The 144,179-nt window shown below is 36.1% G+C and overlaps 9 protein-coding genes across 12 annotated transcripts; 3 read left to right on the top strand and 6 right to left on the bottom strand.

The window, feature by feature from the left end:
• Positions 1–1,994: 1,994 nt before the first annotated feature.
• On the bottom strand, positions 1,995–6,939 carry LOC129277892 (heat shock 70 kDa protein IV-like). The gene is made up of 2 exons (XM_054914074.2): positions 5,759–6,939; positions 1,995–4,950 (listed from the first exon to the last, which is right to left on the bottom strand). Exons 1-2 carry the CDS (start codon positions 5,944–5,946, stop codon positions 3,213–3,215), a joined length of 1,926 nt encoding a protein of 641 aa, XP_054770049.2. The 5' UTR covers positions 5,947–6,939; the 3' UTR covers positions 1,995–3,212.
• Positions 6,940–7,862: 923 nt separating this feature from the next.
• On the top strand, positions 7,863–11,664 carry LOC129277891 (heat shock 70 kDa protein IV). The gene is made up of 2 exons (XM_054914073.2): positions 7,863–8,258; positions 9,073–11,664. The coding sequence occupies exons 1-2, from the start codon at positions 8,071–8,073 to the stop codon at positions 10,808–10,810; spliced, it is 1,926 nt and encodes a 641-aa protein (XP_054770048.2). The 5' UTR covers positions 7,863–8,070; the 3' UTR covers positions 10,811–11,664.
• A 14,752-nt stretch (positions 11,665–26,416) lies between these two features.
• LOC129277890 (protein GPR107-like) lies at positions 26,417–46,213 on the top strand. Its single transcript, XM_064109903.1, has 12 exons — positions 26,417–26,590; positions 27,352–27,452; positions 28,070–28,694; positions 29,792–29,884; positions 31,464–31,673; positions 33,011–33,084; positions 35,397–35,514; positions 36,212–36,386; positions 39,823–39,872; positions 40,682–40,729; positions 42,020–42,186; positions 42,612–46,213. The coding sequence occupies exons 1-12, from the start codon at positions 26,474–26,476 to the stop codon at positions 42,703–42,705; spliced, it is 1,872 nt and encodes a 623-aa protein (XP_063965973.1). The 5' UTR covers positions 26,417–26,473; the 3' UTR covers positions 42,706–46,213.
• Positions 46,214–47,691: 1,478 nt separating this feature from the next.
• Positions 47,692–77,054, bottom strand: LOC129277889 (folylpolyglutamate synthase, mitochondrial-like). 2 transcript variants are annotated; one of them, XM_064109902.1, is made up of 13 exons: positions 76,785–77,054; positions 68,276–68,839; positions 65,812–65,943; positions 62,822–62,940; positions 58,174–58,366; positions 57,618–57,679; positions 56,404–56,506; positions 55,632–55,709; positions 55,017–55,179; positions 54,248–54,376; positions 53,781–54,007; positions 52,882–52,951; positions 47,692–52,120 (listed from the first exon to the last, which is right to left on the bottom strand). In XM_064109902.1, exons 2-13 carry the CDS (start codon positions 68,669–68,671, stop codon positions 51,600–51,602), a joined length of 2,193 nt encoding a protein of 730 aa, XP_063965972.1. In that variant the 5' UTR covers positions 68,672–68,839; positions 76,785–77,054; the 3' UTR covers positions 47,692–51,599. The 2 variants fall into 2 exon arrangements, with proteins under 2 accessions (XP_063965972.1, XP_063965971.1); XM_064109901.1 differs by having other exon boundaries at positions 65,797–65,943; positions 76,785–76,936.
• Positions 77,055–79,044: 1,990 nt separating this feature from the next.
• LOC129277164 (uncharacterized) lies at positions 79,045–89,498 on the bottom strand. Its single transcript, XM_054913375.2, has 12 exons — positions 89,403–89,498; positions 87,784–87,931; positions 87,168–87,242; positions 86,595–86,646; positions 85,834–86,065; positions 85,248–85,356; positions 83,351–83,423; positions 82,508–82,565; positions 82,052–82,146; positions 81,731–81,813; positions 80,939–81,148; positions 79,045–80,199 (listed from the first exon to the last, which is right to left on the bottom strand). The coding sequence occupies exons 1-12, from the start codon at positions 89,492–89,494 to the stop codon at positions 79,840–79,842; spliced, it is 1,587 nt and encodes a 528-aa protein (XP_054769350.2). The 5' UTR covers positions 89,495–89,498; the 3' UTR covers positions 79,045–79,839.
• A 287-nt stretch (positions 89,499–89,785) lies between these two features.
• On the top strand, positions 89,786–100,037 carry LOC129277163 (4-trimethylaminobutyraldehyde dehydrogenase A-like). The gene is made up of 9 exons (XM_054913374.2): positions 89,786–90,118; positions 91,760–91,905; positions 92,838–92,967; positions 94,427–94,633; positions 95,414–95,538; positions 96,403–96,543; positions 97,261–97,449; positions 98,302–98,531; positions 99,211–100,037. The coding sequence occupies exons 1-9, from the start codon at positions 89,986–89,988 to the stop codon at positions 99,416–99,418; spliced, it is 1,509 nt and encodes a 502-aa protein (XP_054769349.2). The 5' UTR covers positions 89,786–89,985; the 3' UTR covers positions 99,419–100,037.
• A 3,091-nt stretch (positions 100,038–103,128) lies between these two features.
• LOC129277428 (selenoprotein F-like) lies at positions 103,129–115,518 on the bottom strand. Of its 2 annotated transcripts, none has more exons than XM_064110164.1 (6): positions 115,441–115,518; positions 107,978–108,106; positions 107,185–107,361; positions 106,763–106,826; positions 105,886–105,935; positions 103,129–105,262 (listed from the first exon to the last, which is right to left on the bottom strand). In XM_064110164.1, exons 2-6 carry the CDS (start codon positions 108,026–108,028, stop codon positions 105,134–105,136), a joined length of 471 nt encoding a protein of 156 aa, XP_063966234.1. In that variant the 5' UTR covers positions 108,029–108,106; positions 115,441–115,518; the 3' UTR covers positions 103,129–105,133. The 2 variants fall into 2 exon arrangements, with proteins under 2 accessions (XP_063966234.1, XP_063966235.1); XM_064110165.1 differs by having other exon boundaries at positions 115,351–115,465.
• A 962-nt stretch (positions 115,519–116,480) lies between these two features.
• LOC129277161 (uncharacterized) lies at positions 116,481–119,231 on the bottom strand. The gene is made up of 2 exons (XM_054913373.2): positions 118,636–119,231; positions 116,481–118,124 (listed from the first exon to the last, which is right to left on the bottom strand). The coding sequence occupies exons 1-2, from the start codon at positions 118,926–118,928 to the stop codon at positions 117,476–117,478; spliced, it is 942 nt and encodes a 313-aa protein (XP_054769348.2). The 5' UTR covers positions 118,929–119,231; the 3' UTR covers positions 116,481–117,475.
• Positions 119,232–121,658: 2,427 nt separating this feature from the next.
• Positions 121,659–129,050, bottom strand: LOC129277160 (large ribosomal subunit protein eL28-like). 2 transcript variants are annotated; one of them, XM_054913371.2, is made up of 5 exons: positions 129,010–129,050; positions 126,399–126,488; positions 125,467–125,526; positions 124,149–124,215; positions 121,659–121,990 (listed from the first exon to the last, which is right to left on the bottom strand). In XM_054913371.2, exons 2-5 carry the CDS (start codon positions 126,480–126,482, stop codon positions 121,782–121,784), a joined length of 420 nt encoding a protein of 139 aa, XP_054769346.1. In that variant the 5' UTR covers positions 126,483–126,488; positions 129,010–129,050; the 3' UTR covers positions 121,659–121,781. The 2 variants fall into 2 exon arrangements, with proteins under 2 accessions (XP_054769346.1, XP_054769347.1); XM_054913372.2 differs by having other exon boundaries at positions 129,015–129,037.
• Between the last annotated feature and the right edge of the window lie 15,129 nt (positions 129,051–144,179).

Here is a 144,179-nt window from a genome sequence, read left to right as displayed (position 1 = left end):
AGCAGTGTGTATCTGCATTATTAGTGCTCTCCGTGTATCTCTTCTTCAGAACCTGACGAATCACAGACTTGCCTGCAAAATAAATCCTTCTTTCAATATCATGGACCTATGGAATGTTCAACACGCCGAATAGCCGAGTAACCAAATGCATTATAACATTTCACATTAGCTCGATAAATAGAGACAATATTAAAACGCGAAATATGTTTCCAAAAATGTTGTGTATGAATATTTTTACGCCAAGTATCGCCAGTGTAATTTTTCAGGGCTTCGACATTAACGCAGAATATAGTATCCATAGAAGTGAAGGAAAAGCCATAATGATAAACTCAAGCCTTCATGAAGAAATAAGCACATATGAGTCACGTCGACATTAAGTGAGGCAGGCAAATTAGAGATGTTCACTTGAGCAACATCGACGTCTCTAAAAAGAGAGTCCATGCATTTCCAGCATAATGTCGGCCTCTATAGGGAGCAGATGCGTCCATGTATACCATTCGTTCCATCCAACCACCTTCCTGCATAGAAAGGCAGTTTGATCGATGGTCCATTTACTTAAATATTCCCTTGGGGTATAATATAGAACGATAGTTAGTAATTACACCATAAAGCTACTTAAAAATGCAAATGTATTTCGTGACCCATACACAACCCGTCTGCTTTTGAAGATTAGATATAAGATGAAGGCCAAATACAGAAAGATTCATTGATCTTACGAAGTTCGCTCAATTACCCCCCCCCCCTTGGTCCTGGAAAGCGGGGTTGCTGAAGCACTGCCCAAAATTTGTCTGGGCGGTGCTGCGTAACCATATACCATAGGCAGCACCCCTATGAGTCAGGTTGGTATGCTATAAAGTAGGCATTAAACCATGCAAAATCACCTACATTTTGGAGAGAACCCATTTTTTTTTTTTTGGGGGGGGGGGCCTTGTCATTTTTTAACCAACATCACCTTCATTCTGGAGCAATTTTTTTTGCTTGCTTGTCAATATTTTATTCCAAACCAGCAGGGCTCTGCCCCTCCCCCTTTCTCCAAGCAGGCACTCTAATATCCTTTGCATAATGTAATGAATGTTTCATGATGTTCGTTCCCCGTCAGGACAGTAATGAAATTTGAGCCAAGGAAAAAATATTTACATCAGGGTATTATGACCAGCTTTAAAAAGAGCCATGGAAACAAAACAGCAAATTTTCTATGCAGTCTTTTTTTAATTAACGATAATATTTTACTTATCGGTTAAAAAATATGGGGAATTAAAAGAAAGACTAATACGAAACACTTGTTATAACTTATATCAAATCATAATAACGTGCTAATTAATTTCGACCATCAACCGTATAACTTGCTTAATTCTATACCTCATAGATCAATCTTTTACATATTTTAAAAATTGTTTTCTATTGAAAATTACCACTGTCGGCATCTCTATATACTTTTGCTCGAAAGAATAATTCCTGTCATTCCCCTTCTTTCGCTCCCTCTTTCATTCACACAAACACACTCACATGCATACATATATACATACCCTGTCTCCTTCCCCTCCCTCACTCTTGAGCCACATATCCCCTCCCTCTCTCTCTCGCTCTCTCTAATTCTCCATGTACCCCACTCCCTATACAGTATTGTGATAGTCAATGAGCGAATCAAATAAAATTAATAATGAAAAATTTTATTCATAAAGATAATAAATAAAGTCTACGCTCCTCTTGATCTTCAATTCCCCCTTTCTTCCACCTTCCTCTTGTCTATTGTCGATCTCTCGAGCATCTCCCCTCCCAAGATCTCCATCTCCACCCCCTCTCTCTCTCTCCCTTTCTATCTATCTATCTATCTATCTATCTATCTATCTATCTATCTATCTATCTATCTGTATGGATACCCCCATCTCTAATATGTCTCTATTTCCTCTTCCTCTATCACTACCGCCCTATGCTCATTTTCGCTCTCTCCAACCCTAAAACACACGAATACATAATCATGTAAAAATGCAAAGTTGATTTTATATATCAAATCTTAAATTTCATTCAAAATTCTGTATGTACATGTGATATTATACTCGTATAACAATAAATAGAGACAATACAAAAACGAAGGTACACAAAGTATTGACATCCTATAGACTCTCGCTGATATCGAATATTGGAGAGAAATGTTGGATACAAATATTACATAATCATCGCAATTAATAAATAATATATTATCTCCCTTTCCTATTTTCTAATCAGAAATCATACAATTTTTTTGTATAAAATAGAAATCAATCATTCATAATTATGAAAGTTTCACATCTTGGTGACACGACATTCCCTCCTGCGTCATTTGCTCCGGTAATATATCAGAGGGCATAGGGTTGGAATTGGGATTGTAATTGAGTTTTTTGTTCAGAATAATGTGAATATAAGAATAAGGGTTTATTTAGTCATGGATGTTAGATTTTATGTTTTGCTTAACGTAAATATTTTTCATTGGAGCAATTGTCGCAGGAGCAAATGTCATGGAACTCGCATTTTAATCATACAATGCCGTAAAAACATGACATGGGCCCGTAACACAAAGGTTAACAACTAATCGCTAATTCAATTGGCCTATCAAGATCATCGGTGCTTGCGCATTTTGCTCAGTAGACTGACTCGAAACTAATCTGCATTGATCTTTCAAATTAGCGAGTAATCGCTTACCTTCGTGTTACAGGGTCTTATCGAGTAGCGGCAAATCATGACGTATTGTACTTTCTGCTAAGTTTGATCTACTATCATGAATATATATTTATATTACATTAAGTGATAAAAAAACTTGTTCTGCGTTTCTATTTAACAGACGAGGAAATTTTTTGGCTTTTTAAAATCAAAAGCCAAGACCCTAAATGACAGAGTAGGTTGAAAAAAGAATAAGGCACACCTTATAAAAAGAACTATATGACTTTAACTTTAACTTTATATATTACATTAATGAGCCACATCATGGAAATAATTACAAATATATATATATATTATAATAGACATTTTCAACAGTTTATAAATTTCGAACAATAATTGCATTTAACTGGTCATATAAAATGTAATAATAAGATATGGGGTAAGAGTACAGTTCTTCATCAGAATAGAGTCAAATATAGCGGCCACTTATGTCTCAGTGATGCAAATAAATTTATTCCAACTGAGCAGATATTGCAACATTACTAAGTCCTATTTAACATACAGAGGGTATAGATTTAATCCACTTCCTCGACACTAGGTCCTCCATTCCCTGATGATGGTGAGTTGGTCTGTGGTCCTGGTTGACCTGAGCTACCATCGGCATGAAGTTTAGCCATGATGGGGGAACATGTCTTCTGCAACTCTTCCAACTTGAACGAGAATTCTTCCTTGTTAGCCAAAGAATTATTGTCCATCCAGGTGATGACTTCATCGACTGCTTTTATCACAAGTTCCTTGTCACTGGAGCTAACTTTGCTCTCTACCGATGCATCATTGATTGCGGACTTGACGTTGAAGGCATAGCTCTCAAGTTGGTTCCTGGCCGCGATGCGCTCACGTTGAGCATCATCCTCAGCCTTGAATCTTTCAGCGTCATTGACCATCCGATCGATGTCGTCTTTGGAGAGTCTTCCACTGTCGTTGGTGATGGTGACCTTGTTGCTTCGACCAGTGCTTTCATCCTTTGCAGTGACGTTCATGATGCCGTTGGCATCGATGTCAAAAGAGACTTCAATCTTGGGGACTCCTCTGGGTGCAGGAGGGATACCAGACAACTCAAACTGGGCAAGTCTATTGTTGTCTTTGGTCATGACTCTTTCTCCTTCGTATACTTGGATGGCAACAGCTGATTGGTTGTCTGAGTAAGTTGAGAAAGTTTTGGCTTCCTTAGTAGGAATCCTTGTGTTTCTCTGAATGAGCTTCGTCATCACACCTCCTGCTGTCTCGATGCCTAGAGAGAGCGGAGCCACATCGACAAGAAGAACTTCTTTGATTTCTTCACTCTGGTCTCCAGATAGGATGGCAGCTTGGACAGCGGCGCCATAGGCAACTGCTTCATCAGGGTTGACAGACTTGTTGAGATCTTTGCCATTGAGGTATTCCTGGAGAAGTTTCTGGATCTTTGGGATTCGTGTCGATCCACCAACAAGTACGACAGTGTCAATCTTAATCTTGTCGATCTTCGCGTCAACGATTGCCCTCTCTACTGGTTCAAGACACTTCCTGAAGAGATCTGAACAAAGTTCCTCAAATCGTGCTCTGCTGACATTGGTGTAGAAGTCGGCACCTTCATAGAGTGAGTCTACTTCGATGCTTGCTGAAGCACTGCTTGACAGCGTTCTCTTGGCCCTCTCTGCTGCTGTTCGGAGGCGACGAAGTGATCTTGGGTTTGACCTCATGTCTTTTTTGTGCTTTCTCTTGAATTCCTCGGCAAGATGATGGACTAGTCTGTTATCGAAGTCTTCACCTCCAAGGTGAGTGTCACCCGCTGTCGATTTCACTTCGAAGATTCCATCATCGATGGCCAGAATTGAGACATCGAACGTACCTCCACCAAGATCAAAGATGAGAACATGTTGCTCTTCCTTCAGCTTCTTATCAAGTCCATAGGCGAGAGCGGCAGCGGTGGGCTCGTTGATGATTCTGAGAACATTGAGTCCTGCAATAACACCTGCATCCTTCGTGGCCTGCCTCTGCCCATCGTTGAAGTAAGCAGGGACAGTGATGACGGCATCGGTGACCTTCTGACCAAGATAAGCTTCTGCTGTCTCCTTCATCTTTGTCAGGACCATAGAGCTGATTTCTTCTGGTGCCATAGTCTTGTTCTCTCCCATGTACTCAGCCTGTAGCATGGGCTTGCCTCCTTTGTTGGTGACTGTGAAAGGCCAGTGTTTCATGTCAGCTTGTACGTTGTCATCTGTGAATCTCCTTCCAATTAGTCGTTTTGCATCAAAGATTGTGTTCTTGGGATTCCTGCAAAAAGCCGGATGATAAAAAAAAAGAATATTGGTAAAAACAATAGAATACATATTGATAATGGAAAGGTTAGTTTTTGTAATGTATTATTAATGTTTTTTTTTTGTTTCAGTCACTTCTACAATGATTATTTGTTAATATCGGAAGATAGAAAGTAGCCTAAATTACGTAACCTTGTATACGATTTATAAAATAAAGGCCTGCGTGAATTGAAAACAGTTCATGTTTATACTGTATACATGACTTGTATATAATATTACTTTGTTGTGAATACTTATTAGAATACCAAAACATCTCTTGCGATTATACAATAATGAATGAATCACAATCAATCTGTACAGATGTTACATAATTATTTAATTTTATCAAATTTGGTGAATTTATTCAAAGATTACTTCAAAGGTTTTTTTTGTTTCATTATATTTTTTTATTATTGAAATGTAACTTCTTGTATTATTCACGGCCGAAGAAAACAAAACAAATCGATTTCTAATTGATAAGAAAAACAATGCACTTTAATGAGAACTCGGATGCAACGTAATATATTGGAAATTAATACTGCGCATTGCTTTAGTTTGTAATTCACTTTTTTCCTAAGTATTGTTAACTCAAATGATTTTTGGAATGTTTATTCAATACTTTAAATACTTTAATCATAAAAGTAACAAAATAATTCATATATTGGTTTCTATCCTGTCTCCCTTCTCTCTCCTTTAATCCTCTAGTTCTTTTTCCCTCTCTTTCTATCTTTAAGTCTAGGCCTGTATAACATTATTTATTACATACAATGTTTTAATCTACTTACATCGCCACCTGGTTCTTCGCCGCATCTCCAATCAATCTTTCCGTATCTGTGAAGGCGACATAGCTGGGTGTGGTCCGATTTCCTTGATCGTTAGCAATGATCTCAACCTTTCCATTCTGGAAGACTCCAACACAAGAATATGTGGTACCCAAATCAATTCCAATCGCTGGTGCTTTTCCTGGTGCCATTTCTTGTTGCAGATGATTATTTTCGACTATTTAAAATTTGTATTATTAAAGAGAAAAATATAACTATCTAATTGTTCGTATTATCTGGCTGGTGTCTGTTTGTGAAACTCTGTCGATCAGAACTTCAAAAGTAATTATTCGCAAAATTATTTTAATACTCGTAGAATTATTTTGTTAAACACCGGTCAAACACCTTTATTGCAATTGTGGAATCAGTTTTCTTTCCTCTCAGAGAGCCTTCCGAGCTATGAGAAATCGAGTTCGAATTGAAGTTTGAGAGACGATGAGCCCGGTTATATACTCAAACCCCGAGCCGAGAGAAGCTTCCAGTCATCAGAGAAGTTTCTAGTCGGAGAAGGTTCGTGTGTGAACACAATAGAACAATAGAGACTCGCCGATCATTCCCGGCACGGGGGCATTCCCAGATTGTTCTCGAACGTCTGCGAGTACACGACTACCGTGACGTCATTATAGACATGTTATCCATCCATTCTCTGTGCAAAGTACCGGCCTATTGTACTGAATAGACACACGCCGTAAATAATCACCAATAGGTTACGGTCTGGAAAATTCTGGGTTGTGCGAGACTGCTTGGTTGTGAATGACTTCATGTCATTCGAGAAATATCGATCTTTTTTTCCCCTTTCTCTATCAGACCCGGGCTATCAGACCAGCAGAAAGTGAAAATCACATGCAATTCTAGTTCACCATGCAACTATTTTAATCATATTTCATGATATTGCCATAGTGCGATGATATAAGAAATAACTGAAGTATAGAATAATTTACGTGTATCAAATACAGCTAGACCCTCGGTACTATAGTGAATAATTTTGACCTACTTCTGTTTTTGTGTGATGATTTTCTACGACGACAGTGTGTGAACTACAAATGAAATATAGATTTTAGCATGATACTATATATATTCGTCATCATAATATTAAAAAGATTTCCTTTATTATAAAACTAGTGAGTTCAATATCAATAGCATTACGTTACCAGTACAATAAGTGTGATAGGCGTACATTAATTTTTGTTGTTGTTATAATAATAATAATAATAATATTGTTATTATTATTATCACCATTATTTATTATTATTATCATTATCATCATCATCATCACATTATTATTATTATTGTTGTTATCATTATTATTATTATTATTATTAGTAGTAGTAGTAGTAGTAGTAGTGGTAGTAGTAGTAGTAGTAGTAGTAGTAGTAGTAGTAGTAGTAGTAGTAGTAGGAGTAGTAGTAGAAGTAGTAGAAGTGGCGGGAGTAGTGGCAGTATTAATACTAGTATATAGGAAAACTATACAGCCGTAATATATTAGTGGTGGTATGATAAAAAATAGATAGAATTTCTATTCAACTATGTGTTATTTTTTTTTATTATGTGGCAATCTGCAACAAAATAGTTTGGAGTTACTTAATTACTACATATTTTCTTTTAGATGGTGCAATCATTTTTAAATCATTTCATAATTATCGGCGGTGTTAGAATCACATATTTTCACCACTAGCTGGGCTGATCGAAGTACATATGTATCTTTTCTATCATATATTCTTCGTTATCTTATTAATCTCAAGGGATAAAATTACGATCTCATGTTTTATCATGAGTAATTTGAGGTGATAATTGATATTTTGTACAGTTAAAAAAGTATAGGACTGACATAATATATGCAACCGTTATATCATATATCTCGGGATAGTCGGCATATGCCGTGTGCCTCTATGGAACGAGCAGGGAGATTGGACGAGAATGTTCTCGTACGTTCCACACACCCCGAATTGCAACACTGCGCACACTGAATGGGCACACTCACTGTGACGTCATGAGTCAGCTTGGCTATTTGACCAATGGCGATGCTCGATCGAGAACGATCGGGGGATTCCCCTAGGGGTGCTATTCGTGTTCACACCGCTCTAGAATCTTCTCGTACATTCGATGAAGCTCGTGTTTTGGCTATATAACCCGACTCACTGCCAATCGGGCTTCAATTTGAAAACTCGACAACTCGTAGTCAACACGACAAACCGAGAGGAAACCAAAGCAAGAACGAACTTGTATAATTTAAAGCATTTTTGGAAGCAGAATTTTGAACAGCTATAGCAGTAAAAATGGCACCAGGAAAAGCACCAGCTATTGGAATTGATTTGGGTACCACATATTCTTGTGTTGGAGTCTTCCAGAATGGAAAGGTGGAGATCATTGCTAACGATCAAGGAAATAGGACGACACCCAGCTATGTCGCCTTCACAGATACAGAAAGATTGATTGGAGATGCAGCTAAGAATCAAGTGGCAATGTAAGTAGATTTTATTAAAAAAAAACCACTTTAATTTCTGGGTCCAGTTGGAATAGAGTTTTTACTATGGTAACTTTACCATCCAATGATAACTTTCATATAATCCTTGATTTTGATTGACTGTTAAACATCGTCATGGTATAAAGTTACCATTGGAAGTCAAAGTTTCTATAATAGAAACTTTCATGCAACGGGCCATTATTATTATTATTATCATTATTATTATTGTTATCATCATCATCATCAGTAGTAGTAGTAGTAGTAGTAGTAGTAGTAGTAGTAGAAGATAGGATCATCATTATTATCATCATGCCTGATATAAAGGTGTGCTCATTATCGATTATTTTAGGCTTGCATAGCATATATTCTATTAGAATTCACTCAATTCAGTTATACTATTATATCAATAACTAATGCGAGATTTATAGAATACCGACTCATTCACTCATTATGGAAGATTGAGGATATAAAAGAATCAATGATAATCTAAGAGAGGGATGCGTTTAACTTTGTGCTGGCATCAGGGTATAAATTTCTGACACGGGCATGGAAAACAAATTTTCAACACATTATAATATTCATGCCTGCTTTTATCATATTATCATTAAGCCGAAATTGTGCAGATATTTTCAATTTATAATTTCCAAAATACGTTTTCAACATATGAAGCATTATAATAATAAAACATTATTGTAAACATTAACTCATGCCATCTTAAGAGGGACAAATTAAGTACTTATAACTAGGAGAGTTTTTTTGACGTTGTGCAATAATAATCTAAACAGGTGTTTCGTTTTCATCTTTCATTATACAGGAATCCGCAGAACACAATCTTTGATGCCAAACGACTTATAGGAAGAAGATTCGCAGATGACAACGTACAAGCTGACATGAAACATTGGCCTTTTACAGTCACCAACAAAGGAGGCAAGCCGATGCTACAGGCTGAGTACATGGGAGAGAACAAGACTATGGCACCAGAAGAAATCAGCTCTATGGTCCTGACAAAGATGAAGGAGACAGCAGAAGCTTATCTTGGTCAGAAGGTCACCGATGCCGTCATCACTGTCCCTGCTTACTTCAACGATGGACAACGACAAGCCACGAAGGATGCAGGTGTTATTGCAGGACTCAATGTTCTTAGAATCATCAACGAGCCCACCGCTGCCGCTCTCGCCTACGGACTTGATAAGAAGCTGAAAGGAGAGCAGCATGTTCTCATCTTTGATCTTGGTGGTGGTACGTTCGATGTCTCAATTCTGGCCATCGATGATGGAATCTTCGAAGTGAAATCAACAGCGGGTGACACTCACCTTGGAGGTGAAGACTTCGATAACAGACTAGTCCATCATCTTGCCGAGGAATTCAAGAGAAAATACAAGAAAGACATGAGGTCAAACCCAAGATCACTTCGTCGCCTCCGAACAGCAGCAGAGAGGGCCAAGAGAACGCTGTCAAGCAGTGCTTCAGCAAGCATCGAAGTAGACTCACTCTATGAAGGTGCCGACTTCTACACCAATGTCAGCAGAGCACGATTTGAGGAACTTTGTTCAGATCTCTTCAGAAAGTGTCTTGAACCAGTAGAGAGGGCAATCGTTGACGCAAAGATCGACAAGAATAAGATTGACACCGTCGTACTTGTTGGTGGATCCACACGAATCCCAAAGATCCAGAAACTTCTCCAGGAATACCTCAATGGCAAAGATCTCAACAAGTCTATCAACCCTGATGAAGCAGTTGCCTATGGCGCCGCTGTCCAAGCTGCTATCCTATCTGGAGACCAGAGTGAAGAAATCAAAGAAGTTCTTCTTGTAGATGTGGCTCCGCTCTCTCTAGGCATCGAGACAGCAGGAGGTGTGATGACGAACCTCATTAAGAGAAACACAAGGATTCCTACCAAGGAAGCCCAAACCTTCACAACTTACTCAGACAACCAACCAGCTGTTACCATCCAAGTATACGAAGGAGAAAGAGCCATGACCAAAGACAACAATAGACTTGCCCAGTTTGAGTTGTCTGGTATCCCTCCTGCACCCAGAGGAGTCCCCAAGATTGAAGTCTCTTTTGACATCGATGCCAACGGCATCATGAACGTCACTGCAAAGGATGAAAGCACTGGTCGAAGCAACAAGGTCACCATCACCAACGACAGTGGAAGACTCTCCAAAGACGACATCGATCGGATGGTCAATGACGCTGAAAGATTCAAGGCTGAGGATGATGCTCAACGTGAGCGCATCGCGGCCAGGAACCAACTAGAGATCTATGCCTTCAACGTCAAGTCCGCAATCAATGATGCATCGGTAGAGAGCAAAGTTAGCTCCAGTGACAAGGAACTTGTGATAAAGGCAGTTGATGAAGTCATCACCTGGATGGACAATAATTCTTTGGCGGACAAGGAAGAATTCTCGTTCAAGTTGGAAGAGTTGCAGAAGACATGTTCCCCCATCATGGCCAAACTTCATGCCGGTGGTAGCTCAGGTCAACCAGGACCACAGACCAATTCATCATCATCAGGAAATGGAGGACCTACTGTCGATGAAATGGATTGATTTGTGGAACAGCACCAATTACGGACTATCAAATGATTGTTGACGAGAGATTTGAAAATAATAATGCAAGAAAATAATAATTACACAATTTGATATGCAAACTCATATTTATCTATTTTACAAAGTATAGCTTACTAACAAGTAATAGAAGTTTACAAGTATTTTGTTAAAATGAAGAGTGATAATTTCCTACGGATATTACAACTAAATAACATAACTTGATATTTTTGACCATTTTGTGAATTTCTATTAATTAATTTTCATCATGATATATACCTCTCTGAATTTACTTTGTGTTTTATGTTATTTTCGTAAATATTATTGTTTGACTCAATATTTTGATGTCTATATATATTTATTCATGTATTTGTAATTATTTATATTTAATCAATATTCATAATTATATAAAATTCAAAATCAGCTTATTATGTCTGCATGTGTGCTGCCACCGATATATTTATTCAATATGTATATATATTCAGGTCAGTTTGAATACCATCATTTTGCAAAAGTTTAAGACCGCTATCCAATGTACAAAAATAAACAGAAATTATTGATTTTGCAGTCCTATATTTTCATAGGAAAATTTGTTTTACAAAACTTGAATCGTAAGCTCACCGTATGTCTATAATCACTTATTATTGTGGTAAGGAATACTGATACCATGCATGCGGATTTAAAAGTCGTGTTGTAGCGTCTAAAAAAATGATGGTATAAAATAAAAACGATTAGGTAATTGATCATTATTGTAATGGTGTATCATGTATCATGAACTTAGGATAATGACATTAGTGCATATTGTATTCATATTATCATGAATGTAATAAAGTATTTAAAAAATGAAGGAATATTAATCGATCGTCGTTTATTGGTTCTTTTTAATTATTTAGAAAATGAAAGAGAGTATGAATAAGCGAGTCCAGAGAGAGATGAAAACAGAGAGAGAGTGCATGAGAGGAGGGATGAGGTATGCAATTATATTGAGAAGGGGAGCAGATGGCGAGAGGGAACATGGGGAATGAGAGAGATGCTGACATATAGGAGAGAGCGAGACCAGAGAGAGATAAGGGAATTTGAAAGAGAGAGAGGGATGGAGAGAGGAGGGATGAGGGGTATGATGTATTCAATTATATTGAGAAGGGGAGCAGATGGCGAGAGGGTATGAGAGAGATGCTGACAAAACTAGAGAGGGACGGGTGGAGAAAGATCAATATAGAAGGGAGAGAGAGAGAACTGAGAAAGAGAGAGGGTGTTGTTGAGAAAGAGACTCAAAGAGAGATGAAATAAAGAATGAGAGAAGATGGTGTTTACTGACATTGGCAAAGAAAGAGTGGAAGAAAATAAATAAGTATAAGCCACAGTAAACTCCCAAGAAATGTTTATTTAGTTTAAATGATTGACTCTTATTTTTTTATTTATTTATTAAACATATTTAAAAAGGGTAGCCCAATCAGCAGAAACACTGGTTTTCATTGGGGCCCTTTGTAAAAATGCAATGTAAAATATGCTTGAAAATAACCACAAAGATGTGTATCAGCCCAGTACAAACAAACAAAGATGATAAAACAAGCCTTAAACTATATACATATAGTGTACAGCAATAAGTTACAAAGTACAAAATAAATGTGAACATTTAGTAACCTTAGGAAATTGAGCAAAAACAAAAAGGAGAATAAAATGCATGACAAACAGCAATACATACATACATAGAAATACACTGCTCGATTCTTTAAAAGAAAACATTAAACAAAGAATATAGAAAATGTAAAATTGAATTTGGCTAAGCGAATGAAACTAAATGTGTAAACATTAGCACACAGTACTTATACGTATAGATACAAACATAAAAAAATATAAAATATATATGTGTGATATCAAATAGACATCAACATTATCTGACATATATACATGGGTGTCGATCGGTATTCTTGGTTGGGGGGGATGATTGACACAAATGTTCTTGTGGATGGGGATCTTTCAACATTACCCCCACTAAAATCACAAGTTAGGACATTTGGGAGTGGTTGATCTGCATGGTGTTCTTGCAGTGGCGTACCGTGAGTCACGGCATTGGGGGGCACCAGCAAAATTTTTGAGTCACTTAGTGAGCGCGCGCGCGCTCAGTTGCCAGGTAAACTGACCTAATAAGGACAGTGCCAATAAACGGATATGTATCTCACTGCTCAAATAATGCGAGCGCGAAGCGCGAGCTGAAAATTTTTTATATGCAGACCAAAAAGGACATTATAAGCAAATTTTTTTAATCATGATACATACCTGTCTCGCTAAACAAACAATGCGAGCGCGAAGCGCGAGCTGAAATTTCAGTGTAAATATTGACCCCAAACAATGTTAAGGACTATATTTTAGGAATCCATTAAGAGTATACATATCTCACCATAGTCATCTAATGTGAGTGCAAAGCGCTTGCTGATTTTGCTACATCTAAACACATGAAGCACTTTTTGTAGTCATTGTAATCATGATAATACGCATCTCACTCATCAATATTGCGAGCGCGAGCTGAAAATTTAGGATATTCAGACCAGAAGAGAGGCATTCTAAGGCCTATTTGTAAGAATTCACTAAGACCATACGATACGTATTTCACTGAACAAATGATGCGAGCGCGAAGCGCGAGCTGAACATTTTTGATGTTCAGATCAGAAAAAGGGACATTTTAAGGACTGAATTTTAATAATTCATGAAGAGCAGACATTTCTTACCAATCTACTAGTGCGAACGTAAGCACGGACAGGAAATGTTTTATATTAACACCTTAAAATGGGGCAATAACTTTAAGTAGTCATTAAAAAGAACCATATGTCACTACATCAAACAATAATAAGTCGAAGTACGAGGAAATATATGTGGTGTATATTGACTTAAAAACGTTAAACAGACTTATGTTCTTATGTATTATAACATAACATTCTTAATTATTATAATATAACATTATAATGAACAATAATTTCTTCATTTCCACTACGTATCTTTTCCTTTCTCCCTCTTTTTCTCCTCTTCCCAGTTTTTTTTTCTGGCCAGCCGATTGGGGGGGGGGGGCACGTGCCCCCCATGCCCCCCCCCCCCGTAGTTACGCCACTGTGTTCTTGGAAATTCCTTCATTGTTGCAGTGTACTGTACTTATATAATTTTTTTGAAAATGCAATCTGTGTTACAAGTAAGCCTATTCTAAACTCATACGAAAGATAAAATGACAAAAATTGTCTGGACCATGTACAAAGTGATCTGTTTATTGAGCATGATGTATACAACCTCTCTCTTAAATCTAACCCAACTGGCAATATCTTTTTTCTTCTTAATGCATGATGATAAAATGCAGATTCGGACAAATTAAGACTAGCACAAATTACAAACTGTGTGGCTTCTCTTGCGCCATCGGGCTTACCGTCATTCTTTAGACGATTTTAACCCTGGATTTTAACATGTTTTAAATGCTTTATAAGTGCATGAAACAAAAACAAACGTAAAAACAATAAAAACTCAACTGTCATGTTGTGATATTTCTCCAACATTTTCTTGAACCATCAGTGTGTAATATCAGCTAATATATGTGTTAAAATGAAATTTATGTACCGCATGAGTGTGCTCATATAGAATGCAAAACTGTCATCCCTTTCCAAACTCAAAAGAGATTTCCTTTTGCCAAAATAAGAAAAAATCAATCAAGTTTAGTTATTCAAATCCATAACAACAACAAGAATAACATGAAAAAAAAAACATCCGATGTTCATATCCGAAGATACGCTTAAGAGAGAAATGAATGATTATTCTTTCTGAAACCATTAATTGATTTCACTTATTAAAAAATTGTTAAAATATGATCATATTACCGCTGGTGGGATGGAACACCCTATCAACAAAAGTTGTTTTTCGTCGGGCTCCTTTTATATCATGTGTTAAAAAATATCATATACATAAACATTTCATTCTTTTTCATCTTGAACCTCCACCCATCTTTTTAAAAGTCCTGGAAAAGAATGTTTTTATTTAATAACAATGTACACAAATTGCTAGGGAAACAAAATGATTGATGGCATACTATAATCATCACTATAATCATCATGATCAAACTTTTCATTTTTTCATCATCATTATTATAAATTTTCTACCCTGAATTATTGGGGGGGGGGGGGATGATAATACAGGCCATCCCCCCCCACTTGAAATATTGGGGGGATATATCCCCCCACCCCCCCCCCCCCCCCCCCCCGTGATCGACACCCATGCATATATCTCAAATCAAGATAAAGAGACTGAAAATTGTATGATCCATTGATAGTTCAATTTAATAAAGTAGTAATATGGAGTTGATTTATCAATATGATTACAGATTACTTTTGAAAATATTGAGATTAGGGAAGCGTCGAAGTTCAACTGTGAGATTATTCTACGTGCTGGAATATGCGGCTTGCCCGTGTTGTAATATATTCTTTACATCTAGTAGCTTTCAATTTTAATTGATTAAGATTGATCCTATTATAGTTCGAAATACCCACCCCCCCCCAACATACAATACAACATACTCAAATACACACACACATACAATTATTGATAGCAAGCTCTTTAATTGCATGTCAATTTAATTTACACATCTCTTGCAATACATGTAGTTTCGAATTTGCAACTGAACTGATTAGTCTGGCGCTTGCAACAACCTTGAAGTAAGCCCAAATGTACGGATCACTGGCTTTTTAAAAAGCCAGATGGAGGTAGATTAGGGGTTCTGCCCCGCCCCCCCAAAAAATATATATAAAAAATTAAAAATTAAAAAAATCTTACGACCAAGGAAAATGAGGAAGAAAAAGAAAGATGATAACGAAAAGGGTGGACATATTTTGTCAAAATCTAACACAAAATAAGCTTTTCATTCTGAAAGGCCAACATTTTCCAGACATACGCCATGTTAAACACCACATTTTTTTTTTCATTTAACCCCTTATGTTTTCTTCTACACCGTTTAGACTGATGATTAAGATTAAATTTGATCTGATGAAGTGTTGAAAATATATTTCCAAACGTTTCCAGTTCCACGTTTCATTTGGCATTTCGATCAAAACATTCTTGTTTTCAGACCCGATTCTTCTTATCCCATGCTTCATTTAAATCCGGGATTTAAATTCATCTTCATGCACATTATCATCGCCGAAATTTCAACCGGGGATTTCTAACTGATCTTAGAAAATAAGTTTACTTAATCTTTTATTCTTTATGTAGATGTGGCGAAAGGAATATGTTTTTTTTAATAGATATTTAGTTTTTATCTATTCGGTGATGCATGCACGCACATATAATTTTATGGGTTCGGTTTCTTCATATGACGTCATCAACAGTCTGTTAAAGAGAACAAAGTCCGACCTGCTGAGGAAAATGGCAACAAAACTAATCTTTTTAGCTTTATTTCTAAATTTCTTTGGACTGATAGTCTGTAGGAAGCATCATTTGGTTTTGAATGTAAGTTTTAAATCCATACTTGTAATTGTAATTTGATTCATATTTAGATAAAACGTGTGTGATAGTGTTGCTGAATTTTAAGTGCAGTCCCATACGTTGAATATCGTGTGAGCTTGATGCATTTTCCAAGACTGAGCTAGTTAGTTAAATTCATAGAGATGTATACTAATTACGATAGAGTGCGGAGTCGCCATAGGCGCGCGTACTTAACGTCTGTGATTGCGCGGAGCGTGGTCGGACATAGACAGCTGGCAGCCGTCTGTTTCGAATTCGAGGAGTTTTTAATTTAACAATTTTTCATTTTTTAAATTTCTCATACACAGACGGCTCGCTATCGTGCAGCCACCATTAGGGGACTTACAATGCAAAATCCCCCGTCGGGGCTTACAATGCAAAATCCCCCGTCGGGGCTCTTCAATTTTTGTCTTTAATGAATCAAACTTTTGAAAATTAACGCGACCGAAATGCAAATTAATATTCCCTCTTGGCATTAATTGCCAAAAAACAGGGAAAATCAAGTTAAAAGGAACAAAAACAGTGACTTACCTCGGCTGTCGCGCAACTTCACTGCCCAGTTTTATCCGAACTTAATACACATAAACATATGGCCATTGAGTCCCCTGTACAGATTGCGCTAGAACTTCGGTCTCTGTATTTGGTGAGTGAAGCCAACGGAGTTCAGCTGAACAACCAACATAACAGAGACCGAAGCTTTTTTTGGTCTAGGTCGGCCATAGACCAAAAGCTTCAGTCTCTGTATTTTGGTTGTTCCGCTGAACTACGTTGGCTCCACTCACCATACATAGACTGAAGGGGATGGGGCCCCGTACCTACAGCCAACGTATAGTGAACTAGCGTTTTATAGATCGCGATTTAAAACTGTTTTTTAAGCAAAATTGAAAGTTTCATGGTTTCCATTATCAGGGAAATATAAATAACTTAAGTAATTGCATACCTTGGGCCGGAGTTATTGAAAAAAATCCTCTGGATGATTGAGAAATCTGTCATCTAAGACATTTTCACCTGACCTGACGGTTTTTCTTGCAAGTTGCCATCTTGAATGACGTCATTATCGTTATTAACTTAATGTCTCGAATCAATATATCGCGATTATAACTAGTACTAGTACTAGTATAACTAGTATCGTTTATCTTCGGTTTCGTTCGCATATGGAGCAGATCGTATAATATCGAAAGCAATATCGATATCACATTCGTGATTGTTGACGTTCGTTTGTAAATATTTTATAGTTTGGCTGCCATTTTGACCATTTTTATCGTGTTCAACCCAATTAAACATCGGTAAAGTATATTTTTCATGCCTTTTTCATCTATATCGTTTAAAGTATTTAAATATTGAAATATCAAGTTTCAAAAGTTTGTTGTTCTTGAATCTTGAATCTTGAAGAAGTACTCTCCCAAAAGCGTACACGCTGTCCTGGAGAGGGTTGTGCTGTGTCAGGTGCTGCCAGTGCTTCAGGTGATGTGGTGATCCTGTGGTGGTATTCTTGGTGCACTATATACAGTGTGCTAGGTGCAGTGTGCGGGTGGTGCGTGTGTGTCCCTCTTACAGCATCTTAAGGGGAGGGGGAGGCAACATTTGCTGAATGATAGGCAATGTTGCTCCCCGGAAGCCAGCTATAGAGGTCGAAGTTACAGCAGCGTTTGGGAGAGTATTCCAAATACGGATGGTTCTTGGGAACATACTGTACATGTAGCAGTTCACTCTACAAAAAGGCTGGGTGTACTTGAGCTGATGTCCAGTGTGTTGTGAACGTTGTGGACGAGAACTGCTGCTTAACTTAATCTGATGTGGCATGTTGATGTAAACATAATTGTGATGAATTTTGTAGAACATCTCACATTGGCTAAGAAGGCGTCTGTGTTGGAGAGTATCCCAGTGAAGAGTTGACAACATCGATGTTACACTGGATTCTCTGCTATAGTCATGAAGGACAAACCGAGCACCCTGACGTTGAATGTTCTCAATAATGTTTACATCTTTCTGTATGTGAGGATTCCATGCACATGAAGCATACTCAAGTTGAGGTCTGACAAGTTGCTTGTACGCAATGTCTCTCACTTTCAGGTCACATTTACCCAATGCTCGACGTATGATTCCAAGGGTACGAGCAGCTTTGGAGGATATCTTCTGTGCATGGGAGTTCCAACTCAGGTTGTCTGTGATGGTCACACCGAGGTATTTACAGGAGGTTGCCGTTGGAACAGGTTGGTCACTGATGGTAAAGTTGCAAGCCAAGGGTTGTCGTTTCAATGAGATACACATGTGGGCACACTTCTTGACATTGAAGGACATATCCCACAGTTTTGCCCAATCTGATAATGTTGAAAGATCTCGCTGGAGAATTGCGTGGTCAGCTCTTGTCTTGACCTTGCGATACAGCACACAGTCATCAGCAAAGAGTCTGATTGGTGATGAGATGCATTCACAGATGTCATTGATGTACAGCAGGAATAACACAGGCCCGAGTACTGAGCCTTGCGGCACGCCTGAGAGTACACTGGCTCGTGGTGAGGATGTTCCATCAACATGAACTGACTGAGATCTGCCTGATAGAAAAGCTTTGATCCATCCATGCATTTGACCAGTAATGCCATAATACTCCAATTTGTAGAGCAGCTTCCTGTGTGATACCTTATCAAAGGCCTTACTAAAGTCAAGAAAGAAGGCGTCTGTCTGACATTGCTGGTCGATGTTGTATGCCCAGTCATTGATGGCCTCAACAAGTTGCGTTTCGCATGACAGTCCCTTCCTAAATCCATGTTGGTTTGGGTTGATGATGTTATTCTGTTTATACATCCTTAGATTGTAAATTCGATGTGTAAAATTACATCAAACTTTGGACTGTGAATTGACAAAAGGGAGGGAATGAGAACACATGCGAGCCCACACGTACACCCTACCGTCGGTAAATGGGGATTACAGTAAAATGTCAGAAATTGTTGAATAAATCCCCAGAAACGACGGTTATTCCTGTCTAGGTCGGCCATTGCTTGATAGGTCTAGATTTGCAGAAGTACCCGGATGTACACATAGCTCGTGCGTTGTAACGCTGTGAAAAAGGGATGCCGTCTCCGGCCTTTTTTCTTGAAGAAAAGAATCCAACCTCATTACAATCAAATATATGAATGACAAATTGCATCTCAATATACTATTAGTGTGATTACATGGGTATTAAACTATTATGCTATTAATTTGGCATATTTACCTGTGACTTCTTGAGATGAAATTCTCTTAAATAATTTGCATTTACCTGTCGGTTTATAGGCCTATTAATAATAACAATATTGATAATGTCACGTAAATGAATACATAGAAATAAAACATACAACATACATTAATAGAAAGATTGACAATTAATTCAAAAGACAGTGAATTAGCCCATCTTCTCCGCTGGATTTCCCTACAGTACCTTTAACTGCATCGTCCTTTTCCACATTTCCTTCATTCACGTCACTTGATATGTTCTCATGAACAATTTGTTTATGTTGGATATTATACAGATATTGCCTACCTAGAGTTTGAATATAACATTTTCTCTCCCCGTCGAAGTTATATATTTCCCAAGGGATTATATTTTGCCCGCAGCGCTGAGGGAAAATATTCTCCTGAGGGAAAAATATAGCTTTGAAGGGGAGTTGAAATGTTATTTACCGTATTTTCCGGTATATAAACCGCGGCCGTGTATAAACCGCACCCCCAATTTTTTACTCTTGGAAAAAAAAATTGAAAAATTGAGGAAACCAGAAATAGTGAAATCTGTGTAATATTCTATATATTTGAAGGAATATCTTCATGCATTCTCCGTGATACTGAAGCAATAAAATATACGAAAAGATATTATTTGTTCGATGCAAAGTGTTTTCACTTCGACAATTTTGACGCAATTATCTTGCTCATGCAATACACAGCGATAATGCCTGTACCCGGTACGTGGTGCTGAGTCTACGGGCAGCTGCCGGCTGCCCCGAGCTCTGCCTCTGGTACGTCCAAAGTGATTCGTCCTGACGTATGAATTTTGCATAAATACTCATACAACAGACTTATTACCTGTTGACGACGAATTGGGATTGTGTTTACTTAAGCAACTCAACACCATCACATGACCAAATAATTTGAGAACGGACTGTTGGCCGAGCGAGACGAGCAGTCACGTCAGCTTTTAACTTTTTTTTTGTGAGCATACATGGAGGGAGCGCATGCGCATTGCTTGTGAGTCGCCGCAGCCAGGGGGGGGATGGGAAGGGACGATCGGGCATTGCATCTTGCATTGATATTAAGTTTTTTTTTTAAATGAGAAAAATGATGTGATGTGGATGTGGATGAAATACAATTTTTTTTTAAATTGTTTTGTTGTCTTCTTGATATAGTTTTGTTAATGATATCGTATATTATTATTTTGTAATGATATCGTATATCATATTAAGGGAACATTGAATATTTATTTCATATGGTTAGTTGCACATTAGAAAGGCCTCGAGCAAGATTTCTGTTTCTTTCTGGGATTTTTCTTATTTTTGGTTTGGAAAAGCGATAGTAGGCAGCTTCAAAATTTAGTGCCCTACTGTTCAGTATTAGAGTTATGACATTAGCTGTCAATTACACTAGCAGATCGGTCAAACAGAAGAGGGTAAAATCTTAACTACGTCTACGGTACTGCGCGACGCTCCGCCTTCAGTTTCCCTGTCGCTAGGCTGCGGCGTGCCCAGCGCCGGCCAGCCATGCCAGCAGGCGCTACCGAGGAGTGCTCACCGAAAACATGGATTAGCCGTCCCGCGAACGCCACGACAAAAATCATTAAATTATGAAAAGAGAAAGATAGAGATGATGTAAAGTGAGTTTTATTTCATTCTTTTTACAAGTCCACGTTTCAAACATGTCACACATTCATTATATATATGCTAAATTTTCGTCAAGTCAATCAAGTTTCTGAGGTCGGATTTCTCTGTGTTCGTGTATAAACCGCACCCCCCATTTTTGAGGTTTTCTCCGACGGAAAAAGGTGCGGTTAATATACCGGAAAATACGGTATTAAAACGATAGACCAGGCAATATATGTTATATTATATAGTATTTGTGGATTTGGCATCAGAGATTGCATTCATCATCTGGCTCCAACCTGAAATTCTTGCTACAGCTCTGATCCATCAAGCGCGTTCTTAATGCAATGGACGCGTTAACAGTAGCGCGTACATCAAATAAACTACCTGATTACGCAACTTGTAAACAGCGAGTGACGTCACCTTAGTGAATATAACGCCGCAATTGACAATACAATGCAGTTATATTCACTGAAGTGACGTCAAAACCCAGAATATAAAAAATGTGTTCCTCGCAGCTATGGTCACGTGAAGGCGTATTGACCTATCACTGATTCGAATCTACATAACCTATGTAATATAATATTTTAATTTCTATATAGGCCTACTAATTAATATGTAACTTGCTTCAATTTGTATGAAATATGTCATTTTTCTAATGTACAATCATTTGTATTTATAAGTTAGTGTTTTGATCTTTGATTATGCGCTATTATAATAGCAAGTAGTAAGGGTATCTCATTACTGTTCTTGGCGTTACACCAGTGTACATTCTGAATTCCGAGGTTTTACAATAAATCCGGATCGGCTGTGAATAGTGACCAGCCGAATATTAGATTAAGATTTAAACCATATAGGATTTAAACATATAGGCCTAAAGCTAAAAGATTTGAATTTAAATCATTTGAGATTTAAAATTTAATCCTACAGATTAAAAACATATCAAAAATTTGGCTGGTTACCATTTACAGCCGATCTGGATTAATTTTAAATCCATGGAATTCAGAGTGTACGTGTTGATTTTTTTTTCTCAAAGGAACATGATAAATTCCAAAATCTGCAGGCCTATATGGCACCGAAAATGAAATATTGATTAAAAAATGTAAAGAATGACTTTTTCCAACTATTTGCTTTTTAATTCCCTTCACTTTAAATTAGAATCAATTTTTATTCGCTTTTTAGGGGGTTGGAGTGTAATTAAAGTGTCATATACGCACCCAATCAAAATTACTTTGACACACTGATCAAAATAAAATGCAAGGGGCGCAACTGGATCCCTCCCTAAAGTGAAAATGAACATGACATAATAAATGATTGTGATTTTATGCACCCCCTGTTTCAAAATCATTCTGCGGCCTCGTATGTAAATTATATTATAATTTTGTTCATCCGTGAAAACCTTATTATAAAACAAACCTGAATAATCAAACTCAGGTCCATAGGCTAGCCAATGAAATTAAAAGAAGAAAATTAGAAGATCAAATTCGGTTATACTTTTAAAATGACAAACAAATCTGAATATGCAAAACGCGTGTTTACCGGTTTATGACATATAGGCCGGTGCCAGTGTTTGGAAATCTTTACCATAAAGTTAACACAGACACAGTAACACAATTTCAAGACAGGTAATTCGGATGATCACTCAACAGCTGACAATCTTATTCCAAGTATTTTCAGTTTTGCAATATTCAAATAATATTATGTTTGGTTTTAGTACTCACAATTTTGCAACCGTTTTTACATGATAAGTTTATTAAGTTTGCATTTATGAATCTCTTTCGTGATATTGTTATCAATTGGTTTTATACACTCAGTTTTAGTAATAATAATCTTTGTAGTATAATACAAGTATCCTGAGTCTTCCCGCCCTTTTTCTTCTCTTCTCCTCCTCCTCCTTATTCCTTTCCTTATTACTAGTATTCTATCCTTGATTTTTTCACAAAATATTGGTCCAATCATTTTAGGATCACAAACGGAGGCCATAATTATATCAACAGAATATTTCAGCCGGATTGTCGATCTGCATAGTATTTCAGCCGGAGTGAATCAAGTTTAGACTTTCCAGAAAATCAAAGTGAAATTGTTCTATGTTGCGTTAAACACGCATTGTAATTTGTTTACTCTCCGAAATATTGAAATGTTTGCAAGTCAATAATACACTGTAAACAAGACACTTTACCCCATTGCTATAGGCCTCCTGTACATTGCAAAATTGTACGACTGCATGCGCGCAATTGATATGCAAATTTTGCTGTCAACAAACTTATTTACATTGCTCGCACGTAAGAAAGTAATCAATATGATCGGATGGTTGACAGCATTGGAAATTTAAATCATAAACTTATCAATTGACTGGACCAATGCATAAATCATTTTCAAATATTATCAATAAAATTCATTTTATGACTCACGAGTTATTGTGATGTTGGTTACATCGACGTTTAAAACCATGGGGAAAGGAGTTAGGCCCTATATATGATTTCTATGTGTAGATCTATATGGAAAATAAATTATCAAAAGTAAAGAAATAAATTATCAGTATCATAGTAATTAGGAAACCATACTTGAAAAAAAAATGCAGTGTGTTTTTTTCCGATACCTCAGTACCTATTGTGTCTCGGATGCATCAGACACTGAATTAAGGGCCTATGAAATTCCTGAGGTCAACTTGAACACCAGATCATGTTAAAGATACAGGACCTAGAACGATATGCCTAGGCCTGCATGTTATTTTTAATATTCATCCCTTCCAAATCATTAGAAAATAGAAGTCATATATATAATACATCGAAATGTTATGACCAAAGAAAAAACGATTGGGGATGTATATCGTTGGACTGTATTATTTGTAGGATATATTATGCCCTAAAGATAGGTCTATATAGGCAGTTTTGTCGTCAGTTTTGATAGATTCTTTGTTAATTTTAATTTTAATCCAGTGCGATTTACAATTTTGCTTTTCCATTTGCTTTCGCGCTCATATGTCATCTTTTTTGTCCTGTTCTGTGCTCATCCGTATACATGCCCCATAGGTACTGTACACGCATGGAAGGCTGCAAAGACCTATCGAGTAATGGCGGCCGGTCTCCGCGTAATCACAGCGATTTGACGAAGTACGCCCTCTAGCATTATTAGTATATATCTCTATGGTTAAATTAGACGTCTAGTCAAATTTACATTTATTTTTATTTTAATTATGTTTTATAAACTGAACTGATTCGCTGCTCGCCTGAAATGCTCATTAATATTAGCTCGATCTTTGGGGATATTGCTGTAGTCTGTAGACATGATCTAGCTGTGACAGTTAACTCTAGACTAGAGTTAAGTTTAAATTTTTTACCGGAATTAAAAAATCATAGTGAATCAATTTTAAGTTTGAAGCCAAGGATGAAATTTGTGGAAATATCATTTTGAAATTCCTTCTTCGCGTAGGCTTAAGGCTTACTAGGATTAATGATTTGTGTTCTTTATTAAATTGTATTCTCAAGTTCCAGTAGAGTAAGTGTATCAAAACTCATCAAAGTTTGTCCATATTAATATCGTGCAATTTTTCACCTCTTCTACTACTGAAAGTTCTACTACTAGCTTATTTTGTGTGTTGATACAGGCCAGGGATATGGGTGTGTGTGCTTACTGTGCAAAAACAATGTATGATGGGGGGGGGGGACCTAAAGCTACATATACACATTTTGTTTACAAATGATAAAAACTATCAAATTAATATTTTGAACAAATTATCTTTCACTAATTTGTGGTAAATATTCTAAAGATCTTTATCGGTAACCAAGAAGAAAAATCACAAAACCCACTAATAATATGAAAATCCCATTGTTTCCGGAACACCTCTTGATTACGCCACTCTATGTAGAAGGGGTCCTAAAGCTACGCACTCAATTTATCATGCAAAGAAATAGTGTTTCCTGTGCCTTAATTTGTAAAATATGTTCATACTATTACATGTATTGGGAAACATGAAATTAAAGTGAATATAACTCTAAAATTTCCAAATAGTTTTGGGTTTTCTATGAATTTAGTGCAGCCTCTGTAGAAAAATTGAATAGGAATCGTTTGTCACTCTGCACAGTTCCACAAGTACGCATTTTGCCATTGAAATTGCATGTGCGATGAGTGGTGTGTAGCTTTAGGACCCCCTACCATTTAAAGTTTTTTTTTAATCGTGAAAATGGGTGTGGAAAGATGTCACCAGCAGCACTGACATTGATAAACAGCAGTGAATGAATGGACTGGTGACTTATTTCACAATAATAATGCCCAAAGTTTGAGCAAAAATAAAATCTTTGAATCGAAAGAGAAAACACACCTTGGCCTGTCATTTTAATATTTTAGAGAGAAAAAAAAAGAAACTGCGCACCCTCTGTGCAAGTACTACCCAATCCTAGCACCGATGAGGTCAATACATCAGAGTATCGACCTCATAGGCAACAATAGCGCATATAAGGGGTGCTGCATTTGTAGAAAGTCAGCACCCATGGAAACACACAAATGCACACAATGATCGCGACAATGCTTGTGGGATGAATTGTCTGGTGATTTTTTTTTCCTTTTAGTTATGAACTTTCTTGAATGAATTAGTTTATTGCAGTTTAGATAGCACAAATTAAATCTAAGGTAAGAATTTTGATTAAATATAGATCTGTGGATCTTACACAATGGTGCTTGAAAGTCTGACTACCATGGCAGCTTTTTGTTGTTGACCTTATTAAGGTCCCAGTAGGACCGTCTGCACCATCCCGCTATTTCTGATCCAACAAATTATCCCGATCTGAACAATCTCGAGATTATTTGCAATGGAGACGCAATTATCGCGCTAGTTCGTAGGATTAATCTCGAGATTGCAATTGCAAGTCAACTTGCGATTATTTGCAAAATAGCAAGCTATTTTACGAATTATCGCGCTAATACGTAGGTGCAGACGCACTCGGGATTATTTATTCACGGCGTTAGACCATAATGCATCGATGCCTCGCTCGAGCAGGAATCGCTCTTCTTGCGATGGTGGAGACGGGGTTTCTTGAATCTCGAGATTAATCGCGAAGAGGGCCGATCGGGCTAAAATCTCGAGATTGAGCAAACTCGGGATGGTGCAGCACCGCCTAGTGTCCCCTTGAGTGGTACTACATGTAGGCCTATTGAGAGCCCTTTCAATGGTTCTTATTCTTTTTTTTTGGGGGGGGGGGTTCACTCTATTCTTCTGAACCCAATAACCCTCCATTACATGACTTATCCATTTCAGGACTAATTGTTGAACCATTGATTATTTTTCATATTCCAGGATGAACTGAGAAGAGACATCGAGATTACAAACTTTGGTCTTCTCCAAGGCGGGATGATCTCAATCAACGTTACAAACATGAGTTTTGCTGTACCAGAGACACAGAGTCCAAAGACATTGATTGGTTTCACATTAGACATGTCGGGAAGCTATGAGAGTGCATCTTATGCTGTGAGTAAAAGACCGGGGGATGTTTTCACAAAGAGTTCAATGTGACTCAGGGGATATTGCAAAAAAATATTATGCTTCAGTTTTACAATTGATTGATCACTTTTAATTAAGTAGCAAAGCAGATTACAATATGTAATTTAATGCGTAATCTGATCTTGATGGATATGCGGTAGTGGTGTCCCGTTTGCATGATCTGACCAATGCGGTGATGCGTTATATAACGGACACAACTTAAATTTAAGTGTGACTTAAAGTCAAACTTAAATCTTTATGAAACACCCCCGACAGAACGAGGGGGGTGGGTGTTTCAGAAAGATTTCAGTCTGACTTAAAAAACACACTTACATTCCTAGTTGTTTATGGTACATGTACATAACACACCACCTTATGTAATGATCAGGGGATGTGCACTACCCAGTATTTATCAATGAGATCACTGTGAACATATCATGACTTTCAGTTAGATTAAGAAATATGACAAAATATGAATAGATATGATTTCATATAATAAAATCCAAAAGAATAAGAGGGGGTATAATATCAACTTGCTCATTGCATATTTATAAAGGCACGCATAGAACTGTTTCACCAATGTAATGCACATCTTCAAAATGACATAATTTTGTTTTTCCTTATCTGAATTTGAAGACATTTTTATTGTTTCGTTTGTCCGATTTTGCTTTACTTGTCAAATTATATATTATTTTCAGCTTGGAGTACCCCTTTAATATTATATATTGCATCATTTTTTTCAATTTTAGGAAGACCACACCAATGGGAACTGTGTCCTGAAACCAGGAAGTGTTGGTAAAAATGATTCTGTAGCAACAATTTATTTAACTTTTAACTTTACAACCAAAAGGTAAGTTGGAAGTCATTGTCAGGAGCTGAAAATAATTCTCATCTTGTTATTCTTATCAACAAGAAATTATAAATCTTGATGAATGGTTCTAGAATTAGAAATTAAGTGCAGATGTAGTTTTAGCATTCTTGTAATACGAAGTATGCATTAGTTGATAAATACTATTAAAAATTAAATTCATTTAATTACAATAAAACATTCTGTATATGATACGATTGCATGAACACTTTAATTAAACTTGAGCAATTAAAGATTAAAATATAATATATATACAATATAAGATTAAAAAGGGCACACCAGTATAGGAATAGGATGATTTTCTAAAACCTAAAAAGCATTTGGGCTTTCCAATCAGGGTTCACTTTTTTAATAGTCAAAAGGCAACTTGTGGATATTGTATCTCTTTGCCCCACACCCTTCCTGAATCATTTCTGCAGAAAAGAGACTTGAAAAATACAATAAAAGTGTACATGTATAAAATGTATGTGAGACAAGTGGTAAAAATAAAAGGCAATACATACTTTCAATCACTAATATACCGGTGGTGATATCATGTGCTGAATGTTAAAAGTTCATTGTCCTTTTTATGTGTATACCTGTCTATTCTTTTTTCGAAGCCTGGAAGTGAACAGGTGGGGTAGAAATCTGAGGAATCTTCATGTAGTTCCGATGGTTGAGGGTAGAGACGTTTGCAGTGATGAAGAACCCCCTCCAGCCCCGAAGCAGCCTCCGGTCCCCCAACAGCCCCCAGGAGATGGGCAGAGTATGGCCAGAAGGAGGAGAGAGGTTTCCGATGGATCAAACCCTGCTGATGTCCAACCGGGGGATATAGTCCAGGAGCAGTCAGAAACTGGACCAAGTCCAGGGGATATAGACCAGGAGCAGTCAGAAACTGGACCAGGACCAAATCCGAGTGATAAAGACCAGGCGCCATTGGAAGAGGAAGCTGTGGCAAGTGCCCCTGAGGCAGGAGGGGAAAAGGCAGGTCCAGACCAGCCACAGGCTGGATCTGTAGATGGCCCACCTGAGTCTAAACCAGGACAAGGTAGTACTGCTCCACAGGCAGATGGAGTTCCACAGAGTGCAGGAGACACAGAATCAAATGGAGTGGCAGAGAATGCAGGAGACACAAATTCTGAAAATCAAGGTTCTTTAGTTCCACCTACCAGTGCACCAACCCATCTGATCAGACTGCCCACAGACATGGAGATGAAAAACAATATCTTATATATGAACACAAGTGTAAGTAGGATAAGGATTTTCTCATAAAGTATTTGCCTTTTCTGATTTTGAGAGATATCCTACAGAGAAGAAAAATAACATTATATGTGAATACAAGTGAAGATTTAATTGGAATCCGTATTTGCTCTCGTGCTTTGTTTGTTTTTTGTTGTTTCTAATAATTTTTATCAGACTAAATGTACCCAATGAAAAGGTGAGGAAAATGTTTATATGTAAGTAAAATTAAGTATTTTCCTTTGTAGTACTTTGCCTTTGATAATGAAATTGACAAGTTGACAAAAGGTCAAATGTTTGTTCAATCACTTGTTGTAATTTCTTTATTTCTGCATCAATTTTTATAACACTTGGTTCAAATGATCATCGGGCAATGCCACATGTGTGGTCTTGATGATGATAAGGTCAAAGGTCATCTAAGGGCCAAAGATCATATTGCATATTCTATGGAATGCGAAATCGGGCGAGACTCATGGTTAATCAGTGTGCATAATCATTCTTTGAAGTCACAATTGGAATGAGCATTGTGGCCCAGTGGATTAGTCTTTTTACTTTGAAACAGAGGGTTGTGGGTTCGAATCCCTGCCGTGGCGTAATCTCCTTCAGCAAGAAATTTATCCATATTGTGCTGCACTCAAGCCAGGCGAGGTCAATGGGTACCTGGAAGGAAGAAATTCCTTGAATGCTTGAGCACATAGGCAGCCCAGCTAAAGCCAGGGTAATAATAGCAGGGCACGCTGGGAGAACAGTTGTCAGAATTGAAATGGCTTCCCTGAGTAAATATACCTATATTATTATGATTAATGAGTTCATTTGTTGATTTTAGTGACTGCAATTCTCATTTGGCTAAGTGTTTTTCTTTATATTATTATTACAGGGCTATAATATGCTTTTATTTCTCAAAACAGATGAATCTTTATCCCTTTAGGGCTTTTATCCTGCCAGTGATTGTCAGCAAGCACATAATTGATCTCATAAAATGATAATTGAATATGATGATATTGATCATGAACTCTTATACATGAATATGAATAGTGGTGGCATTGCTATAATACACTTCTCGGCCTTTTCTGTTCTGATTATGTAATTCCCTTCCTTTGCAGTTTGTAGTTTGCATTCGAAACAAAAGTGAGCAGGGTCTATACAGCTTCTTCTATCACCATTGCTCAGCTAAGAGAACACCTGTAAATTTTTCTGTGAGTATTCTCTATTAAGGGTGTATTTATGCCTCCATTGTGGAGACAGAATCAGCATTTTCAAACGACGTTTCAGATTGCCGATCGTAAATGTGGTTCTGTTTTGGACTTATCACGCATGAAAACGCTGATTCTGGCCTGAAAAGTGGAAGCATAAACACGCCCTAAGTTACTTGCACTTGTATAGCCAATGAAACTTCCAAATTTCCAAACAAGGAAATCTATGCCAATAAGTGTGATGAGGCAAACTATCACTTTCCAGGGTAATTTTGATGTAGGTGTCTTTTGCTTCAGAAAGATTGCATCTGCATTCATATCAATGCGGTAATGGTAGTTTGTCTCATCCACTGATCCCAAAAGTTGATTATTTGCTTTATATTCCACATGGGAAATGATCTAATTATACAAAGAGAGGGGAATATTTCTTCACAGAAATGACACCTGTGGCCCGTAACACAAAGCTTAGCAATGATCGTAGAACGTTTTTCTACAATTGATTCCATTGGCTAGAATGTACAATCAATCGTAGAAATCAAACGTACGATTAATCGCTAACCTTTGTGTAACGGGACCCAGGACTGAAATACACATATGGCTAAATTATGCAAAGCTAAAAAAAAGTTCAATTTGTCTTGTCTTGGGTCATGCCCCTGTTTGCTTTGAGTGTGTAGATGTTTTTGCCTCAATTGTGTGCTTATAGGAAAGATAGTTCACAGGTCAAAAAACTTTTCCAAGATAGTGCATAGTGAAACACACCCTAATGAAGATAGTACTCAGTGCAATACACTTGCATTTTGTACATACTCCAGATAATAACATTTGTTGAGTCTCTAGTGATAAGATCTTTTTATTTGATTGATCAGCAAAAAGCAGAACACCACCTTGAGTTTGATTGGCAAATGTACAAGTGATCACATGATTCAGTTTTAACCAATCATATAGCATCATTCTATGTGTGTAGAATCTTAAAGAGTTTAATCTTACACTTATTTTCAAGGTGGGCAGTTTGAGACTATATTTAGTCAGTTTTCAATGTCCCTTATGCTACCAATACTAGAGAAGAATTCTAAAGCACAATACTGCAAAAGTACATCAATTTTTCTCATTTATTCGCTATAGATATTCTGTTTCTGTTTGTGGCAACTCCCGTAAGAACTCGACAGGACAGCATTTTGCTGGTGAACGCCAAGCTGGTATATAACCAATTACCTATGAAACATTTTACGTCTAGGTTAATCAGTCATAGTGGCTGACGTTATAGACGACAGATATCACTCTCGGGTCTTTTTATCAAAGTGGAGACAATGGCAGAGCTGGGATTCGAACTCACAACCTTGCGATTATGAGTCCAATGCTCTAACCACTGGACCACACGAATCATATTATAATGATTCATTGATATGGTTATTTCCAAAAGAGATGTGTCAAGTAATAAAAAAAAAATTTGGGTATGCTAGGAATTGCAGTTGCACAAATTACCTTTATAACTTGTACTTTCGATCTACATATATTTGCCATATACCCTAGATAATGATATTGATCGATTCTTCCCTGCTTCTTTGAAATTGGAATATCCTAGGTGTCAATCGTGGAGAAGAATGTTGGGCCTAACTACCTATCGGCAGGGGATATACCTCTCCCGACCCTCTATGCTACCATGTCGCTTCTCTTCCTATGCTCGGCTATCTACTGGATCTATTATCTGTGCCATCAAGAGATTGTCTTCAAGATCCATTACTTCATGTTCTTCTTGGCGCTGCTCAAATCACTTTCACTCATGTTTCATGCAGTGAGTATTGTACATGTCTATCCCTAAACTTCAAACTAAAGTATCTCCTTAGAAAACCAGTCAATTTGACTGAAGAGGGTTATCCAGCTATATGTGGAAAACTGACAAAAAAAAAATAAAAATAAATGATACTTTTGCAACTTGATTATATATTTCTTCCAAGATTCTTGCAGTGATTCATTAAATTCTAGCAGAAATTGAAGAATACTGAAAATGTTGGCTTGTATAAATTTCTGATGTACATGAAGCATAATTTACTTTATCTGATTTGAAGCAGTTTTAGAGTATAATTACTAAACTCTTTAAATTGGCAACATTGGAAATTTATAATCGCTATGAATTATTCAGTTCGATTCACATTGTATCCATTTTCTAAAACTGGACAAGATGGAAAAATATGATTTTGCCTATTTGAGGGCCAAAAGGTTTTACACAAATCCAGTGACCATGTTAATAATTCACACAGCATTTCGGCCGTCAGATGGTAAAACGGTCTATCTTGAAAACGTTGTTCTGAGAAAAATGACTTTAAAGTTTAGAGGTTTGAGCTTTTTTATGAGACAGAAATAATGCATTTTACGCAATGGGAAAAGAAGAAGCACAATAAACACTAAAAACTGATTGGGGTTTTAATTATGAAATAAATGAGATTTTTGTGTAGATAAACTGTTTAACCACAGCACATGTAAACACTCATACTACACATCATAAGAGTGTAAAATGGTCTATCTTCTTTATAGACCATTTTACCATCTTACCCCAATGCACAACATTCTTCAGCGATTTTCGAGATAGACCGTTTTACCATCTGACGGCCGTGTGACGTGGCGGTAAATTGGTCTAACTCGAAGATAGACCGTTTTACCATCTGACAGCGATGATTAAAAAATTTCAAGTAAGAAGGTTAAAAGGTTTATGTAAAAGATCGTTTTACCTCCAAACGATATTTATACCGACAATGGTCTAACTCAAAGATAGACCATTTTACCATCAAATCTGTAGGAAAAATACAAAAAAGTTTCAAGATAACGGAAATTATCTCTAAATCAAGATATGGGATTTTCTCGATAGCACCATTGAAGAGCGCCCTCACATTACAAGGAAGGTGAATTTACCTCAAAAAGTCAAATTTTCGAGTTAGACCGTTTTACCATCTGACGGCCGATTTATGAAATAAGATCTTTACAAACTGGAACAGGACGAATGCATTCATGATGACATTAAGGAATTTTCATTTGCTGATCGTCAGCTTGATGCCATCCTGACGCATTGCATTTCAACTTTAGTTGAATGAGATGAGTTACGTTGTCTACTTTCCTCTTGTTTTCTTTTTCAAGGTGGATTACCACTATATTGCCCACGATGGTAGACCTATGCAAGCCTTTGAAATCCTCTTCTACATCACATATTTGTAAGTTATTGTTGTTAGTGTAATCTGTTCTTTTTAAAAAGTGACCAGTTGAAGAAAAAAAAACATTTTGTATCCACTGGGTCTACTACTTGTAGCAGATGGTCTCATTCTGAGATCCTACAACAACATCATGTTTATATCTTCACAGTCCACTCTTACTTTGGTCAAATGACCCATTTGGTCCAACTGTCACTTGATCTAACTGTCATTTAGTCTAATGCTCAGATGGTTTTATTTCTGCTTTGTGTGTTCAGTTCAACTAGTGGTATATATCAAGTGGTGTTCGACCATATGGATATTAGACAAATTTGGTATATTGTCGTGTTTGGGAACGGTAATATGTACAGTGTATACATAGGGAAGCTGAAATGATGAAGTCTGATGAAAGTTATTTGCCGTTCAAAATCACAGGGTATTTAATAATCAATTATCAGCTACAGTTTACAATTCAAAGTACATGAAGATTCAGATAAAGCAGGATTAGAAATAATTTTGAAGTATAAGATTAAGATTCTGAAGTTATAATAATATTGGATGGATGTCTAAGATGAGTGTGGGTCTGGTATTCTCTCTCTAATAACTCAAGAAGTCTTGTTTATATCATTAGTTTTGGGGGTGTAACAATTTAAGGTGGGAGGAATCTGAACTTGCTCTGATTGGTCTACGGGTAACTGTCTATCAAACTTTCTTTGTTATAAGGGGTGTGGTGATGCTCTGTGCAAGTGACTAGGGCTGGAAGTGCGAGTCAAAACTTTTGTTCCTTGAAGTTAAGTGACGTCACTCAGGGTTGGTCTTTTATGGTCAGGGTTTAAGAGTTAAATGGTGTTGGGGGTTTTGGAATTCTTAGATGACATATGGGGGAGTTTGTAAACAAGTGAAGGTGAATCCTTATCTAGCTCGGTTATCTTTTGAATTATCAGTGAATTGATAATGCCCTGTGATTTTGAACGGCAAATAACTTTCATCAAACTTCATCATTTATGATCATTTAATCTTCCCTATATATACCGTAAGTAACGGTGTATTAACCGCACCTTTTTCTCGGCGGGATATAAGCAAAAGTCGGGGGTGCGGTTTATCCACGGTGACGGGTCTGAGCCCACCCGCGTAAACCCTCCCGAACATGTAAGAAGTCTGCCACTTCACAACACATCGAGTGGCCGGGCGTAGCCGCCCAGGGCAATGTCGTTTAGAGGGGTATGAGCCGCGGGTAATGGGAAGCGATTATTATGATCTTAATCAAATAGTGTCCATAACAAATGCACCCACCTTCATGACACTAATTTCGACTTTATTCTCGATTCAAAGCAGCGAAGTTCCCTGGCTAAGTTCAAAGAGACGCCAAGCATTCTCGGTAATAATTTGTCACAGCTGAGCAAGAGCCGAGAGCTAGCTTGCGTTGTATTGTGGTTTTAGTGCGACTTAAGCTGGCGCTATTCATTTTAACCCCTCAAAGTCCCGTTTCGCGCCAGCTTATTTTTTTCTTTCCTGTTTGCTTTTCATAAGATACCACGTATGAGAGAGACGGCACGAAGCCGTAAAACAACTGGAAAAAATGCCAATTTCTTTATTTTGTAGATGAATTGATCAAGAACAGTAGATTTCCGCATACCGGTAATCTCTTTGAATACTTTGAAATCTTTAACTTAGTTTTTGTTTCTTCGTACCTCAAATATGCATGTAAATGTGAGAAGGATTTTTTTTTTTTTTTTTTTTTTAGTCCAAAGTTGGGGGTGCGGTTAATACACCGTTACTTACGGTACACTGTATATACATGTATTACCGATCCCAAACACAACAATATGGTATAATGCTAATAACACCACTGTTCTGTTCTGTGGATGAACTGATTGTAGATGAAATAGGATGAGACCAAATTAAAAGAAGACAAAGTGGGAGTAGAACAAGAGGCAATACATCAATATCAAATAAATAAAAATATCCCAACACATGCTGTGACAAGGTTTAATGTAACAGTATCATTCATTTAAACAATATTAAGTGAAATCATTTCTTTAATCCTAAAAAACCTCAAAATCACAGTTTTTACAGGGACATTTGCTAATTTCTAACTTCGTTCATCCATCTTGTTTATTTCTGATACAGTGAGATTACATGTTGAATAACAGGCCTGCATTTGATGCGACTTGTCTTGTATTGAAAATTCAAATTTATACACCTACCTCTCTGTGTTAACCACCTTCATGGAATTTGAGATTTCCTTGATTAAATATTAAAATGATGAAATGTTGGGTGGGAGTTATATAAAGGTATTACTGTATTTTGTTTGTTTGTCTGTTTGTCATTTACAGAACGAAGGGTGCTCTGTTATTTGGAACCATTGTACTCATTGGATCCGGCTGGGCCTTCATAAAACCGATTCTCTCGGATCAAGATAAAAAACTTTTCTGGATTGTTATCCCCCTACAAGTGAGTACTGCAATCTTAATGCTAGAATTATATCAAAAAGAAACTTGAAAGAGGTTTATATACTGAATATTATATACTTGAATCCTTCCAGGGGTTCATTTCATGAAGAGTTTTATCCAATGAAAATCACTGATCATTTGCTCTCAGCCAATCAGATGCAGGGATTTCCGGTAGCTTATTACATCTGTCCATAAACATCACTGATGAAACTCTTCATGAAAAACATCCCTGTTTATTTTCTGTAGAACCGTGGCAATGTACATCTAGCATTGGAATCTGTTGGTTCATAATCAGAAGACAGGGGTGTTTCACAAAAGGTTTCGTCAATTATTTTCAATGACATATGTTATAAGCTACTGTAAATCCTGGCATCTGTTTAGCTGAGAGCAATCTTGTTTGTAAAATTAAAGGACAAACCTTTACCACTCTACCAATGAGCATAATCTAATATTACTTACATTCAATGATATTTTGGTGACTCTTCGCTTCAAACATATGTTATTTCTTAGTTCTTACTATATGTTGTTATCTACAAATGTAACTCTCTATTTTGTCATGTAAATATTAGTCTTGCATGGTAAAAAATAAAACAAATAAACAAATAAATGCCACCGAGCCATCAAAACCCAGTTATTTATTTATTTGCACAGGTTCACATGATATTAATATTCTATGCTTTCATGTCTACTTGCCATAGATTCTTGCCAATGTTGCGTACATCATTACCGACACGTCCGAGGAAGGAGAAGCACAGTATTCCACCTGGAAGGTGATGTTTGTTACTGTAGATATTATCTGCTGCGGTGCTATCTTATACCCTGTCATATGGTCCATACGTCATCTGCAGGATGCTGCTCAGACAGACGGCAAAGGTAAGAAAACTTTATATGACACCTAGATAGATCCATATCATTTGATTCGTTGGTTGATATCGATCATTCAGTCTATTTTATAATGACATCATCATCCGTGCAATTTTGGATCCGTTCGATTCATCCATTGTACACTAGTCAAGACCACCGGCACTACATGTAAAAACAATCCTGTTTGCAGTGTGTAATACAGTTACATGTATGTATACGATAATCAACTTTTGCATCCAAATTTGTAAATTTCAAATGATGTATTAATCCTTTTTTGTTATATAACACAAATAATGAATCTTCTCTTCATTTGTGCAATGGACAGAATACTCATTTGGTAAAAGACATTATGATCAATTCATCTTTCTCCTCATGAAATACTCTGTCCATTTCACTCATAAACAATCATTATTTGTATACTATCATCCTCTTCAATGATACGTCTTGGTCTATTGGGTCTGACTCCCTATACTCTCAAACAGAGGATCTTGGGTTTGAATCCTAGCCATGACGTGTTTTCCTTCAGCAAGAAAATTGTCCATACTGTGCTCCAAAGTTCAAAGTTTGTCTTTATTCATCCAAATCGGAATTTTGTTTCGTTCACTACTTCAAGTTGAAAAAACACCATCTAAATACCATATTAAACATACAGTATTATTATTATTACATAAAATACACAGTTCATGTGAATGGGTACCTGGCAAAATTAATTCCTTGAATGCACTGAACACTGCCAAAAAAAGTGGTAGCTAGAGCTAACGTCAGGTTCTTTGTATTGTCATGCAAAAATCGTTCTAAATCCAGCTATTAGTATTATTATTATAATTTTACTATTACAAGGCAGTCTGTCTTTCACTTTCATAAGGAGATTTGCTGGCAATTGAAAAGTACTAAAATCTATAAAATACAGTTTGATATTGAGGCTCAGTCAAATCAAACTGTCAAATTGAAACAAACCAAACAAAAGGCACTCTCTTTTGAGTTTTCTATTTTCAGGGAGTAGATTATAATTCACTAACATCAGACTTTGTGAGATACACTGATAATGTATGTAATACAGCTAGATATATAGGTTCAGCACAATGACATTGTTCAATCAAAACAAATCACACAAATTTTACGCTGTCTTGAGTATTTATATGGAGTAGATTGTAATATGTAGGCACCAGACTTTATGAAAAGCTCTTGGACTTCATAGTATAGACACATCATAAGGGTTCAGCCAAGTATTATTACTATGTCTGCATAACAGTGAACATAGAGGGCACGATGTTCAACTCCTCTCATTCTAGTATGCAAATTTTTGTATTAAGCCCTCATATTTGCCGCACCATCATAGCATTGCACTTGCAGACTCTCCAGATCCAATCCAAGTTTTGTCATCACATCTTTCAACAAGTGAAAAAGGACTTCCCTGTATGTTGAGGGTGTAGTCCATATACCAATGTATTGCTCCTTTGTGACTCTTGTCTGTTCACACACATATCGGACACACATGGAAACTTGTTCCTCACGGGACAGGTCTAGTGTCTCATCTATGATTATCGCCTATGGTCCTGAAGCTTTGATCTCCCTTTTGATTATACTTTGCATCTGTGCTCCAATTATATATCAATGATCTCATTCTGTATGTTCGGCTAGTGTATGTTACTGATCTTTTCAAGAAAGATTGGAGTTGTTCATTGTCATGAAAATGAAGAATAGCTCCAGGAAGTACCTTTTATTTTCTGAAGATCCTCCTTCAAAGTGGAAGAGTTTGCTTTCCTAGGAAAGCAATGAATATCTTTAGATGTTCCAAGCTTCAAGTGTGCCTGAGGTGCGTTTGTCATCTGATAATTGGGCAATCGACTTAGGGTTTTTTTGCAATGAGACAAATCTGCACATTGCATCCTTGTGCGTTGTACCAGTTGCATCACTTGTATGATCTTCGAATTTCTGTATTGCCCTTTCCTGCTATACCCGCCGAAAATTCATGCCTTATTCATGTTAATACTCTATTCCAAATTCATCTGACTAGCACAGTACACTCATATTTGCCACATCATCATAGCATTGCGCTCGCAGACTCCCCAGATCCAATCCAAGTTTTGTCGTCACAAAACAAGTGAAAAAGGACTTCCCTGTATGTTGAGGGTGTAATCCGTAGACGAATGTATCGCTCCTTTGTGACTCCTGTCTGTTCACACACATATCGGACACACATGGAAACTTGTTCCTCACGGGAGAGTTCTTGTGTCTCATCTATGATTATCGCGTATGGTCCTGAAACTTTGATCTCACTTTTGATAATATACTTTGCATCTGTGCTCCAACTATATATCAATGATCTCATTCTGTATGTTCGGCTGGTGTATGTTACTGATCTTTTCAAGAAAGATTGGAGTTGTTCGTTGTCATGAAAATGGAGAATCGCTCCAGGAAATAACCTATATTGGCTGAGGTTTCTCCCTCATGTTGTCCTCAAAGTGGAAGGGTTTGCTTTCATAGGAAAGCAATGAATCTGCTTATTGTCTTTCCAAGCTTCAAATGTGCCTGAGGTGCATTTTTCATTTGATAGTTGGCCAACTGAATTTGGTTTTGTTTTGCAATGGGATGAGTCTGCACATGGCATCCTTGTGAGTTGTACCGTTTGCATGATCTTTGAACTTCTTCATGACCTTTTTCCAGTTGTCCGATTTGCTACGGACAAACTCCTTCTTACCCTTTCCTGGTATACTTGCTGGAAAATCATGCCTTATTCTTGTAGATGATTTATTCCAAACACATCTGACTGGTATGCTGCTCTTAGCAGAAGCTACTTTCTTTCCTGCACTAAATGTAGTGACAGGAAGTTTCTGCAGTTTAGGTTGATAGGGACCTTCCTCCAATAAAGATTGCTGTTGACCATGGAAAGGGTCTCAAGGACTGCATTCTTTTTGTTGACATACCTCCTTCTCTTTTGATGACAGAACTTTCTTCCTCTTCATCCCTAGTGCTAATTTGAGAAGTAGATGGAGTGTCTTTTGGGGTTGGACTAGTTGGTGTGTTATTGTGGGGTTAAAGAAAAAAAAATGTCAAAGCTAGTTGTTTTGTTTTCTTTGAATTCTTGCACAGAGTAACTACATATAGCTCACTTCCCTCTGATCACACCATTTCACAAATTTAGTGTTTGATTTAATATGCAGTGACAAATGTTAAAGACTTCTCCAAAACAATTAAAAGATAACACAACGTAAAGTATATTACACACTGTAAAATATACAAAAGTATGCAGCCACATAAATAAGATGTGAGCAAGTTTAACTTCATTTAGGAATGATGGCAGGATTATCTAATTTTTTCCTTGCAAAACAATAAAATTGGGGAGGAAGGGGGACACAAGCCCCCCCCCCCCTCCTAGTTTGATGTGCCACTGTACCTCGCCTTACGAAATTTCTCCTTTTTATTATTTTCTTCTCTTTTACAGCAGCCATAAGTCTGGTGAAATTGAAGCTCTTTAGATCATATTATGTTTTGGTAAGTGTCAAGATCAATTTTATTCCCCAAACACTGTACATGCTATAGCTGGGTCCTGCTTCATAAAGCTTATTGTCACATATAGGCAAGAATTCTATGACAAACTTTCTCACAGCCAAGCAAAGGACATAATTGTGAGAGTTTATAACTGGAACCATTTGTTTGTCATTAATTACATGTTTTATGAAACAGGACCCAGAGCCATGATTTGTTATTAATAGGTTAACAACAGATCTCTAGTTCCAACAGATATCTTAGACACATCAGTGCTCATGATGTTATTCATAAAGCGTTATAATTATGTTAACTTTTTTGTATTAAAGGGTCACGGCACAACAGGCTAATAATACAGGTTTCTGTGATAGTTACCATAATGGTTAAGTTATTATAATCATAATTTTTTATGACCTTTCCCATTTGGATAATACATTGTGGATCGTAATGATATGACTGATTTGGTGTTTAGCAAGATAACTAATATTGTGTAAAAAAACTGGTGGTATTTGAAAAAAATGTATTACTAGTTTTTGATGAAAAATGTCAGATATCAATCTTTTTTTTTTTTGCATGTGTGCTAGGAAACCTAAGATTTTGTAGTATTTTATGGTAAATGTGTGATGATATTGTTACAAGTATGATGTGTGGTACAATGAATCTGTTCTCAATAAAAGATTTAATCAGCTATATCAATCTCTATTACTTTGCTACAAGCAAATTTTGAATTTATTGATTAGATTCATTACCTACAATTTTAAATGGATAATCTTTATGTACATGTACATGTATGATACATTTTCTTTTCATTGCAGGTGGTGTGCTACATCTATTTTTCCAGAATAGTTGTTTATATCTTAAAGGTAAGATTGATATTTCCTTATATGTGGACTTAACTTAACACCTTAAAGTCACGCATAATAATATTTATGACTTACAGTTTTTAAAGGTCAAGTCCACCCCAGAAAATTGTGATTTGAATTGATAGAGAAAAATCAAACAAACATAACACTGCACATTTCATCGAAATCGGATGTAAAATAAGAAAGTTAGGACATTTTTAAGTTTCGCTTATATTTCACAAAACAGTTAAATGCACAACTCAGCAATATGCAAATGAGAGAGTCGATGATGTCCATCACTCACTATTTCTTTTGTTTTTTATTGTTTGAATTATACAATATTTCAATTTTTACAGATTTGACAATAAAGACCAACTTAACTTAACCATAAACTGTTAAAATAATGGTAATTCTACATGTTCAGGAGAAATAAAACTTTGTTTCACATGACAAGGAGGAGAAAATAAGAATATTTCATATGATAAAATACAAAAGAAATATTGAGTGGGTGACGTCATCAGTCTGCCAATTTGCATACCGACCAGGATGTGCATATAACTGTTTTGTGAAATTAAGCGAAACTTTGAAATGTCATAACTTTCTTATTTTACATCCGATTTTGATAAAATTTTCAGTGTTTTGCTTGTTGGAATTTTCTCCTTTTTTCAAATCAACTTTTTGTTGGGATGGACTTGTCCTTTAAAGCAAAGTTTGAGTTCTGGAATAGAAATCTAATTTTGATAGGAAATAGTTAGAAGCAATCCTTGAATAGGAATATATCATACTCCAGAATGCTTATTAGAACAACAAAAGTTTAAATAAAATAATACATGCTTTCTTGAAGTTATGTTAATTTCATTACCGCATGCTTTTCCCAGGGGAACTAACATGGATAACAACATATGGGACCCTACTATAAACATTTTCGTAAGTCAAAAAGGGGCCTAAGCTTTCGATCCTAGCAGAATCTTTGTCGGAGGCAAAATGACCATAAACATTTTCAGCAATTTATCACATCTACATTTGCTCAATACTGTAATTATACATGTTCCTGAAAAATTGTTTGGCAGATATCATTTTTTTGAAAATTCTGTGTTGGGTTTGTTCAATTCTGTGAACACTTTAGTTTTAGTTGTAACTAGTACCAGAGTTTATCTTTAAAGCTAAATTTTCTGGCCATGATATGAAATACATGTGCCACCCTGCTATAAACGATAAATCACATTAATGTTAGACTGTTTTATTTTTTAATCCTGTTACAGTACTTCTACATTTAATTTATGTTGCCAATTTGACTTTGATCCCAACTAGGTAACAATGCCTTTCCAATTCATGTGGTTGGATGAGTTCTTCTTTGAATTGGCAACCTATGTCTTCTACGTGGTGACTGCATACAAGTTCAGGCCCGGTACCGATAATCCCTACCTTCAACTCCCCTCTGATGATGAAGATGAAGATGAGATAGAGATGGAGGAGGTGTAAGTATATTATATTACTTTTTAAATTCATAACTTCATATGGGTTTGTTGAAAGTGGGCTGCTTGAACCTACACCCTATGGGCCCTGTAACATAATATAAATTTGATATTTGAAATTCACATTTTTACCTGTCTTGCAATGATTTTGAAATTATGCTTAATTGTATCATTAATTATCTATAAATTCCATAAAGTAATCATACTTATGTATCTCTAATTCCCATTTTCCCATATTTTGCTTAACTTTTTGAACTGCTCAAATATTGATAATTCAAGCTCATTTCAACATTTACATAAAATGGAAGTGATTTGTGTGTGTGATGAATACATAAAGTACATAATGATTCAATTTGTATTTGTGTCATGATAAAATACATGTATGAGTATTTATGTATTTGTGTATTATAATATATATTTTTTGATAGATTGACAGAAACTGGCCTTTCAGAGGGTCTAATAAGGCATTCTGGCAATGCTACATCCAGGGTCAAACAACGTGAGACTAACCATAGTGCATAGACAAGGAAGCAACTTGATAAGATAAGCTACTGTAGGTCAGAAGAGTAAACACACTGCATAGACAAAGGAGCAACTTGACAAGATAGACAACTATAGGTCAGAAAAAAATAACCACACCATAAAGACAGAGGAGCAGCTTTACAAGCCAGGCAACTGTACATGTAGGTCAGGAAAGAATAACCACACCACATAGATAAAGGAGCAACTTGACAAGATAGGTCAGTTTAGATTGAGAAAAAGTTTTGTAATCTTTTTCCAGTAAATAGGAAGTCCCAGGTTTTATTTGAACATACAAGCTTATTGTGTTGTCACAAGCAAAATGAACATTATGAAGGAGCGACTTAACAAGATAGGCTACTATAGGTCAACAAAGATTTATGAAATCCTTTTTGATACAAGGCACAAAAAGTCCCTGATTGTGACACAACATTTGCTCCTGCGACATTTGCTCCGGTCTTGATATCTCAGATGGCATAGGTTTAGACATAGGATTGTAAGAGAGTTTTTTAGTTCAGAATAATGTAAAGGTAAGGATTAGGGTTTATTTATTTTTGGAGGTTAGGTTTAACGTTTCGCTTGACTTGTAGATTTTTCACCGGAGCAAATGTCATGGAACTGGTTGCACATCCTGAATGTGTCTCAAGAAAAGGAGAAATTATACTGTTTAACAAAGTCACAATAAAAATTATCTGCTGCATGAAGTACCTACCAAAGTTTCAGCTCTGTTGCATTATAAGTTGTTTTTATAACTTTGCCATCCATCGGTATTACATGTATTCCTTGATTTTGATTGGCTCTTCAGCATGTAGTTGAAAATGTTAACTTTTATGCAACTGGGTCCTGAATCACTTTTAGCTGCATTGTATAGTGAAAATCCTGCTGAGTTTTATTTTCCTACACAGTACATCTTTTCAAGCTGTTTAAAACCTTATGACTTGTTTCATAAAATTTATTATTAATGGCAAGTTATAAGCTGCTGTTATAAACTTATGAAATAGTGCAATATGATTGGTTGAGAACAAATTGTTCATGAGATTTCTCACCTCTGTTATAAATAAAGTTTTTATGATACACGGCCTGGAGAGTGTTTCACAAAGATTTAAGTATGACTTCAGTCGCACTCAAATGCCGACACGTACATGATATGCGACATGCAATCTTATTGATAGATACACAGTAGTGTGCATTCATGACACAATTTGACCAATGCGGTCAAGCCTTTCATACCGTACGCAACTCGGTATTTAAGTGCAACTCTAAGTCATACTTAAAAATCTTTGTGAAACACCCCCTAGATGTGTTTTCATCTTTTCTCATTCTCTTGTATCTGAAAAATGAATATCAATTTCTCAACAACGACAAAAAAAAGTTAGATATTGCAAGTTCTTGTAGATTTGGTGACACTTGTGCTTCATGGTCTTTATGTCCATTCTATTGCACATGATCTATTTCAGGTCCACCTATAATAACTTTCAGACAAGTTTTTTTTATATAGCTTATTTTGTCTCACAATACTTTTTAGTATCTTGTTTCCTTTCACTCAAAATCTTTTCAAAAAGTCAAAGTGCTTTGGTGTGCCAGATACCACAGTGTTCATTATTCAAATCCATATAAAGAAGTCAATGTCCTTGGGTTTACCATTTAATGTGTGTTACAAAGGGGCGGGGGGGGGGGGGTAATCTGAGGATGGTTTCATGAAAGTTTTTAGCACTGTCCAGTTTTCATTATCCAATAGTTACCATAGTAACAATCAGACAAATGTGTTCCTTGGCCAATCAAAACCAATGAAAGTTGTCAGATGACAAATTATGAAACGCATCTTTGATAACCCAATGGACCGGATGTGAAATGGGCATCAAAAGACAGTGCAAGATATCAGAGTTTAAAGAAAACCCAGATATATGTGTGTAGTCAGGACATCTTACTTTCATTGTATCAAGAGAAGAATTCAGAACATAAATTCCATGGTAAATTTTGGTATTTATCGAAAGTAGATCGGATTTGTGCCAAATGAAAAGCTATGGTATTTGAAAATTAAGATAAATATTCTTTGTTTTTATGCCATGAAGTTATTGCTGTATGTTATATTTATTGAGAGTAGAAGCTATTAGAAGTTATTGTAAATTTATAGGGTTATAGGATTTTGGGTTTTTTTATGGGTCATAGGATGAAATATGAATATTGCATGATCCCGCAATACTCCCATTTGCTCAAACAAAAAATTCTGAGTTCAATCTCTGCCTGTTGTAGACCTTTAAAATGCATGTTCGAAGAGTTTCCTTTCTCGCCAAAGTATTTTTTTAATGATTGTTTTGTGGGTTTTTGTTCTTCTGCTTTGATTGAAATTCTGCTTATTATTTCATATCACAAAATAATCTATTCCAAATGGATAATCATCCTTAAATTATTATTTTAATTTAATGCATTGTAAGTATTGTATATTGAGGAATAATTTATGAGTTTTTGTGTATTTATGATTCTTGCCATTCAGTGGTCTTTTATGATTTCTATTAAGGTGAAAAGTTTGAATGTTGTTTTGTCGCACCATGTCTGAGCAAGCATATGATAAATGAGCATGCCGTATAATATAATCAGCAGTGTAATATATGACACTCATAAAAGTATCAAATTTATTTAAGTGCCATTAAAAAGAACAATCTGGCCAACTTTGTGAAACAAAGTCTTTTCTCTTATAAGTATACATGTTGGGCGGAACAGATTCAATGTTATATTGGGTACGTAACAATGGTTGGCAAAACTTGTAAATATATGACCCTGGATTTTTTTCTCCAAAGACACCCTCTGTTGTTGATTTTCGACTGGAAATTATGCAGATGATTTGAGATTGATAAGGTTTTATTTATTTATTTTTTTGTGCTAAAAGCAATGATTCTGTTGGAGCTATCTTCGTTAGATCTCGTCATAGAAGCATTGCTCAACTTATGTGGGCATCAGCTTTCATTGAGAATGGTTTATTGCTGACCCCAGACTTTGTGAAATGCATTGGAAATACATGTAGCAGAGACATCTTGGGGGGAAAGCAAACTCAGTGTCCCAATAAGAAATTCTTTGGCCAAGCCTATTTTGCTTAGGCTTTGGGTGGCTGTGGGGTCAGGGAAAGTGAGCTTATGACTTTTTCATATTAAAGGCAATAGGTGGATTTGCATTGACATCTGTACTGATTAAAGGCCACCGCACACCTTCCGATTGGTGTGCAACCCAATTTTTTAATAAAATGCAGTAGAATTTGATGCGAATATAGACATTGAACATCTACTCTATAAAGTTCTAAATCATCATACAAATACTTGTTCAAATTTGTGATTATGCTACCAGCCTTATTAGAATAAAAGCAAGTTGAACATGGAGTCAGAATGATGTCATAACAGTCGTACCACTGGCTACAATTTGAAACTCATTTGGCCTAAACTCCAAAATAAAGACTTTCAATCGTCCAAAATTGTTATATTAGTATTCTTACAATTAATTTCATTTCATTCTCACTTTTGAGAAAATAAGCAAAATGTGATTTGTTCCAAAATCAGAACGTTGACCAGTCGTAAGGTGTGCATTGCCTTTAATCATCTGAATGGTATCGATTCCCCATGAAAACTGACAATATGCCTTTAACTTAAATATTGTTTTACATTGATTAATCTCCTTTGAAAATTCAATTTGCAATGCATGATCATTTCTGAAAATGAGTATTAGATGTTTCACACAATTCCCTGTTCAAGAGTGCGAGTGAAATATGTGTGTGTTTTGTTTGTACATCTATCCCTCGAATGGTCCTGCTTTGTTTCGATTTGAAAATTTGTTGATAAGCGAGCTTACATCGGTATTTATCTAATGAGTATGCACAAAATTGATATATATTTTTACACAGCATAACTGAATTCATATGATGAATTTGTAAAGGTTGTTATCTATTGAATGGTAATATATGGTATTTGCAAGGCACATAAATATCACTGGAATTTATAGAGAAAGAAAATGGAAGTTTCACAGACAGAAAGATGATATTGAAAGGAAACGTTATGATCAAACCCTTTCAGAGCATTGAACAATCAAGTATGTATGTGCTACATATTCAGACCTGCCAACCAGTACGTTTTAGCCGTATTTAGTACGTTTTTGCAACCAAAATTCTTTGAAAAATACGTTTTTTGTAAAAAAAAAAAAAAAAAAAACGTGCACAAATATGGTTATTAGATCAAAGTAATTTCAGGTAACTTGTTTTTTTTTTCAATCATTTTGTTCAAACCAGGGTGAAGATATACACATGTTCTAATTTTTTTTTTTCATCTGCAAGAGCATTGCGCATTTTAGCTTGCATGCAGCTTGAGCGCCGCGATGAGCGAGTGCGCCAAGCATTTTATTATGAAATACACTTTTTTTTTTTTTTCACAGAATACAGTTTTTCATTCCCAGAGGTTGGCAGGTCTGCATATTGTCAATTTGTGTATTTGTGACAATATTTTATGATAATTCTTTGCTCTTATTTTTGCTTCCCTCCCACTTTGGACTTATTCTTTCTCTATGATAGTGGCCATCATTACAGATTCAATGAATACCTTCTTCACCGATTTAATTTAAACTATTGATTTATCTGTATTATGGTTGGAATTTAAGTAATTGGATATTTTTTATGATTATTCAGAAGTATGTACATATATATATTTGTGGGTAAATAATTTAATAAAGTTCACTTCAAAATTTAATAGCCCTGTGACACTTTGTTTTAATGCTTTTGTCTCAAATACTGTGTTTGAAGCATACATACTATTAAACTGATGCACATCAGGGCCCTGTCTTACAAAGAGTTACGATTGATCACAAATTATTACCTCATTTAGCACATGTCAGCTGTATTGTGTATTAAAATCATGTGAAACTTATGAACAGCTTTACGAGTTATGACACATACATTCGCTGGATCTATTATATAGTGTACACCACAGCAAGAATACACAGCACATATAAACATACATTGTGGCCCAAAAATTGGGCTACATTTTTTTAATGGAAGTATTTGCATGTACATTGTAATTGCATGCTACGAAAATTTAAATATGTTATTACTCAAATCATAATATCAGATTTTCAGAACGTGGAATAATGTGTAATTAATTCAAATAAATCGTTCAACCAATTCATTCCCTGCCAGAGTTGAATTATATTATGACATCACCACACACAATTTAAAGAGACAAAGTTAAAAGAGAATATCTCGATTATGAGTGTTAACCTGTTGCCTATGGAAACTGGGTAGTCCCTGAACAGAGCATTTGGGAAATACAGATTTCAGTATTCAAGAGGTTAAAAAATCATAGATTTCACTGAACTGCTCATTCCACACCTGTATATAATCAGAAAAGTATTAAATAGAGATCAAATATGATAATAGTATCATCAAAAAGAGGCCAAAGTAGAATACAGTTGAATGGAGATATACTCATGTGCTAGATTTACACTCATATGAATGCATTTCTAGACTGAACAAAAAGTAGAAATCAAACAATACCAGTATTCCAATTAGTGTAAGCTTCAGTATACCTACAACACATGCTACTTCAGACTTTGTTGTACAAAACAGCTTTACAAATATGATTACAGATACTGTAATAATTTTCATATATGTTTCAAACAACACAAATTAAGGCACAATGAGAGCACAAACAAATCAAATCTGGAAGCATATATATATATATAAAATAGAACCCCATTTTCTTCTGCAAATAAGTTCCCCAATTCCTTCTTACCTAGACGCTTGCCACAGAAACTGCTCTTTACATCTGCATGATATTGCATATTATGGTATTCGATTAGGGACAGCTATGACAGGTGTAAAACCACAATATGGGGATTGATCGTCGTCCAATGAAGTCATTCAGGGGCCCGAAACATACAGCTTAGAAATCATCATAGAAGAATATCATTACGATTGATTGCATTGACTACAACGTACAATCAATCGTGAAAATCAAGCGTATGATCGTTTGCTAACCTTTGTGTTATGTGCCCCAGATCTTCAAAATCATGAGAGGGATCAACAACGTGGATGCTGATATGTTCTTTGAAGAAACCCATGATTCACATACAAGCGGACAAAGCATGAAACTAATGAAGCAGAGATGCAGATCTGCCATACGCCAAAGTTATTTTTCGTCGAGGAGTTGCAATAATTGAAATTCCCCGTCGGATGAAGTCATACACGTTGAGCAAAGACTGACACATGAAATACATGTAGACATGGAGATGAGAGTGGCGGGTGATATTGATATGGGATTATTTTATGACCCTTTCCCCTTGGACCTTATGGCTTGTGTTCTGAAGTCGGGTTTAGTTCAAACGCTGGTTTGAAGTTGTGGCTTAACTATGGATAGCCAAATGTGTCATAAATGTATCAGCTCATTTTTCTATCAAATCATTCTTAAATATTTCGGAAGGTTAAATAAGATAGCTTTCTTCACCATTCTTGAGTTAGAAAAGAGCACATTAATCATTAGAAATATACAATGTAAGGAAAATGTTGACATTTGTGGCTTCCCATAATTTAAGCACAGACTTAGACATGGCCTGAGTTAAACCTACCTTCGGAATACGGGCCTCTAATGTTATATTGAGGCAATAGGAATAATGTCTGTTTTTTTTAGCAGATAGGCAGGTATCTTTTAACATATCAAAAGCTAAATTCTACATTATCATTAGAGGTGATATTTCGTATTATGGACACAGACTCACACAGTGTTGTCTATTCAATTGGTATTTCATTGACACAAGATTATATCATATTGTGCAGCGTACTGCTGAATGCTGATTAGACATACTGTATACAAAAGAATAATGTTCTATTTTCACATAAACCTCTAAAAATTTGCCACAGACAACTGCACTTGAAAATCAAGTATTGAACTGGATTCTTGGAGTATTCATTATAAAGTCAAGAGTAGTTTTTTACAACATTCCCCTAAAATCAATAAAATAAAGTTAAAAAACATAGGAATACATAATAAATTCACAAACAATAAAATACATAGAAAATTATTATTATCCTGGAATTTGTTAGAAATATCAAAATCAATATCCTTAAATTAAATTATCATTCTACTAACTAGTTAAAGTGAGTTTAAGGCAAAGCAAAGTCAACAATTAAATAAAAAGTAATCTTTTGAAAATTTTACTAATCAGTCTTGTAGTTTACATCTGGCTCTACGGGCTTGCAAATTTTCAGGGCGATCGCAAGATCAGCATTTTGAGTGCTGAATTGGGGTCAAATTCTAAAACCCTGGTCTGGAATTGCCCAGTTAACATAGGGTTAAAAAATTACATTCAACTGTCACATGAGTGACACTTGGGTGAAGAGAGGCAAATGGAGAAAAAAAAGAAGTGCAGCAGTTGGATTCCATCCTGGTGGTGCCCCACCCACAAGCTTGTTTTTTAAACTTCTTTGGGCTCTCAATCCCATGTCTTTATCAAAATTTGTATTTTTATGACTGATTGACTGAAATAAGCTTTGAATTGAACCTACACCCAACTGCAAGGGCCTGTTTGAGAAAGAATTGCATTCAATCACAACTCAACAAAAATCAATCACAAGTCTGGAATACATGCCTTTGATTAGTTGAAAATCAAGTTGCGTTTGATCGTAACTGTCCCTGCAACTGGCCCCACAACAACACGAGTTATCTAATCCCTTCCTGGTTCAAAAACAGCTTCATCATCAACAAGCAACTATGCTTTCTTTAATTGAAGGTGAGAATAATTGCAATAAACAAATTAAAACCACCATACAATGATACTGATATTCTACAAAACAGAAGTAAAGTCACACACATACACACGTCATTCTCTCTCATTTCTCTAAAAAATATACAGTAGTTTGTTCTAAAAGTTTGAGGTGAATGACTACCTGTAGTTAAAACCTTTTGTATAAAAATGGAACTTACATGACAAGCTACAATATGAGACTAATATTCAGCCATGCAATGGCACATATTTTATGGAAGAATAACTTGAACTTTAGGACTTGCCAAGTCAAATTATCTTTACAAATGTAATATTTGGAGAAAAACCTGTTTCAATTAGAGGTAACAGATTTTCCAAGTAAAGGAATATTTAAATGCGCACTTTAAAGACTCTCCACAAAAATCACAAATTGTATGCCAGTTTTATGTGCATGATGACTGATGAAGAAGTTCTCTTCCCAAGACTTGCAAGTGGCCTCAAAACCGTTTCGGTAATTGGTATACTTTATTTAAATACTGTTTAGTGGCAGTAGAGTCTTTGGACAATCCTGAATATTACTGGGCATCTGGTTCGTCTATTATACTGGCTCCCTGTAAACAACATATCATTTTTAATATTTTGTTTGTAACTTTCAACTGTTTGCATGGTTATTCTCCGCAGTACTTTATTTCAACAAATAAAGGCTACACCCCTTCAAGATCCTTATGTTCCTCCACTACCAGTTCTTTCATTACCCCAAAGTTTCCAAAACTTGGGAAGATAATTTGTCCACTAATCCCTTAATGGAACAGCCTTTCTGAAGAAATCAAAAAAATGTTTCACTTCTGAAACTTACAAAAAAAAATTTAAAAAAATCTTGATAAGTGCCTTGAGCACTCTACAGAGTGGATTTGGCACAATACAAGTCTAACTTAGTAATATTATTATTAAATCTTCAATTTACTTCCATTTGGCTTTAGATAGATAAATGATTCATTCACCTGGGTTAATGGAAGAATGTTAATAAGATAGTACAAGAAAGCACCAGATATACAAACTATGTATACATGATATTATCCATGGCATCTTTAAAAACAAGATGAACCTCTTTTTTCAATATTAAATGTTCATGAAGAATATAAAATGATGTTCTAAAGTAGTGATGATTATTCAGAGTTCGGCATGCATGCTAGTTTGGGATCTAGTATACTGATCACCCCTCCAACCAAATGGAGGCTTCCTGTTATCAATACTTGAATGTGATTGGCCGATATTGCATGGTTTGATGGGGTGGGGTCGTGTATACTTGGAGAGCTCAGATGGGAGTCTTTACAACATGCGGCCCACTGTAGAGCATCGGTCATGGATGGTAATTTCACTATCTTGGTATTCACGAACTGGTTTGAACCAGTTCTATCCAGATTGCTAGTCAGTGTTCTATCACCTGTTTGGTCACAAGTGCTCGAGGGCTGATCCATTGGATCAACAGGGGAGTGTTGTACCACTTGATTGAGGGACCCTGAGGCCTGTACGTGTTCAATGTGACTTGGATCTCCATGAGCAGCAGTTGGAGTTTCAGGGGAGGCAGCATCTGTCTGAAGTTGTTTTAGAAGATTCTGGAAAGCTATGTAATTCTTTTCGCATCTATTCATTTGTCTCTCCGTGGTCGTAGTATGATTGGTCGTGTCTGAAACCACAACAAAAAATATCATATCAATTATCAGATTTCAAATTCACTCTCTCAGAAAACATGAATACAAGTTTAAATACAACAGCATATACAGCCAGGAATTATTGAATATCTTTTCATAAATATTGGCTAGCCATAAGACCTACAGAGAGGGTTGCAATATCATGTCAAAGGACAATTCCAGAAAGTAATAAATCTACATCTGACTCCCACTTCCATTTTTACAGCACTTCATGAAGTGGGAGCAGTATCATGATTTGAGGACATCTATTCAGATGATCTAGAACACAGACAAATCATTTCAGAAAGGTCCCATATAGAGTGGATTTAGTGTACAAATTTAAAGAAATTGCCCATAAGAACTCTTCAGTACTTGGGCTGGGATATTTTGACTATAGCAGCAAGCTTCAGTAAAAATTTAAATTGAATTATGATAACCCATAGCATACCTGTCACCTGAGAGCCAAGAAATAGAAACGAATTGCCAGGAAATTTCTAGAAATATGAAATCTTAAATTACCTTTTTGAATACTACATAAAATTGTTCTAATGAATAAGATTACTCGGGTTAAAAATGGCAATTTTTTTTCCTTTCCCAAAAGCCGGAATACTGTTATTTAATATCAGCCATATTAAACACTACTATTTAATATGATAGGTGTCATACTGATACTCATCAACAAATCCTATAGATATCAAATTTTCTGGCACTTTAAAATGGTTGAGTGGATTCTTTATATGAAGAGTGATATTATTACCTGCTGTTGTCTCATGACTGTAGAGACTAATGACGTTTGGGCAGAAGACAGTACCGTGGAATCCAGACTCCTAAACAGCGACAAAAAAATACAATACGAGGTCTTAATCATATTCATATGACTTCACACTTGGGTGACGTCATTGGACTATAATAAACCTTTCGCCAAAGTCCATTAAATCATTATTCATAAGACATATTTTCTACTAAAAAAAAAAATCTTGAAAATGAATTTTTCAAGAAAAATTTCAAGGAATGTACTAAAAAAATGCTTTTAATCAGGGAATGTGTTCAAATAATGTATTCCATCACCACGGAAACAATAAGAAATCAATATAATGAATGCATAAAAAATTGTAATTTATACAAGATGCCCACTTGTATCTCCTGGGGGTAATGCAAAAAATAGATTAACTTGCCAAAGGCTGTTGCTATAATGTTGAAACTCAAGAGGTCAATCTTGTGATAAACACTCTAATCTACAAGGCTTTATTTAGAAATACATATATAATACTCAAACATTCTTCTTTGGTGTCTATCATCTACATGTATACAAGTGAATATCAGAAACTTGACCAGGACCTGGCACAGTGTATATAAGCCTTCATATTTGCAGCCATCGGGTCTTTTTAGCTACATTACTCCTCAAGGCTTAGGCATTCAAGAACTGATAATGAAAGAATAGAAAACAAAAGAAAATTTAAGGAAAGAATTGGATGCCAAAGTTGTCAGAAACCTGAAATATTGCCACATCCACTCATCCCACCAATCAGGGGAGTCTTTGATAATCCAAAACTCTGTGACTTTCACTGATTAATTTGCTCTGAGCCAATCAGATGCAATGATTTCAGTAGCTTATATCGTTCCATGCAATGCTCTCCAGAACACCAGTGGACTCACCACTAGTTTTGGCAGCAGACTGTACTCGTCCCTGTCCCCTGTGGTATTGAAGATGAGAACCTTGGCAACAGGCCCTTCCAGATCTCTTGCTTCCGCTTCAGCCCTCCTGTTAAACCACTTACAGCATGCCTTGATGCTACGAGGCGTGTGAGCACCGTCCAGGTAGTAGGTGACCTTCTCGCGCCGGATTATCTGGTTACGACCGGGCCAGTAGCATGACGTCAGACCTGGGGTTACATGAGTTGAAGTTTTTTTTTTACTCGTAAATATTCTTCATAATGAGTGAAAGTTTTTTAACACTGCATACTATTACCCCGGCTTAAGCACGGCTACCCTGATTGATGCATCAAGCACTCAAGGAATACTTCCCATTGGGGACCCATTTACTACACCTGGGTGGAGAGTGGCAAATGTAGATAAATGCCTTGTCAAATTATATGAATGCTGAAAAGGCATGAAATTCTCACCTCTTATAAATTGTTTGGGTAAAGTGAACGGCTCAGCCTGTGGTACGTCTCCTCCATTCAGTACTTCGTCCGTGACAGGTGACGTGTCAGCGATCCTAGGGTACTTACAAGACAGTTCACCGTCATCATCTAGTTCAAGAGAGAAAGATAAAAAAAGCTGAATTAGAAACAATATGAAGAAAAAGGAATGAAACGTTGCATACATGTTACTTTTACTTGTTACTGGGCAAAAATTTTGCTCTCTTCTTTAATTGTTTTAAATTTTTCTTAAATTTTTTCTTCAACAGACATATTGTCGGTAGTTCATTAAAACCTTGCACCTCAAAATTAACAAAAATCTAAAACAGCTTAGATAAAGCTGCATTTTTTAATTTAGGCAATGGAGGCAACCTCATTTTGTTTGAAAAGTCTCATAAATCCTAAAAAGAACTTTTTTCTGGGCAAAAAAAATGTTGCTATGTCATAAACTCTATAAAAAAAATTATTCTGAGCTGTCGTCAAATTTCTTAAATGTTGAAATACAAGGTTTCACAGCCCATTGGCAAGAATGTAGACACAACATTAGGGAAAACATGGTTTCACAAATCTGAATACCTATTACATTTTGGCAAAAGAAATACATAACAGCAAAAAATATAATCACTGAAATACATTGGAATACAAACAACTCTACATAATATCACAGCTGAATACATCAAAATATATACATGGAAACAAAGATATTGAGTGATTACACATTATACGGAAAGAATAAGGAGCAGTCCCTCACCATCAAAATCTATCTCTCCCGGTCGTTCCTCTGTCACCCATGTTTTAGCCAGCTGTAGGGCCAGGGTTGCATTCAAGTGCTGATGTGTCCCAGCAAGTCCTAGATTGATGTCATCACCATGGAAACCATAGGACATCAGGCTCGGGACTACGTGAACAGATGCCTGCAAGGAACAAATGTACGGGCAAGGTCAGAAAAAAATGAATTTAGGTTCTTGTAAAATGTTAGTATTATTTTGTGAAATTAACTTTTCACTACTAAATCATGTCTTGATACTGCAGTATATAAAAATATTGAGAGAACTTACAAGCTTTAGTGCTTCCATTATTTTGTGATAAAAATACAAAGTTTGTAAACCAAATATCTCTTTAGAGATAAAGCTAAAGATCACCTCAATATTGTATAACTAGAAGCTACATAAAATTTTGACACCTCAGACCGGGTAAAACTTTGCACCAATGGGTACCATTATTTTTTTTTTAAACATCACAATTACAGACATGGGTTAAGTAAAATATAATTCTAAAATGGAGCTGGAAGAACCATTCTACTTGAAATAGAAAAATAATATTCTCTTGAAATTGAAAAGAGCAAACTTAGAGATAAGCGTTATACCTGTTTTTCCCTCGCCCGATCTTTGATGACTTGGATAGACTTCTCGGGTTGGGGAACAGTGAACGCAGGTCGGCCGGACTGTAAAAATGCAAAAATAAGAGGTTACATTAAAAAGGGAAAACAACGGGCTGAAGAAAAATCAGGGGCATGAGTGGTCACAAATAAAAAGATCAGAAAAAAGCTGAAGTGCATTTAAAAAGTCTAAAATAGAATGAGCTCCCATACTTTTTGTACAGAGGAAAGCCAAAAATAAGCTGAAATTAAGCTGAAAATCAAAACAAAAAAATCTGAACTCTCCCACCCCTGAAGAATATAAAGAATAATCTATAAATAGTATCAAACTGAAAATGTCTGCAATAAATAATTGTGCTGCAAATATTCTCACATTTCTAAAATCATACAATTTTCACTATGATTTGGATTTTGTATTCATGTACATATCTCTCTGAAAGGCAATCAATGTTTATTGCATGTCGTGTTTGATTAAAATCACATTGTGTATAGGTGGACGAGAGCACTATGCAGAATTGGGCAGGGATGATACCAGAGTACTTTGAAAGGGGGAAAAATTCACCTAAATGTGGTATTATTTACTTACTTACTTTCTTATTTATAAATTTACTTTTCACGACCCAGACCCCTCATTTTAAACTCTTCTTTATTCTCTTCCTTCCTTGTTTTCTTCTTTTCACTCTTGAGAAAACAAGGATGTGCCCCCCCCCCCTTGTAACACCACCCTTAAATTGGGGTACAATATCATACTTTTTCCTACCTTGATAATGCCAGCTTTGTGCCATGCAATCTTGTCTATGGTATTGCCAAGGACTCCAATATGATCCATACCAAGCGATGTGATCCCAACTACGACTGGTTTCCTAAAGAAAAATAAATGACAATTTGGAAGCACATAGGGAGAATATATCATAATGTGATGTGTGCAGTACAGGAACTGTGTATCATTGTTACCATTTTCTCCAGTTTTGCTATGTTAATCTTATTGTTTTAAACTGTTTAGTTCACTCTGCTTTCATACAAATGTCCTCAATTTACAATGAATGATTCACCACAATCAAAAGTTTAGAGACATACATTTACACAAACAATGACTGGGCCTTAGGAACAATTTTTTTTTTTAAATGGAGGTCATTTTGGTTACATTTCTCCATTTTTTTCACACGTTCCAGAATTCCAGGGTTGCTGCCTATTGAGAATAATCCATGCAGCACCCCCAGGGAAATCTTTGGGGTACTTCAGCATTGATTTCAATAGGTTCCTCACATTTCAAATAACTTAAAGCTAAATTACAGTAGTTGCAGTAAAACACTAATTTCGTGAGAAAGTCTGTAAAACCAAGGTTAAGTATGACTATATCATCGTGGATCTAGATCTGGTACTGTTACATAAACTGAACTTTGTGAAATCATAAAATCTAAGCTGAAATACGATCTCACTGAAGATCGCCAACACAGATAGGCACACGTGGGACAGTGTATTATTGCTGGAATAAAGACCCAACGGAAGTGACCGAATCCGCGCTTATTTTGCTTATTTCTCAGCAATTACACAATTTCTTCCAGAATCCTTTGGCACATACTTTTTATTCATACAAACAGACACTTGGGTGGTCATTATATTAGATTCTGTAAAAAGTCATTTTGAGATCGTTACCAGAACTGGAATTTACCTTTAACTGCATAAAATGTTTTCTTTGTCATTATGCTTAATCTTGCTTCCTACACATTCTATAGTAAATTATGAATTGCCCTTTTGTAACATGTCAAACAATCAATTCAATCAAATCTCTGAGACTTCTCAAATTCGGCTTTAATCCTGATCGATATGTCCCTCTGAGGGGATGTAAAGCCATAACTCCCGTGGCATCTGACTTTCAAGAATTCATGCTAGCAGTCAGGTAAAATAAACCAACTCTATCAAAATCACTCATCTTCATACAGGTTTTGAAAATAATATCTTCTTTTTTTTTACCTGATGATGTTAGTGCAGTCATACTCCCCACCAATGCCTACTTCCATGATAGCAACGTCAACCTGAAAATAGAGTTGTTTTTATAATTAAAACCATCTCCAATATCAATTGCATGAAAAACAAAAAAAATCAAGAAATTCTATTGCATAGTCTTTCTCACTTATGAATTATCATTTATTTGTTTGTGTATTTATTTATTTATTTATTCATTTGTTTATTTATTTATTCATTCAATTACTGATTGATTTATTTATTTATTCATTCATCCATCCATCCATTCATTCACTCACTTACTCACTCAGCCCTTCATTCTTTCTTTCTTTCTGTCTTCCTTTTTTTTATTCATTTATTCAATCAATCATTTTATTCATTTTTAATTGGTGGCTACAACCACAAGATCTATTCCATATTTGGCATCATGAACACCTTTTTTTCATTCCATCATATGGAATTGAAGACTGTCTATTTCTTTATATTTTTAAATCTCAATATCTATATTTAATGTCATCCTCAATTCTAAAGATTTATACTTCTTTGGGTCTTTTATTTTACATACCTTCTCCTCAAGAAAAGTATGGAATGCCATCAGTGTCAGAAACCTGAAATAAGGAGGCATTTTGCCATTATAATCGTCCTTGGATGCCTCTAGTCGACTGTAAACTGTGAAGAAATGCTTGGCAAAGTCTTCTTTAGGAAGGGGCTGACCGTTTATCCTGATTCTCTCTCTAACTTCAACCAAGTGCGGAGAACTGATGAAAAAAAAAAAAAAAAAAAACCATAAAGAATAGATGGCACTAAATGTTATGATACTGTGTGTTCAATCTTTACCAGAGAAGTATACCAACATTAATTGACCCCTAAATAGTGTGGCAACTGAAAATACAAAAAGTAACATTCCAAAACTACCTTTATCAAGTTTTCAAGAACCTGTATTAATTAAAAACATTATTCTATCACCCGAGAAAAAAAACAAGGAATCAAACATGTCCTATAAATAGGTAGCACCAAGGTCAACCTCTATAATACTGTACTCATGGACAATGGAAATAAAATAGCAATAGAGAAAGAAATTCTCTTGATCATAATACTACATGTACTTCTGATAAACATGGTTTTACGAGTTGATATTTTGTTATGTTTAATTTTAGAATTCATTGTGTAAAATGGAAAGTGTACATGTACAGTGTAGCCTATATCAGTGCATTAAAATAAATTCTGTCAATGATTTTCAAAGTCATAACAGATTAATGATTATTTTACTTGCAAAGAATACATAGTGGGTTTATCATACTCTTTTCTGGCATGCCTAGTACAAATGATATTTCAATGGCAGCTAAATGGTATTGTATTGACTTTCCTTCCTATTTTTGGATTTGTATAATCAAATGCCGTGAACAGATGTTCTACAATTAGGCAGTATGCTCTGTGAATTTTTTTTTCTAGCAGTACTGTACTGATAGTGCACATAACAAAAAGGCTGAAGAAAAGTGGCTTATATTCCATAGAGATATACATGTAATACAGTCTCCTTATCACTGAATAAAAAAGTTGATTATCTCAAACTAAACTGAAATGCAACAGTGCATTACTAAATCAGGGAATGATTTTGCTTACCAATTTTGATTAACATTTTTGGTCACATGAGAAACATACCCAATTACGTTTTGTACAGTACTATGTAAGAATCTACTCGAGGACTTTGTGTGTAGTCGTCATTGTATTAAAAAAAATGAGGAGCAAATTGCAATGTGATACCAGCACAATTATTACCTGTATATCTATAAACGCAATCAACAATAACCACAATCTTACCACTTCAAACCTCTGGAGGCACCTATCATAGCTCATACATGAATAAACACTCAGTCATACAGGCAGAAAAAAATAATGTAAATGGTAAATTATATGCATGTCTAAAGCTGCTCAGAACTAAATTGTTTTTTATTTTGTTTTTGTAGCTATACCAAGAATGCAAACAGTATCCCCATGGGTGTGGAGTGCACTGGATGTTGAGACAAAGAATTTTTTCAGGCAAAACAAAGTTACAACTTTCCCCGTTCTACTTTCAACCATTTTAATCAACAACAAATCTGCCACCCTTTTTCTGCTTTCTATAACTTTGAAAAAAAAGAATGAACCCCTCTTTTTTATTATTTCATCAGCTTTAAAAACAAGATATATCAAGAAAAAGCTTGTTCGTAATAATGTACATATTACCAGGGGCGTCGATCCATTTTTCAGATTGGGGGGGCAAAATCATGAATCAACTTTCCAAAGGCGCTCGATCACACAAAACAAACAAACTCACCCACACACACACACACACCCTTATATGCCTATATATATCTATACACACACACACACACACACACACACACACACACACACATATATATATATATATAAATATGTATATGACTCATGAGATAGAGACACATATCTCACCAACAAATTAATGCGAGCGCGAAGCGCGAGCTGAAATTTTTTTGTATACTGATCTGATAACAGGAAAAAGGTGCCTGTTTAGGACTGTTTGTCATGAGGATACATATCTCACTACACAGATAATGCGAGTGCCGAGAGCCGGAGGTGAAATTTCTTTATATTCTGACCTGTAAGCTTGATATTCTATGCATTTTTGGTACCAATGATTAAGATGGGTATCTAAAAAACAATAGATGCGAGCGGGAAGCGCGAGCTGAAAATTTTGATATTTTGATCAGAAAAAAAATTGAGTTTAATGGACGTTTTTAATTAAGAACAAGATATATATCCAACAAAAGATTATTGCAAATCGAACCGCAAGTTATTTTGAGGCTTAGAACTGAAAACGGGACATTCTATTCACCTATTAATCATGAAAAGTATGGGTTTTTGCTACAGAAATGATGCGAGCTGAAAATTTTTATATTCCAATCTGAAAAGCGGACATTTTGAGCATGATTTTAAATAAAGAACGAGTTGTGTATTTCAATCTCGCTTGCTGATTTCTGTGTAACATTACAATCTTATTTTATTTTTTACACATGCGGAATTATTGGGGGGGGCAAAACGATATGTTTGCCCCCCAATATTTTCATTGGTGGGGCGATCGCCCCCCCTGCCCCCCCAGGATCGACGCCTCTGCATATTACATGTACAATATCACAGACAAGCTTTTTCTTATTTACTCCACTCTGACTTCCTATCAAATCAGCATCATATTTTGTTTGACTTCCTAAAGATAGGCACTTTCACAGACCAAAACCGACTTAAGCATTTAAGGACGTTCCACAGTTAAAATGATATCCATGTCATTTTCAACAAACTTTGCACATAGATATTTTAGAACCTGAATATTCGAAATATGCAAAAATTAACATAGGTCCATGTGCTTGATTTTTTGCTATGGAGCTTCAAAGTTCACCCGAATGAATGTTCTTACGGATTGCGCATTCAAAGGAATTTGACATTTTTAGACCTCGCAAGATCACTACAATGAGTTTAAACCTCTATTACTCAGTCAAAATACATGAAAAAGTCATCAAATTTCGCAAGAGAGTTAATAAGTGTATCGTTAGAATGGAGAATCTATTTATAGTGCTATTTGTTTGCAATTTTAAGTCTAACAGCACTGTCAGTTCTTAAAAATGGCGTAAAATATAACAAAAACCCAATCTAAAAAAGTGAAATTTCAATTACAAACTACAAAAGTACAATAAATGCTGCACTTTATTCAAAATCCATGTCATTTACACCAAAATTTGCAAAGTTGTAGAGGAAGGTATACCTAAGAGGTGCAAACATTAAAAAATAGGGCTTCATGTGCTTGTTTTCAAACTATCAGCATTTTCATTAGAGCAAATGTGCTTTTTAAAACACCAAAAATGCGCCAAATGCTTTGTATCTATGAGAAGAAAAAATCAAAACCACTCTACCATTTATTCAAACTCGGGGTCATATTCGTGATTTTTGGCAGCACTGCAGAGTAAAATATTTTAAAATTGTAGATGTTTTTTTAAATGGTCCATGGAATAATTAAAGTTTTTTAGCTTCATAAAATAATGCATCGGATCTGCAGTTACAGTGCAGATGATGAGAAAAATCCATTCATACCCACAGCTAATTAATCACCTATTCATCCATTGTGACGTCAGCGCGCAGAGTGTAAAATATGCGCAGATAATAATGCGCACAAACATAACTGTGGAACGTCCTTAAGTGTTTCAAGAAACTGCCATGGCTTGCAAATATCAGTAACTACAGTGTGCATTGGTCAATTTTAACAACAGCACATTAAGTTGAACTTCTGCTATAAGATGCATACGTGCATATTTACAACCAATCAATCATAAATTTGCAATTAATTCCAAGACTTATGATTGATAATGGAATAAATAATAACTTGCCATTGGTCAAACGCTGCTTGCAATGCCTGGTAGTCTTAATCTTGCTATAACGGCGACATTATCTGACCTATATTCTACGGTATTCTTTTGTGTAGAGTTCAACAGACGTTCAGTTTACACAATTGAGCCAGGCCATATTGTATAAACTCAAATATTTACCATCACAACAGCACACTTATTAAAATGAACAAAAACATAATCTAGTATTTACTAGGCATGATTCAAACAGGTGTAAAACTGGGTCTTCTCTAAAGTAAAATTCTTACAATTGATGGTGTCCTTAAATAGTCACAGATTTCACTTCCATTTAAAACTGTCATGTTGGCTGTTAAGCAAGATCACCATGGCAACTACCATTAATGGCACGATTCAACCATGCATGATTATTTTATATGCAGCAGTTCAGCAAATCAGTTGGCCTTTGTATTTTTTTTTCTTTCATTTTCAAAGGTAATCCAAAGCTCTGATCAAGTGCTTCTCATTTTAGAAAACATATGCTCACTCATCCACACACAGTTAGTGGTGGCAGAGTTCAGATTTAATACTGAATATTGAAATTTCCACACTTCCCCAAACATTGGTTGCAATGCATTTTATGGGACCATACAAAAAATATGGTCCAATATTTTCTGTCCATATATCAGAAAAATTCTCCTTTCTCAACATCCCACGTGGGTGCATTTGAATAACAATTAAAGTTACATTTAGAACTTTTAACCATATTCTTTCTACATTATATGAAAAAAGGGAAATTCAAAATATTTTTTCAGCTTATCCCAAAAATTTATATATTCCTTTAAAAACAAACAATCTTACCTGTAGAATCCTGTCTTGAAACCGCTTGCACGTAATATGCTCTCAGTGAAGGCACAGACCGAGCCCTTTCCCTTAGTCCCAGCAACATGGATACATGAAAGCTCATCAAGTCTCTCCAACTGTCCAAAATATCAATGATAAACAAATATTAAACGTGTGCTTTATTCTTTATAATAAACAAAATAAATTAATAAAGGGTATTTATATTGCGCACATATCCACCTTGTTAGGTGCTCAAGGCGCTCCTATATTACCCGGCTAAGCTAGGCGTTCATAGCGCACACAGCTTTTTAAGGAATTACTTCCTACCGGTACCCATTTACCTCACCTGGATTGAGTGCAGCACACTGTGGATCAGTTTCTTGCTGAAGGAAATTACGCCATGGCTGGGATTCGAACCCACGACCCTCTGTTTCAAAGTCCGAAGACTAATCCACTGGGCCACAACGCTCCAGAAAAATGAATTACATGTAAATGAAAAAATATACTCTCATTGGCTGAAAAGTATTTTGATGATAACAGCTTCCAAGACTTGGTCAATGCTATCTATTTTCAATAAGAGAGGCTTTTAGTATTACTCAATCTACTTATTGCATTTTCTCTATTTTTTCTATAGACAGCTGATTGGTCATGTATTCCAACTAGGGATTTTTTTGCACAACATTGTAGTATATCCACAGGAATAAAAAAATAAAAGAAAAATTGGTGTAGTCACAAAAATGAATTTAAGACATGGTAATAATTGAACATTCGTCAGACTATATTTGGGTAAGCAAAGTTTTCATAAAGCCCTTTTTTAGTGAAAATTTATGAGAATTGCATGTTCTTTGTCCCAATTCTGTAATATTTTTTTCCAGTTATTGTTTCTGTAGGACAGGGATAGAACTGAAAACCTTTCTCTTGACTAATGAAGCAATAACCTTGCATGTGACCTTCAGATAAATTGCTTTATCATTAAATCATGAACTTTATGCCTAACATACTTCTCTCAAGTACATGTATGGATACACATTTCAAGGGGACTTATTGAAGCTTGTTGATAATTCATAATGTCAACAGAAGATAAAAACCATTCCTTATACATTGACCTCAAATGACCTATTATTGTTGTATGTCATTGAATGTCATTCACACACCAATCACCTCATTTTAAATGGTATGACCTAAAATGGCCTGATGGTATGCAGGGTCCAGGGAACTATTTTTTAACAGGTGGTGCTGGTTTAAATTTGACAAGCACCCCACCCCCCAAAAAAAAAATTTGAGAAATTTGAAAAGAAAAAAAAGTTTTCACTTAAAAATGTAGGTGTTTTGGGTTACATTTCTGCTATTTATCATCATATTAAACAGATTTCCAGGGGGTGCTGCCTATGGAGAGTACCGGTAACACACACAGCACCCCCAGGTAAATCTTAGGGAGTTCTCCAGCATCCCCGCTTCCCAGGGCCAAGACGGTATGTCATGTATGGTATGTATGTTGAAAAACTCGGACACCAACATTCTGTAATGCACTTTGAATATCACAAGAAGCAAGGTACATGTAGATACTTCCCAATATTGGAAGATGGAAAATTATCACTTTTTATGCATTACAGTAATAGCATACATAAAGTATGGTGACATTGCTTTTTAAATATTTAGTTCTCCTTCAATTTGTGTTGTTATTATTCTGATAGATATACTTTTCTTCAATTTACAAGCTTGTATACATGACAATTATACAGTTATTATGGAAGAATGGGTTTAAATACAGGAATGCATACACACACACCAAGAAAGGGTAGTTACATGTATTAGGAGTAGTAGATAGTAGTTATTGTCTCCAATAATCAATTTCAAGATACATTTTATTTTAATAATGCTCATGGATTGTTATAAAAAGCATGTTGAAATTGAATCAAAAGTTTATGACAATACCCAAATGAAATACACATGTTTCATAAAGGAAATAAATTACATCCATAGTTTAATAAATAAAAAGAAAAAATAAATCTCTGTTACACTAGAGGGATTTGTTTGAAATGAACCACCGTTAATGTGCATTGATTCATATTAGAAATATTCCAATGTGAAAAACATCCTTAAGGTAGATTTTCAGTACCCTGTGGTTAGTATTTAAATAGTACATGTAGTACGTACAAGTACCTATGAATATGAGATCTCCAGGGGAGTATGTTAGTTCAGGGAATAATTTTCCTGGTATTGCATTGCAATTTGCTCCACATTTTTGAAAGACTGCTATGCATTAACGTCTTTTGTATTGCAAATTTTTACATAGGACTGTACATTACTTAGTTGAGAGCTTTTCTCTTATGACCAATAATGCTATTCTGTAGTTTGTGCAATAACAAAAGCCTTCTGTTCAAATAAGATTAGGGGGTGTCACAAGAAACCCTTCCCAATCAACTGCAAAAGTCAATTTAAAATTTGCAAATGATAGATCAATATACAGTTATGCTGAAAAAAGGACCAGTAATCAGCCACCAATTAAAAAGAATTGATATCAGCTGTCAGAATCATGACTTTGGGTGGTAAAATTGACTTGCATTTCATTGTAAGTTTCTTTCTTGAGAATTACAAGAATCGATTGCAAGTCAATTTAGGACTTATAAAAATAAATCAAAACCAATTGCAAATTATTTGCATATGATTGCTCAACAACAGACAGAATAAATCGAGTTGCAGTATGAAACTTCTTATTCATTTAAAAATTGCAACCGATATCTGAAGTTTGCATCACCTGCTTTGATTACTTTCATGTGCCCTTTGTATACTATCCTTCCCACCTGTTAGGAATGGTTGCACTGTCTAATCTCAAGTTTTAGTTTATACCATATTAATACAAATCTTCTCTTTCCATGACCTTACTTGATATTTACCGTACCTTTATGGTGCCTGTTAGTATCTTTATGAATTCTCCAGTTATATCAGTAATGGTGAAAATACATGCAAATTTCTACAAAAACGGCACATACAATGTTTGAGCTCACCGAAATGCCGACCCTCGCTGCAAAGTCGATGACGTCCGGGATGTTCTTGTATGCGCCCATGTCGCGATTCTTGCGTATCGCATCCAGGGTCTTGGCGTTGGACTGCAGCGTGTTCAGCTTCCGAACGGCCTCCTGAAATAGAAGGCACATTGTGTTTTGTTACAGATGATCCAGAAAAAAATAGGACAAACAAGATGTCAAGCACCACCTGTACATATCAGAAAACAATATGGTGGAATTCTCTGGAGGTGCAGCAAGGGAACACAATAAATCATAAAATGCCAAAGGAAGGAAATTTTGAGTTCCTGTTGTTACCCATTTTGACTTGTTAAGATTATCAAAGTTCTTTAATAATTGAGGAAATGATATTGACTCTCTTTCATTGATGGATAAGACTGAAGGTTGATCAAGGTCAATAGTCCATTTGTATGTGGGGGGGGGGGGGGTCTACATGTGCATCAATGACAGGGGAAAACATTTCTTCAAAGAGCACTGAGAAATCCCCAGGGGGCCGTTTCATAAAGCTGTTTGTAAGTTAAGAGCGACTTTAAGAACGACTGGTGATACTTTCGTGTGGTAAATGATACTCCTTAATTTGCATAATCGTTTCTGAGTTCCAATGTGGGAAAGAAGCCACTTTAAAAAAGTAGAAGCAGTAGAGCACTGGATCATAATCTCTGAGCAATCTCCTCCCTGCATCTGTTCTGTAAACTTTAATAGTCAAAGTGTATGTAAGTGTAATTTTGCCCCTACATGTAAGTCAACTTCTTACATCAACATTTGTCTTTAACCTTGCACTCTCAAAGCTTTTCAGATATATTTCTCATAAAGAACATAATGAAGAACATGAATTTACATACATGCATGTACATGTAGATGTAACTAATACCCCTTTCATAAACCCAATAAAACATATCCTCCAATTAGCCGCCTAAGAGTAATGCGGATAATTCAATAAAAATTGCGTTCACAAACTCCATAAATTATTTTTACGAGCGCCCGTCCTGAAAAAGGCGGATAATCGTCATGACAACTGGACACGCCCCCTCCAATGCGGTTGTGTTGGAAAAGGGTGACCTTGTGACCGCACCATGGCAATTATCCGCATTATTTGGAAATACGTTCATAAACTCAAAATCTTGTCCCGATGCCGCTATTATGCGGATAATAGCAGCATCAGAATAATGCGGATAACTCTTGTCCTCCTCTGATTTTACGACCAAATTATGCTGCTATTAGCCGCATAATTGTGTTTTATTGGGTTTATGAAAGGGGTATAAAATCCAATGGGGAATATCATTACAGGAATGGGGTAAAACTTCGCTTTACAAATCTTGCAAGGTCATGTTTTGCTAAATTTAGTCATCCAATTACATTTGTGTTTACTTATCCTTGAACACCTTTGTAAGATAAATAATGTACACAGTATATCCCATAAAATTGGTTTTGATTTTACAGAAAATATTTGTTTCCGCAAAGCACAATAAACCCTCTTTTCTTTTTTCTATACTTTTCTCAATCAACAAAAGACCTACCCTTTTCCATTTTTCAAGCCCAAATGAAGTTTCGATCAACTATTTTCAATTGAACCAGCTATCACAAGACATGCTAACACTGCTTATGTAGACAAACAATTTTCTGAACTATTGGAAGTCTACATGTACATAAAATATGTAGAGTACACATGAATTCGCACATAATTGTAATTCATGTCTAAATCATTTATAAAATCATGCTGAATTTTCAGCTGTTGGAATGTCTCCTAGAACTCTTTACAGTAGAAGGGTTAAGCTCTAACTTTGTATGCAGGTAGCATTACTTGTATGTTTCCATTTCAACAAAATTTCAAACACCCTAAAGCCATAATTTACAGAATAATTGAAAAAAAACTCTCATACATCTTTTCGTTTTTCAACTCTATTTCAGAAGTTCTAACTATCATTACTTTTCATTCATTGTCATTCTGTCCCCCTCCATCACTTAACTTTTAATACAATCTGAACTATCATTGAAGGGATCTATTGAAACTAAACAAAATTCATAAAATAATCCACATTTTGGTATACATTTATCAGACCATCACTTCTGTTAATTTTATTTCACTTCACAAACAACTGTTCAAGCTATGCTTAATAAGAGCATTAAAATTTGTCATATGAACTACAAAATAGAGGCAAATCATCAGCAAGGCTCTATAAAGGTACATACATGTTAGGAGGTCGGATGTTTTAAAGGATTATCCTTTTTTCCCTAGATACATAATCAAGAAAATCATCACAACTTTTAATGTGATTTCCATGACTGTGTTTAACTGTTAATCAGTGTCAGTTCAGGTACATGTACCTTCATGCATTTTACAATTTCTGCGACATCGGTGTGATGCTGATGTGCCATTTTCCACAGTAAGTATAAAAAATAATTTACAAAAAATATAAATAAGGGGGAAAACCCTACACCATCATACCTGATACACTTCATCTGTGGAGCCTACAACAGGTTGCTCAGCCGCCAAATCATCAAGTTTTGCAGCTTTCTGGGGTTTCTTAGGAGAAGCATTGGCTGCAAGGGCCGAGCTGGTCCCCAAAGAAGCGATGTTTACAAGATCTCTCATTTTTCTGTCTTGTCTGGAGTACTTGCTAGGCAGTGAATGAGCAAACAGGGGGGTTGACCTTTGAGTTAGCAGACGATTACTTCTCTGTACTTTGGAACTTGACTTGCAAGTGATCAGAGCTTGGGTTTGTTGTATGCTTTCAAGGGTACCTGTGACTGGCTGCCGTCTGCAGCCAGGTGGCGCTATTGATGAATGGGGTGAATGGAATGGATGATGAAGTTGTCGGAAGAAAGAGCTCAGTCGTTGCATGGCTGACAGGGCAAAAGAGCCCCTTTACAGATTTCACTGTCTTGTTAAATCAATAATCCAGGAGAACTAATTTTAAAATATACACATGTATTTACGAAGTACATGTAATAATTAGTTTCATTTGTTTCAGAATGGACAGGTCAACCATCTTCAGCAATGAACATGAACCTGTAAAAAAAGAAAAAGAAAAAAAAGATTCATGTATGATGTATGTGAGAAACACCCGTATAATCATGGAGGTACATGTAGAAAGAAATTTATAGTATTGGATCAGTTGCCATTATTAAAACATCAAGCCAACATATGTGAATAAATTACATTTAACTCTCATGGTAGTCAGGTTTAATACACCATTTGCAAACTTGGGCTTGTGTTCATGGGTTACAAATGGTCTTTGGGGTCATACCATGGACTTGTGAATAATGAGATTTACAAAACAGCACCAAAGTTTAATAGATAAATACTGTGCATCAAGACAAGGACTCCAAGCACAACAAACAGTAAACACAGGTACAGTCCTTCCTTGTGCAAATTAGCTCAAGACCCAAGTAACCCTGAATAGCAACCTGAGTCACCCCTTCATATTTACAATATTCTTTAACAACACTGCCTGCATGTATACATTAGCTCCTACATGTACATGTAGTACCACACCTGGGGGTTGTTTCACAAAGATTTAAGTGTGACTTAAATCGCACTTAAATGCCGACGCGTATCTGAAATGCAACGCCCAATCTAATTGATCAATATACAATAGTGCGCGTCCTGTTTGCATGATCTGACCAACGCGGTCATGGCTTTTATACCGCGCACAACTAGGCATTTAAGTGGGACTCTTAAGTCGTAATTAAATCTTTGTGAAACACCCCCCTGGGCTCTGTCTTACAAAGTGTTACGATTGATCCAATCAATCGTAACTCTATGGAAATCCAACAGTGTCATAATTTTTTTCTACAGGGACTTCGCACCATAGTAAACAGAGAGAATCACACTGAATCTTCAAGAGAACGATAAATGTATAGAAAATATTTTGAACAAACATGCATGCATCTATGTCAACGTTGCTGGCCGTCCATAGTTGTGATTGATCGGATCAATCACAACTCTTTGTAAGACATGGCCCTGGTATGCATGTGAAGTAGGGGATTGCATTTCAGTATAAGAACAAGTAAACCAGGGTCCCATGTTACATAGAAATGTGATTGATCTAATCAACAATGGAAATCCATTGCTTCTTGCACCCTCAAGTTGATAGCTTCTACCGGCATTAATTATCAGCTCCATTCCTCAGGTATAGGCCACCTTAGATTAATCTGTGCTGATCTACATGTAGACATGTAAGTGCGTGTAGATAATATATTTATTGATGAAAATTAGAAAATCATACCTGATTTTATTAATTACAAGATAATATGATGTATCTGTCTGTCACATTATCACATAATAAATATATATGTCATACATTATATTGCCACAATCATTAATTAGCTGAAGGACAACTTAATACAGATTTTATAATACAGGCTATATGTATACTTAAACTTACTTTCTACATTTGAATTCAAAAGATCAAAACATTTAGTAAACAGTGTCATAATATTTTATACATGCAAATCTGCATAATTTGAAAACAGAGAGAAGCACATTAAATTGTAAAGACAATGAGACATGTATACACAATAGAACACTTTTTGAACAGACAGATATGCATTCTAGATGTTGGAGTGCTGGCTTTCGATAGATGGTTGATCAAATTAACAAAAACTCTTAGACAGGGCCCTGACTGTGAAGTACACATAAACAATCTTTCTTTTATGAAGTGATCTGTGCCGACTACATCATTTTCCAGTTTTAAAGTCACTACATGTAATAATACAGCCTGGTCTTTTTACCTGTTGTCCAAAGCTACAGTCAAGCAACTGTTAAAAACCGCTGAAATCATTACCATTATGATTTGATTGACCCCGTCCTTAGTTGGGTCAAATGGTTAAATTATGTCGTGCAACGACAAGGCTGGGGTTTTTATTATTGCGCTGTAAGTACATAATTATGCAGACCTTTGAAAAATACATACTTATTTGTAATGGTCTCTTCAAACACAGTTTCATCAAAGATCAAATCAATAAAAATATATTTCTATAAAAAAACAAGGTTAGGTTTAAAAATGCAGCCATCATGTTCTAGATCTGTGAATGAACATAACAGGGTCTTGTGGCCAAAGTTAAAATCAAATTGGTTTATTCTGGTAAAATCATTCATTGGCCTTGCCCAGTTTATGCAGATTTATTGAAACTTCAAATGTGCATACAATGTTATAAACTGACTGCTGATCATGAACAGTCCACTTTGCATTTGAAAATTTCCTGCCCTTTATCTTCACTCTTCCTTTCTGCTAATGATGCCAAGGTTTAAAAGGTAATTACATTCCTCTAATTGTACGTATCATTTTCCATTAAACTGAATAAAATCTAGTACTGTTATCAACATACAGTATTAAAATACAAGTCAGTGCAGTACCAGACTTTACAACTGCTCATGTTCACATTTTTTTTTTATTCTTGTAAATTGGGAGAAAACATAAGTTTCCTCAAAACAATATTTCCAAAAGGTAGCTGGGCTTCTTTATAATAAGAAAGAAGTGGTAGTATTCTCCTTTTTCTTTTTTTTTGGGGGGTGTCACAAAACTAACAAGTAATTGAAATTAATGTAGCAATAATTAATGTTAAGGATCATAAATTCATACATGTAGAGTCTGTATACATCCAATTCTATCAAAGAATTTATAATGTATCATTCAGTGTACTGGTGTGTTGGCTCAGTTGGGAGAGCGTCCATCCCACAACCGGGCGGTCGGGAGTTCAAGCCCCAGCTGCGTCAGACCAAAATACGTTAAAAGATGGGAGTTGCTGCTACCCTGTTTGATGTTGACATACATTTAAATTTGAGAAATTGGAACCCTGACTCTGAGTATTAATTATGAAATTACTTTAGATCTGCAAATTACATCTTTAGCTAGTACCACCATGAATAATCAGTATTTGAAATGAATTGCAGCATGGATAATTGGTCGAGCAAAGTTGTTTAACAGTTTGATATGAAATAGTTTAAACAAGATAGGTCTGAGTGACAACAAGTATTTGCTCCAAAGATTTCAAAGATACCAATGTTTACAAAACAAGGGTGCCATAAATTTTTAGAAAGGTGGAGGTGTGTCTTTAGCTAATCTAAAAAAATTAGTTGGGGCGGTCTAAAAGGAAGTAACTAAATGCAAGAAAACATGCAACCACTTGAATAGACTTTGATCAATATCAACATATGGGGGAAGTTGCTTTTTTTTATTGGATATTACTTTAAGTGATGTCTTGCTTAAATCCTACCCATCTAACTTCTAAAAAAGAAAGCCATTACTGGTACAGTACACTACTTCTTTTTGGTTTGCTGCTACATGTACATGTAAGTATCAAGCTGTTTTGGAAATGGTAAATTAAACTTGTTAAAATATGATTACACATGTAACCCATGTTTTGACAAAATTATTTTCGAAATCTGACTCTTTTAACGAGGTGCTAGACAAGTAGCGTATGCAGGGGGTGGTTACAGGGGTTCAAGACTCTTTTTTTTGGTTGTCAATTTTTTTGGGGGTAGGAAAATACCTTAAATTGGTGGTGAAGACCTCTTTATTTTTGGTCAACATTTCATTCAGTTTGAACCCCCCCCCCCCCCCCCCTCTTACTGTGCTAGACCAATCTTTTTTTTTTTAGGAACCGCAAGAAAAACCTGCTGATATTTACAACACCATCTTACCTTTTGTCACCTATTCGGAGAGCAGTAGTGAAATATACAAACCATCGCCCGAGTTTGCAAGTAAAAAGAGTGACTAAACAGGGGCCGCGGAACGGTTTTCAAAGTGGGAGGGCTGACCATGCAAAACATCACAATCCTATGGTAATTTTTACTTTTTTGTACACGGTTTTGGAAAAAAGTGGGGGGCTGAAGCCCCCCCCCCCCCTGCTTCCGCGGCCCCTGCTAAATGCATCCTGGCTAATTTGACTTTGCCTCTCTGCATCTGCTGAGTCTGCTCTAGCTGCCTTTGCTTTGCCTTTGAAGGTTAGCGTGAATGATTAGGGCCTAGATCTAACGTTAGACTCTGGGCCGGGCCTAGACCAAAAGCTTTGGTCTCTGTTAAATTGGTTGATCTGCTGAACTCCGTTGATTCCACTTACCAAATATACAGAGACCCAAGTTCTAACTCGATCTGTACAGGGACTCAATGGCCATATGTTTATGTACTAAGTTCAGATAAACCAGGGAAGTGGGAGTTGCGTGACAGCCAAGTCACTGTTTTCGTCCTTCTAAGTTTATTTTTTTCCCGCTTAGGTGCATTTCAGGCCAAAACGGAATATTAACCTTAAGTTATTTTGGCAAGACTTCCATACCATATTATAAAAGGGCACTAGTATTCAACCCATTTGGAGAGTTTCCTCAAATATATAGAAATATGGAATTTACCCTAATTTCAGACCTGTCTTATTTCCAAGAGCAAATGCTGGTTATTCTTTTCGCGTCATTTGTTTCTTCAACCCGTCGACTGTGTGCGCAGGGGATCGAATTAAACGGCGCTGGTTTTTGGCACTAGTATTCAACCTAGCGATGAAAGATGACCGTCTCTCAATCTGCCCTTGTCCCATCCGACTATGGACTAGACCATTTAATTGAGATGAGACCAAACAGGGAATAAGTCGAGGCCAGAGACTTCATAGATCTAGATCTAGTTTAGCAATCTAAACCATTTTGAGATTCGCTATCAATCATCACGAGGTTGAATACTTGTGCAATTCAGTGCAAAAGGTCATCGCCGCATAATTCGATCCTCCGCGCATAGTCGTCAGATTAATATAGAAGAAACCGACAACAGATTACCCTGGAAATAACAAAAGGTATGAAATTAAGATAAATTCCCTATTTCTAAATATTTGAGGGATTTAGGGGGAATTAGTCCAAATCTTTAAATTATGCCGGGTTGAATACTAGTGCCCATACGTTACCGGTATGTCCCCTCTACTAAAATTGAGAAGAAAAAAAATATGGAAAAGGTTTATCAAGAATTATCTAACATACAAGAGATTTAAGAAGGAAAAGTTGAATACATACCAAAATATGGCTATATTCCGTCAAAATTTTGAGTGTGTGTAATTCCCAATGACTTTGGTATATTTAGTCAGAAAAATAAATACCAAAATACTCTTGGAGAGTAGACTAGTCGTAATATCGGTTGAGAGCCATGCTACTTACAGAAACAAATCTATCAACCCCCCAAAAAATAATGGATCTCTTAAAGAGTACTAAGGTAGAAACCCAATCTGCATTGGTCCGTTTCGTTCTCAGAACGAAACGATTATAAAGTCTGAATTTTTCTCCGCCCCCTAATTTTGTATTTTTTATTTATTTATTTATTCAATATTATTATTAATTCTTTTTTTCTACAAGCGTTAAATCTATGAAAGGGAGACACAAAGCAGAAGAAGATGCAGACACATGGTCGATTTTTACTCACTTTCCTATGGTCCTATACATTTTGATTATATGTCATTTTACTACAACGACAACAGATAGCCCGTAACGCGGAGCTCAGTGATCGTCGTGGATCCTGTTTTTCTCTCTCTTTTTTTTCCTTATTCTTTTTTCCCTTCCTTACCCTTTGCTAATTATCTGAGTTCTTTAATTTGGTGATTTGTAAGGGGGGACAATAAGGAGTTAAGAATGAAGAGAGAAGTTTTGTTGTTTATTTGTTGGTTTGTTTGGTTTTGTTTTCAAGTTTGTTTGTTGTTGTTTTTTTTTTTTTTTTTTTTTTTGCACTTTCATCCCATACTTTAGCTTTCGGTGTCCCGAAACCTGAAGTTTTATCAGGCCACAAATCCAGTTTACTTTTGTTTTCTCTTTTGCAGCTTACTGTAGCAGAAGAAAATACAACGTGCTGCAAGAAACAGAATGCATACAAAAAAAAGAAAAAAAAGGAAAATTATTATTTTAAAAGGACAAAAATACAATATGTCTATATAAGAAGAAAAGAAAAGAAGAAAAGAAAAGAGAAAAAATGCAGGAAAAAATGAAACAAGAAAAGAAAAAAGAGAACAAAAGACAAGAAAAGAAAAAAAAAGAAATGAAAAGAAAAAAGAGAAAAGAAAAGAAAAAGAATAGGAAAAAAAGAGAAAAAAGAAAAAATAAGAGGAAAGAAGAAAAAAATTAATAAAAAAAATAACAGGAAAAGAAAAGAAAACAGAAGAAAAGAAAAGAAAAATAACAAGAATAACAAGCTGTTGAAAATGAGGAAAAGCTGTGGCAAAAATAGTCAATCCTGACTGGTTGCCAACCAAGGAAAGAAGAAGAAGGAGAAACGCTACGAAACCCATGGCTTTCAACAATTCCTGCTAGCTCAGTGACGTAAGGCGACAGACTGGAGATGCCTCGTTCTGCAGCGAGATCGAGGTTCAAATCCAAGTTCCAACCGGAAGAAGAAAAAAAAGGAGAAAAGAGAACAAAAGAAGGGGGTTTGGAGAAGTATTTTTTTAATTAGTGGAGCCTGGAGGGGACATACAATGTAAGTCTTTCCGTTATTTTGGTCCAGTTCTTTTTTAGATCTAGGACTATAGATTTATTTTTATGAAATAAAGACAAAAATCGATGAGCCCCGTCACTCGTCAGGGGGATTTTGCATTGTTAATCCCCTAATGGCGGCTGCACGATCGCGAGCCGTCTGTGTATGACTATGAGGAGAAATTTAAAATGCTTTTAAAAACTACTCAAAACAGACGGCTGCCAGCGCCAGCTGTCTAGGCCGGGCCTAGACCAAAAGCTTCGGTCTCTGTTATGTTGGTTGTTCAGCAGAACTCCGTTGGCTTCACTCACCAAATACAGAGACCGAAGTTCTAGCGCGATCTGTACAGGGGACTCAATGGCCATATGTTTATGTATGTAAGTTCGGATAAAACAGAGAGGTGAAGTTGCGCGACACACATCACTGTTTTTGTTCCTTTTAACTTGATTTTTCCCCGTTTTTTGGCAATTAATGCCAAGAGGGAATATTAATTTGCATTTCGGACGCATTAATTTTAAAAAGTTTCATTCATTAAAGACAAAAATTGAAGAGCCCCGACGGGGGGATTTTGCATTGTAAGTCCCCTAATCTAATGGTGGCTGCACGATAGCGAGCCGTCTGTGTACGAGGAGAAATTTAAAAAAATAAAAAAACTCCTCGAAACAGACGGCTGCCAGCTGTCTAGGCCGGGCCAACCTCGAATAAAAGTGGGCTGCTCTGCCTCGCGCCTCTCTCTGGCCTTGTTCACTGCAACCATCCTGCCTGTGGGGAATCTACAGGTAGGACTATGGCATGCCAATGCTGTACAGAGCACACACTTTAAAAAATCATTAAAATATCACTTTTGTGACCAAAATTACTAATTTCCATACAGTTGCAATTTATTTTTCATTAGTAACTTGGGAATAATTTTTGTATTCACTAGAGCGCTCAAAAACTTGAATTTTGGGCATATTTTTGTGTACGCCCTCTATTGGTGGTAGTAATATATGGCAAGAAAATTCTCGTTTTTATCTCTACTTTTAATTAAGAAAAAAATAATTTAAAGAATCAAATTTACTTAAGGGCCAAGTTTTATGAAGAATAGGTGTAATGGAAACTGTCAGTGTAAAAAAAATCAAGCATTTGTCCCAAACAAAAAGAGAAAATAAGCCAAACATTGCCACCCTTATTTTGCCACACATTGAGAATGAGATATAACTGAGAGTGAGAACAAGGTTATATCATAACCTTGTTCATTGAATGAGTGGCCTGGACCTGGTGCTGCTGGTGCACTGAAACTCTGCTCATGAATCACAAACCAGAATTTTATTATCCTTGATTATTGATAGAAATAGAATACCGGTACCGGTACTCATCATACTCAGTCTCAGTCATACTACTACATAAAGTTTAGACCTCTCTTAATCTTTTCTCTTTCATTTTTTGCCAACCAGAACTGTCGATTGCAAAAATGTCACCCTCAAAATTCAAACATTCAACACTATTAAAAGATAAATGAAAACATTACATACGGACCTGGATCATGAACATCGTTCATTACTTCAGCACGGCGGGCTAAACCAAAAAGACATCAAATGTGTGTTTTGAAATGGTTCACATGTAGATTTCAATGGTATACAGATTACAGCCTACAGGTATACGGCCCGCGCCCGTACGGTAAGTACTGCGTAGTAGCCTAGGCTATGTACGGTAAGTTCAATGGGTGGCCCCCATTCATTGTTTTGATGCACGTTCGCGCGAAAAACGGCTGTTCAACCAATCAGGAACAGATATGGATTTAAGTGTAACGTAGGCCTAATGAAAATAACACAATGCACCAAAACATCACATCTTGAAATAAGATATGTCCTGAAGACGTCCCCGCATTCCAACTGAATAGCTGACCTTGGGATTCAGCTAAATTTGATAATGCATTTTAGAACATTAATCATTTCTTTACTGTGAGTTTAGGGAAGTGGCGGATCCAGGGGGTCCATGACCCCCCCCCCAAAAAAAAAAAATGTCAGAAAACTTGAGAAATCATGCCCCACAATATATAATTTGCCACTCCCTTTTACTGGTCAACCCTTTAGATCTACTGCTGCGCTTTAGTGGAAGGCTATATTGGATTGCATAAAATTTTGGTTCCATGCATGACATTTGCTATGGCAAATGCTCCAATGGAAAATTTATTACACATTACATGAGCAAAATTAACCTGAAACCTAACCTCTAAAACTATATAAATAAACCCTAATTTTATTTACATTATTCTGAACGAAAAATATTATTCTAACCCAGCTATATGCCCTCTGAGGTTTTAAGACCAGAGCATATGAACACTTATACTCTATCCACCTATAACCCTAAAATAAAACTCCATTGCTACTCTAACCCTGTATCTCAGACAACGTAAAGCCATAAGCAAATGTCCGGCCAGCCGTGTCATCCTCTGACCATGACCTGGCATATGATATTCAACATATACCCTCCCCCCCCTCCCACACACCGATTTGTCCAAGTCTACCTCTTAGTCTCTCCATTTCTTTCTCTCATGAATAATTTTTCTCTTCAAGCTCCCTCTATAATGCTCAAATTTTTTAGTTGAACATTTTAGCTCCTTTTCTCATTGTATCTCATCCTCGTTTTTTGTGGGACTTTATAAAATTCCTAAAACATTCAGGCCCGTATTCTGAAGTCAGGTTTAACTTAAACTCAGGTTTAAAGTTGTGGTTTAAGTATGGGAAGCCAAAAGTATCAAATTTTTTATTAAGTTGAACGTTTCTTATGTTTACTGTGCTCTTTCCTGATTCATCGATGGTGATCGACAATAATCTATTTATACTTCTTAGACAATTATGAATAATTTGAGAGCCAAATGAGCTGAAATATGATATCTCTACCATTAGTGTTTTATGTAACAATTGGCTATCCATACTTAAACCACAACTTTAAACCTGAGTTTAAGTTAAACCTGCTATCAGAATACAGGCCTCAGAGATGAACAAGCCAACAAACCACTTAATCATTTGTTTGGGGGGGGGGACGCGTGTCGATACCCTGCTAATATTAATGTTTAAAAAATGTTATGAAAACATTAAACATCTATTAAAACACACTTTCGTGTGATGATTATCAAATTAAAAAATTAAAATTAACAATAATTATGAAGAAAAGTTAATGTTGCCAATAAAATATTTTTCGATTAAAAGTATAAAAAATTGTAAGTATGAGGGATATGATGCCATATCAACATTATCAAAATAATGCTTAGTAATACATTTGGATAACTTTTGCAAGACCTATAGGATTTGGTATGGAAACATAATGTGCTAGCTTATAGTAGGGTGTTCAATGGTACATTCTCCCTCTTTTTTTCTCACGCACATACAAGAACACTCACTATCAATCACCACGCAAAACAATTTGTATATCAATTAATTTTATTGAAGATATAAACATATATATCTACAAATTTACAGTATTATTTACAACAAACATATAAATAATGTTCTAGGCTAGCTAAATGGCAACCGATCGTATTTCCACAGTTTTCATGTTTTTTAACTATATCTCCAATCTACTAACATATACCTTCTGAAGGTAACAAATTTGTCTCTTGAATTTTAAACCTATTATAGATGTGAGTTAACAACATGCTGTTAAAAAATTTGTGACATTTGACCCATCCCCCCCCCCCAAAAAAAAAAAAAAATAATAATAATAATAATAATAATTTAAATGAAGAGATTCTCAAAAAGACAATATAAGAATATTCTAACAATAATTTCCAGGATGAGCTTAGACCCAAAGTGTCAGAATTCATGCAAGAACCCAGATGTATACTCATTTCAAAATAAATTCAAAGCAATGTAGAATTAGAAACCTCAATTTCTTCCCCCTTCACTGTGCCTCAAGATATAATAGATCATCATTTATTTAACTTTGATAGACTGGCTCGATCATTATCCCCACCCATGATATAATCCACACAGCTATATAGGGCACAAGGGGCAGGGGCCCTGCTCTTTTTACTCATATTATACACATATATTGTGCCTGGACTATTTTGAAAAGTTCATAACCAATATTTACTAGAATTTTTGCAGAAACAAATTGTATTGACATGGCAAGAAAATTTAATGTTATATGGTAACACATGGTATGGCTGGCTTAACCACTGAGAGACAATTTAAAGTCTTATGTCTGTGTTTCATTTAATATGTGTCCTAACTATCTAAAACATCTCTGTCTTTGGAACATCTTGGGCAGACTTGGCAAGCTTGGCAGTATACACAGAACCATGCAGTTTAGGTAGCAAGGAAATGTAATATCTGTGAAAACTCACATATGGCTTGTAATTCCCCTCTGGATGAGCTGCTATTTGAAAACGTCCTGACTATTTATCTAGTATGTACTCTGTCTGGGTAACATTATGGGCGGATCCGGACTTGGTGAGCTTAAAGATACAGAGCCAGTTGATCAAGGTGGCAAAGAAATGAAACATATCAGTAACCCCTGATACAAGGCTAAAAAATTTCCCACCTCACCCCCTGGAGGATATTATTCCAGTGTCTGCATTTCCTTAATCTTAGTACATTCTCTGTCTGCGGAACATCTTGGGTGGGCTTGGTGAACTCGGAGGCAGAACTGGTGGAGGTGGCAATGGAAAGGAGTACTCGGGAGAATCTTCCTCATAAGGCTCATACTTTCCCTTCTTGAGAACAACCATCCCATGTTGACTGTGGTGTTTCCTTGCTGTCATGGCGTACCTTTCAGCCTCCTGGAATGGTAATGTAGGATCTAGATGGGGTGGGTAGATGAGGGATGATGTAGGGATCACAGTGCCTTCCATGTGATGAGGATCTGAGAAGGAGAAGCTGTCACTGTTACTACTACAGCTGAGTTGAATGGAGTCCAGAATATCCACAGTGTGCGCACCATGTAGCATCTGAATAATGGACAAGAATATCAATTAGTATCTGCTTCTGAGCTTCATGTACATACCAAAAATCATTTTTTATATTTCCTCACTTTGTGTTTCACGAAACCCATGTGGAACACGCCCTCTTACCCCATCCCTTTGATATACCACTAAAAGGAGCATATCAAATCCTAACAAAAGCAATCCATTCATGTCAAAATACATAATTCACCACCAACGTTTATCATCGGGAGATGCACATGGGTTGACAACTTTTTCAAAGAAAAGCAAAATAGCATGAGTCGTAGTTGAGAATTGGAAAATGAAAAAAAAATGTATTCCTGAACAATGAATCCCAAGCGCAGGCAAGATAAGGATTCAAATCCCAAATTCAAATTTGCTTTATTTAATTTTTACAGAGCAAAATAAAATGGTTGTAAATAATTACAATGACATTTGCAAGTGAAACTTAATATACAAACAATATAAATTGAGGTAGGTACAATGTATGATATTTTTCATAAGTAAAACAAATTATAATATAAAAGCAAATTATCATTCACATTGTAAAGATCTGAGAAAATGGAGGGATCCACTAAAAAGCACATGCTTTTAGTGTCTATAGAAACAATGTGATTATGCATTATATTGAGTACAGTCTATTTGATCAATCTCTCACGATTAAGGCTAAAGAACCTTCAATTAGGGCGAATTTTGCAAGCTTCTATTACGAAACGCATGAACTAAGGTTGTTAAGGTTGAGCACCTGTGTTTCAACCCTAGGGAAGAACTCATCGACTGATATATCCACCGTTGGCTGATGTTGAAGTGTCCTTGCACATTCTTCAAATGCATTGACTTGTATCATGTCTGATGGAGGAGCTGCGATGGTATGGGGGGCAGTGGACACCGTCAGTGAGGACAATCCCCTGGTGATGTGAGGCCTCGTTGGTTCAAGCCCAGATGGACTTTTGGACTGGATCAAGATTATGAGAGAAAGTCAATGATTAATACATATATATTCTTAATTTTCAGATTATATGACCAAACTATTTTCACCCACAGATAAGTTCATCTCTTATTTTACATACAGATCACATAGATACATATTATCACAGAAGCATTTAATTAAAGTTCTTTTGTTGTACTGTATTTGAACTAAGAATTTGTCAGGTTTCTTTTTCATGTAGGAGAAATGACAGAAAATCTGCCCAAAATGCCTGTTCCTGTTACTCTTTGTTACAGAGACAAGTGTTCCATTTGACAAATTTCTACATAATTGCAGTCCTGTGATATAATTTGCCCTTTGAAATGATAGGAGTTATACTGAATATATGAAATCCATTTGATTAGCCAAAATGTGTCAGATATAAAATGACAATTTTCAAGTACTCACTTTCCTATACATTAAATCATTGATTTTTATGGTGATTGATACATCATGCAGGAGTTACCTCTTAGCACTTTACTGATATATCAACCCATCTTAGGTGACACACTGGGTTTGAAAATTATATGAAGGAAAAAAATATGAAGATGGATAGATGAATGAATGTACCTTTGGAATCAGGTCAGATCTTCTTACGATATCACTTTGCTGTACACTGCTCTCACTAGCTAAGCGACATGATTTTACACTCCCTGGAAAAAAAAACAACAATAATAAGGAAGCTGATAAATACAGATCCCCCCAGGTTAATTTGTTTGACAAACATACATAAACACCAGGTAGTTCTGCTGAAGTTGATTCTCTTAAAATCATATAAATATCTTTGAGTTGGGAGAAATTGGACTTGTCACATAGGTTACTCCATCACTAATTGGGGCTTATTACAAACATCTCATGCATTCTCCACTCCCTGGGGAGTTATACACTGACCTGATTTTCTGTCAAACTCCTTGGTGAGATTCTTCCTGACTGAGGAGTGATGCCTGCTTGGTATGTGAGATTTTCTGGGAGTTTTCAGGGCAGAACTAGAGAAAAGGGAAAATGAATATAAAATGTTTTCATGCACTATATCAATCAAACTTTAAAGCTCAAATTATTTGACTGTATTCAGATATTGCAACGTTACAGTGAAAGAGGGGTGTTTCACAATCCCATTTATAGCGAAGGTATTATTTACAAAGGAAATCGATACCCTGGAAACAATACAGTTGTTGAATGGCAATTTCACTCATACCACCAACATTACATAAACATGATAAAGAGATGACTCTACCAAGAAAGATGCTTATGACATCAAAACATTTAGATGATAGATCTAGTCTATCTGTGAAACCCTCTTATAAGTTTTGTGAAAAAAAATATATGTATTGTTATTATTATTATTACCTTTGCCTCTGTCTATGGAGCTGCTTCAGAAGACTATCTTTGATCTCTGCAAAGTAGTCTAGAATAAAAGCAAGCATACATTTATCAACACTTCTGAAAAAAAAACCTTCAAAATTTGTGATGGATAACAGATGATGAGTGCACAAAGCAACATGAAACAAACTCTAAAAAGTGTAAATTTTGATTCTTCACTTTGTTTCTTCCCTAAAAAAAACCCACAAACTATTTATCTTGGTCATGAATCAAAATAAAAATCGTTCAAAATTAAAACATAGACACACTGACAAAGATCAGGATCTAATCTATCTAACAATCTTAAAAGTGCATTCCCAGATTGTCGGTTACATAAGGAATGGAAAGTGATAGTAATATAAATGCGTTTTCAAAAACTAAATCAAATGGCTGCATCAAGTTTGGTCATAGCCACAAGTTTCGGTTAAATTGTTTTCCTTAACTTGTCAGTAATAAAAGAAAGATAATGAAGATGAAATAAAGTGTTTTCCCCCTCAAGTTGAGTAATAAACAAATGAGAAGTGAAATATAATTCACATTCCTAGGACAGGTGATGTAAACTGAACCTCAACAGACACATCAATGAGAGTTTAAGAAATTTGATTTGTGTGTGTGAAAGCACACAGGGACAGTGCTGGCATTGCACCCACTTCAAATTGTCTGGGTATTTGTAAGTCTTTAAAATTTGGGTGTTCAGGTTTTACTTTTGCCTTACTGTATTTTAATTCTCTGGACCAGGTGCATATACCTACTTGCCCCCCTCCCCCATTAACACCATCGATTGACTGTTTCTGAATATTTTGCTGTTGTTATATTTCAGTCTTAACTTACCTCTGCCATGGAAGACGCTATTAAGATTAAATGATGATTGTATCATTTCTGCAGCTTCTGATATTGGTGACAGCTAAAAAAATGGGGGGAAATGAAAATCATTCATCTATCTTTGCAGACAAATACAAAAAAAATTCAAATATGTTTAATATGCACTTATTATCAGAGCTGCCAACCTGAACAAGAACATTTCAGTATTCTAAAAGCTGAAAATCAGTATTTTGGTGAGGAAATCAGTATTTTCAAAGAAATACCATTGGACTTGGTGAAACTTAAGAAATCAGTATTTTGCAAGTGACCATCAGTCTTCTCATTTTTCAGTACTTAATACGGAAAGTCAGTACTACCTGGCAACTCTGTATCATGTAGGCCTTATCTACCACACTTTCAATGTGTGTAGAATGATGAGATGTTTTGTTTTATCATAAAGAACAAAAAAATAATAAAATTGACAATTTTTATTCCTTGTCTACAAAGAAAAATTTTGAGATGAAATACAACACAGAAAATCAAGCAGATAAACACATATTTATTTCTAACAGATTTTTTGTTTTGATTTTCCCATACCGATCTGTAAATTTCATGTTTGTTTAATAATGTAATTTATTATATTACTATCTTGTTTGTAATGTTCATCTCTCCTAAACCCCCTTCTCTATCTCTCTTGTCCTCTCTCTTTTGACAATTGCACATATTTCTGTAAACACATTATTCTTTAAATGTACATGAAGTACATGTTATTGCATATGAGTTAAAACTGAACTGCTAACCGAAGTGAAAATACATGAAGTTACATTACACTACTTCTACATCTACATTATATTGCAGATATAATTATGTCAACAATGGTAACTAAAATTAATCTGTACACTGATTTTACCTATTTTCATGCATATTTAAAAAATTACTTATGATATCCTGTACATTAAAAGGTTAACATTTTGTATTACATAGAAAAAAGGTATAATATATAAATGCAGAAAAAAATTAAGACAATCACCAAAAAAAATCATGATAAATATGAAATAAAATATCATAAGGTAAATATCCACTCTCTAGAAAATAATTCTTCTACATCTACATTAGATTACATTTGTATCATCAACATCCTCTTTTTTGTATGAAAAGTTATCGAAAACTTGAGCATGATTAGTATGAAGTCTTAAAGGTATAGACCGATTTTCTAAAAATTAATTCTTCTATATCTACATTTAGACCACACTCATATGATGAGCACCTTGTTCTATAAATGAAAAATTAGTGCAAATTTAATTATTATTCAGGTAAACAAGGCTACCAACCACATAGGTTAAATATTAATTCTAATAAATGTACTGTTTCAATATCTACCTAAGATCACATTTTCACAATCATCATTTTTTTATTTGAGGTAAATCTTCAAATATGAATATGGTAGGTTGTTATTTTAAACATACAACACATACAAAACATACACAACATTGTGGTTTTAATAATAATTTGAAACATAAATATGATTAGTATGAAGTTACAGATCAATCTATTTTATTCTTAGTCTACATTAGACCCAACCATATAAATTTCACTTTTCTCTCAATAGGATGTCCTATTTTTACTTGGACATGGCATGAACTAAGAATGGAATAACTACTGGTATCAAATTCTAATTAAAAATCTACACCATTATAAATGATATATTTCTATCAGTGCATGGATCACATTCATATTACGAGGAGGAAATTATTATTTCTGGACAAAAAAGTTTATATCTATAGACATAAAAAAAACAAATACCAATAATCGGTATTTTTCTCAACACTGTAAATGCCAAAGGTGCAATTGGACCCAGTGCTTAACTAAGCTGCAATTGCCCTGATCTCTTTCTAATGAGAAATCGAATAGTATGAGAGAAGCTTACCTCTGTGCTTGTATTAACATGAGGTACAAAACTCCGAGTATGAGTTATATGTTCATCTGTTGACCTTCCTCTATGACATGATAATCCTTCATTGTTATCTGCATGAGAACTGTAAAAGGAAACAAATTTTACACAGTATGTGATGGTTTGAACAGGAACCCTTGACAAAGAACTATACTTACTTTTCTAATTGAGGTATAAATTGAAATCATTTTCTTTAGTATCCATTGTATTATATTGATTAACTGCATGTATATGTAGCTAAGAGTCAAATCAGACATTACATTATTTTCTTAATGGTCCCTTATTGAAACTAATTTAGCGGAGAGCAGGGTCGGACAAATTTTCTGCAAGTTTAATTCTGTCATTGGACCAATAGGAAAAAAAAAAATTAGCCCTTGAAATCTCAAATGATTGACTTCATTCAAAATTGTATAACAACCACAACTTTAAATATTTGCAAGGGCTCCAGTTGACCTTATATTAATTTTCTACAAATGGTATTCCACATATGGTAATATTTCACGAATAATTTTTTTGTTTAAATACTGCTGGTTGGCATTGACTAAAATATCAGATTACTCACTTAATAGCAGCAATTGGTTTGGGTGCTGAAGCAACAGTGACAGGTTTTGATGCTTGAATACATGGTACAGGAGAGGCAGACTGCACTACTTGTACCAGACCAATAGCCATATCATCCAATATCAGGGGTGAATCAAGGTTAGGAGCTGGTGGAAGATTAGCTTCCGACATATCAAGTATCTTTTGTAAGCTTTCCTGAGTTTTTACCCTAACAGCATCTGGTATTATCAAATCTTGAAAGGAAAAATTCAACAAAGAGGATAAAACATGAATTTTTTTCATCAGGTAATCTAGGTATACAATATAGCTTTCTTCAAGGAATTCAATCATAACCCTATTCAGTATTTTGAAATCTGGAGGAAAAAAAATAATGAAAAAGGGCAAACAGATGCAGATTTACAAAATAGCTCCATCTGCAATAAATCAATTTGAAAAACTGGAAAACTTTGATAAAGAAACTAGTCAGATAAAATGATAGGGGAAATGGTATAACTAAAAAAAAAAACTGAAAGTAAAAGTAAACTTGACATTCATACTTCAAATACCAGTTTTAATTTTTTTTAAATGCTATCATAAAAAACATACAAGCATGCATGTTATCTTTCATACACCATGACACTAAAACAGTGGAATTTTCACTTTCCAGATTTGTTCCCAATGCATCATATTGTCCTGCTTGCATAGCGGCCTTTTTTTCCTTTTACAACTTGTGAACACCTTAAGAAAAAAAGTAGAAGTAAAATTCAAAATTATGATGCTTACCTCGCAAAACTTTGTCAGATTTCTTTGCTTTGTTGTATATTCCAACTGAGGTCTAAATCACAATAGAAAAAATAATCTTTAATTGAAACTTGATGATCTAGAATAGAATGAAATATATGATTATAAAAGTGGCATTTTATTTTGCAGCTAAAATCAGGTCCTGAATATAATTTATATTCAGGACCTGATTTTAGCTGCAAAATAAAATGCCACTTTTATATTTTACATGCTCCTCAAAAATTTAAAATCATAACAGGAAAATATTTGGCAATTTGCCCTGTATACGCTTGTCCATTTTGTTTCCCATAGACAGTTAGAGTTAAGTACCAGTATGATCAAAAGTTAGAAATATATTTTTTACCATATCAACTGAATTTGTCTCGAGTATGTACATTATGTTTTTTCTTGGTTGTTTCTGATAACCCTCAGACAGATCTACACTCACTAAGATGTCGGGGGTATCCAAGGTTTCAATCTTACATTGTGTATTCTATGATCTACAAGTATTAAGGAGATGATGCAAGCAAAAATAAACGTTTAGTAACAGAGTGAAATTTCTAAATTCATACTTACAGTGATCCTATTTTGTGTAATAAGTGGTACAGGTCTGTGTGGATCTGACAACATGGGGAATTCCATCTTGTTACTCTTCAAACATGGATAAAAATATTGATTTAACATACATCATGTATTACATACATTAAAAAACATAAGTTTTTACATTGAATATAAGAAAATCCTACCAATTACAGATTGTGAATGACAGATAGATTCATCATAAATTGGAAAATAGAATTCAAATTCCTAGTATAACTCTACAGACTAATAATAGACATCCATTAACTGTACATGAGAAAATAAGCAGAGGAATGGGGGAAGCTAGAGAAGATAAAATATCAAGAATGGAAAATAAAAGCTAAAGAAAGAAACTAGGGAAATTAGAAAGGATAATACTGTACCGTAGGGGAAAAGAAATAAATTGTGAATAATACATGTATTGTCAAATAATACAAGTACATGGAGGTAACCATATGTGCATTAATTTAATGGACAATATTAAGTTATAAATAAAAAAAAATACAGATTACCATCTATTCATTCTCTTATATTCATTAACATTTATTTCCCACAGGCTTTGTGGAAAACTAATTATTAATTGATATAAATTTTTACATTGTTAATATTCTACCTTTTCATGTCTGCTTTTCTTCTTATTTCTTTCAGCATTTGATTTCCTCCTCTTTTTCTTGGAGTGTGAGCTCTTTGAAGCAGCAGTATGATGATGGAACCTCTCGGTTTCTTTCAATTTGTCTTCAACACATTTCTTTGTAGATTTGCTATGAAAAACAATGTTGATTTACCAATTTGACATAACATCATCAATATACCATTAAAAAATATCAGGGATACACATAGCTCAATATTTAATTGAAAATTATAATGATGATCATATTTGTCTTGACTCATTCTTATTGTTGGAGTTTATGGAACATTGTCACTGTGAAGATTTTTCCTTCAAATTCTGTCAATCCATTACGATAGCTAAAAAAGTGCATTTTAAAAAGGCCAAGTTCATCCCAAACAAGTTGGATTGAATGATCATAGGAAAATTAAGCACGCATGAGACTGAAAATTTCATAAAAATTGGATTGAGGAACACCCACGTGAATTATTATAAGCAAACCTAGCTCATCTCAAAGCCAAGATTCTTCTGACTGTTGTTGCATAACCCTATCACTTACATAAAAGGATTATCAAAGTCTTGGTAATAAAGCTCACTTCACGCAAGATTAAAAATGGGGGAAAAAGGTGGGGATTTTTGAATTTTGTGATCCTAAATGCTAGAATACTTTATTTTTTAGTGATTGTATACTCCTGCCTTGTAATTGTATTACTGAACATGCACATTTATTATGAATTAGAAAATAATTTCAATATGCTAAAACTTTGCAGCATCCTTCAAGCAGTCCAAAGGGAATTCGAAGAGGCCAAAACAAATTTTCAAAGTCTTCATTTTTTTCAAAAAAACCAAAAATATGGTCAATTGCTGATCAGTGATTTTGCGTATTTACCAACTTTCCCCACAGAATGCACACGTTTGTTAATACAATACCACTTTCAAATGACCAAAATACTTTGCATGCAAAGGCGAGAGAATTGGAAGCTGATAAAAATGTTACATCTTTATATCATTGGCATTTAACTGATACATGAAGATTCCTCAGTTAAACTTTTAGATATAGAGATAAAAAATACGAAGGAGTTTATTTTAAAAAAAAATAATGGATATGTATGAGATAGGTAACCAACATTGTTAATAATAATATTTCTAATTGCACGTTTCTGGAGTAATAAAATCCTATCAAGCAGGAATTTTGCCCCGTTGCCCCAGCCCAGCCCCAGGCTAAAAATAAATACCATACTAGTTGCGATAGGATGATAATATTATGAGAGTGAAATATAGCCTTATAGGGATAGTTATAATATATATGTGAGTGCATAATTTCTGTTTCCACATTTTATTAAGATTACTATTGAGACCCTAATCTACCCCAGGGCCAGTGTCTCCCTCGTTTTACACGGTCGACTCTGCGTCCTGGGTTCCGTCCCGCTTTGCCGGCCGGAGCTCCCTGGGCCTGGGTTAAGTAGGCTACAGGCACAGCTACTGCACTCTGTCTCTGCAGCAACCGCACCCCGGAATGCAGGGAGGCAGGATGGCTGGAGACGTTGACCGTCGTCAGGGATGCAGAAAATTGAACCCCTAAATTACTGAAGCCTCATTGCCTAACTAGATGGTGATCTACCTACCTAGACTGTGAATTATTTTCCAACGTCTGTTTAGCTTCTGTATTTCCCTTGTTGAGTGGAATACCCAGAATTTCCATGTCAGAATCATCCATTCTGTCCTTGGTCGGAAGGGGGTCGGAAGACACAACGATGATGATTGGATAAAAGTAAACTTCGGGAAAAGTTTTCTGTATATCGATTTCAGCAGCTTTGCTATCGGTTATTAAATAGTCTTTTGAAACGAATTTAAATGAATAATGAACAAATATTTTGCCTTTGTTGGCAATCTACCCCTCTAAAGAGTCTTTAAAAAATTTAATACAAATTTTTTTTATTTTAAATGATCTCAAAGTATGATATTGAAATTAAAAAGATAAATAAACACAAAATCATAGTATCATTTTAATCTCTAGAGACTGTATTTACAGTCTACATACAGTGATCCAGTATAGTGCATGCAGTTCCATTTCATTTTGCCTCGGTTAAGAAGCCGTGTAGTAAAAAAGGCCGAAATTCTTCTTCTTTCAATCTTTTCGTTTGACTAACATTTCTTGTACTATTCTCGTTATTTTGGACATTTTAGTGCCTGAAATTCATTTGTATTATGTCATCATATCTTGCAAAAAATGGCACAAATGCCTTTTGGACCAGACCTCTGAACTTCATCGCCGGTGAAAGGGTACGGCCCACCAACGTCAACCGCAGCCAAACGTTTCCCGTAGTGGAGCCTGCGACAGGTACTAATACGCCTGCTGTACTTGTCGGCTACTATGCCTACCTCCGGACGATCAATTTTAGAAAGTCATTTGGAAAAATTAACAAGAGAAGTTTCATCAGTTTTTACTTAACCTTTTAGTACAAAATGTTAGGAAATATTATAAATCTATAGAGAACAAAATAGAAGATGATTACAACTATTTTATATTATAATTTTGTTGTTGTTTGTTGTGCCTTGTGGGTCATTTCCACACCCAAATGATCTCCTCAGACTCAGTCATGTTGGTAATGGTATATTATTACTAAGTATTAGTGTGATCCAAAGACAAAAAAGAAGGCTTCAAAAAATTAGTGTCCGGACACCCGACCCCCCCCCCCCCCCATCCTACTGCCTTCCGCCGGTTTGGTGGTTGACACGGCATAGCCGTAGCGACTCGATCTGCCTCCAGCCAAAGTCTTTGCAGGTATTGTTTCGCTGAATGCATGTGATTATGTGTAGTCTGTAGATCACACATAGAGTTTGAACTATCTATTTCTCAGTCAAAATCCACGTAGGCCTAGTATAGCTAGACTATATTTCGTCAAATTTTGCAGTAATTCTTGGACTTCAAGAATATTTTCATATTATAGACCCTATCCTTATTCATTTGTCCGAGTAACTAGGACTAACGTCATTAGGCTGGCTCAATTTTGGTAGAAAATTGGTGTGATAGATGATTACAACTTAGTAGATCTACTTTGACATTTCGACAACAAATTTATGTCATTTCCACCAAAATGTGCAAAGCTGTAGAGGAAGGTAGATTCAACTTGAAGTGTTGCAAACATTTAAAAACTGGGGTTCAAGTAGGCCTAGCCCTAGAGGCTAGAGGTCTACTTGTTTTCAAACTATTGAGTAGATCCATTAGCACTTTTGTTGGAGCAAATGTTCTAAAACACCAAAAATGAACCAAAGTTTTGGTTCCCTTGTGAGTAAAAATACTTACCACTCTCCCATTTATTCAAACTCAAGGTCATAATTTTCATACTTTGCAGCGCTAGATCTGTAGCCCTGTGAGAAGCTTAACAATAGGGTCCATGGATTTTTTTTCAGCTAATAAGATTCATTAAGTCATCAGGGCCCCATTTCACAAAGGTTAGAGATAAATTGCTAATATAAAAGAAAAATTCTGATTGGATCCTAGTTAGTCTACTGAGCAAAATGCGCATGCAACGATGGTCTTACTTTTGATATGCCATTTCGTTTAGCAATTTACGCTAACCTTTGTGTTAAGAGGCCCAGATCTGCAATTATAGGGCAGATCACAGGAAAACTACAGGTTGTTAAACATCTGTTCATTCATTGTGATGTTATTGCACATAGAGTAAATTATGCACAGATCATGATGCACACAACATAATTGTGGAATGTCCTTTATAAAATGGGTCAATTTTAGGAATACTGTTTTTATGAATTTTAGAGGATACCGTATGTATTGTAGAAATTAATTCATCTCAAAGATTTGGCAAGGATAAATTTTTAGCGGAATTGAATTTACAAGTTGAAGGCAGCTGGTTGACATAGTGGCTATCAACATTTGATCTAATGTGAGATATGTGGGGCTACTGGCAATGTGGGAAACATTTTCAATTTGAAAATTATTCATTTATTGGTCATACAGGCAAAATACTATGTGAAAGCCCTAGCTCAGGAAAGGAAGATGTTGACAGAGCAGTTAAAGTTGCACATGAAGCCTTCAAGACTTGGTCACAGGTTCCAGCCATTGAGAGATCCAGGATCTTGCAAAGAGCAGCACGGAAACTCTCGGTAAGTGAGATAGCTTACCCAACTTTAATAACTGTAGGAGCCTAGGAGGTCCTGTAAATTCAAACCAGATATCACTGCTTAACAACAACAACAAAAAGATGTTGACAAGGGTATAGAAACCTTGGTGATGTCATTAGTAAGAACTCTCCATATACATGCTTTTGGAATAGTTTTTTTTCAGCGCAACAGGTGATGGCTTAAAGTGTTTGGACTGTTCTGAAGTGTTGAAGTCATTAAATACAAATGCTGAAATTTTATTTTCATCTCTAAATCATCATTGGTCTCACTTTACTTTGACTGGCTGTCGCAAGTAGAATTGCATGTTTATCACAATAAATACATGGTCACATGGTCTTCATTCAATCATTTAAATAGTACCCACTGTATAATGCAGCAGTAAAAGTCATCAATTTTTACAATATGTAACAAGTATTGTCAACTCAAGTGCATTGCCTACATTATTATTGTACCTCAACCAATGGGTGGACCATGAGGGTAAATTCATTGATTCTCATTTCATGGATGTGACTTAAGGTCTTTAGACTGTTGGTAAACTGTTGCTCAATCTGTTTGGAATTCTAACATGATAATTAAATAATTGAAATGGGGTTAATCAACTCAACTCAGTTGAGAATTTACCTATATGTACCTACACTAATTTTCAATGCTCTTTATATTTAGAGACAAAAAAAAAGAAATGACTTGTGCAAACATTTAAAGTCATTTCCAACAACTTATACTATTTTTTTTTCTTTTTCATATGTTTGGGGATAGGGTGGATATGATATGACTATTAACTGCAACTCAACTAAAACATATACTTATTTTGTTTGAGTCTGCCCCATTCAATAAGTCAGAAAACTTTCAAATATTGTTTATCAGATAATGGATATGAAAAAATATTTATCAATTTCTTGGTGTTTTCTATCTAGGACAATCTAGAAGAGTTTGCCAGACTTGAGACAACCAACAATGGAAAACCTATCTGGGAAGCCAGATGTGACATTGAGTCTGCCATTAACGCAATTGATTTCTATGCAGGACTTGCACCATCTCTAACGGGTAAGCTTCCACTCACTCTGAAGATGGTTGCCATGGAAGTTATGTACATTTATTGGGGTATCAAGGTCACAGTTCTTCATTAAAATATCTTTAAATATGTTGTTCTCGCAGTAACTGAGGAACCATCATTTTGTAGGAATAAAACTGTCACAGAGGCTGTGTACAATAGTCGCTCTTTTTGCTTATTAACTAAACCATGTGAAGGATCAACTTAAAAATTAAACAATTGAACATGTAGGCAAGCTGGAACAAAATTAACTACTGAATATCTGAGATACTTCAGCTAGTTATACAATACAATCACCTTGTTACACTGGCGTAAATCCCGGGGGGGGATGGGGGGGGATATATTCTTCCTGAAATACCGCTTAACAAATAAAACAAATTTATTGAATCATAAAATGCAAATAAAGAGCCAGTTCACCATTTCCAAAAGAAATACTTATGTCCTTATTATAACATTGAAGAGAAACCCCCGTTTCTTCCAATTCATCAATGTTGGGGTCTTTGGGAAGGGATCAAGATCGAATGTCAAAATATATGAAACATTTCCTGTCCGTGATTACGTTCGCATTAGTGGATTGGTGAGATATGTCTGCTCTTAATGAATTCCTAAAATCAGTCCTTAAAATGTCCCTTCTGATCTGAATATAAACAATTTTCAGCTCGCACTTCGCGCACGCATCATTTGGAAATACGTATGGTCCTTGTTAATTCCTACAAAGAAACCTTAGAATGTCCACTTCAGGTCTGAACTATCTAAATTTTCAGCTCACGCTTCGCGCTCGCAATATTTGATTAGTGAGATGCGTATGATAATCATGATTGCAATGACTACAAAAAGTGTTTCATGTGTTCAGATGTAATTCTGATAAAATCAGCAAGCGCTTGGCACTCGCATTAGATGACTATGGTGAGTTATGCATGCTCTTAATGGATTCCTAAAATATATTCCTTGAAGTCTCGCTGTTTGGGGTCAAAATATACGAAAACTTCAGCTCTGGCTGCGCGCTCGCATTGTTTTGCGAGACAGGTACCTATCATGATTACACAAATTTGATTACAATGTCCCTTTTTAGGTGTGAATATAAAAAAATGTCAGCTCGCGCTTCGCGCTCGCATTATTTGATCAGTGAGATACATATCCCTTTAATGCCATTGTCCATGTCTCTATTAGGTCAGAATAACTGGCAACTGAGCGCGCTCACTCAGTGATTCAAAAATGTTGCTGGTGCCCCCCCCCCCCCATTCCGTGACCCACGGTACGCCACTGTGGACATATCAATGACAATTCTTTGCATATCTAAAAACATGATTGCAAAAAAAATGCCAAAATATTTCAGTCATCCCCCCCATCCATCAACACAGATTTACGCCAGTGCCTTGTTAACAGGATTGGATATTTCTCAAATTATATTTGTAAATCAGAATTATTAAGAACAACTTTTTTTTGTCACAGGACAGCACATTCCATGCCCAGATGGGTCCTTTGCATACACCCGTCGTGAACCCCTCGGAGTGTGCGTTGGTATCGGTGCATGGAACTACCCTATACAGATGGCAGGCTGGAAGTCGGCCCCCGCCCTGGCCTGTGGAAATACCATGGTCTTCAAGCCATCCCAGTTCACCCCGGCCACTGCATTACTGCTAGCAGAACTCTATGCAGGTAATTACTGTATAATTATCACGCATATGTTTGCAGAATTTTAATTTTTCACAAATTTGCAGTATAGAATTGGCACTTCTGTGTATGGTCATTGATGTACATGATAGAAAGCAAATTCTTGTGTCTAAAATACCTAACGAAAATCCGTTCGTAACCCTTAAGCAGGAATCCTACTCGGCTTCTTGGACTTTAGTTAAGGTACCTATTAAATAAATGTATTTTATAAATAAATAAATATTTTTGATGACTAAATGTTTTGATTCCTAAAATGAAGTCCAAGAAAGGTCAGCAATGCACAAGTTTAACCCATCCGAGCACTGGTGGATTTAGGGAGGGGGGAGGCAAAGCCGGCCCATGCCCCCCCCCCCCCCCCTTTGATAGGCACAATTAAAATTTGTAATATAAAAATGCTGTTAACACATAAGTGTGCCCCCCCCCCCTTTGAAAGTGAGGACTTTTATTTTTGCTTTGTCAAATTTTTTCCTCGGGAAAATGTGCCCCCCCCCCTTTGGAAAATCCTGGATTCGCCCCTGCATCCCAGTATCTGGAATAGTCTCTCTATCGACATCCATTCATGTTCTTCATTATGAGTGTTCAAAAACAAGCTGAAAACCTATTTGTTTTCTTGTTTTATTGTAAGCACTTAAAGAGTAGAGTTACTTACATGTTATTTTTTAATGTGCTTTGAGCATGTACATATATGGTTAACTTATGTAAATTGTACAGTATGTAAATGAATTGTAAAAATATCTGATCTAAAAATTATTTTCTCTACCTCAGAATGTGGATTACCGAAAGGTGTATTCAATGTCGTTCAAGGCCAGGGGGAGACGGGTCATCTGCTCACCAGCCATCCTGATGTCAAGAAGATATCTTTCACTGGTAGTGTGGCTACTGGAAAACTGGTGGGTAACATTAGTCCTCCTCGAAACCCCTTTCATACTAGGCAAACTTCACCCGAATGTGTAGTTAAAGATAATATATTTTTATTTTTTATTGTTGTTTGACCATGATAACAAGGATGGCTGTGGAAAGTTACAGTAACCATTCTCTTATAAAGAGGATGATGATATAATACATTGATATGTATTCCTTTATTGTTTGCACTCTGAACAAGGACATCAGTTATTAACATTTTGTTATTACACAATATGATTTAGGGCCTGTTGCTGAAAGAGTTGAGTTTAAACGCAATTCAACGAAAATCAAACGCAAGTCCATAATACACACATTTCATTGGTTGAAAATTAAGTTGCGTTTGATCGTAATTCTCCCTGTAACTAGCCCCTGTTAAAGTATCAATTGTATCTCAGGAGGCACCATGCTTACTTTTGCATCCATTAAAATACATGGATAAATTCCTCAATGAAATGCCTTGAAAGTCTGGGAATCTGGTTTCTTCAAGCTGTCTCTGATAATTTCCCTTATATTCTGGGAGCTCCATTTTGAAACTGGACTGAGAAATGCTGGTGACACAACATTTGCTCCTGCGACAATTGCTTCATGCTGTATTTTGTCGTTAAGATGTCTACAGTGTTAGGGTTAGGGATGCAATGGGGTTTTATGTTAGGTTTGAGGGTAGGGTATTTTGTTAAATCCGTTCCAGGGTTGAAGTTGGTCATTTGATTAGCATGTAGAATTTATAGCGGAGCAATTGTCGCCTGAGAAAATGTCATAGAACTGAAATATCTTGGCCACAAAGATCATGCTACTTGTTAATTTCTATACTGAAGGTCCTGTTTTCACATCTCCCCTCCTTTTTGTTGTAGATCATGAAAAGCTGTGCTGATGACATCAAATCTCTGACCCTTGAACTTGGAGGGAAATCCCCCCTGCTGATATTCGGTGATGCAGATCTCGACAATGCAGCCAAGGGAGCAATCATGGCAAACTTTCTTACACAAGGAGAGGTAAATGGAACAGATATTAGAGAAATTAAATTAACCCCCATGTTTAATCTGCATGTGAAAAGCGTGCTTTCTGTTGGCTGAAGTATTGTAGTATAGTGGCTCTGACTCTTGCTTCGTCATCAGAGGTTCCTGTGTTTTGGCAAGGCATCAGTCCACCCTTTGCCACTTGTCACCCCGGTTTTAATTATATATCCGGTAGGATGCAAAAGCCTGTGAAGTGTGCCCAGCAATTGAATTGAGAAATCTCTTGTTGGAATGCTCTTCAGAGAGTTGAGAAAGTGCATACATTGTGTGCAGACAAGCCAGGATCAATTGAGTGGGGTAATATGTATCTCTAAAACATTTCATTCTAATTTTTAAGTGTTATATAAGCGCAAAATATCATCTTGTAATACTCTGATGACAAAGTCAGGGGAGATAAAATGATGTTTTTTTTCTCTCCTTTTGTATATAATAATTATTGTGAACATTCATTTTCATTAGGTCACTCAAGTAATTTTTGAATAGTTAAGATATTTGATATCAAGGTGCATTAATAAAAGTCTTAAATCATTAAGTATGCAAAGTGTCTGTTTGATAGTACTTTAATATTTGAAAGAATTTTGATCAAGATTAGTATAAAGGATCTTCTAGAGCTTTGTATAAAGATATGGAATTTAATCGTACATTCAAATCTAACAATCTCTCCTTTCCTCTCATCCACTTCTGTGCATGTAGGTTTGCAGTAATGCAAGTAGAGTGTTTGTAGAGCGAAGCATAACGGATGAATTCGTCAAGAGGTTTGTAGAGAGGACAAAGAAGATGAAGATTGGTGATCCTCACCTGGAAGACACTACCTTTGGAGCCTTGATCTCCAAGGAGCACCAGGACAAAGTCATGAGATACATAGAAGGAGCAAAGAAAGAGGTGGGTTGAAGGGTAAATTGCCAACTGGTCTACACCATCAATATAAAGAAAATGATAGAGCTCGTAGGCTGCCGCACACACGACCCGGAAATCCCAGGGGGGATGTGTCCCCCCTACCAAAAATAGTAGGGGGGACATTTGATATTACCTTGACAATATCAAATGTCCCCCCTACTATTTTTGGTCTTTTATGATGGATAAAAATACATCACTTCACAATCAAAATAATACATGTATTTTGTACTATTAAATGACCTTACATTTTTTGGGGAAAACCCTTTTTTTTTCTTTTTTTTTGTTTGGGTTAAAATGACCTCACATTTTGGGAGAAAAGCTTTTTGTTGTTGTTTTGGGCTTGTAAAATTTTCCAAGCTCTGGTCCCCCCTACCTTTGGGGACATGAGGGAAAGTACTCCATGACACAATTAACATTATATGGGGCCATACCAACACAAAAGAAATATGCACTTCCAATAAAAAAAATTGCAGAACTTTTTGCCAGTTTAGCCTTTTGGAGTACTTTTAAGCATTTCGGTGGCCTCATCAACAGAGTGCAACGTTACTCTAGCCATTTTTTTTTATCAACACCGTCATATTCTACTTTTCATAAGATCTCATCCTTGATGGTCTAATCCCATGTTTGTCTATAATCAGTTTGTCTACAAACCATTTTGTCTCATTTACATAGTGCGAAGATGATGTAACTTCAGTCTTTGAAAACTATAAAAGTTTAATTTGTAATAACAGTGAAGCTATGGAAGAAGAATAAATTTTAACTGTGCATAGCGTAGAATGCATTTAATTTTATCAATTATTTTTTGTTTTAAAGAATGCACATATTTTTGCTTTGCAGGGAGCTAGAATTCTCCTTGGGGGCGAGTGTGTGACACCCGAGGACCCCGCCCTGGCTGGTGGTTTCTACGTCTCACCAACCATCATGGATAATGTCACAGATGACATGGTCATTGTAAGGGAAGAGGTCTTTGGTCCTGTGGCGTTAATCATGCCATTTGACTCGGAAGAAGAAGCTATAGAGAGAGCTAATAATACTCAGCTTGGACTTGCTTGTGGCATGTTTACAAAGTGAGTGAATAGTGATTTTATATTGACTGGGTTTGAGGGGTATATTGAATATATTGCCTGCCATAGGGAATTATTGCCCCAAGTCAAAGATGAGGGTAATATTGTATTCATTTCATGAAGGGCAACATTTTCAATGTTCCACAAAAGCATGCCAAGCCATTGGTATGATTACTGTTAAGCTGTGGCCATAAAATTGTGAAATATGAACCAGTTATTTGTAGAACTGACGAACATGTCCATTAGACTGTTGATCACGCTGATTACAGATCATCCATGTGGATGTGTAATCTTGGCTCTTGTGATGTAAATTGTGAATGTGCATACTCTTTAACACCTACTCAAACATTCATATTGTCATGCCTCCACCAACATCGGTGGTGACTAAAATTTCATGTTTTGCGGTAGTGTGTTTGTTCCGTTTTTGTTCTTTCGTTACCTAAAGCATTGTTTGATGGATGTATTTCAATCTTGGTCCACTATGTAAGTATGCATTATGAGAGTGATAATGATCTGATTATATTGGGGGTTCACAAGGTCAAAAGTCACAGATATCTTTATGTGCCCAAAAGTGTCTCATTCTTGCAATAGCCAAAGAATCTATTATTAAAGGTGTCAATTTTAGGGATCATGTACCGACTCTCGCTTCCCCTTTTCTCACTCACTCCCTTTACTTATACAGAGACGTTCAAAGAGCACACAGAGTGGCAGCTAAACTGGAAGCAGGAAATTGCTGGATCAACAACTACAACAACCTTCCCCCAGGGGTGCCGTTCGGTGGATACAAGCAGTCTGGCCTGGGCAGGGAGAATGGGTCGGCTACCATAGAGCATTACACTCAACTCAAGACGGTGTACATGGAGGCTGGTGATGTGGACTGCCCTGTGTGAACGGACCAGTCATGGTTAAACAAATGCGTCATATCTGACCTGCTCCAGCAAATCAGGCCCTTGTCAACGAAATGCAATCCAAAGATTCCATTCTATTAGGAAAGCACTGGAGAATATATTCTTACTTATATATTCATATTTTTATATCCTTTGGCAAATTTTTCTTCAGTGATTTTTTTTTTTGTGAAATTGAAACCCTGCAATGATTAGAACATGTTCCTAATTTGAGTAGTGTAGGTCATGAACAGCTCAATTTTTTTGTGTAATGGTGCTTAGGTTATAGACTGAAACAATCTTGTGTGCTTTAAGGAGACCTTATGGGAATCCAAAATGATTATAAATACTGTAGAAAGATCAAATAAAGTAAATTATTTTTGTAAGTTGCTTACCAGCCAAGTATTTTTTTCTAAGAACATTCTGCCACCCACCTGTATGTATGTCTTGCAAATGTGAGTGTTTCTAAAGCATATGAGCTGGTTCAGGGGTGGATTCAGGATTTTCCAAAGGGGGGAGGGGGGCACATTTTCCCAAGGAAAATTTGACTAGCAAAAAAAAAAGTATTCACCCCAAAATGAAGTTTATCATGTACACGAAAAATTTGAAAAGCAAACCCCCCCCCCCCCCCCCCCAATAAAAAAAAAAAAAAAAAAAAAAATCCTGTGACTTTCAAAAGAGGAGGGCACACTTGTGTAAAAAACGGCATCTTTAAATTAAAAATTATGATTATGGCACTCAAAGGGGGGGCACAGGCCAAATGTGCCCCCCCCCCCCCGATCCGCCACTGAGCTGGTAAGCAGTAAATATGTATGAAACTTGCAAATTTGTATTTCCATATTTTTTAGCTTATTATTATTCCATCTAATTCCAATGTGTTTATCACATCAGTGTGAAAGTATTTCAATATTGATAATTGTATAAGAGGTATTCTGTACTGAAGGCAGTCCAGTTATTATGGGTACATCATTCAACTCACTGCCTACACTATGTTTCACTAAAGCAAGCATGAAGCATTTTTTAAATGATGTGTAATTTGATTTGATATCTTCTCATTGATGAACTGTGAATTAGAGTCATGACCAAGCTTTATGTTTAACATATCAGTTCATGACGATGAAACTGCTCTTTTATATGACAATGAACTTATAATAAGTAATAGTCATATTAAATTGGTTTATTGTATTTCATATTGAAATTGGTGAGGATCAAATGATTGATTTGTATATATCTATACATTCCGTTCTTACAATGATATCCCTTAATTCTGTTGAACCAAAGATGTAAAAACAAAAATGAATACTTTTCTACGATTTAATTTTAATTTATTTACCATGGTAAATATGTATGCAATGTAACCTCATCATCCTTTCTATTTTTGTTCTTATGATCCACTACATTTTATTTCACGAGATGTATCATTTTGATGTCACCAATTTTGGTTGTTTTTATTTTCAACTCATGGTTTCATTTTCTGAAAGGATAATCTGTGCTAACATTTTTTTTTCCTGCAAACATGTATGTCTAATTTTGTTTTTTTAAATGGTCATATATTTTTTTTTTGCAAGTGATGATAAATATCATTCATTAATTTTTAAGAATAGATGATCAGTATAAAGAAAATCAATGCACATGAAAAAATTCATATATATTGAAGTTGGTCACCATATTCCGGGGGGGGGGGGGGGTGGTGCCAGTCAAATATATTGCTGTACACACGCTTGACCCAAAAAACGCGTTTAAAGGGGTGTTTTTTTCAGTTTTGGACGCGGGCTGCGCGTGCACTCGTTAAGGGTATCAAAAACACCGATTTTCAAAAATAAGGGTGGTTTTGAAAGACTGATCAATGGTCCATCGCGGGGTCAAACATATTTAGGGTGTTTTTTTTCTCCAAAGCTTTTTTTTTAAGACTAGCCAAACATATTTAGGGTAAGTTTTTTTTCCCCAGGGCTTTTTCTTCCTCGTTTCTGAAAATGGTTTAGGTTCTTCCTGACTGTGGTATTTTAACCCTAACTGCACTGAGGGGTATGCAATACCCATGATATAGTTTTGTTTATATTTAAATATATTGTTAGCAAGAAGACAAAACTTGTTTAGGGGTCATATTCTGGCAATAACTTGTTTAGAGGCCAAATGTGTTCATGAAGCTAGCGAAAAACTTGTTTAGGGAGTTATTTTGCACACAGAGAAAAACTTGTTTAGGGGGTGTTTGGAAATAATTTGGCCATGCGTGTGTACAGTAATACATTTGACTGCCCCCCCCCCCCCCTCCCCGGGCCATCTACAGATAAATCTACAGGTACATAAAAGAAGGTAGTTGATAGTAGAAAACATTTTCATAGAACATGTATTACTTGAGTTAGAACAATGATTTGGAAATTACAAGAGTAAAAATGTTGTAAGTGCTTATTCGAAAGTAATTATTCCTTTGATAAAACTGGCAGTTTATCACTGCAGATTGCATCATATCTGTTTAATGCCAAAGAGTTGTGTCTATGTATTTTATGCCTTTATCCTCTCAGTGTTTGAATATGAAATTGCTTGCCAGGGCTCATGAGAAAGGTGATAAAGAAATTTGATTATCTCAATAATATGTTTGATTGGTTGTATAATAATTATTTGTTCATTTATATCAATTCTATGAGGGTGCCTATGGAGGCAGAGTGCATTTGGGGTTGTATTTTTCTTTCATTTCATTGTTAAAATGTATATTTAAAAGTATGATTTTTATACAAATATTGAAAATGTTTTTGATTTTGAAATAATTACAATTATGTTTTAAGAGATTATATTTCTATTAAAAAACATTTTTCATTATATACAGTACATAGTATGTTACTCTTTTTTATTGGACTATATTCAAATCAGTAATACGTACTTTTACTCTTTTGGTTACATACTCGGGTTTTATCAGGTGTTTAAGGGTATATCAGATGGGTGTTTCATAAAGCCGTTCATAAGTTACAAGCGACTTTAAGAATGACTGGTGATCCTTTCTTGTGGAAAATGATATACACCAAATTTTAATTGGTGTTGATTTAGCACGTAAGAAAGGATCGCCAGTCGCTCGTAATGTACTAAAAGCTTTATGAAACATCTACATGGTTTTATTAACAGTAATGCAAATCACACTGATGAAACTAGACTTTTATGTCATTGGAAATAACACAATAGTTTCGGCCAGTCTGGAGTCATTTTTTTTGTACGACTGGAGCCTAAGATTGTACCCAGACTCAACTACGGAATGGCAATAACTGTATTTTGTCACCAAGTCCGAGCACAGTGCTCTTAGGTAATGTATGCTTGTCTGAGTGTGTATAATTTCCTAAATTTGACGATTCAGTATCATCCTCAGTTTACAAAGGATGAAGCGTACACCTAGATGATTATGATGCTGCTGGCTTTCCATAATTGAGATAGATTTTAATCACAATGCTATATTCAAACAAAGATTAATGATCAAATGCTAGGAGACAACCAAGCAATTAAAGCCTGCAACACTTATCCACAATGGGGCACATATATCTTTAATCAAGGCTCCATGTGGCATAGTTAACAAGAATATGGCCAAAGTCTGACCAATGGATGGTACCACAAATTTTTAGCAATGAACTTTTTCAAGTGCAAAATACTCTACTAACTTCTGTTTATTGGATATGTGACATAAGCATATAATACTACTTTGTACTGATCAAGTGAAAACATTCCAAACAATATTCAACTGATAATGAGCAACAATTTTTAACATGAATTTCATACATTTATTGATACATCCACAAAACATAAAAATACAGGCTTCAGACATTTTACATCATTGAATTAAAATGCACACATTCAAACAGATCATTGTTACACCGGTATTTCATCCATTATCCTATTATTTAGAGCTAAGAGGGTGAGTTAAATCTGTCAAAGTTAAATGCATATCTTGCTCCACATATTAACATGTATTTCATCAAAACAATGATTTGCAATAGATTGTAATTGAAAAATGATTTTGAGAAACAGTGGGTATTGTATGCTACCTTTAAATATGATTGACAGATTTGAAAAAATAATAATTTCACAAGGTTCTAAACCATACTATAAGTTGAAAAAAAAAACTATTTTAATACATTTTTAATTAGAATTAAAATGAGTTAACATCAAAATTGAGTTGATAAGAATATGTGAATTATGTGTGTTTGACCAACTAGTTCATTTCAATTGAAATCTTGGGGGAATTTTCACAAAGACAAGAGAAACAAAAATCTGGCAAGCCATTCAGGTAAACACTTGATGTTCAAATCTGTGCACATGGTTGCTATTAACTTGTGCTTTTTTGTTTTTCTTTTTCACTTTTTTCTTAATATTATTATGATGTTTTAAAAGTGAATTCTGTAGATTTTGTTTTTAATATGGAAACATCACTTGCAATATTAAAACTGAAAGAAAATCTAGCATGGTGACCTGCAATAAAGGGTGAATTCTGGGGTCAGTTTCATATAATTTGAAAATAACAACTGATGGATTTGTAGGACAATCGCCTCTCAGCCAATCCAATATCATGATTTCAGAAGCGTAAAAGAAAGTAGCTTATAACCTGCTACTGAAGATGAATTTCATGATTCGCAGCCCTATTCTACTTAGAAATAGCCTAGCAACTATATTCAAACTGGAAATGTTGAAAACTGGAGTGAGTTCAATACATATAACTGGCAACAACATGTACAATAATACAAATTTGGTAAATTGTCAAAAATAATCTCAAATTGTAAGAATGTGCAGTATTATAATTTAATTCATAATGGATTTATCATCAAAATTTTCCTTTGTAATGATAAGAGAGAGTGAAGACAAGACTAACCATACATTGGCATCCAACAGTCCACACCATTTGGTTTATTGAACCGTCTTCATAGACTATGGTTGATCTCACAGCACTCTGCTATAGCTATCCTTCATTCAAGGATCTTGGTTACATATAAGTACATATATAATAATAAATAATAGGGTCAAAGGTCAAATAAGATCTGAGTATTAAATGGTAAGAGGTAAATATATCACTAGTTCGTGAACAAGAATGCATCTTATGATCATTTATCCAGGAAAACTGAATTTCCACGAAAGACTGTCTTTTTGCAAGAATTGAATACATGTATTTCTGTTTTGGCCAGTCAATAGCTAAAAAGATTCTTTTATTTTGAATAGGGACTATTATAATAATAATAATAATAATAAGCATTAATTTATATAGCGCAGCTTTTATATGGATATATTCAGCTGCGCTTGTTCAGAGCTCTTTTTACTTATGTCTACACAGCATATTTTCTTAACTAAAGAGATATGTTTTTTTATAGCAAGGGAAAGGAAGTTCCCTTCATATTGAATGAAGCATAGCTATATCTCTGGCTAATAATCTTCACAGAAATCAGAAAAACAGTAAGACATTGCTATTTATACATGACACAAGACGACATTGGAAAGTCCAAACCTACAATGCACCATTACGCTATTTGGTTGACATTTTTCCTCAAATTGTTCAATGAAATGTGAAAAAAAACAGTAATACTGGTAATGAGTGGAGAGCTTAACACTCAAATATCCATAGCAATACCTAAGTGTGATCTTCAAGAATTATTCTTATTAAGCAATGTCTTAATGAAATTCTCTCTCTCTCTCTTACTCTTGCCTCAAACCCATCAAGGATTTTAAGGACCTTTATATAACTATTTGGAAGGTTTAAGGTTTAAGCCTCTCCATGAGGAATTCATCAATTGAGTCGGTGTTCCACTTCTCAATGCTTAGAGTTTCGATGACCTTGTTTTTCTCATCCAAGAACTTCAAGACAGGATCCGCACCGCGCAGATACTAAAAAAATGAAAAATAAAAGAGGATCTCCCATTGAGATAGGCTCTTTCACAACCGACTAGTATAGTTGTGTTTGAACATTCATCATAAACATAAAACAAATCAATATGTAGGAATATTGACACTAATCAGAAAAGTATTTTGAGAGATTTTGTTTTCTGTATTTAATGCACTGTATTATCAGATTTGCAGTGAAAATCTTAAGAAAATAACTTTCCTTATTACATTTCAGTCATGAAGAGTCATCATCCAGAGTCGATAATAAATCAATACGTACAATTTTAATGATTTGGAAGGTTAAATCAATTCATGATTATCATGTTCTTTGTGAGGGGTATTTGGGAGGTGTGGGTATAATCAAGTTATAAGAGTACAACAACATCAATTATGTGATAATATGGATGAAAGTGACTTCTAGTTTTTTTATACTATAAAACCGGGGTCGCAGAGTAAACCCATATGGATACGTAGAAGACATAAGGCAATGAAAATTAATTGATATCAATAGAAACATTTCAAACTATGTGTTTTTGTCATTTCATTTTTTTATGAGCAAAGGAGGTAGTACAAGTTGAAGAGGCAGATATATTGTTGTACTTATATAGCAAAGGAAATTAACTTACCTTGACTTTCAAGTTGTTATACTTTTTAGGTCTCTCACTCTTTACAAAAGCTTAGAAGACAAAATAGAAACAAAACATACGAACGTGAGTTACAATTAAGTTAAACAATTATATACATGTAACTAGGGGTTTCCAATCCGTCTGTATGAAATGTCTCAAGTTTCAAGATGAAAGTAATGATATTGAATTAATCATATTATCACCCTCATCAGTCCTTCCACTTCCACGGTCAACCTACCTCTATGATGTTAAAATTAAACCTGTTTATTAAAAGCTATAGACAATGGCACGCTCCCTTCCCATCGAGCCCCCATCATCAGCTAGTCAAATGGTGCCGTGTGATTGTTCAAGAGCAAATATATGACAAAGAATTCTAGCTTTTGTTACTAAAACAATTTTGTGTAACAGGGCCCTAGAGTTAGAGTGATCATGTAACAGTTTGACTGATGGATTGATATTAGCTGGCCCAAATTCACAAAGGTGATTTTGAAAGCCATCAGTTGAACCCATGGGTTATGCAGATTTCCATATGAAATTATGACTCATTTACCTCGTTTATTTAAAAAGTCCAATTCTGATGCACGTGTTTGTCACAGTGCGCCCAAATGACGCCTATAATATTGTCATGGTACAGTACACCGTTTTATTCATGAGTCCACTGTCAAAAACAGTGGACTCATTAATAAAATAACGTACAGGTGTCAATTTGTCGCACTGTGACAAAAGCATGCATCAGCACTAGACATATTTCATTATACGCGCTATTTATGTGTAATTTATACAGGAAATCTGCATAAACCATGGGTTCAACAGATGGTTTTCAAAACCACCTTTGTGAATTCAGGCCATTGTGTCTAAATTTTGGAATTTAACTCACCTTGGATCTGTGGAAACCGACCCAATTTTCATCCACATACTTCTAAATGAGCATGGTGGAATGGCTGTTAGGAGAGACAATATACAAAACAAAATATGTATAAAGAATGGGAAAGTCAAAACTAAAAAAATAATACTAAAAGGTCCACTTCTTCACAAATTTGAGTCTAAAAGCGAACAAAAAAAAAAATCAACATTCATATGTGAAGGTGAGAAGAATCATCAAATTTGTTTTGTGATGCTGCTGTAAGTTTGTCATATAGGCAATCAGAATAAATATTCTCAAAATACATTATTTTTAATTTTGCAAGATTTTTTTATTTAATGATAATCTCCACATGATAGTAAGCACTAATTATCACATTTAATGCATTTTACACAAGTAAAATTAAATGAAACAAACATTGCACAACTTGAACTTACTGCAAAGGAATCATCTTCAGCGTCATCTTGGCAACATTGCCGACAGGGTCCCTCGAGCTCATTCAGGTTAAATTCACCTAAATTACCACAGGCACTACATAAAAGATTGGAAGAGAATCCTTTGGTGAGGCATAGCTCTGACGATAGCTTCTCTAGGCTCCCCATACTCCTGGTTACCTGCAAGGAGAGGAGAAAAGTTTTAACAGTATTTATTTTTTCAATAACAAGGCCAAATCATAGTCTTGTGCCATACAGGTACTACCATTCTGGGTCAGTTGCAACGGCATCGTTTTGATTGGCCCAGAAATTTGGGTTCAAAACTAAAATCAAATAAAAGTCCCAAGTGCATGATCAATTAAAAATCGTGTTGGGCTTGATTTTTTTAATTAAATTTATTTGTAACCATTTCTGCAACAGGTAAGAAATATGGTACTACACTTCTCATTCCACAACAAAATTGAATAGGTTGAGTAACACAAAAGCTGAGAGCTCCAGGGAAAAAAATACACGGGGGCTCGGGCGATTTCAGCCCAAAATGCTCAAAAGAGCCCTGGAAACTAAAAATAAGGAGTCCTTAAAACTCCTAATTCATTGCCGTTGTAAAGCTTATCCAATGATGCAGAAGTAGGCAGTAAGCTGTGAAAAGTAGCCACTGAAAATAAGATATTAATTGTTTGATTAGATACACTGCAGCTCAAACGTATCTACAGTAATATTACCATCCCAACTGGTGTCATACTAGACAAAGGCCTACTTGCCCCCACCTTGGTGTAATGGGTTCGAGATGACTTACCTGTACAATGAGAACCAGGAATAGTGCAAGGAGATACCATAGGTCCACCATGATGGTGGTGAGAGGTCCCTCCTCTGGGTCTAGGACACTCTCTCAGGACCAACACCAAAATGACTGTTCCAAGAAAATCTGTCAGTGTAAAAGGATTGGGTGAAAGATTCCTTAATTTATTGGTATTATTACTATTATGGCCTAACAATAACACTATTTTAGTATGACGGTTGTCCACAAGCCTGCGCACCTAACGATTTGAGTTAAGATTTAACATGAATTTCTTTTTATTTCACAAAATCTTTCATGTGATAATGTTCCTTATATTATGAGAAAGTGTACCAAATGTCCAAATATCTCGTAAAAATTTGAAATATGATTTTCTATGAACAAACCTCGGGTGGTCACTTTCAGATAGAACCCTATATGGTACCCCATGTCTGCCCACCCATTCACTTTGCACACGGTTCTGGGATTTTGATGAAAAAGGCTGCATTTTGAGGCCTTCACATGAAAAGCCCAAAATTCATTATTTTTTCACCATTTTGTCTTTGAGTCAGATTTTTTAATGAATAACTTTCTATGTATTGCATGTGGTCGTCACGTATCTTCTTTTACTAGATAGAATCGCGCAGATGCGCGTGTGCGCAGACAAGGCCAGGGAGACTGCGCAGACTTGCCATACACAGATGGCAGACTCAGTCTCAGATGCTACTAACTTAACGTTAGTCAAGTCTTTAGAATAATGTAGTCTAGAGCTTAGCCTTAATGTCATTGTTATATCGACGTTCACAGACACAGGTGCGTGCATTATGAATCATGATTATGCTTAGCTACAAACAATTTTGAACTTTTACCCCTAACTTCAGTCAAGTCAGAATAAATCTGTGTGTTTGAGACTGAGCAACAAGATCTGAGCAAAAAATCAAAATAGAGCTGTTCCCGATGTCCATGGCTGAAGATAGACCAAAAACTTCGGTCTCTGCTATGTTGGTTGTTCCGATGAACTCTGTTGGCTCCACTCACCAAAATACAGAGACCGAAGTTCTAGTTCGATCTGTACCGTAAGGGCACTAGTATTCAACCCGTTTGGAGAGTTTCCTCAAATATATAGAAATATAGAATTTACCTGAATTTCAGACCCGTCTTATTTCCAAGAGCAAATGCTGGTTATTCTTTTTCCGTTATTTTTTTCTTCAACCAGTTGACTGTTTGCGCGGGCGATCGAATTTTACGGCGACGGATTTTGGTACTAGTATTCAACCCGTCGGCACTAGTATTCAACCTAGTGTAAGAGTTGAATTTTGCCTTATTTAATATAATTGTTTATTTCACACTTTGCTTTCCATAATTCTCTTCACTACCATTTCTATGCCTCTGTCACACACCTGTTTCTCTCATTCCTTAGTTTCTACATCACATCATTCCATTGCCATTCCAACTCCATGCATCTCCACATGTTTCTATTGTCCTTTTCTCATTTACATTCAGAACATTGTTCCTCATTCATATCATCCTATCTCATTCTCATTGGTTCACCTTTCACCCTTGGTTCTTCCACTTTTCTGGGTTCTTCCATTCTTTCTTTCTCTATTGGTTGAATTTATCATGTGACACTATGTTTTGAATACATTTGAATATATAATTTGTGAAGGCAATGCCTTGTGAGGTCTAGATTGCAGACCAATAAATTAGAGCATCACTGGACTTCATTTTGTCAACATCTTTATTTTGAGTTTAGTTCAGCTTCAATTATATTTTAGGTTCTTCTTATTTGGTGCTTCTGGCTGTTTGATATGATTTGAGTTTGCTTGTTTTACGACTGATTTTGTGAGGTGTATCATTGAACATTCGGCCACTCTACAACTGGTAGCAGCGGTGGTCCTGTTGTCTTACCCAGGAAACTCCGAGCCTGCCACGCCCTTTCTTCAAGATTTTTACACCCTAGCATCCTTCGTCAAGTTCAATACTCAATCTATTCAGCTAGTTCCAGCTCTTATTTCTGTGGTAAGCCTTTTGCCTGTATAATCTTGTTATTCTCATCATAGATAGCCTTTACTAGTCACCCTTCTTCATGTTGGTTTTGTAAACTGCTGCTTGATGAAACAGTTATTTTCAGCCTTGCTTCCATATGAGCTGTGCTACCACAATTTTGAAGTCCTTTCTGAAATGTTTGTAGCTGTTTAGAACTACGTCACATCCTCCTTCATGTGTATATGCTCAACCCTCTCCAGCACTCTGAAATTATTCCGGGATTTTCTAGTCTTAATTGCCTACCCTTTTCAGCAGTGTCAAGTTATTTGATGACATAGGTTTAACCATGTTTGACATTGAATTACCAGAGGTGTTCACAGGAGATGATGGGCAAGATTTTCGACAATGGGTCAGACGGTTTGAAGTCGCCGTAGAGATGGTACCTGATGCGCTTAGCCGTATACATGTCCTCCTTCCCTCATGTCTAGCAGGTTCCGCCTTGCAAGTTTGGGAGAGCTTTTCAGAATCTAGACAGAAAGACTTCCATGAAGCTAAGACTATCCTATCTGCGATTTTTGGAAGAGGCAACCTGAACAACTTCCAGATATCCAGCAACTCTACCAGCCAGAAACATTTTGATGCGCATTCCAAGAGTGAAGCAACCTTCATCGAACCAGACCACTCTCTTTCATCGCAATCACCACCAGATGAAGAGTCTCGGGTTGCTGCCTTAAGGAATGTAGGTGAAGTGCTCCAGCAAGTCCTCCTTCGTCTAGAGAAACTAGAAGAAAAGCTAGAGAGACTCCAGCACTCACATCAACAACCTCAGCTCAGTTTATCGAGCCCTCTAAGACACCAAGCCAAGAGGAATGCCCCCTCTAACAGACAAGAGCACCAACTCGGGCAACATATACCTACCAATTTTCAGCCTCCTCCAGCAATTGTTTCAGTCATCACACCCATGCTTCCTTCATCAGTCTCTGCAGGTACCCAAACCAATCTGGAGAAAACCACTGACAGCAGACCTATCTCAATCAACCAACGAAGTCCTCATCCAGCTAAGTCCTTCACCAGACTCGAACTGAAAATTCTCGAACATCAGAAGAAAGACGGAGAAATAAGGAAACTGAGAGAGACTGTTACTGATGGACAAAGATTTTCGCCGAAAGAGATTCGTCAATACCACCCGCGAATTAGACGTTACTTATGGCAACTACCTCGTTTCTGCATTAAAGATGACATCCTCTATCGATCCAAGATGGACAGGAAGAAAGTGAAACGGATCTTCCAAGCGGTCATCCCAAGGAATCTCATTCCAGAGATGTTGCCACTTCTCCATGATCATCAGTCAGCAGAGTACCTTGACATTGATCAGACCCTGGAGAAAGCCAAGTCTGAGCTATTCTGGCCATTCATGCACCAAGACATCTTGAACTTTTGCAAGACTTGCAATCTTTGTCATCCCAACCAATACGCAAGCAATGGTAACCAGCCTTCTTCCCGGATCAGCCATTCATCATACCAACCACAGGAAGACTTCAAAGACTGCCGAACCAAGTTATTACACCCAACATCTTGCCAACCAAGGAAAAAATTCAAAGATGGACCAAGTAAGAAAAAGTCCAAGACTGGGAAGAAACAATCCAACTACCAGAAGAAACCCAGGTCTTCCTCGAAAGATATCCACTCAAACGTCTGCATGATTTCCACAGAAGCTGACTCTCGCAATTTCAAGTCTACCTCGGGAGATGACTTCAGCATCGTTGAGTCTCCTACAGAAGATGATGCCTCCAACTTCATCCTTCACCAGTCTCCTTTCACCTACAGTAATCACCCTAACTTCAAGACTCCACATTTTTCTCCCCATTCTAGCATTCACCCTCCTTCGTGGATGAATGATCAGAGTACCTTTAACTCAGATTCTTTCATTCTCTCTGAGATCTCCACAGCAGAGTATCATCCTTCTTCTTGGAAGGGAGGTCAGGGTACCATCAACCCTGGCGCTCACCTCCAAACCTGTACGTCTTCATAGACACTCGGTACCAACCCAAGCTGACAGTCATTATGAACTACATGGACTTGCTTCAAGATCTGAAGTATGGCCACAGATGTCAACTGCCAATCACTATATTCTCAAATGATGGGCAGAAGACTAGACAAGAAGAAAAGAAGATGGCAATGTTTTGTAAGAAAATATTGAAACTTTCCAGTCTCACATTTTAAGACCAAAAGTCAGAATGATTTTTTTTTCTGAAAAGAAAGAAAATAGTCCAAATTATTTTCTTATGTGATAAAATAGTATTTTAATAACTTTTGGCAGACTAAACAAATCCAAAGTGAAAACAGGAACAGCAACAATATTACATAATACTGATTTAAAACAAAAATAAAATTCAAAAGATTTAAAACAAGAAAAAGTTTTGACTGAAATGTTTCACATTTTCAAATATTTGATAACTATGTATTTTTCAACATGTTAACCTTCCAGATTCTTTTCCAAAAGTTATACTGAAACTGGAATTTTATATCTAAAAGAAATATGGAAAATAGATGTATAAGTATTCCAAATTCAAAAGGAATTATGTTTTATAGTAAAAATTGTTAGTTTAATAGTTGCTTCAACCAAATACCTTTTCCTATGATCAGATTATTTTTTGAACAACCACCCCCCCCCAAAAAAAAAAAAGATAAAATTTGTTATGCAAGATGTAAACTATTTTGATTGATTCCATCTTGTAATTCAAACCAAAATGGACTGTTACAAAAAAAAAAAAACAGTTTAGTTATCTTTATTCATATTTTATTATTATTATTATCAGCCCCCCCCCCAAAAAAAAAAAAAAAAAAAAAAAAACCCAAAGGAAATCAATATTTCTTCCAAATCTAAAGAAAAGACTTTCATGTTGAAATGTTACCATCATCGTTTAATGTATATATGTGATGTTTTGTCCAATACGAAAAAAAAGTATGGACATATCAGAAAAAAAAAATTGTAAAGGTTGTTTTTGCAAAATAATTGTGTTTTCTCCCCGTTCCGTACTCTAATTTCGATTAGGGACAATTTGTTCAAAAAAATTTATTTTTTCTGAATTTTCCTACTTGCTTTTTAAGAGCAATGCTGTTTTCATTACAGAAATTCAAAAGGCAAAATCTTTTCTGGAAATACGAACTAACTTTTGTTATACCTTGGAAATAAAAGAGAAAAGACTAATTTCTGCAAGACAATCTATTATCATCAAACAATATTCTGTTTGCACGGATATATATATATATATATATTTTCCCTTATTTAAATGGAATACAATTTTTTTTTCATGTTTACCGAAATGCACTTAGTTCCAAATTTGTTACAAAATTTATTTTAACAACTGAAAGAAGAAAAAAAAAAAGATTTTCATGTGTCAGCTCAAATGGACACAAACTTAAATTTGTATCAAAATCCATTTTTAAAAGTTGTTATATTTCTCGCTGTCAGCAACATGTATATTGAAAAGTGACTAAACAAATTTGATGCCATGTATATATTTATCGACATGAAAGACAAACGGATTATTTGAATGTTCATGTACTTATATTGCAACTGGCAGAAGAACGGCATTTATTATTGTAAGTTTTTTATTCTTCGCTTCGAATTGATAAGAATATTGTTTTTATTTGTAAGAGGCCAAAAAAGTTGCAGAGTTGAATGTTTAATTCTAGATATTCTGATTTTGGTTAATCATCATTGATAAAAAGTTTTAATTGTTCTACTGACAGATGCAACAACTAAAAATGCAGATATTTATATTTACAAAAATAATGTATAGGTTTCCTTCCTCAAAGAAAGTACTCATCCTCATTTGTGAATCCAAAAGTTTTCAGAAAATTACTTTTGACAATTTTTTTAATGTATCAATTTGAAACTTATAAAAATTAGGACATTTTTAGTGAAGAAGGAAGCTTATGTAAGAGTTGAATTTTGCCTTATTTAATATAATTGTTTATTTCACACTTTGCTTTCCATACTTCTCTTCACTACCATTTCTATGCCTCTGTCACACACCTGTTTCTCTCATTCCTTAGTTTCTACATCACATCATTCCATTGCCATTCCAACTCCATGCATCTCCACATGTTTCTATTGTCCTTTTCTCATTTACATTCAGAACATTGTTCCTCATTCATATCATCCTATCTCATTCTCATTGGTTCACCTTTCACCCTTGGTTCTTCCACTTTTCTGGGTTCTTCCATTCTTTCTTTCTCTATTGGTTGAATTTATCATGTGACACTATGTTTTGAATACATTTGAATATATAATTTGTGAAGGCAATGCCTTGTGAGGTCTAGATTGCAGACCAATAAATTAGAGCATCACTGGACTTCATTTTGTCAACATCTTTATTTTGAGTTTAGTTCAGCTTCAATTATATTTTAGGTTCTTCTTATTTGGTGCTTCTGGCTGTTTGATATGATTTGAGTTTGCTTGTTTTACGACTGATTTTGTGAGGTGTATCATTGAACATTCGGCCACTCTACACTAGCGATGAAAGATGGCCCTGTCTCTCAATCTGCCCTTGTCCCATCCGACTATGGACTAGACCATTTGAGATGAGACCAAACAGGGAATTAATCAAAGCCAGAGACTTACATAGATCTAGATCTAATTTAGCATTCTAAACCCTTTTGAGATTTGCTATCAATCCTCACTAGGTTGAATACTAGTACCATTCAGTGCAAAAGGCCATCGCCGCATAATTCGATCCTCCGCGCATACAGTCGACAGATTGACAAAGAAAATATCGACAACAGATTACCCTGGAAATAACAAAGGTATGAAATTAAGATAAATTCCCTATTTCTAAATATTTTGGGGAATATGTCAAAATCTTTGAATTATGCCGGGTTGAATACTACTACTAGTACCCATACGGTACAGGGACTCAATGGCGCCCATGTTTATTATGTATTAAGTTCGGATAAAACAGGGAAGTGAAGTTACGCGACAGCCGAAGTAAGTCACTGTTTTTTTCCCGTTTTGGTGCATTTCAGGCCAAAACGGAATATCAATAATCTTTATTTTGGTAGGCCTACAGTTCTTTTTAAATATTTTTATGAAATAAAGACAAAAATCGATGAGCCCCGTCGCTGTCGGGGGGATTTTGCCAATGCCTGGTGGCTACATGAAAGAGAGCCGTCTGTGTACGAGGATAAATGAAAAAAAAAAAATGTTAAAAAACTCGAAACAGATGGCTGCCAGCTGTCTAGGCTGAAGAGTGAAGGAGTGGAGAAGGGGGAACAAACTTAATTTAGGCCTACACAGAACTCAATACATGGGACACTACAAAAATGGAAGTTGATTTCCGATGAGTAACGACTAACGTTAATCTAAAATCTAGTATAAACATTCATGATGAAACAAAACGAACCCTAGAATCATTTAGGAATCCTTCCCTTTGAGCACTTATCACGATGACTTATATAGATCTACCTTACATGATAAAGCAAAGCAATCTTACCGAGAAATATTCACACGTCAGCAGTGCGCGAGCGAATCCAAATCGAACGCTGTATCTATATATATCTGGATAATAAGTGGGCCGGATATCCGCCGTACGTCGTCTGCATGTGCCGGTTAGGAGGCTGTTGACGAAAGGTGACCGACCTGCCCCGCCCCCTTATTCATTCATTCATTCATTCATTCATTCATCCAATCATTCATTCATCCATCCATCCATCCATTCATTCATTCATTATATTTATTCACATAGTTAAATGATTTATTAATTTTATATTTATATATGTATAGGCCTATATATCTATATTTCAATTATTTGTTCTCTCTCGTTCTCTCGCTTTTATATAACATGCATTCAGACATTTCCAACTAAATCTTTGTCATGCATCTCAGTTGCTTTGGGGTGATATCTAGTGGCTGTTTTTGTATAGTCAGACATATTTTCCCCTTTTCAGTGCTTCCAGATAATTATGGTGGACCGTGGTTTAATAAAATCACATTTATTCTACATGTAGTCCGGTCCCTTAATTCTCATGCGTACTGGGGCCCGTTGCAGAAAGAGTTGCAATCAATCATAACTCGATTGATTTTCAACCAATCAACGTACAGCACACATTTGGGACTTGCGATTGATTTTTTGACTTGCGTTTAAACGCAACCCTTTCTGCAACGGACCCCAGATCAATGGGCCCATTGGGGGTGCTCTGCTCTAAAATGGGCCTTTGTATTATGTTTGGATATTTTTTTTTCTTGTTTGGTAAGGTTTTGTGCATGGGGTTGGGGCCTGGGGCATGTGGGGCGTTTGTTTTGATATACTATAAGGAAACTCCCTACCCCTCTTCTTTCCATCTCGATCTCTCCATCCCTTTATCTTATCTCTCTCGTGAAAAGTATCTTTCATTTATTTTATGGAGAGCGATCCTAAACGGTACGCACTCCTGGCTGAAAAAAAAACTCGATGAAGATATCAGATAATAAACAACGAAATCACTGAATTATAAACTTAACACTTTGTAAAAAAAAAGATATATGCAAGCCGTATCATGAATATGCAGTAGGTGGGTCGATGATGTCATTTGTCCCCACTTTCCCTTTTCTTATGTTTATTTCGTTTTTCATACACTCCATATATAAACAAATCAGTCAACTGGTTAATAAGGTCAGCTGGATGCAGCTGTTATTCTAGTCGTATTTTACTAAAACAGAGTTTTTCTGACTAGAATATATGTCAGAAATGTGATAATCAGTGATTGCCATATCAGTTGCATCCAGCTGACTATACTGGTCTAGTCAATTTGACTAATTCGTTTTAAGAGGGCATGCGCGTCTCCCTTGTGACAAAATAAGTTTTAGCAATGATTATCTCACGCATCAAATAAGTTGTTGGGTCCCTTTTTTACATTTTTCGTTGACATGAATTTTAATAAATATAATTTCATATTAATATCAAAGAACAAGCTGGTATAGATATGACATCATCATCGTGCTAATCGCATATTTATGAAGAAATGCATATAAAAATGTCATATTATGACATTTTTTTTTTTAGGAAATAAGGAAATAAGGTTATTAACCTTATTTCCTTCGGGATTTTCTTGTCTGATTTTGATGCTGATATTACTTTATCCCTTCAAAATAATATGTATTCAACCTGGAATACCCCTTTAAGCGCAGTGACCCTTACTGATTTATAGATTGTTGCCACTATGAAAAAATGCGGATTTAATTTACATCTTTATTTTGGAGCTGAAGGCGGCGTTTACTGCAATGCAATGGTTTCATTGGCAGAATTTATTGTTTGATCACCATGCTCTCTCTTATGAAAGTAACACATCTATCTGGACAGGATTTCGTACGTCGATCCCATAACCTGTGCAAAAAGCAGGTGGCCAACAGGCATATATATGATATATATTCAACACTATCCTTTTACTATCATTGTCCATTATTTTGAATATTGGTTTTTGTTCATTGCTTTCTGTAGTATAATCAATAACCACTGTAATAATGTATGGAGATAATGTTAACCATTTTCGTTAGACTTTCATTCGATGTTCATACATCTCTTCATAAAATGGCAAGACTTGGTCAGTACATCTTATGACGTCTCGAGTAACTTCGTCACGAGAAGGCATCCTATTGGCTGGTTTGAATCCGCTACTCCTCGTCGCAGTTCCATACCACGCTACGATGTTCTCCAAGAGATCATCGGCAGGCAGTTTCCACGTCTTCACAACATTCAGCGAAGCATCCCACGTCAATCGGGATTCTTCGCAAGGCAGTCCGACGGCTCGGCAATACTTCGGGAGCATTTCGGAAGGGTTCGCAAGCAGATCGTCACCGTCCATCACGACGGGGTCCCTATCAAAATTCTCCCGAATATACTTCCAGAGGTCATAGACGTCCTTGATGAAAAGACCCGGGGTCATGTAGTGGTTATGCCGCTCGAGGTCGTATGTCGACTCATCGGCGGCTTCGCCGGTCAAGAGCCCAAGTTTGGAGCAGTGTTCGAACATCATTTTCCTTTGGGAGTAGAAGGAGCGCAGAGGATGTCGGATGAGGAAAGTATGCTTAAATCCCGTCGGCAGGAATGGACGCTCATTCTCACCTATGCTGAATGCAATGTCTTTCACAAAAACATGCTTGTTTGACCAACTTTCAAGGGATTTCTTCACTTCGTTATACCTGTAACCGAAATTCGAATAGAGGAAAGAGCTCATTATGACCGATATAATGGACAGAAATATCGTTATTTTCATCAATCTAAGACGGTCTAAAATATCACATTGATTTAATTAAGCTGAAACTTCAGTGACAATTAAGCCTGCTTTGAAACTTTGCAATGAGTGGATAGAATGTTAAAGATAAAGACATGGACCGCGAAAACAGGTGGGGGGGCTGGGTGGATGGGCTTCAGCCCCCCCCCCCCCACACACACACACACCTGTTTTTTTTTCAAAACCATGTACAAAAACGTAAAAATGACCATCTGATTGTGATATTTTGCATGGTCAGCCCATCCCCCCCCCCCTATTTTGGCTCAGCTCCGCACTTTCGACACCGTTCCGCGCCCCGCGGTCCCTGGAAGATCGATAGTTACTTAGATCTTAAAAATGTTTATTTTATTTCCAAGTTACAACATGACTCTTTTTGTATCCCGTTTTTTATAGGATGGTAAAATGCAGCTTATACCTACGAAAGACTTTCAGATTTGAATGATTTACAGCTTGTTGATTCGTTCATGAAGCTGGCTGCCTGGTGAAAAGTATGTTCATTGCCATGGTAAAAGGTCGGCAAGTCGACTTGCAGACGATTTTGTATTTCCCGCCTTGCGAGGGAGCAGTAACAGTAAGGTTCGAACCACACATGTGTGTCAGGTGTGAAGCTAAGACATTTTGTTAAAGCGGTGGAAACTGACCGAGGCATGCACCAGAGAATTGTACGGGTTTTGTGTTCACATTCTCCATCACTGACAGCAGACGATGACATCTTTATTCCAATGTTAAACTCCAGGGACTTATAATTCGTATTCCAAAATCAATTCAACTTGCAGTGCAATCATTCGAGACAAACTCTTTACAGTCTCATGAATTGAGTTTATATCAACAAGAATCATCAGTCAGCCTGGTCCAATGATCAACACAAATAAAGCTGCAAATTTGAACTCGATATTTAAAATACAGACACATTCGGTAAACAGCCAGTAGTATCTGAAGTACATGTGTATATACAATCTGATAGCATGTGATATACTCTACACACCGCAGTCGACCTACATTCGTTGCCTTCGTTGGCATTGAACACAATGTGCAATTTTAATTTGAATGGAGTATGCATGGATCATATACGACCTTTGATCAGGTCAGAGGAAATGACAATTTTGGGTACAAAACACATGTTTATGAACTGTCAGTCAAGTTCAAGGCTGTGCTATATGAGCGACAAAATTTTTACATTGGGAAGTTGCATTCCTTGACTGGTGATGGACCCCCCCCCCCCCCGCAAACCTCCATTTCCTTTTAGAGCATTGGACGGAGAATAGGAGAAGAAATGAAAAGAAAGGGAAGGGGCAAAAGAACAGTATATGATAGAATGAAAAACAAGAGAATGGAATTAATATACATGGGCGGAAATCCCAGAGGGAACGCGTTCCCCCTACCCAAAATGGTAGGGGGACACAATATCAAATGTCACCCTACTATTTTTGGTGGAAAGAAATATATCATTAAAAATCGAAATAAAACATGTATTTTGGATGAGATGACGTTACTTTTTGGGTGATTACCTTATTTTTTCTTATCAAATTGTCCAGCCCCTGGTCCCCCTACTTTTATGGAGAGATTTCCGCCCTTGGGAATATAGAACACAATATAAATAATGGAATATAATATGATAAAACAAAATGGGATTGGCAATGTAATAGAACATAATAGAAAGGAGAAGAAAAGGAAATAATATCATGAAGTAGAAGAAAAGAAGAGAAATAATGGAGTATAAACACAGAAAAGAAAAATATACAAGATAGAATGGAGTAATCTTTTGAATGGGATAATCGATTTTCGCACCAAGAAACTCTGGTTCTTCCTGTCAACCAAACTTCTAATTGTCATGCGTTTCTGCCCCCACCCCCTCCCTCTCTTGGGCCCGTTTCAGAAAGATCCATGGATTCCTCGATTTCGATTGGCTGCTGAGCCATGTTACCATAGTAGTTGCCAAAGTGGCAAAGCCATCATGGTTTATGAAATGGACCCCTGGGCCCCATTGCATATGAATTACTATCATGGTAACTTCGCCATCCAATGGTATCTTTTATGGAATCCTTGATTTTGATTGGCTGTTGGACCATGTTACCTTAGTAGTTACAATTGGAAGGCATACTTAACATGTATGCAACGGGGCACAGGTCTGTTCTCTTACTCATCCTTTTTTTTTATCATATCGTGTTTTAAATCCATCTACCATTTCTCACTTTCCCCATTGTTTTCATTCATTCCCTTTACATCAACCCCACCCTTTATTTCTTTCCACGTTTACTCTTCCTCTTAATCATGCACTCCTTTTGATCAAAATATTTTTTCTTTTTCTTCTGTTCATTCACTCATCATGATCACCATTCATTTTTTTAAATATCCAGTTTCTATCCATCCACTTCCCTTTCCCCATTTCCATAAACTTTTTCAAAAGGGGCAATTCCACCTGAACAAAGAGTTAATTTGAATAATTGGAAACAAAATGAGAAAACTCAACATAGAAATTTTCATTAAATGTAAAATAAGAAAGTTGTGACATTTAAAAGTGTTGCTCAATTTCAGTTATATGCACATCCTGGTCGGTATGCAAATGAAGGAGCTTTCTGTTGGTCAAATCAGCAAATAATGAAATATTGTATAATACCATAAAATACAAAATATATAGTGAATGGATGACATCCATTCTCTCATTTGCATATTCATGTGTCGAGTATAAAACAGTTTTGTGAAGAAAAAAAAAACAAACTAAAGTGCCAAAAATATCTAAAATAACTTTTACATCTGATTTTGATGAAAGTTTCAGTGTTGTTTGATTTTCTCTTACTATTCAAATCAAGGATGGGTGGACTATCCCTTGCTCAGCAAATGATCATAGGATCTGATTTTCAACGATTGATTTACATTATGAATAATCATTTGAAAATATCTGTATGACCAGTATGACCAATCACTAAACCTCATTTTATGGAACATAAATATTGATGTTCATTATACATTGTATATGCATATTCATGCAGGTAAAGGTAACAGAAATCGGTTGAAATTTAGTGATAAAATGAATATGACTAATTTTCAATGTTTTCCTTCAATGAAGTAAATGTACTTGCATTTCTTTGGTCGTAAAAAAAAATAATTTCAAGAGGATGGGGGAGGAAAATATTGCAAGTGTTTAAAATTCTGAAGCAATTTTCAAAATTCTTTCATTCAAAAAGAAAATTGTAAGGACTTAGCAACTTCAACTTCTGATATTGTACACCTTTACTAATATACCTGGTATTGCACAGCGTTCTAGCAGGGTGCTACATAACTTTTTAGAAGCACTTGCCCAGTCAGGAACCATTGACCTTTTTCTATCTTCTCATGAACTGATCTACCTTGTTATTGCCATGACCACAATCCACACAACTATACCCCACTCATAACACTAACTATAAAATCAAACAGCAAGAAACAAAGCAACAGAGTGGGATTGGTTGCACTAATGAATGTCATTTATTCATAACAGCCATACAGTGAGTGACATGATGGTAAACGTCTCCACAGAATAACCAGTCCTAGTGTCTAGTGGGGGAAGGAAGAGGGCGCTGTTGTCTCATGTACGCCTGTTCTTGGTAGGGCGCTTCTTCTGGACCGATGTGATTGGTCTCTGACTCCTGATGATGGCACTCGCTCTCCTTAGGGCGGCCATCTTAAGATCCTTGCGGTATCCCTTCTTCAGAGTGCGACGGATAGCAGTGAGGGTACGGCGGGAGTCCTTCTTCATCTCAACACGGTTGAAGGTCTTGACGGGCTTGTTCATTGCTAGGATGGGGAAAGGTTGCAGGTATAAATTAAAAGCGAAATCAAAATGGAAAGAAAGAATTCATAGAATAGAGGCAGACTGATGAAAGTTTAGATTAAGTAAAAGTAGTCAAACAAAAAATGAATTAAACTTTTCTGTTATGAGTACATACAAAAAATGTGTTTTCTATGTTATATTACAATAATTTCTCTAGTCTGAAGTTAAAGATGCTAATTGAAAAGTCTAAGTGATGTAATTTCTTTTAATCAGTCTGAAATTCCTTGTCTGATTTAAAAAATTCACTACTCTGTTTCACTACACTAATTTTCTCCTATAAATTAAATTTTATGAGGGGCCATTAACACAAAGCTTAGCAACGATCTTTAAACATTTTTTGCAATTGATTGCATTAAAAAGATCAACTGGGAAAGGAAGGTAATTTATTGCATTAAAAAAATTGAGTATGCTCTAGGTTCTAGAATCACAACAAGTGGAATGCCTCTGGCCGTCTCACCTGCATCACGCGATTCAATATAGCAGCAGTGCTGATTTTGAAAACTACTATAACTCGCACAAGATGTTCAGTGATACTTGGTTACTCTTATTTCCACGTTTTATGAACTAGACCAATACACTTATAGAGATATGATGGCAATTCAACAAATACCCCCAACGTGGCCAAAGTTCTTTGACCTTACATGACCTTTGACCTTGATCATGTGACCTGAAACTCGCAGAGGATGTTCAGTGATACTTGATTACTATTATGTCCAAGTTTTATGAACTAGACCAACACACTTTCAAATTTATGGCTGTAATTCAACAAATACCCCAATTTGGCCAAAGTTCATTGACCCTAAATGACCTTTGACCTTGATCATGTGACCTGAAACTTGCACAGGATGTTCAGTAATACTTGATTACTATTATGTCCAAGTTTCATGAATCAGATCCATAAACTTTCAAAGTTATGATGGTAATTCAACAGATACCCCCAATTCGGCCAAAGTTCATTGACCCTAAATGACCTTTGACCTTGGTCATGTGACGTGAAACTCATGCAGGATGTTCAGTGATACTTGATTAACCTTATGTATAAGTTTCATGAACTAGGTCCATATATTTTCTAAGTTATGATGACATTTCAAAAACTTAACCTTAGGTTAAGATTTTGATGTTGATTCCCCCAACATGGTCTAAGTTCATTGACCCTAAATGACCTTTGACCTTGGTCATGTGACATGAAACTCAGGCAGGATGTTCAGTAATACTTGATTAACCTTATGGCCAAGTTTCATGAACTAGGTCCATATACTTTCTAAGTTATGCTGTCATTTCAAAAACTTAACCTCAGGTTAAGATTTGGTGTTGACGCCGCCGTCGCCGCCGCCGCCGCCGTCGCCGTCGGAAAAGCGGCGCCTATAGTCTCACTCTGCTATGCAGGTGAGACAAAAATCACAAAAATAAGAATTGTTTCAATTCTGCTTGGGAACATACTTTATTTCTTTCCTGCATGTATATTATTTATAAAGGTGCAATTTAAAAGGGTACTTCATGCTAAAGGGTGAAATCCATCACTGAGATTTTCAATTAATTTTCTGGTTATTACGTGAAAAGATGTCATAAAAAGTGAATGTGAAAGCAATTGCTCTCCAAATATTGAACAAAATGAAAATAGCAGAATGTTCAGGCCAATCATTTGCACGTTATTGATGTTAAGTTTTGTCCCATTAATGTATTTATGCATGCAGTTAATAATGATTAATGCAGGATCTGATCAATGTTAGATCATTTTGGGCCATTCCAAATAGCACAGAATACATCGCTTGTAGGCACACTGCAATCACCACTTCCAAATCATATTCAGAGTTTCTTCCACAATTCAAGCTCAATATTCATGGAAATTATTTTTGGTAGGATGTTGTCTACTATGGACATCTGTGTGCCGTTTCATAAAGACTTGTTAAAAGCTTGCTAACAGCCAATCAAAGTGAATGATTTCAGTAGCTTTAAACTGTTATTGCAAGTTTGTTATTATAACAAGTTTTATGAAATGGCCCTTGAAAATAAACACCTATATCATAAACCTGCAGATTTCATCTCTTACTTCATAAATATACTCCAATATTTAATCCTGGTTAAAATAAAATTTAAAAAAAATAAAATAAATTGACTTACTTCCTTTGGTCTTCTTGGTGACCAGAACAACACCTTTGCCATCAGCAGCAGCCTCGACTCCTACGGCCTTCGGAAAAAATGAATGAAAATTTTCAGTACGATTGCTCAGAACTACAAAATATCTTGACTCAACTCAATACACGTCTACGATCTCTTAAAGGACAAGTCCACCCCAACAAAAACTTGATTCGAATGAAAAGAGAAAAATTCAACAAGCATAACACTGAAAATTTCATCAAAATCGGATGTAAAATAAGAAAGTTATGACATTTTAAAGTTTCGCTTCATTTCACAAAAGAGTTATATGCACATCCCGGTCGGTATGCAAATGAGGGAACTGATGACATCACTCACTCACTATTTCTTTTGTATTTTATTATACAAATTCTGAAATATTTTGATTTTCTCGTCATTGTCATGTGAAATGAAGTTTCATTCCTCCCTGAATACGTGGAATTCCATTATTTTAACTTTTTGTGGCTCAGGCAAGGAGGTCCTAATCGTCAAATTCGTAAAAATTGAAATATTGTATAATTCAAACAATAAAAAACAAAAGAAATAGTGAGTGAGTGACATCATCGACTCTCTAATTTGGATGTAACTGGCTCGTTCATATAACTATTTTGTTAAAAATGAGCGAAACTTTGAAATGTCATAACTTTCTTATTTTACATCCGATTTTGATGAAATTTTCAGCATTGTGCTTGTCTGATTTTTCTCTATTGATTCATATCAACATTTTGTTGGGGTGGACTTGACCTTTAACATTCTATATACATTTGATTTCATTTTATGTGATTAGATAGGGTATGAATAAAGAATCACATGGCAACTTGAAAGCTGAAACAAGTTTGTTGCAGAAATAGCAGAACAAATAATAAAAAATATTGGTGAAGGTTTGAGGAAAATCCATTAAAGATTTAGAAAGTTATTAGAATTGTTTTACCATTCGCTACGTAGGAAAGCTGCCTACATATGACGTCACAAATTAAATGATTATAATTCTAATAACTTTTTTATTCTTTGATGGATTTTTCTCAAACCTCCACCAATATCTTCTATTATTTTTTCTGCTATTTTTTAAATAAACCTTTTTGTCAGGTGAACTTCCCCTGTAAGTCGAATATCTTGACTCTGCTCAACTTGCATTTCCTGATCTATGTGCTCTAAACATGTATTCAGTTGATTTTGATTTCATTTGATGTGATTTGATAGGGTAACAACACACAAGCATAAGAGCTGAATTAAGTGGGGTTTTATGAAATCCTGTGGCTACCCCTGCTCTGAACTACTGCTGACCGCATGGTGTAATGCTCACCTTCCTATGGATGAGTCCATTGTACTTGAATGAATTCCTGTTCTTCAAGTTGTTTGGCTCCTGATAAAAACACAACAAAAGGACAAATCCAGGTAAAATATAGAAATGGAACATAATTGTGAATATCCATCATAATTCTTACCTGCACTTCACCATTTTCGTTGTAAATAGAAACAAAAAACAGTTATCTGCCTCACCCCCTAACGTTACAATCCCAGTTTAGCTTGGAAAAATTTAAGAGTATAAAGGGATTACCCTCTTCAAAGTCAGTCTGCTGGCACGGACCCTGATTGAAACTTTGAATAGCAAGCGGGTCTCCACGCAAAGACTAGCACATACAAAACTTCAAGGCCTACAGTACATAAGGCATTAGTAGGCTGCACATTCAGACCCTTAACACAAGTAAAGTTTTGCACTGCAGACTATTTCAAAGCTGGAATGACTTTAAGAAATATCATAAAATTATTACATTGAATTCAAATGCAAGGGATGACAGTCAAATCAAATTATGAAATGTTATAAGAGAGAAGAAATACAAAGCATTGTCCGTACTAGGATCATAAAAAGAAAGTTAGGTCACCAAAGGGCATATTTTTATTCAGGAAACCATTCACCAAGTAGGTGCACACACTTTTTTGTTACATGCATGTATAAAGCGAGTGAATGAACAGTCACATGTTTCACAAAATGCCCACTAAAGAAGGTTTGAATGTGGATGCAAATCAGATTCATCTGCCATAAATTTTGATAAACTTTTGCTGCACAAAAAGAAATTAGAGATCGAAAAAAGAGACTGAAAAATAACTCCCAAACCTATCTTCTTCTTCCTCTGATAGGTGGCAGAGACCAACAGCAATCAGCTGTACATAATGGATAACAGGTAAAATCACAAATATTCAAATCTAGTAAATATTATGAAAAGACAAACTTACTGTGCTCATGGTGACACCGCCCTCATGCTTCAAGAAGCAGGAGTTGTTACGGATGATAAGCCACTGAAGATCAGCTGATGCCATTTTGTCCTGTGAAAATAACAGAAAAAATGTTAATTCCTGAGGCTACCCTAGCCTACACTTTTCTCTAAAATCTACACTCAAAACATAACTGGATAAAATTAGTGATAAAAATTTGCATACTGAATACATTGCGCATGTAATTGAACTTGTGCTAGTTCAGCCAGAATTCACAAAACAAGATATCAAGAGTGAGTTTGAGTGATAAGGCCGACATTTAGGCAAAAGGGGTTGATTCCAAAGTGAGATGTGGATGGAATTCATACTTTTATTTGATTTTGATTTACGTTTGTTCTATCAAAATTGAACTATGATGAATATAAACAAGAATTGACATTTAGCCTTTTTTTAGGCACTCAGCCTTCATATCAACAAGGCCATGTCCCCTAACTGTACAAGACTGCCTCCTCAAGATTTGGGGCTTGCTATGAAATTTTTACACAATATTTTGTGGTGGGTTAATGATTCATTAGGAAAGACAAAGATTAGGTATTTCTACTTAGAATGTGACCTTGGACAGAGTTAAACCAATTAAATTGAAATATAAAAAGTGGCAGTTCACTGAATTCGTAGTGTATTGTGAGGGAGAAGTAAGCAAGTGAAGTGCCTGTTATAAAAATGTTGAAAAAGTTGAGTTTCAGATATTTTGTGCAAAAGCCCAAAATTGCAGGCTTCCTCATAAAGAATCACAAAATGGATTTTAAACTAAACAAGGACACAAAGTAACATGTGACACTATTTGACTTTCTTTTCTTTAACATCCCAATACATGACCTCCATTTCTTGTAAACTAATATTTTTGCTCTAATTTTTGTAATAACGAAACTATTCCAATCATTAGACACATGGCCTATACTGGCGGATCAAGGGGATGGGAACTTAATGACTGTGAAGAATGTTTTTGTTTGTCAATTTTTTTTCTAATCTTTTTATGAATTCTTGTTTAAAACTAACGAGGAGAGCGTAGAAATGTCGGAAATGAAGTTATATCCTATGTACATGATTTATGGCTAGATGTTTTAGAAGGAAAGTAGAAATCTCGGGGGCGAAAGTTTCAGGGTTTTTTGCGGTACACGCAGATGAATAGGAAGGACTCCCTGGCTTCATTTATTTTAGAGTAAGCCTACGTTAGTAAATGATTTTTACTCTCAAGAAGCCGACTGGCTAGAATCCTAGATGACACAAAGTCAACACTGCACTTGACAGGATCAGGAGGGATAATGCTAGACAGGAATAACCGTCGTTTCTGGGGATTTATTCAACAATTTCTGACATTTTACTGTAATCCCCATTTACCGACGGTAGGGTGTACGTGTGGGCTCGCATGTGTTCTCATTCCCTCCCTTTTGTCAATTCACAGTCCAAAGTTTGATGTAATTTTACACATCGAATTTACAATCTAAGGATGTATAAACAACAAACTTTTAAAACTTTATATCTCAATGTTTAAATACTTTAAACGATATAGATGAAAAAGGCATGAAAAATATACTTTACCGATGTTTAATTGGGTTGAACACGATAAAAATGGTCAAAATGGCAGCCAAACTATAAAATATTTACAAACGAACGTCAACAATCACGAATGTGATATCGATATTGCTTTCGATATTATACGATCTGCTCCATATGCGAACGAAACCGAAGATAAACGATACTAGTTATACTAGTACTAGTACAAGTTATAATCGCGATATATCGATTCGAGACATTAAGTTAATAGCGATAATGACGTCATTCAAGATGGCAACTTGCAAGAAAAACCGTCAGGTCAGGTGAAAATGTCTTAGATGACAGATTTCTCAATCATCCAGAGGATTTTTTTCAATAACTCCGGCCCAAGGTATGCAATTACTTAAGTTATTTATATTTACCTGATAATGGAAACCATGAAACTTTCAATTTTGCTTAAAAAACAGTTTTAAATCGCGATCTATAAAACGCTAGTTCACTATACGTTGGCTGTAGGTACGGGGCCCCATCCCCTTCAGTCTATGTATGGTGAGTGGAGCCAACGTAGTTCAGCGGAACAACCAAAATACAGAGACTGAAGCTTTTGGTCTAGGATAATGCATGCTGCACTGCACTGCCACCATTGACAATTTGTAGTTTATTGTACACAGCACAGTAAGAAAGGACAGCAGAAAATTAGTTACACAAATCATTCATCATATTCATACCACCATGTTCAATTGAGAACGTACTAAAACTACCGACCTCAGCTCAGTCGCACAAACGCAGTGCACAATGTCATTGCCTGCAGCTCAGTCACACACAAATGTACAATGTACAGACAGTGTCACTGCGCTGCCAATGTACCGGTATACCGACAGCATACGCGGCACAGCAGCACACATACTCGGCACAAAACCATGGTATATTTTGGACATTATCTGACCATTAATCCGCAAACTACAGGCCTCTTTACATTTTGTGATTGATACAATCATGGAATTTTATAGTAAACAATACTGCTACAACGGAAAATCCCGATTAATAGAATATTTTTAAAGAGGTTAGACACATGTACCTTACTTCTGTACGTGGGACTGGGGAAAGAGAACCAGGGAGAGGCGCGTGGATACAAATGTGATGCTGTATTTACAGATTCAACTTTGAGTAGGATTGAATAAAATTTGGAAACAAGTAAAAAATTTGATTTATCATGTCTTATTATTTATGATTTTTCTTATCTCATGAAATGATGTGCAGATAAAATAATATAGAAATACATAACGGATTATATTATGTCAATTTACACGCGGATGTACAATCATCCCCTGCCCTATGTCCCTGCCCCCCCCCCCCTCCCCTCTTCAACATCAGATGGCGCTAGATCAGAATCTTTTCAGAGCAATTAAGCTTCTCTCTTTATGGGGCGGGGGTGCAACTCTTCGTCAGTTGTTCGTTTAATGACGGTGATAGCCTAAAATATCAGTTATGATGCTTGAAAATTTCACACATCATAATTAATTTTGATGAAATGCCTGAGCGGATTCAAGTTTTGAGAGACTTAATAATGCATTTTTTTTTCGAAAGAAAGGGACAGAGTCTGGAAATCAATGGCCATTTATTTTAAACCTAACTGCATCCAGAAGCATTCACTCTTCAGCTATAAGATCAATATAAATGTATTAGAAATCTGTCACATTAAAATGTGAAGCGTCATGTGGACCATGTTTTATAGTTAGGGAAATACCCTAAACGTGCGCAAACGCGCAAAGCACATTGGCATTGATGACGTAACAATCGACAAGCGCTTCAGTCGTACTCGTGGGAAGTGATCGATGTATTGTAAACAGAACGTGTAGTAGCTAGTAGATTGATAAATAATAAGACTGTCATCATCATCATCATCATCATATAAACCTGGCATGCAAAAAGAAGAAAAGAACTGCAATATCGGATATGATTAAAAGGATCATTTTAGAATTATTTCAAAACAAAACCGGGTGATTAAGAAAAAAATATGGAAAAGCAATCGGGCAAGAGAGAACATTTTTCCCGGTTTTTAAAGCGAAAGAAAACACAAAAAGGGCAAAGAGGTAAGATATGTAATATACCCAGTTGTTGTGTGTCCGGACAGGTTGTGTGTCCGGACGATCAATTTTAGAAAGTCATTTGGAACAATTTACAGGGGAAGTTTTATCAATTTTTAGTACAAAATGTCAGGAAATATTATAAAGAACCAAATAGAAGATGATTACAACTATTGATTTCGTATTTTTAGTGTAATCCAAAGACAAAAAAGAAGGCTTCAAAAATATAAAGTGTCCGGACACCCGACCCCCCATCCTACGTTTATTCCCGAAAGGATCTAAGTCCATTAATATGAAAATTTAGCTGTGATAAGACTTTGATTTATCTGTATTTGAATAAATATATCAATTCAAATGGTGAAAGAAAATGTAACATCCAATTTTAGTTTCAATGCCGTTCTCTCCGAAGTTAATTGGATGATATTATTCACCGATGCCTACAAAAACTCTGCATACTTTAATTTCAAACAAACAAAAACTTGGTTTCAGAAATTGCCAATTACAGTCGACTTATAGATGCTCACAAATAGTGATTCGATGTGTTTTGCATTGATTTAAATCTTGTTTCATCACTATCCAAACTGAGTTTTGAAGTATAGTACCATTTGATTATTTTCGGCCAACTTTTAAAAAATCTGATCTTTGTCAATATTGACAAGATTTGTTTGTCTGTTTATTATCTTTGTAAATAGATCGACGAAATTTGGGGATCCGCTTTATTTACAAAGATCTTAAACTTGTCTTTTTATAAGATGCACTACTTTAGTTGTTACAATTGTAATCAATTTCTTAGGGCCTACATGACAGGGGCCGCGGAATGGTTTTCAAAGTGAGGGGGGGGGCTGACCATGCAAAAAATCACAATCATATGATAATTTTTACGTTTTTGTTTACGGTTTTGGAAAAAAGTGGGGGGCTGAAGCACCCCAGCCCCCCCCCCCCCCCCCCGCTTCCACGGCCCCTTCATGATGTATATATATTTTCATTGTCATGATGATCATGATCCATGAATCGTTTCTGTTTTGTGTTTGGACTAGAACCATGAGAACTTGTGACATTGGATTCTTACTGTTTTCTTCCATGTGGCGAAGCCAGCAAGTCTCTTTAGTATTTCAGTTTGCTATGAGCATGATGGATGCATAATAATTATGTTCACTCCTTTTCTATTTTAGTTTATGGGTGATAGTCCTGATCTTCGTATAGATGCAATGCAGGCTCTACAGACCACTATGGTCATGTTCTTGAAAGGACAGTTGGTTGCATGTTTTCTATCAATACTGCTGGCGTTACCAGGCTTTTAAACTGCACGGACTCTTCTTTGTCAATGCCTCCCTCTCAGTTATCAGGCGCGGATCAAGAATAATGCTATTCCTCCTGCAATTGATGCTGTTGTTGTTGTTGAGTAATTTCATTTAGCAGTTTTCAATTATTTTTTTCTGTCCAGATGGGATCCGAAATGCAGGGAAAGTCTTTCATGTAATACTACACGATTGAATTGATGTTACTTCTGCGTTTCCGTGACAAGATGCTATTTAGTGTTATTGAAAGCCCTTTTCAAAGACAGACTACACTTAGCATGTGAATCGCATCACCATGCAATTGAATCAAAGAGATATTGATACAAAACGAAAGTTCACGCATTCGTAAGCCATTGAAATTATATTTATGAAGGAGATGGGGGATCGGGAACATACAGGTGTAATAAAAAAAAAGATATAACATAGCACATAGCACGCGCAAGTTGGCACTGATGAGGGAAAAAGAGGGGGAAAAATAATGTAGGGGACTACTATTATAGTACGCGTGTCCTTAAAACATATTGGCCCTTTGGTGGTGTCCCTTCTTAAGCTGTCTCTGAAATAATATGGTGATATCAACGGTGATATCGATGACAATTTAATAGAAAAGAAATATTAACCCCGTCCCGAAAAAAAAATATTTCAAACTTTGGAAGCCCCTGTCAACCCCATTCCCTCAATATAGCCCCACCCCAACCCACCCCCAAATATATATATATATATATATATAAGAGAAACAAGGTTGAAACTTTCATGCTTTAATCCAACAAAATTTACTGAAGTCCACAAATTTTCGACGAGTACATATTGTCTTTATCATAAGTGAATGACAAAAGCGTTATAGTATATATAAGCGTTATAGTATGTATGTATATATACATATTTATAAGCACGTTAATGCGGATTCTCAAGGTATGCGTTAGGTAGACAAAACTAGATTGTAAAAAGATCTTCTTCTTTTTTTATAAAATTGCATAAAGGCCTATAAGCGTTATTTGCCCGGTTTTTTAAATGTCTTTCAAATTAAGGTTTTCCCCATTATCAGTCAAATTATCAAATCAGTTTTTTATTTATAAAGAAGTGACACAATAAATTACCTACCTACGCTTTCGACTTCCAAGATTCTAATTTCTTTTTAAGTTTCGAGTCAGTTTGTTTGCATCATCTTTTGTGATAGTTTCACTTTTTGGTTTTATTTTCCAAAGTAAGGACGAGCTTCGAAAATGCAATGACTACATCTTTTCAATAAAATCAAATGGTTTATTTGGCATATTGGAAACTCGCAAATTATGGCTGATTGTAAAAAAAAAATTGTGTCACAACATGATGATAAAAAGGGCATCGGTCCTATCATGCTTAAACAGGGGTCGCACTACTTTGGGACATGGGGTGCCCACCCATTCTTCAATTAGTGAAAAAGAGAGCAGAAAGGGGAGGAAAAGGGGAAGTAAGGCGAGAAAGAAGAGAGAAGAGTATACAAAGAGGCGTCTGGGTTGTTAAAGGTCAAGTCCACTCCAGGAAAATGCTGACTTGAATACATAGAGAAAAATCAAACTAGCATAGTGCTGAAAATTTCCTCAAAATCGGATGTAAAATAAGAAAGTTATGACATTTTAAAGTTTCGCTTATTTTTCACAAAACAGTGATATGCACAACTAGGTGAGTCAGTCGATGATGTCCATCACTCACTATTTCTTTTTTTTATTGTTTGAATTATACAATATTTCATTTTTATATAGATTTGACAGTTAGGATCAACTTGACTGAACCATATGGTATTAAACAATGCTAATTCCACATGTTCAGGGAGGAATTAATCGTTGTATCACTTGACAATGAGGAGAAAAATTAGAATATTTCATATAACAAAATACAAAAGAAATAGTGAGTGGATGACGTCATAGTCACCTCATTTGCATACCGACCAGGATGTGCATATAACTGTTTTGTAAAATTAAGCGAAACTTTAAAATGTCATAACTTTCTTATTTTACATCCGATTTAGATGAAATTTTCAGTGTTATGCTTGTTGGATTTTTCTCTTTTTATTCACATCAACTTTTTGTTGGGGTGGACTTGTCCTTTAACTATATATATACTTACCCCTGTTTTTCCATTGCAATATACCTTGACGCCACCCATGTGCCCATCCTCTATAGCCAAAAAGAGAAAGAATCCAGATAACAATTCTAGTCCCATTTAAGTGTTTCTGACGGCTAGGTCGTTTACGATGGAAGACGAGTGATAACAAAAAATCATGATAATGACTGACCATTTGATTTGAGGACATATCAAAATGGAAAATACTGCTCCCCTTCGATTCATTACAATTCATTAAAAACCAACATTCCCCCGTGGTAACACAAATTGACATTTTGACATAATCATTATTACATGTATATACAAATCAAATTCAGTGTAGAATTATTTCATAAATTCACAAACAAACAGAAGGCAAGTGAGTAAAAGAATAAGAAAATGAGTAAAATCATGCCCGACGAGATGATAAATAAAACATCCATCATCTTGTTTTACATTCTTTGATGATGATGATGATCCACAGCATTTAAATTGCGCCATATTTCTGCTAAAAAAACATTCATAAGCACAGGCTCATCCAATTAAGCTAATTATACACATCTGCTGAAATAATTGAGTTTTGAGAGACGGTTTGAACTGATGATATCGGCTTGACGATACATAATGGCCCTGTGGTATAACCCGGTCTGTGTTGACCTTTTCAATGAGTCTTATTTTCTCGTCCTAAAATATTTTAGTGCACATCACACAACGCAACTTGACGTAGTGCGGTGCCATGCCAACCCCATGGTAAACAAAAAATTGACCCGTTTCCTAGGCCCGTTTCAACGGCAGAAATACGATACTCTTGAAATTGGAGGAATTTCGTCAGAGTTATCGCTTGGAGAGGTTGCTGTCCATTATTAAATATGTGATATTCAAGAGCAACCTCCTATATACAAGTAAAAGCAAAGTCTCAGTCGGGGGCGAAGTGGGGGCCGGGGGCAACATTTTTCTACTGGATTTTTTTTGTCCCCAAAGGCACAGTCTCTTAGAAAAAAAATCTGAACTAAAGAAAAGATTATACAATCATTTCAAGTGGGAGAGGTCACATATAATTATTATTTTGTCTCGGGGCACATTTCAGGGAAGGATTCAGCAATGTTCGGGTGGGGGCAAAGGGCACACCTACCCATTCTTTATTGTCATCTGTTTAATCTTTTTAATGCGAATTGCTTTAATGGTGGATTTGGTGATGACATTTGATTTTTTTTTAATCATTTTTATTTTTCTGAATTTGTTACGTACTCCACTCGCCACCCCCTCCTGGTCGATCCTGGATCGACCCATGGCATGCCCCCCCCCCCCGATGATGCTCAAAATTCATACAACGAAACATGTCAAATCAGGAAATGACTAACTGGTTTTATTATCGATTGATTGCAAAGTGCAATTCAATCCCTCCATACAAAATATAAGCATCGATAATTGATGCGAAACAATAAGCATGTGCAATCACTTATTGGCAAAATTATGGCTTGGAGCATGGATCTATTACTTCATAGGTCCATGCTTGGAGCAAGTTCCCTGATGATAGAGACCATAATGTCGACCTACGGTCAAATATGATTAAAGTAATTAAAGAACGCAATTAAGGTTAACGGGTTTTATTATTTAAACGTTGACAAAGAAAACATTCGAAAAAAATTTCACACTGATTCTCAACATGAAAGGAAATGAGACTCAAGGGAGTTTCCCATTCAGCAAGATGGGGGTTTCCCCATTTCTCACCGTGTACATTTCAGACGAAGGTTGTGATAACAAATTAGCACCCCGCCCCCCGCTCATTTGGAGTACTAGTAATCAATTAATCGTGACAAATGAGAACTGTATACCCTAGTTAAATGTCAAGTTTACAATGAAGGACATATATTTTCAGATTGTTAAAGTTTATTGAATTATCTCACAAAAGTAAATTTACATTTATGCTTGCACGAACAATTTCATTTAGAAATAAATGTAAATACATGTACGTCGAGACTGTATAGTGTCAGTCTGACGTATCAAATTTGTTCATTTCTTTTCTTTAAAATGTTAATTGAGAGGATGAAATAATATGATCTCCCGGGAATGATCTCCTGAATGATATTCTTGAACCATAGAGCTATTGCTCCATGCTTGAACTATCCGGACTCTTCTCCCCTTTCTCTCTTTCTCATTCTCACTAATAAAATACCAACACTATACCAATAGCAAACATCACCGCTGCGGTCCATCACGGATGAATGGGCCTTTTCATACATACGAAGTCGAGAGCCGCTAAGCTTTTTTTTATATTGCATGTGGCAAATGCAAAGTCTACACCACGTACTTTGCATGTGGAGTCTGTTTCTTTCTTGCTTTGCCTACCAACGAAAAACACATATGACATTGTGCTGTAAACCCTTCTGATTCGTAATTATCATGCGTAAACCAGATTAGACCGCGGTAGATCCTGTATGTTGGAGTAGAAATACAAGTTTGTCTCTTCGTTTCTCTCGCTGAGGGGATAAAACGTTCTACCAGATCTCTCGTCTGGAATAAATCCTTGTGTTTATCGTACGGAGCCGTAGCGGGCAATTTTCTGTCGGAGATTCGCTACCACACGGGAAGGTGAAGCGTCGGCTATCATTCTATCGCGAGATGCTGGTGGACTGGTAGAAATATACTGGTAACTGGTGTGCCCGTGAGGTCTGTCTTGTTTGTAACTTGGTCGCGGGACATTGTCAATCAACTTATCGCCATATGGAGGGTTAGAGCTTGATGAACTATTGCAAAGGAATACTTATTTTCGAGGAATGATCACTTTTCGAGTTATCGCTGCATGATTCGACGAATTTTTTAGTTTCTGTTCTTTCGCCTTCCGGTGTGTGACGGAGATTTTATCGCGCGGAGTTTGAAAAGGTTGAGAGTCTTCGTTGATCGTGGGTCAACTGTGGGTCCCCGGTCTCTAGCTAAGGATCCAGCGATGTTCTCTACAGATGATGCAAGCTGCTGTAGCAGGTTGTCATTTGGTTTGGAGGGTTATGCCAGCTCATCGTTGCCTCAACAACTCAACTTGATTACTACTTCCTCACCCGTCTATAGGAGCTCGGAGAGCTAGCCAGGCACTATGTACCGTGTGGAAATGAATCGAGCGGAAGTCAGTCATAGTCACTCTATCCGATGGGCCGTGATAGTTGCGGCAGACCTGCTACTCATTGCGTTGTGCAGTAAGAAACAAGCAATCCTGCCAGAAACTGCAGTTGACGTAGAGGAGTCGTACTCCCTAAGCCCAACAGTAGGAACACCGCATAACTTTCCCACTGCGGAACTTGTTGGCAAACTATTAGTGAATTCACAGCCGCAGAACGCTGTGATTGCGTTGGATCCAATCGGCTGGGATTATACTTTTCCACATCCCTGTGACACTATCAAACCACTTTTAATCTTGGAATATAATCAGAACGTATTGTGGATATATATTTTGCTACTGTGTTGTGTTTTATTTTGTGTGAAATTCTCAAGGAGCCGAGAGTGGGGGTCAACCACCCAGCCAACAAGATCAGGCAGCTCCACGCAGCAGGAGTCCCGTTCTCACCCCACCAAGAAATCTCTCCTTCGGGACCGACGAAACTTCCAACTTCCATCACCGAGCAGGGAATCACCATCATCATCGTCTTCGTCAGCCCCGCCACGACCACGATTACCATCACCAAGCAACAAGTGGGTCATCCAACCATTCATCAATCCCTGTCAACGACTGTCGGCCACTCGAGCGCAAGTCAACATCCCACAGCCTTCCGGGTGCCAACACCTCGTCTTCGACCTCGACAGGAGGTTACCCGACATCGCCCTCGAACTCAACCTCGACATCGGCAAGACGGAGTCGTTTATCTCCGACCACCCTCTCAGCTGTTCCTTCCCGGCCTCACTACCTCCACCTCCCAGACGCGCCCACCACCAGCCCCATGGGTTGTATATTATCCAAACGGAATAAGAACCACGGCCTCGAAGGCGATATCAAAGTCACTGACCTCCATGCCCGCATTGACCCCCAACCAACGACCCTCATTGAGACATCACCAACGGTGCTCAAGTACCAGACACCACACTTCAGGGCCTCAGCAAAGGTTCGATTCCCGCCCGTCAGCTCTTCAGATACGTGGGAGGTGGGATGGGTACAAGGTTGCAGCAACATGGATTTCTTTATCACCTATGGAGACCTTGGCATGTAAGTATGACAATACCATTAATACAATGGATGCCGTTTTATATCTTGGAAACGTGGATGCCGTTTTATATCACGGGCATTTCGGGTACGCTTTTACACCATTTTTTGCCACTTTTAACCATTCACATTTCAAACCTATTTGATATAAACGTCACGTTTTGTTGAATTGGCTTTCAAACTTGATTTTTCAACAATTTTGTTTACTGTTTATTAATTTAGTTCATTCATGCTTTGGTGGTGATTATTATAGGTTATTTTGCGGGCCTTTTTCTTTATTTTAATTTTTTACTGAATTCGAGTGCTACTTGCCTAGCAAGTTGTATAATATTATTCGTTGTTGTGTGGGATGTTACAGTAGTTTATATCTTATTCAGTTCATTATTTCTTGGAAGTTTCATTATTTCCCTGTAATAAAAAAAAACACGAAATTACGAGCCTTTTCTATATAATTTAATGAACGCATACAGACATGCATGTATACACATCCTGGAAAAATGAACATTTACTTTCTTGCATTCGTTTCCTCCCTGCTTTTCCTTGTACGCTGAGTGTCTCACTTATCAAATTTACTAGGTTTCCGGCATGACCTGACTAACTCCACTTCCTTTGTGTTGTAGTGTGGATGATTACGTCATCAATTGAATGATGCAGTTCTAAAACCAGAAATATTATTTGGTGCTTTCGTAAGTGTGTAAATAGAAATATGGGGAAAGAGTAGTTAATATAAGAAATGGGTCTGAATACTCAAGTATATTTGATATATATGGGATTTTCGAGTTTTATTCTTATTGTACGATTTTGCTTTCAATATCCCAATTTGTTAACACTTCGAAATTTGGCGCTTTGTTTGATACATTTTCTTTAAAATAAAAATGAACTCCGACCCACATCCTTTAAAAACTGACAGGATCGACAGACGTCAACCCGAATCATCGTAATAACTGGAGATGGATGATTAAGGATGCCCGGGAAACTCCAATAATATAAATAAATCCATGCTACAAAAAAAAAATAGGTAGAAACAAAATTTATAGAAAAAAAAAATTTCTTCGAAAATATCTCCTAGTTTCGAGGTGTTGCACAAAAAGCATCCGCTCTAGCTTGCAACTGAATCATGGGCCCGTACACCTATGGCTCTTGTAGTGTTCGCACGCATGAAAGGTGCAAAGTAAGTTTGTTGTAGCTGCCATGTGGTAAAAGGAAGATTGACATTGAAAGATAAATTTGATATAGATTTTGAGTTCAGAGTCTAGAATAGGTAGATAAAGGGCAATCGAAGTTCAGAGAGACGTTTTTTCGTCAAGATATATCAACGAGATAAAAAAAAATATTGAATGAAATAAAAAACGGTAACATAAACAGGCAAGCTGAAAATTATGAAAATAATGCTTGAAAATGAGCTTTAGTCCATTTCATTTATTTATTCCAAATTCTCATTAAAAACATACAGCATACAAATCAAACTTAAGAATACACTTTATACAAATAAAGATACAAAAATATAGAAATACATTTAACAAGAGAATAATTGAGAATATGAGGGAGCCAGCATAGGCCAACGGCCTTTCTAAGGCTGGGCTCCCGAGACTATAATATTATAATAATAATAATCATAGAAGAGAGAGAGAGAGATATATATATTGTATTGTAAGCATCTAAGTACATATGGGTGGATAATATTTCAGATTTATTTATAGGCATTAATATGGAATTTTATAGCTGTTTTTGAAAGAGGCAAGAGATGGACATCTTTTTAATTTCTTTAAGTATTTTGTTCCATAAAATAACTCCAGCATATTTTACATTTGTTCTAGAAGATTCATAATTCAACAAAGGTAAATATAAATCACTATTTTGTCTTGTTGAATATGAATGGACATTTACAGTCAATTTATATTTTGGTCGAGAGTTTGAATCGTAAATTTAGACTGCATGCATGGGAATCAAAGTATCAAACTTATTTCGATCATTAAAAAAAATGATCGAGAATTTCGTTTAGTGCGGAACTTATAACTAACGCGTAAAAGAAAAGGGGAATTACACTCGTGAAAACAAATTATTAAATAGGCGTGTATCCCCCCACCCCAAGTTTCTTTCTTTTACATGTTATGTAACGTTCTATGTTACTTCTAATTTTCTCTGATATAATTCCAAATTGCAATTTAAACGAGGGAATATATTTTTTGTCATTTTTCAAAATGTTTGCATCTTCAATACACTCGATAATCAACACTATGCAGACTTTGACGTGCCTGTACATGTAGATTTATTGGATATAACAAGCTATCACATGGATATGCGTGAGATAGTCGCTGCTAATTCACTCCTAATCAGTCAGACATAAAGAACTATTGTCCGGCGACGGATATTGTCAATGACCAGCTCAACGGGCAAAAGTTGGCGTTTCCTTTTAGCTTAATTTTGTGAAAATGAGCTTATTTCCTTCGGCTAAACTGTAAAGTCTTGTAAAACTATACACGAAAGTATAACCTAATTTTGTAAAAAAAAAATTAAAGAGGGAAAGGGCAATGGTTGAGACAATGATAATTGATCACGTGTTCAAATTGCTATTTCTGCTCATTTAGATGATTTTTGTTGTTATCCATGCAGGTTGTTTAAAATAAAGATTAAAGACGGATCTTCGGGAGGCGTCAACTCTATTATACTGTTTTGCCCCTAAATAAATTGTTGCCGCCCCCAAAAAGAACAATTAAGGCATGGATCCGTATCAAATTGGATTTTTGTCGGAAATCCTACTTAAAAAGTAAAACAATATATAAGAATAAACATTTGTATTATACGATTTTACGTTGGTTTATTATTAGTCACTTGCCGATATGGCAGACAAGGCTATATATATTGACCAATTCGGTTGTTCTAACTGGGGTTTCAAATTTGCCTAACTGAATTCAGATAATTTATGCACCGACATAACAACACACCTCTAGCTCATTGCATAATAAATTGACAGTGATTTTGTTCTTCTTAGACACCCCCCAATAATCCATATCATCCAAATAATCCAATCCAACTAATGCCATCCATAAGATATCTGTGCTCTAAGTCGAATTATAGTCTCGCCTTGGGTCACAGTGAGTTCATTCACTGGTTGAAGATCTCTCATAGTAATATGAGTTATTGTGCTGAAGTCCCATTCATTCAACTCCATTCAGTCTGTACATAAACTTGGCTGTCCCAATTTTGTGATAAACATGACGGTCGAAGAGTCGTGTTTGACGGGATATGCCGAATTTCCTCTTGCGTTGACTAAAACCGTTTCTAGGATGTTTTACAGGGAAACAGAGTAGGTCACCAAATGAGAATGTGACCTTTGCACATTCACTTCCGGGTGCCGGATGGCCTTTCTTTTTCAGGGAGACGTCGTCTGCTAGGAAACCGCAGTTTAACCTCCTTGTCCCCATAAGCAGGGGATAAATCGATTTTAATTCGTTTAATAAAGGGGTCTCGCGTCATCCAAGGAGGGAGGGGTGATGACTATTTAAACTTAATCTGAACCTTTTAATAACAAAAGTATAAAATGTATTATTATGTAGCCTAATTACTGCTGCCAACATGACTTTACCCTTTCAATACTCCCTGCATCACTGCATGCCTTCAAAGTTTACTTTTCTTGCGTTTAGTTTCACTGGGAACCTATTAGTGGGACGGTGTCTGGTGATACAACATTAAGGCTCAGTTTTTCTACGGTGCATCAATAACAAGTTGCTATGTTCGGCAAGTTGCATTTTCAAGAACAGGCTTGCTTTGTTGAAATGCTCTATTGGATATGATGTAACATGAAATGACTATTGTTTTCACCACAATATATGCTATCATTTTCCTCCCTTATCTCTCCCTGATTATCACCTATAAACTATTAATGCACGTATAAAATAACAAGGTCAAAACGACATTGTTCAGAAATCATGTTCATGTAGCCTGTATTAAATGCCTAATGGCGTACCTGCATAATCTCGTCACCCGTCTCTTCAACAGGGGTGGGGGAATTAGATACCCCAAATAAGCACTTTTTAAGGCAAAATTTTTCTGACAAATCAAAATAAATTCATCAAAATTCTATCATGGGGCAATCCCCCCCCCCCCCCCTCAGATACATTAGCGTGTATGTCTTTGCGTTTCAGACATTCAAATCATTTAGACGGTAATATTTTTATGCTAACATCAAATTCTGTCGAGTGACGCGCCACGGATTATTGGGTGTGGCATTCTATCATTCACTGCCATAAATTTCTTTGCAAGCCCTTTGACCATATCCTGAATTGTACAACACGCCCATGCTCCATGTAAGCAGAACTCTCAGGTTTGGACGACATATGACTGAATATGATGATAGGTGTCAATGTACGAGAAAGGAAAAACACTTTATGAAAGAGCGCACCATACGATCTTGAATCAACAGAATTTCGGGACACACCTGAGTTGACTCTCAAGTACACAGTAGATGATTACTGACGTGTTTTCATTTCACACCCACGTTCACGGACAGACGGGTTGTTGGTTTTGTCAAAAGCTCCCTAACAAAATGACAACTCCATCTAAAAGTATATAGATGAGAAATCAATTCAACATGGACTGCCACTGACTGTCAAACAACAACTGACAAAAGTTACTTTTGCAATTATTATACAAGCTGACCGGCCCCGCACTCTACACCCCCATGCATTTGAAAATTACAATAAAGTCTCTTCGTACATGATTATATGCTTATTTTGGTCAGAAAAATACTAATAGATCTCCATTTAACTGATACAAAATCGTCGCTATTAAAAGTTGTCAAAAAAGGACCAATTTATTTGACGAGTGTCACCCCTCCGACCTTCAGCACATCCATTGTATACACATTCAATTTCCTGCACAGAACAGAAAAATGTCAATGGTTAGATATTTCTACGTAAAATATTGTTGACAAGTGTTCGTATCTAATCATCTTGATCGTATGTTATTCCAATTATTATTTGTTGATTTTGGGATTCGCCTTTCGAATGATATGAAAATCATTTAAAGTTATGAAAAAAACACACACACTAACAAAATGAGCACATCATGGGAATTTCATGCGTCTGAACGGGGGTGGGGGGGGGGGTGGTATGAGTGTGGGAGTACATGTATATGGGGGGGGGGGGCTGGAATGTGATTTATGTTGAGTGGGAGAGGTGTCATGTGATCCCTTGACATTGCACAGTGATCGATCAAGACGACAGACTGGCTAAAAATTCTTCGCGCCGAAAAAAAAAACGTGCATGAAATCAACGATCATGATATTGACCTCAATACGTGTACGGTTCTTTACTCTTGAAATACGATCACGACATCTAGACATCTCCCTCGAAAGAGTGGTTGAAAATCGTGACCCCCCCCCTTTCCCAATTTTTTTTCCCGACTATACCTGCACGAATTCCAAACTGGCCCCAATAACAATAAGCACGATACATATAGATATGTGATCAAACTCATTTATTCAACCAATATTTTCATTTTTTGTACTTTTTTACATGATTATTCACAGTCATTCAGAAACAATCAGTTAAAACAGGGGGAAATGTCACTGGGGCATGTTTTTAACCGATTTTGAAAGACATGAATTACATTTTTTTCGTTTAACCGGTATTGATTTATGTTTAATTCCATTCTGTTCAAGTGAAATTGACAAAAAATATAATTGTCCCCGGGTACGGTAATTGTTCATTGAAAAGTTGTGCAAAAAAAAAAGTAAATCAAGCTTCTGGTACAAAGTTTTACACAATTGCATTTGCAAACAATCCCCCTATTTTGTACCAAGCGATATTATATACCGTTCACGTTTTTCATCGTTATTGGTTCTACTGTTCTAGTGGTATATTTTATTTGCCTGATTTCTAAGAAGCTTATTAATGCATGCAGTATACTCGTCATGCGCAACAACAAAAATAAGATTAAAAAAACAAAACTGCCGTATGATAATGCTAAGTATTATTTAATGAATTTAGTATAAATAAGCGTCAATTACTGTACTAGTTGTTACTAAATAGTATGAGGGGGAAAATAGCAATATGACGTTGGAACGTCGCAATAAAAATTGTCAGGACAGTGATGCATTATACACAAAAAAAAAAGAATAGGAATTCATTAAAATCATTGTGATCATAACAAACACCCTAATCATAATAACATACTTTAACAAGAATCATATAATATAGTGATTATCATTGATGATATTAGCATCGTGGATTCGGAGTATTTTTTTATGTGGAAACTGGAAATATATATATTTTTTTGTTGGTAAAAACTTATTATTGTTGTTAACTAGTACGATTTTCGGAGTTCTGCATTGATTATCGTCTTCTCCATGTATGCCATGGACACATGTACTCTGAAATTACTTATTTTTTTCCTACATGTATTTTGTATTTGCTGATGGCATTTCTAATTACAAAGATTGAAGGACCTGCTATACACACAATATTGTGTGATGGTCTTTCTGGCTTTTGCGAATTTGAAGGAAGAAGTCGCATTGCTTTGAATTATTCTCGTCTTTAATCCCCCTAGCTGTATAATCTCTACGACCCATTTACATAAGAAATCGATATTTCCG

Source organism: Lytechinus pictus, chromosome 15 (assembly GCF_037042905.1).
Source record: "Lytechinus pictus isolate F3 Inbred chromosome 15, Lp3.0, whole genome shotgun sequence".
Classification (NCBI taxonomy): Eukaryota; Metazoa; Echinodermata; class Echinoidea; order Temnopleuroida; family Toxopneustidae; genus Lytechinus; species Lytechinus pictus.
Note: the sequence above shows the minus strand (reverse complement) of the source record. Positions and strands in the feature narration are given on the sequence as shown.

Bases quoted from the DNA above. Each gene is read 5' to 3' on its own strand.
- LOC129277160 (XM_054913371.2), bottom strand. From the start codon at position 126,482: ATGGCATCAGCTGATCTTCAGTGGCTTATCATCCGTAACAACTCCTGC. The intron at 125,527-126,398 runs GTAAGTTTGTCT...TGTTTTTATCAG, and splicing joins GCGGTGTCACCATGAGCACA to GAGCCAAACAACTTGAAGAA. The intron at 124,216-125,466 runs GTGAGCATTACA...TTTTTTCCGAAG, and splicing joins ATGGACTCATCCATAGGAAG to GCCGTAGGAGTCGAGGCTGC.
- LOC129277163 (XM_054913374.2), top strand. From the start codon at position 89,986: ATGTCATCATATCTTGCAAAAAATGGCACAAATGCCTTTTGGACCAGA. The intron at 92,968-94,426 runs GTAAGCTTCCAC...TTTTTGTCACAG, and splicing joins ACTTGCACCATCTCTAACGG to GACAGCACATTCCATGCCCA. The intron at 98,532-99,210 runs GTGAGTGAATAG...TTACTTATACAG, and splicing joins GCTTGTGGCATGTTTACAAA to AGACGTTCAAAGAGCACACA.
- LOC129277889 (XM_064109901.1), bottom strand. From the start codon at position 68,671: ATGCAACGACTGAGCTCTTTCTTCCGACAACTTCATCATCCATTCCAT. The intron at 54,008-54,247 runs GTGAGAATTTCA...ATGTAACCCCAG, and splicing joins ACCCAAACAATTTATAAGAG to GTCTGACGTCATGCTACTGG. The intron at 52,952-53,780 runs GTGAGTCCACTG...GTCGCTGTTTAG, and splicing joins GTCTGCTGCCAAAACTAGTG to GAGTCTGGATTCCACGGTAC.
- LOC129277890 (XM_064109903.1), top strand. From the start codon at position 26,474: ATGATCTCAATCAACGTTACAAACATGAGTTTTGCTGTACCAGAGACA. The intron at 31,674-33,010 runs GTGAGTATTGTA...TTCTTTTTCAAG, and splicing joins TTTCACTCATGTTTCATGCA to GTGGATTACCACTATATTGC. The intron at 36,387-39,822 runs GTAAGAAAACTT...TCTCTTTTACAG, and splicing joins TGCTCAGACAGACGGCAAAG to CAGCCATAAGTCTGGTGAAA.
- LOC129277161 (XM_054913373.2), bottom strand. From the start codon at position 118,928: ATGTCATCGTCTGCTGTCAGTGATGGAGAATGTGAACACAAAACCCGT. The intron at 118,125-118,635 runs GTAGGTATAAGC...TTTCGGTTACAG, and splicing joins TTCAAATCTGAAAGTCTTTC to GTATAACGAAGTGAAGAAAT.
- LOC129277164 (XM_054913375.2), bottom strand. From the start codon at position 89,494: ATGGATGATTCTGACATGGAAATTCTGGGTATTCCACTCAACAAGGGA. The intron at 86,066-86,594 runs GTAAGCATCATA...TTTCCTTTCAAG, and splicing joins ATCTGACAAAGTTTTGCGAG to ATTTGATAATACCAGATGCT. The intron at 81,814-82,051 runs GTCAGTGTATAA...TTTTTTTTCCAG, and splicing joins GGAGTTTGACAGAAAATCAG to GGAGTGTAAAATCATGTCGC.
- LOC129277891 (XM_054914073.2), top strand. From the start codon at position 8,071: ATGGCACCAGGAAAAGCACCAGCTATTGGAATTGATTTGGGTACCACA. The intron at 8,259-9,072 runs GTAAGTAGATTT...TTCATTATACAG, and splicing joins GCTAAGAATCAAGTGGCAAT to GAATCCGCAGAACACAATCT.
- LOC129277892 (XM_054914074.2), bottom strand. From the start codon at position 5,946: ATGGCACCAGGAAAAGCACCAGCGATTGGAATTGATTTGGGTACCACA. The intron at 4,951-5,758 runs GTAAGTAGATTA...GGCTTTTTGCAG, and splicing joins GCGAAGAACCAGGTGGCGAT to GAATCCCAAGAACACAATCT.